At 47.7% G+C, this 144,179-nt stretch overlaps 1 protein-coding gene across 1 annotated transcript; it reads left to right on the top strand.

Moving 5' to 3' along the window:
• Positions 1 to 37,856: 37,856 nt before the first annotated feature.
• On the top strand, positions 37,857 to 105,236 carry LOC144099523 (uncharacterized). The gene is made up of 5 exons (XM_077632894.1): positions 37,857 to 38,057; positions 48,780 to 48,919; positions 80,856 to 80,923; positions 100,342 to 100,422; positions 105,083 to 105,236. Exons 1-5 carry the CDS (start codon positions 37,938 to 37,940, stop codon positions 105,217 to 105,219), a joined length of 546 nt encoding a protein of 181 aa, XP_077489020.1. The 5' UTR covers positions 37,857 to 37,937; the 3' UTR covers positions 105,220 to 105,236.
• The last annotated feature ends 38,943 nt before the right edge of the window (positions 105,237 to 144,179 follow it).

Below are 144,179 nucleotides of genomic sequence, written 5' to 3'. Positions count from 1 at the left end.
GGGCAGTGTCTAGAGCGTACCATCCAATTGTAACGTATTCAACGTAATAATGTTATACTACAGCTCAAGAAGCACAACTACCAGTTACATTCGAAACCTCTCAACATCAGTCTGTGTCATCACTTTCTAAGATCTGGTTGGAACAGCGTAATCATCTTCTGCCATGCCATGGTATAGCTTCGAGTAAACTGAAAATAAAAACTATTGAAAGCCTTGTATTGGAACATAAAGGGCCTATTCTTCACAGTGCACATTCATTTACATTGTTTATGAATTATTCTTCGGTAGGGTGTCTAGTGTAATGGTAATCTTCAAGAGAAGTGAGCTTGCTATTCCTGATGCCTGCAGTGCAACCAGTGTTAATGTGACTTTGAGTGCTGCTTGTGCAAGATTACTGTCATGTGCAAGCAGCAACATAGTGCTGTCTCAGGCAAGTTTTTTTTTATTACTCTGGTGAGCATCTGTGGCCACAACAGAGTGTTCCTTGCCTCGTTCTCTTAGGAAAAATTATTTAACTTTATGAAGTAGCAGCTGAGCACACGGGACAAGGCTCATGCTAATGGGAATGAAGTTTTAATATAGAACTGAAGTGTTGAAATTCTTCATCGCCTTAAAAAAGTTTGTTTTGGTGGTGTTATAACCCTAGACCGAAAGCCATGCAACTTTAGAGCGGCGATGCTGGCTGCCACTAAAACCTGGGGTTCTAATTTCAGTAGCGTGGTCATTGCTTTGAGTACGGCGTAGACGTGCAAGCCGAAAAATAACGGGCGATTTCGCGTGGGCTTCTTCATGCATTATCGTGCGCTAGCACCTGTTATTCCTGTTTCGCATGGTTTTATCTTGACTATTTATGCTCTTGCGTGGCCTGAACATGCTTACTTTGGTTGATATGTAGTATGATGTAAGTTTGCGTATTATTACATTTTTTTAGACTTGTACTGCGGAAGAATCGGCCATTCTTTACATTCACAGATACCTGGGAGTCCTGCTTCCGCTCCAGGCGCAGTGGTGCAGCGGTTATGCTACGCACCACTGCCCTGCGACGGCAGGTGCTGCCATCGGTGGGGCTTCTGAGACCTATTTTGTTCCTGAGGAGTCTCTCGGGACTAATCATAAAATTGAACTGCCACGGTGGGCAGTTTGCTCACAATCCGATGGGCAGCTTGCGATGACATCACAACGTCACGTGACCAAAGTGGCCCACGTGCTAGAAGCAGGCTTCGGACAGACAGACAGACAGACACTTTTCGGCGGAAGCAATAGAGCACTAAAATCGTAACCACAGCAATCGTTCACTCCAGACTCGTGGAGTTAGTGATTACTGTTATTGAGCCCAAATGCTGCAGTTTAGCGAGCCGTTTGATTTTCAAGTGGCCTCAATAATGTTTTATTTTAAGCGACCGCATAAGGACCTCGGTGCAGCGGAAAGCCGGCACTGCACTGGGGGAAGACACTAAAGAAATAAAGAAATTTGAAGCTGGGGGAACGGGATTCGAACTCGCGGCGGCACTAAAAAATCAGCTCCGCTGGCTGCTACATCAGACCACCACGCCGTTGCCACAACTTTTCTTTAAGTATGACATTTAAAAGTATGAAAGTATATTCTATTTACATTAAATAACTTATTTACAAAGCTTTTATAATACGCCACGAATCACATCGCATAATGAGAGCAGCAGAGCAGTAGACGCGAGTCATAGACAGAGCGTATTACCAAGAAGGATTGCCACTTCGGTTTTAAGTCGGTCGGTTCATACATTTCCCTAATCTGAACATTCAGTTGGGAGAAATCCTGACATCCTGCCTGTACTAAATGCCAAGCTCTCGATCATCATCTTCTTTCTCTTTCCCTTTCCCTTTCCCTTTTTCTTTCTCATTTTCTTTACCTTTTCCTTTTTCTTTTTCTTTTTCTTTCCTTTTCTCTTTCTCTTTCTCTTTCTCTTCCTCTTTTTCCTTTTCCTTTTCCTTTTTCTTTTTCATTCTCCTTTTCCTTTTCCTTTTCCTTTTCCTTTTTCTTTTCCTTTCTCTTTCTCTTTTTCTTTTTCTTTTCCTTTTTCTTTTTCTTCTTCTTTTTCTTCTTTTTCTTTTTCTTTCTCTTTTTCTTTCTCTTTTCCTTTTCTTCGTTTTCTTCTTCTTTTTCTTTCTCTTTTCCTTTTCTTCTTCGTTTTCTTCTTTTTCTTCTTCTTTTCTCTTCTTCTTTTTCCTTCTTCTTTTTCCTTCTTCTTTCTTCTTCTTTTTCTTCTTCTTTTTCTTCTTCTTTTTCTTCTTCTTTTCCTTTTCTTCTTTTTCTTTTCCTTTTCCTTTCTCTTCTTTTTCTTTTTCTTTTTCTTTCTCTTTCTCTTTCTCTCTTTCTCTTTTTCTCTTTCTTTTTCTTTCTCCTTTTCTTTCTCCTTTTCTTTTCCTTTTCCTTTTTCTTTTACTTTCTCTTTTTCTTTTCCTTTTACTTTTTCTTTTTCTTTTGCTTTTTCTTTTACTTTTCTTTTCCTTTTTCTTTTTCTTCTTCTTTTTCTCTTTCACTTTCGCTTTCTCTTTTTCTCTTTCTCTTTTCCTCTTTCTCTTCCTTTTTCTTTTTCTTTTTCTTTTCCTCTCCTTTTTCTTCTTCTTTTCCTTTTTCTTTTTCTTTCTTTCTTTCTCCTTTCCTTTCTCTTCTTCTTTTTCTTTTTCTTCTTCTTTTCCTTCTTCTTTTCCTTTCTCGTTTTCTTTCTCTTTTCCTTTCTCTTTCTCTTTTTCTTTCTCTTTTTCTTCTTCTTTTCCTTCTTTTTCTTTCTCTTTCTCTTTTCCTTTCTCTTTCTCTTTCTCTTTGTTTTTCTTTTTCTTTTCCTTTTTCTTTTCCTTTTTCTTCTTCTATCTCTTAAAACATGGCACATACCCACATGGGGGGATTGGCCAAGGTTTAGCGTCATAATAAAACCTTGGCCGTGCTTGCAATATCATCGTCTTCGTCACGTAGCCGCGTTCACGGGAGTTGTTGAACGTGCCAGTCTGTCACGCTTTAGTTTGAAAGCGTGGAATTCATCCATCTTCCATCCGTTCGCGTGGAAGCGTCATCAGAAGAGCATGTATCAAACCGCAGGAAGAACATGAAGACAGCGGGAGGATACGTGTCCGCTTTTAGTACTGTGTTTTCGCTTTTTCGCCTGTTTTCTGGCGTGTGGCGAGGGTCGGACAGAGCCCTCCGTGAGAACGAATGCCGACGACGCCCCTGCGGAGAAATTCCCGGCAAGGTGGGCTCATTCTCAAGCGAAAAAGCCCATCTGGAACCCTGGGGCGCAAGCTAGACTTAGCTCGGCGCTGCCGAGCGAGGCCGCGCTACGCGTCTGTATGGATTCTGCGACGACAGCTATGCGGGTGCCCGCTCTGTTGTCACCTGACGTAGCCTCCACGTCCACGCAGTCGTCAGCGCCTCCGGGCCTCCAGCCTGCTTCATCTTCCGATCCAACCACTTTGGCCTGTGACATGGACTGCTCCACCGCCTCCGTGCCCGTGACACTCCCTTAAGAAACTGTGCCCGTCGCGCCGGTTCAGTATTCCCACCAAGGGCCATCACCACCGTCTGAGCGCCTGCTGCCTCCACAGATGCCTCCCGTGAGTCAAGCCTCTATGCCAGCTGCTGCGAACTCGTTCCGCGTTACCATCAAGCCTACATTGCGCTTTGATATGACTGCCATCCCTGCCCGGAATGTTCAAGCCACAATTGACCACGCTCTTGGCTCTTCGAACTACTGCGGGTTTGTCATCCATCGCCCATCGAACACCATCACGGTAAACTTGCCATCCTTGATGGACGCTCAGAAAATGTGCGCAGTTACGCAGATCCCCCTGGATTACAGCAAGCATGTATCGGTGCAAATATATTTGCATCCGGTCCTGACACCCTCCGTTGCATGGTTTATCATGTCAACAGCACAAGCCCTCCCGTGGTGGTGCGCGCAAACATTCGCTATGGTCTATGGGGCGCCGTGGCTCATACCTGCTTATCCTGCAAGGCCCGTTGACACTCCCAAAGTACCTTACCTACTAGGGTGCGATCGTCAAACCACAGCCCTTCCGACCCCGTCGTATATTTTATTATCACTGCCACAAAGAAGGACATATGCAAAATACCTGCCCTAATCCTGCAGCTGTGGCCGACATGAATGAACCAACGAATGAACAAACAGTTCCTTGTGCCCTATGCAAATCGCCGGACCATGACATTCGCTCCTCTGCGTGTTCAAAGAAGCAAGCGAAGAAGTTTCACAAGTCGCCAGCAAAAGTGAATGTTCCGACAAGTAATCGCTTTGCAGCTCTCGCATGCGACGACAACAACTTCCGTGAACTTCCTTTATCTTATCCCGCTGCTCGCCATACGTCTCCTCACCAGCGTTCATATGCACAAGCGGCAGCTCAACTTCCCGGATCAAATGGTGCACCAAAACGACCAGTGCTTCCATCACATGCGTGTCACACAAATGAAGACACAGCTTTAGACAATGCCATAGCGGAGGCTAGCCGCCGACTAGAACTCACCCAGCGCCGGGAACAGCGTCGTTCTCACTCCTCTCGAAGAATCCTAATAACTCGGGAGCAATCATCAGAGGAATCACCTCGAGTAAGCATTGGGCCACAATCAGGTGCGACCACCTGTTAGCCGTGACTACCCCGACAGTGAATAAGATATTAGCACTCATGAAGCAGGTGACATACGTCATCGTAGAAGCTCTTCGGCCTCGTCATAGATAGCACATCATCTATGGTGTTGCAGCGGAACTGTCGAGGATTCGCTAATAAGCCTCTGAAGTGAACATCCACCTTTGCGACGGAAAGCTGAAGGCATGGGCGTTCCTACTCATCATCATCATCATCATCATCATCATCATCATCATTAACAGCCTTACTACACCCACTGCAGGGCAAAGGCCTCTCCCATGTCTCTCCAATTAACCCTATCCTTTGCCAGCTGCATCCACCCTTTGCCTGCAAACTTCTTAATCTATGAACTTCTTAATCTTAATATGAAGGAAAAACGCTAAGGCGGCCGTATGCTGTGCGATGTCAGTGCACGTTAAATATCCACAGGCGGCCGAAATTATTATTCTGGCGTTCCTACTGCAAGAGCATAATTCACTTCCACGTCTTTCAGGTTTCTGCGCATACCATTCACACTCTATCCCTGATCGCCGTTGCATCGCCTCCCCCCTCAGCCAAGATAAATCTGCAATTTGTATTCACAGTTCAGTTCCGCATACACCACTCGACGTTCACGGTGGTGCAAGACACGTCAGGAGGTTGTCGCCCTTCTCGTTAAACCTCCACGCACACCCCTTATTTTAGTTTCATTTTATGGTCGTCCTGGCTCCGCATCTCCCATTCTGGAATGGGTTCGTTTTCTACGTTCTACCAACTCGGGTATCCCTATCCCAGTTGGTGGTGACTTCAACGGTGCACACACTTCGTGGGGTTACCCATCGGATTCCTCAAGGGGCGCACACATCCAATGGAGCTTTTCAGATCATTACTTTCAACTTTTAAACCACCCAAATATTTCTACCCACCCATGAGGTGGCCCTTATTCACCTGATTTGACTTGGTGGTTAAAAACCGTTCCTACTGCAAGAGCATAATTCACTTCCACGTCTTTCAGGTTTCTGCGCATACCATTCACACTCTATCCCTGATCGCCGTTGCATCGCCTCCCCCCTCAGCCAAGATAAATCTGCAATTTGTATTCACAGTTCAGTTCCGCATACACCACTCGACGTTCACGGTGGTGCAAGACACGTCAGGAGGTTGTCGCCCTTCTCGTTAAACCTCCACGCACACCCCTTATTTTAGTTTCATTTTATGGTCGTCCTGGCTCCGCATCTCCCATTCTGGAATGGGTTCGTTTTCTACGTTCTACCAACTCGGGTATCCCTATCCCAGTTGGTGGTGACTTCAACGGTGCACACACTTCGTGGGGTTACCCATCGGATTCCTCAAGGGGCGCACACATCCAATGGAGCTTTTCAGATCATTACTTTCAACTTTTAAACCACCCAATTATTTCTACCCACCCATGAGGTGGCCCTTATTCACCTGATTTTACTTGGTGGTTAGGCCCCGGTAACCCTCGTTGGGCTGTTGATTCAGATAATTGGGGTAGTAATCACAGACCTATTTTTATCTCCCTCACGCCTACGCGTCTACGGAAAATACGCCGCAGCGTATGCATAACATCATGAGACTCTGTACGTGCTGACAATCATTTATCTACATTCAACCCGTCTTCAGCACTGTCTACTCACTCTGTTGTTCTCGCGACTCACACTACTACCACTACTGTAAATGAAGATGACGCAAACCCGGATATACACCTCCTGAATCTGCGGGCTTTTTTCATCGTCAGGCGGATCTTTACACTACTCGTCACCCCGATGACCCTTCGGCTCTTCCCACTCTTCAACGAGCTACCACACGTGCGCGGCGCTATGCAAAGCGGCTAAGCAGGCACGGAGCTCCCTTCTCATTTTGCAGATTACACAGAGAGCATTCGCCTCGCGCTTGATGTGGATGAGGACACATTTGCACAACAAGTGGCCGGTCAGTTTTTTCCCCACCATGACTCCACCGCTACGTCTCCGCCTGACTTATCGGTTACAGAGCCGTCCGATGGGATTACTTCTGACCTAACTATGGCAGATCTGGCGGCCTCCATTGAACGCCGAAAAACTTCCACTACTCCCGGGCACGACGGCATACCTAAACCCTTATTCCGTAATTTGGAATGGAGGGCTTTGCAAACCCTACTTGATAATTTTAACGAAGTGTGGCATTCTGGCGTCATGCCGGGAGGCTGGAAGCATTCATTCGACTGTGGTTCCAGTACCAAAGTCAGGTCAGCCTCCAGTATCCCTCCTGGCCCTTCGCCCCATTTCTCTTGCGCCTACCATCTAAAATCTTTATGAAAACATTCTCGCCGCACGTCTGTCGTGGTGGCTGGAATCCCATGATTGTTAACCAGATTCCTAAATTGTTTTCCGCCCACAAATTGGAACAAAAGACGGCCTTGCTCTTTTCGCTGCTGACGTGCTTGACCACTCTCCGCAGTGTCCCCTTGGACGAAGGGTGATCGCTACAGACATAAATGCATATGATAACATCCTTCACTCTGCCATTCTTGCCTCCCTTCAAACTCTTGGCCTCCGTCACCGGTTCCTCCTCTCCATTCACGCCTTTTTAGCAAATAGAAGCTTCAGTGTGCGTGTCCACGGAAAGCCCTTTGGTAACTTCCCTTCCAATAGAGGAGTGCCGCATGGCTCCGTTCTCGCCCCAACATTATTTAATGTGGCTTTTATTCCTCTTGTTCGAGCCCTAGACACCATCCCTTCTATCCGTGTGCTTGCGTATGCTGATGATATAACCCTGTGCTGCTGTCATCCATACGCGTCTATTCATCAGTCAGTGCTTCAGCATACGCTGCATGTATTGACATATCGCCTCCCACCTCTGGGTCTAACACTCTCTACTACTAAATCATGTTTCATTCGCATTAGAAATAAAGCCGGCTTACGGAAAGCTCCCCCTTTAAATTTTACGATACATAATTCTGCGATTGCTCAGGTAGAAACTGTTCGCATTGTTGGTCTCCTCCTCCATTCATCTGGGACTGGCCCCCCGTGGCTGACAGCCACCAGTAAATCGGCTCACGCTACTCTAGGTCTGATTCGTCGCTTAGCTATGCGCTCTGGTGGCGCACGTGCCCATACGGCCCGCCAGCTTGTGCGCTCTATCCTTCAGCCACGGATAGTATATCAGGCTTAATTTCAACGTCTCGCACGCAAAAAATGGGGCTCCCTTGAAGCTATCAACCCTGAGGCTATGAGCTCCATAACATATCTGCCTCGTTTAACACCCATACCTGCGCTACGGGAGTTCGCCCAGCTTAATACACTCAGTGAACTCATCGACCAACAGGTGGCAAATAGAGCTCGAAAACAGTCTCTCCAACTTCATCGTTTAAAGACATTTCCTCCGTGGTCATATTGCCAGATCACGGACAATCGCCCCACTGTTTCCCCCGTCGGTATCAGCCGCGTGCCTGCCTGAAGGGTGCACATTGTACACGGATGCATCACATACTGCAGAGTGGGGAGTTACTGCTGTGTATAGTCCATCTCATCCGCATCTCAACTCTCGCTCGACGTATACCGCGGATACGTGCACTCCCCTGGCATTGGAACTTCAAGCCATTTGTAATCTCATTGCTTCCCTTTCGCTCGTTCCAACATTCAATACAGTTTCTATTTACACTGACACCCGCGCCGCCCTTAAACAGCTTAAGGCTGTTCAACGCACATTCCAGATTTCGCAATCCACGTGCTCTGCGCAAAGTATCAATGTCCTGTGCGCATCCACTGGAATCGCGGCCATACTCAGTATCCACATCGCATTCAGGCGGATTCTATGACTCATCTTCACACATCAGACGACCAGCCACCTTCCCCTCTTCCCCCATATCCGTTCCTGTCCCATGTTTCCGATTCCGAAGTTCTGCGCCAGCGAACACGCGCTCTAATTCCTCCGTGTTCGCACCCTCTGCACCGTAGTCTTACGCGGCAGGAGGAGGTATCCGTACGCCGGATTCGGGCAGGGGCGGATCTGACACCATCTGGTTATCATCGGTGGCGTGCCAAAGATCTGCCAGCACCTGACAGGTGCCCTCACTGTAGCGCTGCACCGGACATATGTGATGTGCGGCACTTGTTGTGGACGTGCCCAGCGATGGCTGCTATTAGAAAACGACTCCTCAGGGAGGTGATCCTGCGGTGGAACCACGAAAGCGACTATGTGAAGTGGACTATGAACAATCGTTTCATCTGCAACCTCTGCGACTACCTCAGCGCAACTGGTCTTCACTCCTTCTTTTAACTTTCAATCTCCCGCATTTCTCCCCCTTTTTTCACCTTATTCCTCATGGCACACTTTTGGAATAAAAAAAATGTAGCAAACCGCACAAAATGGCGGAAAATGAGAAGCAATGAACTTGAAAAGACCCAGTGCACTCGCAATGTCATCGGGTAATAGTAATTAAGCGACCAACAACGTTTCCTCGTTCTGAGTCTATTGTATGCTTAACACTTATTCTGATTATCGTGGAAAACGCCACTGAATTGTTTTCTAACTACTCTTAGCGTACATTAGTTTTTGTACACATACACAACAACGCGCTGACTGATTTTTGCCGTTCATTTTAGCACAGTGGGCTGGCAGCAGCAAAGGAGGAAGCATGCAGAGCAATCTTTTTTGCTTTGCCATCCAGGTTAGCGATTCCAAATCTGCACATTGCTACAGGAGTTACGATCGCTTTCTAGTGCTGCTGCGTTGCCCACTGTGTTCAACTTTTCCTTTCTTGCGTTATCACATTATGAAAAGATATGTTGTCTTGGGGCGGTGTTGAAAGAACTCCTTGCCCGATCGAGAAACAAATGTTATCGGAATTGCTAGAACGCCAGAACAAGATTAATTCAGCAATGGAAGGCCTGCAGGCGTCTCAAAATATGACTGAGAATAAACTTTCCGGTTTAACTCAGCGAATTGATGGCACTGAGAAACAGTTGCCGGGCCTAAATGTCTTAGCCACGAAGGTAAAAGACATGGAATCGGCAATACCGGAACTTCAGGAGCAGCCAAGTACATTTAGAAACCAGGTGGACGATTTAAGAAACAGAGGCAGGAGAAATAACCTGATGATTTACGGAACAAAAGAACTTAGCGAGGAGACTAGCGAGGAATTGGGAAAGGAAGTAATTAATGGTGTTTTTTCTGGAATACGGTTTAACAGTGGGTGGTGTCGAAAAATGCCAAAGGTTGGGTAAAAAAGAAATAAATAAGGTGCGACCAGTCGTTTTGAAACTCCTTGACTTAAGGGAGAAACTTTCAATACTATGATCATGCTATCGACTCAAGAACACCAAAATCAACCAAAAAAGCTCAAAATCATTACCTGTGGACGTTTCTAAACGAGTTAGGAAAATACGGAAACAGCAGTGGAAAAGCTGGGAAGAAGGGAGGAAAGAGGACGCCAAGCTTTAAAGCTAGTCTATGATAACATAAGCTTTAATCGCGCACTGTGTGGTTGGGATGAAACAAGAGCTCCTCGCTTTAGGCTTAGAAAGAAATCAAACTGATTCCGGATTAACAGACTTTAGACCCTGAAAATACTAACTGTTGATTGCAGAAGTGCCATAAGCAAGAAAACTGAGTTGGAGGCCCTTCTACTTTTGTCCGACCTTGAAGTAGCGGTTTTGACAGAAACTTGGCTTAGCAATGCAATGTTTGACAATGAGTTCACTGGCTACTACCACTGGCTACAGTTCGTACCGAAAGGATCATGATGGTAGAGGTGGAGATGTCAGCATTCGGTTTAAATCATCCCTGTGAATTTTGCCAATCCCAGATGTACCAAATGTAGAGTACATTTTTTGGACAGCGTACTATGAAAACGTTAGATATATTATTGGAGAAATGTACAGGCCCCCAACTCTACCGTTGTCGTATTATACGAACTGAAACAATAGTTGTGCACGCATGTTAAACACAATAATTGTATTATACTTTGAGGATATTTTAATTTTCCTGATGTACACTGACAAAATTTTTCAGTTAAAAAGCATGACACCCAAGGTGAACCTATAATGGGCATTCCTACTGGCTTCGACTTTTTGCAGATTGTAGAAGAAAATACCTGATTTTAGGGCAATTCTCAATCAATGCTCGACCTCTTTTTTTGTTAGCGGATCAATTACTGCCAAGATAAATAGCCATATAGTACATAGAATATCGGACCACAAAGCTGTACTGCTCACTACTGCAGACGCCGCTTTAGATAAGGAACCTAAACAGTCAACCTATCGAAACTTTTCTCGACCTTTTCTCGAAATACATTATAAGTATCTCGGACTCTTGATCACTGTTGGCTTCACTTGGACTAAGCACATTGACTACAAAATGGGTAATGTTAAGCGCAAGTTGTTCTTTCTTAGCAGAGCTTTGAGACTTTCTACTCCTGACTTGAGGGGATGCTTGTAGCATGACAAAAAACACACACACGACAGAGATGAACGGGACAAGCGCTACTCTAAACTGGTTTATTGAAAGATCGATCGCACACATTTATACAATTTTCCTTTTCCTTAAAGAACACAATCCCCAGAACACTCATGCGAATTACACACAAATTTGTGTGAAATTTGCGTGTCATTTGCACGAGTGTTCTAGCGATTGTGTTCTTGAAGGAAAAAGGAAATTGTATAAATGTGTGCGATCAATTTCTGAATAAAACCAGTTGAGAGTAGCGCTTGTGCCGTTCATCTTCTGTCCCTTATCTGTTTTTGTAGCGCTACCAGCATCATCTCAAGTAAAATTAACCAACTCGCCCAGCAAAAAGATTTATTGAACTTCATTTCGTGCTCCTTCTGTCCGACTGCTCGCATACAAAAACATAATTCGGCCGATACTAGACTATGCATGCGTTATTTGGACACCTTCCCTAAAAGTTGCACTAATAAGATACAAATTGTGCCAAGAAAACCCGCTCACCTTATTTAAAATAGATTTGGACGTACGCAAGTTACAGAATTGTTAACCAAAGCGCACGTGCCTTCATTAACGCAAAGAAACCGTGTACTACGACTAAAATTCGTCTTTCAATTTATTAACGGCCACTATAAGATAGATGTCACGAGAATAATTTCTTTTTCATCTGGTTACGCCACTATGCAGACATAACCGCACAGTAACGCCATTTACCACGCGTAATGACCGTTTTAAGTATTCTTTCTACGAACAGTAGTTGAAGGTAATCTCTTAACCAACGACCACGTTTCGAAATCATCTGTGTCGACATTTCTTTCCAGTATTGTTCAAAAATCTGTTGTGTATGCTTATGTCCCAAAATTTTGAAGCTACGTTATTCTACTTTGTTCTTTTGTTCATTGCCTGTGTTATTACGTTGTGTTTACTTATCTGTATCTCCCTGTTAAAATCACCAGTGGGGATTAGAGTATAACCAAAATAAATATAGATAACAATGAAATGTTATAAGTGCAGCGCACTTGTATGCATGCAGTGCATGCCACAAGTAAAGCCGTAGTGATATTTTAGGGCTCAACTCGCAACTGTTTCGGTTTTCTCTCACGTATTAACTCAAATAGCTCACACAGACACGTACAGGCACGCACACAACAGTATAATCATCTAGCCTTTCGTTCAACAGAGCCTTGAGGGCTTGTCTTGTATGTTTATTGCTCAGTAATACCTCCAGAGGTTGCAGAATAGAAAATATAACTCGAATTTTGAAACGACTGTTGGTGAGGGTGAGGGAGGGCCGACGGTGAGAGGGTGAGAGTGAGGGAGGGCCAGCAAATTTTTTTAAGTGAGGATGAGGGCGAGAGAGGGACGGAGAACTTCTCAAAATGAGGGCGAGGATGAAGGAGGGCCATGGACTCAGAAGTGAGGATGACGGAGGAAGATTAAAAATGAGGGCATTTGCCCACTTCTGGTACCGCGAAATTGCTTATAATTGATTTTCTTCTTTATGCTGTGTCGGTTTCAACAACCGAACAAGAGCTGTGACAAGAAAGGTTTGTCTAGGGCACCCAAGGCATCAAAAAAGTGCTCTACGATCACTACAACCTATTCCAACACAATAACATCTCTGGAATACGGTCGTGAGTTAGGAATATACCGCCTAATGTGATCTCCTTTTCCCTACTCCCATTCTCCCGTGAACTTAACAAAGGTTATTCAATAATCGGGGGTACTGTTTTAATTCAATACAACGGCAGCCCACTTAAGAGCCAAAACGGTATTAAACTAACCAGTGATTTTACTGAATATTGCCGGTTTTTTTTAATTCCCTACACGACCTAAAGTCACCTTTGCTTTCGTAGCCACCGTTGGGTTGATGAAACCAAAACATTGTAATGGAAGAAATATTGTTAGTAATAATTTAGCGGCCATACGCAAAAAAGCACCGTGGTGATCAATGTATTCCAATATTTTGAGCAGAATTGCACACAAGGAAACATGCAGCTAAAGTTAGGTGACTGTGCTCTTTTATGTTCAGTCATTGCATGACAGTAGTACATTTAGATTCCAGAAAAAAAAATGCGCTCTCCAGATATCCACTCATGAAAAAAATAGGCTCCGATTCTAGGGATTTATGAACCCTGAGGCATGACGCAGACTGCACGGCCTAGCCTTTCATTCATCAAGATAAACAACGTGTATACACTTTTGATGTGAATAGTGCGCTCATTTTGCCGGAAAACTCAGCGCAGAGGGACGAAAGACACTAAAATGGGGACAAAAAAAGCGCTATCTCGTCCCTTTCGCACCTACGCCGTTTATCTGTGCGTATATATTGCGTTCGTTCGCAATGAAATGTAGTTGCGAGACAACGCTTGCTTTGTCCCCCTTCCTGTGTCTTTCCTCCCTCGGCGCTGAATTTTGCGACAAAATGAACTACATCCAATTCGCCAAACTCACCAATCATCTACAACCGATTAGTGCACTAACAAGTCGAGTACCACCGTCATTGTCGAGTGTCTTGGTCATAAAGAAATGGCCACGCTACAGAAAATAGAACCCCAGGTTTTAGTGGCAGCCCGTATAGCAGCTCTAAAGTGGCATGGCTTTCGGGCTGGGTTTATAACACCACCAAAACAAACTATTAGAAGGCGATGAAGAATTTCAACCCTTCAGTTCTAAAAAAAACTTCATTTCCATATTGGATGAGCCTTGTCCCGTGTGCTCAACTGCTACTTGACAAAGTTAAATAATTGTTTGCCTGAGACAACGAGGCTACGAACACTCTGTTACGGCCACAGATGCTCACCAGAGTAATAAAAAAAAACTTGCCTGAGACAGCACTATGTTGCTGCTTACACATGACAGTAACCTTGCGCAAGCAGCACTCAGTCACATTAGCACTGGTTGCACTGCAGGCATCAGGAATAACAAGCTCACTTCTCTTGAAGATTACCATTACACTAGACACCCTACCGAAGAATAATTCATAAACAATGTAAATGCAAGTGAAGGGCGAACAATAGGCTCTTCATGTTCCAATACAAGGCTTTCATTGTTTTATTTTCAGTTTGCTCGTAGCTATACCATGGCATGACAGAAGATGGCTACGCTGTTCCAACCAGATCTTAGAAAGCGATGACACAGACTGATGTTGAGAGGTTTCGAATGTAACTGGTAGGTGTGCTTCTTGAACTGTAGTATAACATTATTACGTTGAATACGTTACAACTGGATGGCATGCTCTAGACACTGCCCTTAATTAAATGCAGTGGGAATACATAATAAGCATTTTTCTATTTGCAATACCGAAACATCCAGTAAAAAAAATATTTCCTTTTTAACTACAGTCCATTCATACAACCAAATCAAAATAGTTTTACGGGCAGCACTTGCATAGGTGTGAGCTTTCTTTAAATGCATATGCTGAGTTCATTCCAGAGCCAAAATCGCCCTAGTTCCGCCCACATGTTTCCGGCACACCATATTGCAAACAATGGAAGAAGCAGGCCCAGCAGAGAATCAAACCGACACGTCGACATTGACATTTGTGACGAACAATGCAAATAAATTATTTTCATGACAAATCTACATAATTGCCTAGGTATGGAAACAATGATAGATACGTTGTAAACTCAATCGCTCAAAACATACCTAGCGGAGCCACAATAATACATGACTGAAACATGTAAGGGAATATTTCCTTCTAAACCTATGTAGTGCGGTGGTAACTAAAAAAAATGTAGCAGCTGATAAAGTGCTCAACTGTACAACAATGCACACAGTAGTAACAATTCGTACAGTTGCCACCTACCGTGAGCTGGCAGCCAGCAATATAATAGCAAAGGCTCAAATCAGACGCAAATAGTTTCCATGAGTTAATGGCCTTTTCTACACGGTGAGCAACCAACTCATGCTGGTTTAACCTTGCATAAGACTGCAGGGTTTCGGTGAAGTGTACTGGAGAAAGCACTATCAAGGCGCCTTTTTATAAGCCTAGCAAAAAGCGCCAATTTTGCTAAGCGTTTCGCCTCCATGCAAAATACAAAAGGCTCAATGAAGTGCATTCAGCCAGCTAGATTTGGCACCCCGCAAGCACTTCAGGTTGAAGGGCACATAGATAAAGAAAGCAAACTGTATGCATTAAGTGGTTCTAGGCAACCGCCAATCGAAACGTAGCCTCAATTCAACATTCGCTAATTCAGAAGGTGATGAAATGCCGCCCAAATATTAAATCACGGCCCAGGGAAAGTTATGCACAAAGAGCTATTCACACGTAGGTGTGATGAGCCTAAAGTAGAAGCGAAATCGTTGGAAATCCCACAGCTCAGCAATCGCCAAGCTTACCCCGAAAGCTGCGTGTAAAGATTGCCGCGCAACCGCAGAACAAATACACAAACTACTCAACGTTTCCTGCCTGTCCACTGCACCTGCGCACTGACGAGCACATCCATGAGTTTGTGCGCAACGCTGCATCGTCTAATGTCACAGGAATGGCTGGCGCCGTCATAAAAGGAACACTTGGTGCGCGCCCAAACTGGTGTCATTGAATGCTGGTATGCTGGCGCGGCTAAGTCTGAGTACACAACCGCCACCGCCTGAAAGCGGTGACATGTAACATGCCAGCGCTGCTCCCGTTCGAGTAAATACTGCGCCTTAATAAAGCAAGAGCGCCTTAAAAAAGCAAGAGACGCTCAGGCGCGTACTGGCGATCGCCTGTTGTTGCATCATACCATAGCGGGGCTATAAAAGTTAAGAATGAACAACATAAGCAATTCTAATATATTTTACAAACACGTTTACCGCTCAGGCACCCAACTCTATTCATTTCCCAGTACGGACTCACCCTGCAGCACGGTGGCGCCGAATTCTAATAGGAATTCTTGAAAGTCGTGAAAGCAGCACATGTTGAAGCAAGCGCGCTTCTCCGGAGGGAGGGCGCATGGTTGCCTTTCTGCGTCTAAACTTGCGCCATAACCAGCAGAACTCTTCGACCGTCGCTTCTAGCCAAAAGAGCTTGATAATAACGCTGGCAAAATTCTGCTTTTTTTAACATCCGATATTACACCAATAAAATAATCTTATGTATCGCCAACAGTAATGAATAATACCAAAGCGCAGTGTTTAGGTTCCGTGGTAAATGTAGCCCAGCGGTGCAGGTAGGCTCTACATCGGGCCATCTGCTTTTTGAGAGACGGCTGGCTTTCCGTCACGGCTGTTGGCTGGCCCGACGTTTCATGCCAGCCTTGAGCGAAGTAGCCTGGCATGTGCTCACGGCCAGATCAGTTGCCGAGCTTGTATTGCCGACCTAGTCGGCTGCCGACCAGGAGTCACTGAACAGCCGATGGTCGGCAGTCGGTCTGCGCCGCTTGGGTTACCATTATCAGTTCATTACCTGCATATATATAAGCAGTGCACAACAGCAAGTGGCAAAGATTCGCAGTTAACGTTAGACATTTGCTACATACCCGCCACCAGTGGCCTCTAGCTGGCTCATAGCTTGCTCGATATTGAATGACATTAAATATTCAATATTTAGTATTCATGAAAACACTAAACATAAGTCAGAAATAGTTTCCTCAAATTTTATGATTGGTATTCGAAATATGTTCTTAAAATTTCCAAAAATACGTCACTTAAACCATGTTTCGAGCACGTTTCTAACACGTGAAAAAATATGTATGCGGTTTTAGCATCTTGTATATGTATTAAAGGTGCACTTTCGCAAATATGAAATTTATTCGTCTGAATTATACGTCACATAAAGCATGTTTCGAGCACGTTTCTAAGAGGTGAAAAATTATGTATGCGGTTTTAGCATCTTGTCAATGTATTAAAAGTGCACTTTCGAATATATGAAATAATGCCTGTGAAGTAGACGTCATTTAAGCCTGTTTCGAGCACGTTGCAAACACGTGAAATAATATGCATGCAGCTTTAGCATCTTTTCAAAGTATTAAAAGTGTACCTTTGTAAGTATGAAATTAATTCGTCTGAAGTATACTTCAATTTTAACATACAGGCAGCCCTTTCAAAATTATTTGAAGCACACTTTAAGCTGCAGTAGAACAATCTAGTGCTCGAAATCGCGTTTAGGGAATGGCGTGTGCATGTTGGCATTGTACTGAAAGTGTAATTTCGCAAATACGACATTAATTCTTCCAAAGTATACTTCAGTTCTAACGAATGAGCTGTCCGCGTAAAGGTATTTTCAGCAAACTTCAAGCTGCCATTGAGCAGTTAGCGCTCAAAATGGGGTTTCGGGAAATGACATGTTTTCAATGCATTAAAATATACTTTCGTAAATACGAAATTACATCGTGCAAAGCATACTTCACATATTTGCAGCGCACTTCAAGCTGCCCTGGTACAACCTAGTGCTCGAAATCACGTTTCCGGGAAGAGTGAAAACTCTCCCTTCTCTGTCGTCAATTCGTTTATGGTAACTTCTGACAGGAAGGCAATCACCACTCATTTAAATTACGTGTCGACAGCGTGATATCCTTATACCGGCAGCGGCGCCATGCGCAACTCCAGTCCCGAAGATGTCAGCAGCAAAAAGGACCATAACTGGCAAGGCCGACAGGCTCTCATAGATGAACATGTACTTGTTGGTTGATAGTTCGACTCCCGACCAATATTTGACGGAGGTTACGACTAGTACTTAGGTTCTTGATAGACAGCAGATTTGAACGCGACCACTCCGAAGCTTGCGCGACAAATTGAGGGCCCACAGTCTTTACGCAAATAGCGCCTTACCGGGCAAGATAATGTGTCTGCTCTCTGGGGTATATATAAGACAAGCCAAATACCAAGCTTGTCGGCGCAGTTTCTGTTTTCTGACATCACTTTCCGTCGGCATTTCATGTGTGGTTACATGTTTGCCATTCATGTACCATAACGTGACCTTGCATTGGCTTTGGATTGTTTGTGTCCTGATGCTTATAAGCAGTACAGTCATTGCTTCTGCTGTTGACAATATTGACCAGTATGATCCGGTGTATCAGACTAGTACTCCTTCTTTAATCTGAGCCAAAGTGAATATATTTTTAATGTATTAATTGCCTGTTTTCAGTGTTATTTTAATGTATTTCATGAATATTTTTTGTACTTTTTAATGTATTAATTCTATATTTTAGTATATTCTTAATCTATTTATTGTATATTTTAGTATATTTTTAATGTTTAATAAATACACTAAGCGGACTGAAAATTCATTTTTGATGCATTCGCACGAGTGTTGAATATATTACTCGGAGCATACTTACAAAAGCATTCGTGTTTCAATATAAGCATAGGGACAAAGAATGCGAAATTATTATGAAACTAATACAATGTGATCGAAATGCATTTTTAACAAAGGCTATTTTTGCTAAGGGGCTGGCCATTGGACGCGGCTGTGAAGCGAATGCTTAATATTCCCCTTAAGCTCTCGAGCTACATGAGTCTAAAGGAGGGGGACCCAATGCAAAGCTGCATTAATATAGCTTGCTGTCGGCTACCGGGGCAATGTCGGCTGGTGGTTGGACAGAGGTCCACACACTCCCCAATACTTAAGAAACCATACAGTAATGGTTAAAAAGCTATTCAATATTAGTTTACCAGCGCGCTAGTTGCATGCCTTAGCGGTATACTCTGATGTGTTGAAAATACTATGCCGAAAAAAGCGTTCTTTTAACGCAAAAAGCCTATTTATGAAAATTGTGTAAATTCTTAGGTAAGACACCCTGCATACGTGGGAGCGTGCGCATTGAGGCGAACGTTTAACCTTTGAGAGGCGGTGGAGTTATCCATGCTCTCAGCAGTCGTGTGGTTGAACGAAAGTGTTTATCAAGAATGCATTTCCTTAACGAGCTCCGAAGGACCACTAGTTCACGTACGCGCTATGCTGCGGCCATTCGTGCAGTCCCAGCAAGGAGAACACGAAGTAGCATGAAGTGAGTCGGTGTCGCTAGCAGTTACAATTATTCTGTGCTCTTCAGCGCTTAAAGAACCACACGGACACGGCGCTGTACCGAACGATCCCGGAACTCCTGCGGTAGGAGCCGCCGCAGCTTGGCGACTCGACAAGCGTTCATCGCGTGGAGCCATTTGTCCGTGTTCAACAGATGCACGACGAGCGGCGAACAAGATCTGGTCGCTGCGCCGGGTTGAGTGAAGTCGAAAGCACCGAACTCTCCCAGTACTCGGGAATAACGAGAGCGTGATTGGGGAAATGTGCAACGTTCGACATTCCAGCTAATCGGCCGATTCGACAAGCCGACGTGCACTATCACTATTTTCTCGAAATTGTGATTTCCCAACTGGCGGTTACGTGGACACAGCCGTCTTGTTTGCGCAGCTTCTGCTATCCATCTTTGTAAGTGCGAAGTAGTGGGATTCCATCAAATTATTCACTTTCAAGGGTAGACGTGCGGGCTCGTTGGTGGTTCATACTTGGTTTAAACAGCGCAAAAGACGCGGATGCAGAAGACACACACGGCGCTGTGTTATTCACTCTCGTCTGGATAGCGGCATGCCAGCCGCTTTTACAGGACTTAAAATGATTTGTTGGGGCTGAAAGTCAGACGCAACTTCCGATTTGTTTTTCTGCTTCCGGCAGCAACTGACAAGCGGTCGGATTGAAATGTCACAAATATCACTTGGAAATATGAATGCCATACGTGTTTCCTGGATGGACGGATGGATGGACGGACGGACGGACGGACGGACGGACGGACGGACGGACGGATGGATGGATGGATGGATGGATGGATGGATGGATGGATGGATGGATGGATGGATGGATGGATGGATGGATGGATGGATGGATGGATGGATGGGTGGGTGGGTGGGTGGGTGGATGGATGGATGGATGGATGGATGGATGGATGGATGGATGGATGGATGGATGGATGGATGGATGGATGGATGGATGGATGGATGGATGGATGGATGGATGGATGGATGGATGGATGGATACGGCTGAACCCTTTAAATCGGGCGGTGGCTCAAGCCACCTAGCCATGTTGGAGAAGCAGTGCCACCTAGTTACTCCTGTATGCATTACCTTCAAGCCCGCTTCTGCGGCCAGCTGCAGCTGCGCTTTGCTGAGCACGAGCCGTCGCCATCTGTGCTGCGTAATCGAATTCTTTTGAGCGTTTCTTTACCAGGTGGTGGCTTTTTGAAGGAGAAAATTAATATGGCACAGCTCATACAGCTGTGCAGCTGTGTGCACTGCTGTCGCTGGCCCGTGGTGCCAGTGGGCACCCGAAATGTGCGTCGGACAAGCAGGTTGCGCGGAGTGTAAATAAACGACGCAGCCAGAAAGGAAGGTGTGCTCTGCGGAGTGGTGACCAATCAGAAATTAGCAAGCTATGTTGCCAAGGTCACACTTTGACAGCCTGAGTCCGGCGAACGCCGGATACACAATCACTTATCGACAACCGGTAGTGTCTGGTCCATGCCCTTATTCTTCACATTTCTCGATTTCTTGGAGTCTGCTAGCATCTCCCTTCTGCGTGACATTTTCAAAGGTCCGAGGAATTCAAGATGGCCGCCTCAGATTAAGCCGATATAGCAACCCAGTTTGTGATTGATTGGTGACGTCATTTGTATATCTAATTGGTGATTGATTGGTGAGGTCACTGATTTTGTGACATCATATTAAACTAGTCACGTGACTATGTTTAATCGTTTATAACTCAGTAATTAATGAGGTCAACATAAAACTAATTAGATATTTGGAATCAACAAGATGAGTACAAAATGTTAGACACCACAATTTACTAATGAAGGTAATATTTAGTTATGGTTAGGCTTATCATGGCAGCCGTGACGTCAGCACTCGGCGGCTCACAAGGCGGTAAGCCTTTTCTGATCCTGTCGCCTTCTTCGATTAAGACAAAAGATGACGCCTGCATGGTCTCTTGGGACGCACGCTCTTCGTACCGTTTAAGCGTATTAATGTGGAAAAGCTTCGTAGTGTGGCCCAAGTCGATCTAATAATCCACGTCGCTCTTTTTGCAGAAACAGCGAATGGACCTTCCCACTGCATCAGTAGTTTATTCTGGCTACTCAGCAAAAGAATGAGGGCTCGATCTCCAGCCCTTAAATGCCGCTTCTTGCTGTTCCTGTCATAATATCTCTCATGTGACTGTTGGGCACGGAACAAATTTTGACGTGCCGCTCTCAAAATTATCTCGAGACGCTCTCTTAAATCGAGAACGTAACCATATGTCGTCGTCTTGTCTTCTCGCAGCTCTTCCTTAGTCCAGAGCTCTCTGCGGACTACGAGCGGTCCTCGCACATGTCGCCCAAATATCAACTCAAACGGAGAAAACCCCAGACTCGCCTGAGGCACCTCTCTGTATGCGAACACAAGCGGAGCGATATAATGATGCCATGTTTTGGGCTGCTCCTGACTGAGCTTTCGCAGCATCTGCTCGAGTGTGCCGTTAAATTTTTCCACTATCCCATTGCACATTGGATGATAAGGAGTTGTGTTGAGATATTTCACTGCCAAGAGATCATTGAGCTCTTTCATCATTTCGGAAGGGAAACAGGAGCCCTGGTCACAAAGGATCTCTCTCGGGAACACTACTAGTGGAAACATCTCTACCAAACCTTCCACAGTTGCTGAATCTATCTTTGACAGAGCCACGGCGTCGGGATATCGTGTGGCAAAATCGACGAGACTGAGAATATATCTATTCCCTTTCACCGAAGTGGGCGACAGCGAGCCTGAAATATCGATAACGACCCGATCAAATGGAGCGTCGATAAGAGGCATGCGTCCCAATGGAGCATTCTCTAATTTGCCTTTCGGGCACGTCCTTTGGCACGAGTCGCACGACCTGACATGACTCTTAATCTCCTCCTAGATTTCGGGCCAGTACAATTCTTACAGAACTCGATCTGTAGTCTTCTTAATGCGCTGATGCCCCACCAGCGAGCTATCCTGGGCAAGATTTACCACCTGTGATCGGCAAGACTTGGGAAGTGCTACCTGCCGAACCTCTCTGCCAGAGGCGAGATGATATAGGCGGTACAGCAAACCCTTTTCAGCAGAATACGAGTGCAAAGTGTCGTGCTTGTCTACTTTCACCCAACACGCCTTCAATGACTCTTCGTCTAGTTGCGCTGCTTCTAACATATCCTTGGTGGACCTCATGGGTCCAGCGCTTAAAGCAGTACTTTCCCTCCTTCGTCCGGAAACTTCCTTTCCGGCCAACACAACTTTTGGGCTCTCGCCTTCGCCATTATAACTGTAAACCTCGTCATTGACTATGCCAGGACATTATTTAGCAACGCCCTCCGAGTTTTTCTAATTAGTACCTGGATTTGACGGCTCACGGGCCTCTGGTATATTCCCAATTATGATATCGTACAATGGTGTCCCTATGCACTTTACCAGGACCGTGCCAGTGCAATAAGGGGAAGCGATATGAACTTCTGCCTCGGCAACTTCCAGACTACTGCCATCAACAAGGAACACCGTAGATCTCAAACCGGTAAGAGCTGAGTCAGGAACTAGGGCTCTCCGCACCACCACTATATTGCTCTCCGTGTTCCGTAAAACACGTACGGGTCGGCCTCGAAACTCGCTTTTTAGGACAGGCATGTGTTGGGCGTCTGCAGGCATTTTCCGGACAAGTCCGACTACCACATTATACTCAGCTAGTTCAAGCCCATCTGCTGTAGTGGACGCAGTTTGAGACGGAAAACTCTCTGGTTGGACACAACAGGACGATTGCTTCTGGTTTTCGTGCTTCCTTGAGCAGGAACTTACTTCATGCCCTGTTTTTTGACAGTAAACGCAACAAAGCTGTTTTTGCTGAAAGCGACAGCCGGAAGCCTTAAGTCCCGGTCGGTTAAAAATGAGGCACCTTCCTGACTGTCTACTTGATGGTACATCCTTCTCTTTCGGAATGCCCACCACGGACGATTCTTTGAACGAAGACAAGCTTCTTTGCCGCTGGGCCTCTAGAAAGTTGTCTGCTGCCTCAGCCGTTTTGTTCAGCGTGTTGCACTCTGTATCACGAAGGAAAATCGCCCGACGACTATGACAGTTCCTCATGAACTGTTTGGCCACCATCAAATCTCATAAGTCGTTGTATGTCGTGGCCGTTCTCGACATCTCGACCCATCGATCGAAAAGAATGAGCAAACGAGCTGCGTATCGCATGCCTATTTCTTTATCAAGCGGCTTACTTTTACGAAACCTTTCGCGAAAACCTTCTGCTGTAAACCGAAAATGTTGGAGCAGGGCTAGTATTGCTTTATCATAATCTGTTGAATCTGCTGGGGACAGTCGGCCGAACACACGCAGAGCCTCCCCAGTCAAAGACATATTGAGTGCTGCAGCCCATTTTTCCTTGGGCCAGCTGTGCCCTTCTGCGATACGCTCAAAACGTTTGAGGTATGCGTCCAAATCATCCCTGCTATCGTCGAAAGGCGGGATCAATTTGTGTGGGCTAACCACTACTAAGGGCCCAAGCGCGGGTTCTCGATTACCCCCACCAGCTTCTGTTAGTCTTAAGTAGAGCTGCACTCTACGTTCTTCAGCTTCTGCTAGCGACTTTGCATGCTCGCGTTCGGCTTGTGCTTTGCGCTCCTCAGCCTCTGCCTGCGCCTTGGCATGCTCGCATTGAGCCTCGCGTTCGGCTGCACGTGCTGCGCACTCCTTCTCTTGCTCGGCAGCCACTCACGTGCGCACCTCGGTGTCTTTGAACTACAACTCTTTCACTAACTCAATTAACTCCTTTAGCGTGCTCATTGTTTCCTTATTCTTGAAAAAAATCTCAATATAAGTTAAACGGCTTCGCCCTGTCGCGGGACGCCAATTGTCGCGAATTGGTAGCGCGTCCTCGACTTTCCGAAGGGCGACGCTATCGCGTGCAGGTTGAACAAGAGAACAGAGAGATAAAAGAAAACAAAACGAACTCGTATTTATAATTTAAAGAAAAAGGACCAAGAAGATATGGAGAAGAAAACAAGAAAAACACAGACTCAACGTGCGCACGACACTAAAGAATAAAGAAAGTTCACCCGGTACTGAGCGTACGTCCCAGGAGAAACGTGATGTCTTGTAGACAGGACGGAACGTGGGTTGATGAACTGCGACGTGTCGCTTGCGTTGCTTTGTCGAAAGCGGCGAAAAGGATCCAGGTGGTATTAGGAGCGGAAAAAACTGCAAGAATATGCCGGTGGTCTTCAGTCAACAGCCCGAAGAACTAGGCAGCGGCAGGAAAACCGTAGCAATGTCTCGTTGACGGCGTCACGAAACGCCGCAGGCTTCAAGCAGGCTATCCAAGACTGCCTTTCGGCAGCACGGACCCTCAGTCCATCGGCTGCCAACTCCACGCTTGCAAGGAACGCAGTAGGCTTGCGCCGGTGATCCAAGGGAGGTCACGGCAGCACGGACCCAACGTCAGACGGCTTCCACCTCCACGCTTGAATGAACCGATCTTCACTGCTCTGTCTTCCTTTACACCTCGGTTTTCTGACACGTCAGCTCTCCGCTCCTCGTGGCCGCCATTCTTCGTGTCGCCGTTGCCTCGCGCACACCATTCCCACGCGCACACGCGCAACGCTGTTCTGGCACGCGCAGCGCTCAGCTGTCGACGCACAGCGTTCACAAATCCTCCGATAATCTTTTGTGCACCTCACACTAATATGTCTTTCACTAATGCGTATGGTAAAGTGACATCATGCCATGTTGGCAAATACAGCTCATCTGCGAGACCAACATTTTCTGCATGTGAGTATCGCTAGTTCATATTTCTATTTCAACATCCACTGCTCGGAACCACATCGCAATCTGTTTGTGCACGTAAGCATTTTTGCACAAATAGACGATTAACACTTTAAAATGTGACTATAGCGTTTTTAAGACACTTAATATATTGTAGAGGTCAGCGTTTTCATGTTAAAACAGCAAAACCTTTAGGGGCTTGAGGCAATGAGACAAACAGACATCCGCGCACCTCGGTCGCCCCCATCGTTCCACGGGGAAACGTTTGTGGATGTCGAAGACTGGTTGGTCAGCTCTGACGATGTGGCGGTTTTCAACGAGTGGGACGCCAAGTGCAAATTACGGAAGGTCTACTTTGCAATACAGGACTCGGCCAAGACGTGGTATGAGAACAATGGAGCTTCCTTTACTAACTGGGAGCTTTTTTTCCGATAGCTCTTAGCCACGTTCAACACCAGCGAAAGAAAAGAGAAGGCTGAAATCGGCTTGCAATCGAGGTCACAGCAGCCGAACAAGAGCGTCGCGATGTTCACTGAGGACATGACGCGACTTTTCAATCACGCTAACCCTGGTATGCCCGATATCAAGAAGGTACGCCACTTTATGCGCGGCGTAAGAGAGCAATTGTTTCATAGTGCAATACAGCGCGAATAAAGACGGGGACGAAGCGAGACAAGACACCACAGCGCTGACTTCAACTGAATTTTTATTGCGGAAAGGGGATATTTATACAGGAAATGGAAGGGAACGCATGATGCCACTACTGCTGGAATTGATCCTGCGTATCAATTCCAGCAGTAGTGGCATCATGCGTTCCCTTCCATTTCCTGTATAAATATCCCCTTTCCGCAATAAAAATTCAGTTGAATTCAGCGCTGGGGTGTCTTGTCTCGCTTCGTCCCCGTCTTTATTCGCGCTGTATCGCACTATGGAAAAATACCAACTAGCCCGATCTGCCACTCTTGCAAGCAATTGTTTGCCGGGCTGGTACGTGACCCGCCTAGAACGGTGACCGAACCGAACTCTAGGTTACCAATTTTGGCTGTGAACCTCAGTGTTTGCCTGGCAGAACAGTTATTGCGTATTTCGAGGAACTCAGCCAATTCGCGGGATAGCACGCTATGTCCAGAGCCCCGGCATCAGTGGAGGAACCGACCATACCCATAAAAACTGACGTGAATCCGAACCTCCCATCTAATCAGAAACGCTGCCTGGAAAGCGTTATCTAGTCTTTCTGCGACTGCTTTGCTTCGTTCTCCAAGGTTAGGCAGACACCACTCGCAAAGCACCGAAATATAGGTGACGCCAACCTGCGGCCGTTATGTCAGCCGCTTTACCGGATCTCTTCGAAGCAGCGTGATGCCATTCCCTGCCAAGTTCAAGAAATGATCCAGGACGACGTGATACAGTCGTCGACGAGCCCGTGGGCGTCGCCTGTTCTTCTAGTAGCAAAAAAAGATGGAACCCTACGATTCTACGTTGATTACATGCGTTTAAACAGTCATAAAAAGGATGTTTATCCTCTCCCGCGTATTGACGACTCCCTGGACAGACTGCGCCACGCCAAGTACTTCTCATCGCTATATTTACGAAGTGGCTATTGGCAAAACGGACGCGACCGGGAAAAGACCGCCTTTATTACACCTGACGGTCTGTACTGTAGCCAGGCCGGCAGTTGGGCGAACAACCCGTTTAATCCGGTTGACCAAGTCACATATATACAGAAGCAATCGTGACGTAACAGATCACGTGATTACGGGGGCTCGATGACGACTGCATATTCAGCCGTGCTACATCTCCCTTTTACTAGGACACAAATTAACTATGCCTTTCAGGTTGCGGGTATCGACAGGGCTTGTGGCGAGTCCGCGTGCTTCTGCGCAACTCTTGAGAGGGGTAATCTTCTGTGGGGCAGTCTTCAGGAGCCTTTGCTGTACTGTCTTCGCGATGGGTCGTTAAGACCCGCAGATGTTCTCTTGTGCGTCTGATTTCTCGACCATCTTCCGTTCTCAGGATCGCTGAACGGGGCGTGCTGGCTGGCCTCAAAAGAAGAACAGGCGACCAGGTTCGCTGGAGGGCGTCGTATGTAGTGATGGCTGCCCCGGAGACAGTGGTGGTAGGTGCCTCGTTCTGCGGTTATAGTAGACCTGGCGTTGACGGATCTCCTGGAGCCTGCTGTGAACGGCTTTGCTTGATACTGCCTCTGGTACTAGGTGGCCGGTGGGCACAGGCAGCAAGGCCCTGGTTTGCCGTCCCGTGAGTCTCTGCACAGGTGACTTTCGAAAATCATCTCTGGGGGTATTGCGCCATTCGAGCAATGCCATATTAAAGTCAACTCGGTTACGTGAACATTTCTTTAGAAGCTTTTTGGCCTCTTGTACTGCTCTTTCCGTCATACCATTAGAGCGGGGATGATACGGACCTGACGTAACATGGGCCACGCCTAGCTGCTGCAGGAAATCTTTGAAAAGCCGGCTGCTCAACAGTGGACCGTTATCACTGCAGAGCTTAAGCGGTAAGCCATGTGTGGAGAACAGCTCAGCGCACCATAACGTCAGAGCACTGCCAGTGCTCTGACGGAGTTCGCGGATCTCAAAAAAAGAAGGAATAAAAGTCCACAGTTACGGCAAATTCACGACCCTCCTGAAAGAACAGGTCCATGCCAACGAATTCCCAGAGCAGCTTTGGGATGTCGTGGCAGTAAAGAGGCATTATCGCGTTTCGCGGCTGGTATTTTTGGCAGACAGCGCAATTTTTCAAAACTGCGCTATCTCCTGTGACATCTTCGGCCAGTACATGACGTCTCTTGCCCGTGCCTTCATCTTTTCCGCTCCCCGGTGCGCAGCGTGAAGCAGCAGCATAATCAGACTTCTTTTATGCGCACAGAAAGACGACACAAAAAGACAAGGTAGACAAGACGGTGCGCAACTTTCAACTGTTTTATTCCAGAAAAAGTACATGACATTTATACCAAAAAAGAATGGATAGTTATCAGAGCCACGTGCCGGCCAGAACCTGGGAAAAGCACACCGAAGGCACCGGTGACTCACCTCATATGTAATTTATCTAAAAAAGCAAAATCTTTATCATATATTGTCACAGATGGCGCACTGACACATGAACTACCGCTTTTTTTTATATAGTAGGCTTCAGCCAATTCTCGCGCAAGCGTGTCAGTACTCCTGCACAAGATGCTGGTGCCTTGGAGCGTTGCATCACAGTTTTTTTTGCTTTCTGTTTTATGTCGTTATCTTTTCCACACTCACTGATGTGCGCCGGCAGGTGCGAACCGGTACCGTTCTTCAAAGACAAACTGTGTTTCCTTAGCCGCTCATTAACACATCGGCCCGACTACCCAATGTACACCTTCCCACACTTCAGCGGAATTCTGTACACTACCCTTTTTCACACTTCACAAACTTATTAACATGTTTGATTTTGCAATCTGAGTTGCGGCTACCACCTTGCGGAACTAGACGACACAGTGAAGAAAGTTTCCTTGGGGCCGAGAAAACCACGGGTACCTAAACTTGTTAGCCACGCGCTTGAGGTTATGAGCCACTTTATGCTGATATGGGATGACCACAGGTTTCACTTTCTTTTTTGCAACTGCAACCATTGTCTGGTTCCTACACCTTTCTTGTTTAATCTTCTTGAGAAGAGCTTCAGCAACTGAACTCACCACTATCTGGGTAAAGCCTGCCTGTTTTAGCTTCGCGACCTGATTGTGAAAGCTTTCCTGCGCCATGTGACAACAGGACTTTCTTAGAGATGACTCAAGTCCTGTTGTCACATGGCGCAGGAAAGCTTTCACGATCAGGTCGCGAAGCTAAAACAGGCAGACTTTCCCCAGATAGTGGTGAGTTCAGTTGCTGAAGCTCTTCTCAAGAAGATTAAACAAGGAAGGTGTAGGAACCAGACAATGGTTGCAGTTGCAAAAAAGAAAGTGAAACCTGTGGTCATCCCATATCAGCATAAAGTGGCTCATAACCTCAAGCGCGTGGCTAACAAGTTTAAGGTACCCGTGGTTTTCTCGGCCCCAAGGAAACTTTCTTCACTGTGTCGTCTAGTTCCGCAAGGTGGTAGCCGCAACTCAGATTGCAAAATCAAACATGTTAATAAGTTTGTGAAGTGTGAAAAAGGGGTAGTGCACAGAATTCCGCTGAAGTGTTGGAAGGTGTACATTGGGCAGTCGGGCCGATGTGTTAATGAGCGGCTAAGGGAACACAGTTTGTCTTTGAAGAACGGTACCGGTTCGCACCTGCCGGCGCACATCAGTGAGTGTGGAAAAGATAACGACATAAAACAGAAAGCAAAAAAACTGTGTGATGCAACGCTCCAAGGCACCAGCATCTTGTGCAGGAGTACTGACACGCTTGCGTGAGAATTGGCTGAAGCCTACCATATAAGAAAAAAGCGGTAGTTCATGTGTCAGTGCACCATCTCTGACAATAATGATAAAAATTTGCTTTTTAGATAAATTTACATATGAGGTGAGTCACCGGTGCCTTATGTGTGCTTTTCCCGGGTTCTGGCCGGCACCTGGCTCTGATAACTATCCATTCTTTTTTGGTATAAATGTCATGTACTTTTTCTGGAATAAAACAGTTGAAAGTTGCGCTCCGTCTTGTCTACCTTGTCTTTTTGTGTCGTCTTTCTGTGCGCATAAGAGAAGTCTGAGTATGAACCAACTAGCCCCACAACGTATAATACTGGATCAGCAGCATAATTTCACGCTTTTTTGAAGATGGTACGATTACCTTGTTGCTGCGAAAAATAAGACCGTCTTGCGTGTGCACCTCTTCTTTTCGGGATCAGTACGGACGCACATTTTCCGGTACACCGCCTTTTTCTGGCCAGGTTGTTTCGGCGTAACCTCGAAGCTTGACGATAGCAGGATCTTCATTGGTGGCCGCAAGAAGTCCCTTCAGGTGCTGTTGTGAAGCTGAAATGTATTCAAGCACATTTACTTGAAATTGCTCAGTTTCTTCTTGCATGAGTTACTTGCTAGGTAACCAAGATAAAGCATCAGCCAAAAACAGCTCTTTCCCTGCCTTGTAGATCAGCTTAATAGGGCATCGCTGCAAAGTCAAACGCATGCGCTGTAGGCGAATTCGACACTTATGTAGTGGCTTGCTGAATATCGGTACCAAGGGGCGGTGATCAGTTCCAACTTATTTTCCTGGCAGAAGATGTAATCGGGAAACTTGATGCAGCCATGCACAATTGCCAAGTTTCTTTCTCAATTTGTGCGTAGAGTTGCTGCGCCTGTGTTAGTGAGCGTGACGAGAAAGCGACGGGGCGGCCGTCTTGGATTAGCACTGCACCAACTCCCGTTTGGCTCGCGTCGACCGAAAGGGTGACCGGCTTAGTTGCATCGAAGAAGGAAAGGATTGGTGCGTTCACTAAGCTCTCGCGCAACATTTCATAACTTCGTTGCTGAGCCTCGGTCCAAACCCATGCAATGTCTTTGCGCAGCAAACTTCTCAGTGGGCCAGTCACGACGGACCTGTTAGAAATGAAACATTGCACATAACTCATCATGCCAAGAAAGACTTGGAGTTCCTTACTGTTCTTTGGCTCTTTCATTTCCAGTATGTCCTGCACTCGACCTGGGTCCAGGCGGAGGCCCTCTGTGCTAAGGATGTGCCCTAGGTAGCGGACTTCGGGCCGCAAAAAGGTGAATTTCTTGAGGTTAAGCTTAAGGTTGTTTTCGAGACAGCGTGCCAACAAAAGCGACAGGTGGTGGTCATGCTCCTCCTTCGTGCGGCCCGAAAGTAGTATGTCACGACTACGCACGGTAAGCGTTCCAGCAAGCGATGCATAGCTGCTTGGAAGATTTCTGGAGCTGACGCAATGCCGAAAGGCATTCGGAGAAACCGATAACGCCCATAAGGCGTGCTCATGGTAAATAGTTTAAAACTTGATTCAGAGAGTTTAATTTGCCAAAATCCTGACGCCGCGTCGCGCGTTGAGAAGTACTTAGCACCGGACAGTTGCGAGGCTGCGTCTTCTAGGCTTTGCATTGGGTAACGTTCGCGCAGCAGCACTTTATTAAGCGCTGTAGGGTCCAGGCAAATTCTAACCTTGTCCTTCTTAACAACTGTAACCATATGGCTAGACCACTCTGTAGGCTCTGTTACCTTTGATATGACGCCTTGTGCTTCCATACGCTTTGCTCAGCAGCTACCTTGTCCTGAAGAGCCACAAAAACTCGTCTTGCTGGAACAACGACGCCCACCGAGTCTGGCTTGAGCCTCATGTCGTACTCGAAGCCTTTTAGCTGCCCGAGTCCCTCGGAGACGTCTGCAAAAGGTTGCGCTGGCGGGTACAGTTCCTGCTGCATGTTTTGCATACGGCATATGAAACCGCGACTTTCAGCTGCTGCACCACTCAAAGTGGCAGGGACATCTTGGTCGACAATAAAAAACGTTTGTTCCTTGGTTCTGTCATTTGCTGAAAGCATCAATTGAACGTTCGCATGCGCGGCCGTTCTGTGTCTGAAAAATGCTTTGAGCTTGACAGTGCAGGCTTGTTGTGGCTTTTCTGGCTGCTTTTCAACGTCTCTTCTTGAAATGACACAGCAATTGGCGCCAGTATCTAGTTTGCACATAATGGTATGGCCCTCAATGTAGATCATTGCGCTCCAGTGATCGGTGGTTATCGCACCTGCAGTCAACGCTTGCAGAAAAATCCGTCGTCTTCAGCTCGTAACTCTCGCATTTGTTGGTTGACGCTGCGCGGAAACTTGGACGTCTTGCACACTCAAGCGAAATGGTTCAGCCTTCCGCACTTCCAGGATGTTTTCCTTTCGCTAGGCACGTGTCAGTGCGGTGCATTTGACCCCAACATTTGTAGCAAACGTATTTTCTTGTTGCTACCGCGTTTACTACGGTGCCTTCGCTGGCGCCCGTAGCCTCACTTATCTCACGAAAGTGCCCTTTGCCTTGTTCTTGCGCGCGGCAGATGTCGCCCGTCTTTTGGTACGTCAGGTTTTCCGCGATCAGTCTTTGCTGTGGGCTTTTATCCTGAGTGCCCAGATTGATTCGGCTACGCAACATGTGGTCTTAAGGTCCCCAAATTCACAGTTCTTCGCTAGCACACGCAGTTCTGTTAGCCACTCGTTGAACGTCTCACCTTTTTTTTTTGGTTCCTTAAATCCTTGGAATGTTAAGTTCGTTGCGGGATTGTAATGCTCCTCAAATTCCTTAACCAAACTTCAACGTGATTTCTCTCCTCCGCTTCCTCGAACTTGAAGGTGCTGTACGACTTCCGAGCCTTTTCGCCTATGGTAACAAGCAACGTGGCAGCTTGAACGTCCTTTGGCTGCTTGTTCAATTGCGTAGCTGTCCAAAATAGCAGAAGCTCACTTTTACAAGTTTCCCAGGCAGTCCAAGGGTCGTGCGATGCATCCATAGGCTTCGGGGGCAGTAGTAGTGCGGACGCCATCGCCATCGACATATCGGCAGGGCTCCGCTGCCACCATGTAGCCAGGCCGGCAGTTGGGTGAGCAAACCGTTTATTGCGGTTGGCCAAGTCACATATCTACAGAAGCAAACGTGACGTGGCAGATCCCGTGATTACGGGGGCTCGGTGACGGCTGCAGATTCAGCCCTGCTACATGTACGAATTCCGGGCTCTCTCTTTCGCCCTGTGCTCGGCTCCTGTAACCTTCCAGAGGATGATGGACACGGTTCTTGCCGATCTAAAATGACAGTCCTGTCTCGTGTACTTGGATTACGTTGTCATGTTTTCTGACACGTTCGAAGAGCACCTGAGACGCCTGCGCGCTGTGTTCGAAGCAATTCGGTCGGCCGGCCTTTCCCTGAAGCCCGAAAAGTCGTCACTTCGCTTTCGAAGTGTTGAAGTTTCTGGGCCACATCGTGAGTGCTAAAAGGGTTAGCCCAAACCCCGAAAAGACTGATGAAGTGGCTGCTTTTCCTGTGCCCACCGATAAGCTCAGTGTGCGCCGCTTTCTAGGTCTCTGCGCCTATTATCGGCGTTTTGTGCAGAACTTCTCCCTGATCGCTGAGCCCTCCAACCGTCTCATGAAAGATTCCGGACCGTTCTTCTGGGGCCTGGAGCAACAGCAAGTCTTTGAAGACCTCCGCACTCGTCTCCAAGGTACGCCCATCCTTGGACGCTTCGACGAGTCAGCCGACCCTGACCTGCACACAGACGCCAGCAACATCGGCCTCGGTGCGGTCCTTGTGCAGAGGCAGGATAATCTCGAACGCGTAATCGCATACGCGAGCCGCACCTCGTCACGATCTGAGGCGAACTATTCCACCACCGAAAAAGTATGCCTGGCCTTTGTGTGGGCAGTAACCAAATTTCGCCCGTACCCATATGGCCGCCCTTTCAGGGTCATTAGTGACCACCACTCGCAATGTTGGCTGGCAAACATCAAAGATCCCTCGGGACGGCTTGCACGCTGGAGCCTTCGACTTCAGGAATTTGATGTCACCATCGTATATAAGTCTGGTAGCAAGCATAGTGATGCCGACTGTTTGTCTCATGCTCCTATCGAGGACCCCCGAGCTGACCTCGACGACGAATCTGTTTTCTTGGCGCCATCTCCACGTCCATTCTCATTCAATACCAAAGAGACGACAGTGAACTACGGCCCCTCATTGAGTACCTAGAAGGAAGCGCTCAGTCTCCCGCGCGAATCTTTTCGCGCGGGCTGTCGTTGTTCTGTTTACGTGACGGTGTCCTGTATAAGAAAAACTACAGTCCAAGAGAAGCTGTATATCTGCTCGTCGTGCCTACTTCCCTTCGCGACGAAGTCCTGCAGGCGAGCCATGATTCATCTTCTGGTCACCTGGGTTTTTGTCGAATTTTGGCACGAATGCTGCAAAAATACTACTGGTACAGGGTTGCCGCGTTGTGAAGCGTTACGTAAGAACTTGCCGCGGATGCCAGCGTCGCAAGACGCAGCCGACTAAGCCAGCCGGCCTAGTCCTGCCTATTGATCCGCCTCAGGTACCCTTCCATCATGTCGGCATGGACTTACTCGGCCCATTTCCAGAGTCCTCGCTGAGTAACCGCTATATTGTGATCGCCACCGACTACCTCAGCCTGTACTGTGAGGCTAAACCTCTTCCCCTGGTACTGCTGACGAAATTCCGAACTTTTTCATTCAAAACATCGTGCTTCGTCAGGGTGCACCCACCATCGTTTTAACTGACAGGGGAACAGTGTTCACCTCGGCCCTTACGCAGGAGGTTATGCGCCTGAGCGGCACCAGTCACCGCAAAACAACCGCTTACCACCCTCAAACGAACGGCCTCACTGAACAGCTCAACAAGACGATCGCCGACATGTCGACGCGGACCACCGGCACTGGGACGCCATACTCCCTTACGTCAGCTTTGCCTATAATACTGCGGTCCAGGAAACGACACGCATCACTCCATTTCGATTAGTACAGGGTTGCGAAGCCACAACCATGCTGGATGCAGTGCTGCTTCCAGCTAGCGGTACCCCATCTGTTATGGGTGCTGCCCAATTTGTTCGTTACGCTGAGGTCGCTCGCCAACTCGCTCGACAGTGCATCCGGCACCAGCAGGTTTACGACGCTCGGCGCTATAACCTCCGCCACCGAAATCTGCGTTACCAGCATGACGATCAAGTCTTGGTGTGGAGCCCAATCCCCATGCGAGGACGCTCTGAGGACCTTCTACAAAGATACTTTGGCCCCTACGAGGTGCTCCGCCAGCTCAGTGAAGTTACCTACGAAGTTCTCCCCAGGGAACAGTTCGCTCTTCTGGACAGCCGACCTCCGAAGCTGTCCACGTCACTCGGATGAAGCCGTACCACGCCCGTTAGCCCCTCGCGCGTGTCTACACCACACGCCAGGCACGTACGACTACCCTTATGGTCCTGCCTCCCATTGCTACCACACCGAGTCGGTGTCCTTCAGAGAGGGGGAGCAAACCCACTCTACTAACTCATATAGTGGCGCCGTACTGCGGCTAAACTGCATTTCCTGGCAGTTGGCAAGCCTTGAGCCATCTCGAGGCTAGATGCTTTGTCTTATTCATCTCTCGTGCTGCCTGCTGCCTTGCGCGTCCCAACAACGGCTTGCGCGTATTAGTAACGCAAGTAAACCAGCCCTGCGTACGTCAACTTTTTCTCGGTGACAATATTATAAATATTAAAAGAATACATGGCTCGGCCTTCATGTCAAGCCTTAGTCTAACCAAATAATGTTTTTGATATAGAGCAACCTAACAGCCAAGCCTGCTTTTAGACGCACAGCTTTTAGAAGTGTTCTCACGAATCGCCGAGTTTACATATGTGTGTAACTGCACACTTAATTGCGACGAAATCATATATTATCAATATTTAAGATAAGTATTGGAAACACCCTAAATGCCCGGTTAATAGAGGGTTGAAGCTCAGTGGAAACTTAACATATAGTGAGCCTGCGGTATCGACAAGCACGAAAATTGTAGAAGCTGTTGCACGTGATAATGAATGTTCGAATGCAATTTAGTAGAGCGTACCGTAACAAACATGGACATAAAACGCCACGTGGTTGCAGCCATGAAAAAAAGATTGGTAGTGTGTCTCGCCATCCTTGGTAGACGAAAGGATGAAATGCATTGTAGCTATGTCGTGCTCATTCCAGAGCGGATCGTATATTATACTAGCCGTACCGAGTTTCGAAGAGCCCCTGCAATCAGCCACTTTTCGCAGCTTAACAGAAACCCCGGACTGGTTGGCCGCTTTCGTTGCGTAGCGACCCCTGTAACCTGCAATCGCCTCGTGGTAGAGCGTCTGCTAGCAGGAGGCCTGCAGTTCAAATGCCAGTTACGCCTGAATTCACCACCGCATTAAAAAGTGTTCTAGCATCTATGCAGCTGAATAACCAGGCAGAAGGTGTGGCCTGATACGAGCGACCTGAACCGAAAGCGGACTCTCTCTCCAGAACAGCATTTGGCAGCTCTCCTATATCAATAAACTAATAACGAACATTACTGACCTAATGTTAAGAAAGAAAAGATATCTTAGAATTGTTCATCTGTACAGTGTCTGTTGTGGATCATGCGGCGATATGTGCAGGGTTACTACATTATCTATGTATTTGGAAGGAGAAATAAGAATGAGTACGAAAAGTGATAAAGAAGAGAGATAGAAGTCAAGCGCGAGCACTTTTCCAAAGAAATTAGTGCTTTTCTGTTTCGTCCTTAATTCTTCTTGAGCGTAGCTATTAGTCGTCCAATCCTGGGTTGTGCGTTTTGCGTTGCGGCGGTGTAGCGATAAGAATTGGAGGAGAAGGCTAGGCAATGGAGGTATGAGCGAGCTGTGTTTAATAGAACAGTAGTGCGGAGAACAGTGGCTCCGAAGGGACCAATGGGAAAATGCTGAGGTGTGCCAAGCCCAGGTATACTGCGCATGCCACATGCAATCTTTCTTGTACCGGATAAGATGGCATCGGGCCTGACCCATGCAGCAACTGACTGCGATGATGCACATAAACCCTTCAATTTCGGCGCTACTACGGCGCCACCACCGTGAACTATACAAGAAGCGCGGCGACAAACGTAGACTCTGCTCTTTGATGTATGTCAGTTATTGGCCAGTGTTCACAGCTGTTGTAAACTGTACAAGGAGTAGCTTGGAAACAAATGGCGAATATTCATAGGTACGTCAGTTCGAACAAAAGGATTCTCGTATGCGCAAGCTACTCAAGGCGACTGGACACGGGACTGCTTGAATTCCATTGCCTTTGCAGCGCTGCTGTTCGAAGTATGTGGGCTGAGTGGCGACCGTCACTGAAGTCTCGACGAGGATATGGAGGGAAGAATAGAGGAGGGACGATTGAAGTCGACTGCGTGTGTTCCAAAGGGACAGATGATGCCCCACGACTGAAGTGGCGTTGCGGAATGGCGCTGTCGAGTGAAATTAAAAAATAAATGGGCACTCCTGCACTTCCTGCTGTATGCGGGCTGTGTGACATCTAATTTATCTGCGGGAGGCCGACACGAAAGCGCTTGGTGGTGTACGGCTGTCACAGGTGACTTCTCGCCTTATATCCAAGTTCAGCCTCGTGCTCCACAAGACGAAAATGGATCCACTCGTTTGTGTAACAAGGATCTCTTATGAACGTTGTACGGAAACAATTTTACAGTTCTTTTCTTCTTTAAATCTGCGGATGCCCCAAAAAGTAATTGCTTTTCCATCATAACTACTATCATGTGAAAGGATAGAAGAAAAACATTTAAGCTCAGCGCTTGCGAAGATATTCACTTCTGTTCGCTTCATATTTCCGCGAATATTTGCAGTGTTTGTCCGTTCTTCAAATCTGCCGCCACACCACTTTATCGCTTTGTTTGCGACGCAAGACGCGACTAGATTTATCTCGATTGATCAGAGCCGGGCAGAGCTGATTCTACGTTGTTCCGGAATCTTCTAGTAACTTTGTACGCTTTATTTCGAAAGTTCACTATCAGCTTTAAATTGAGCACGGCAGACAGCGGCGGGCATTCTGTTCGACGCCCGCCGAGCACACTTGTCACTTCGCCGCCACCGTGTGATTGAGTCCACTGTGGGCGCAAACCAGCCCAATAAACAGTTTTCTTTTAGAAGACCTTTTGTCCGTTTTCATCGCTCCTTCGACTGCCGTCACCACTACGTGACAATATTCACGTCCCTGATTTCTACGAGGAATGCAAAATATTCACGACAGGAAAATTGCAATACTCTGGGTAGTTCAATGGCCATATAGATGCTTTTATTAGGTTTCTTGCTGCAGCACATCTGGATCCCTGGTCATACATACACGCAGAGGCAGGAAGCACTTACAGAATCCTGCTTTCGTGCTGACATGTCTGACATATCCAGAGCGAAATGAATCCGACCATGTCTCATTTGCTGGGAGAATGCGGGAGCAATAACCAGAAAATTGTATCGACCATTCGTGTCCAACAAATCCTTCCGCAATTTCACTTAACTGTCTGTCATATCGCTGTACAAACGAGAGTGAATCAGCTTTCGGATTGGCAAATATTGCTCAAAGACACGTTTCAGCAGAAGCAGCTGCGCAAGCTAGAGTGCTCTCGCCACAAAGCCGCAAGTTGTGAAAACGCAACGCGAGAAACAGTGTTACCACGTGTGGGAGTCGACAATTGTTCTGTAAACTAGAATGTGGATCTTCGTACTTTGCGTTTTGGCATCTCTTTGTTGCACCACAGAAGTACTGGGAAAGTTGGGTGCCCCCGGCGGTCCACAAAAGCTTCATCACGATGTGGCGGATACTGTGAAGGTAACTGCCATCCCAGATAACTTCTGAGCTCTTGCTGCCGTCTAATCTTTCCGGGCGCAGCAGATCTCGTTGGTACTTACGTATTGTACTCCCCAATCTGCGCTGCTTGGAGCGTTAGCGTAATCAACCTTCCAAGGGCTTTACTGTTGTGTGTTCCGGATTGGGAAGATATAATATTTGACATGGACCAAAAGCACTAAAGTAGGCTACCTTACCGAAGAGTATGGGCTTAGTTTTACTAGAGTGAAACAGGAAAAGCATGAAACGTGCTAGTGATGCCATTTCTCAATATCATTGCTCACATTCGCATTAGCCGTCCTTTTGTTTGTGTCATGCGAATTAGAGGTCACAACTTGCAGCGACATGAAATACTTAAGACTTTCGCATGCATTATTTCAAACACATGAACTCCTTGCCCAATTGTTCATAAAAAAGGAAAAGATTGTTTCTAATAATCCCGATGAGGTTTTTTTTTCTTGAACGTCAGGAGCAAGCTGTTGTTGTGAGTAAAGAAACATTAATTTTAATGAATTTGTAAAGACGACTTGTTAAATTGTTTATTTGGCTTTTTTTAATGCTTGAGGAGAGAATCTGTAATTTGTGATTGTTAAGCAGTGATATTTTATGTCAATTTTGCTGTAACGTCTTGTGCCGTCTTATTGTGAAAATATGTGTATCTGTTTTTTACCATGCGTTGTCGATGGGAAACAATACTCTCACACCTCGAAAAATATACCACTACATCTACGAAAAGGAAGTCCATTGCTGTGTTCATATCTGGAAAGCAGAAGTCTTAATTATTCACAACTTGCCTAATGTGGACTCGGATTAGTGCTTGATAATACAGCTATGTGATATTTGACATTCATGGCTCGCATTATAATGTTCTTGTATTTCTGTAAACACAGTTTTGCGGGAAAAAAATACCCTGATCCTTCCTGTTCTTGGCTGTATTTCGTGCAAATACCTTATAAAAAACAATTAGTAAACTTGCTTTTTATGCCGTGATATGCATGATCGATATGAGAGCGAGCCCACAAGTTGTCGCCACCGGCATATTCTTGCGCTGTTTTCTTTCCTAAGAAGCTGTTATTTAGGCTGAGATCCGCAGATTTTGCGTTCTAGAGAAGTATTTTATTTGTCTTGTTAGTACCTATTCGGCCCTACAATCATTTTTGAGCTGAAAGTTTGGACACTTTGATAAATCGTTTAATTCCACCCGATAAGCATCTCAACACAAAAGTAGGTTGAAGGACAAGACAACCATTGGAAAGAGGACAAAAATTGCGCACTCATTATGCCTTAACTGATCAACAATAGTCGCTTGTTTTTTTCTCAAGAATCAGAAAGGAACATTCTTTTCTCACTGGTTAACAGTCCCGCCTTGCAAAATGTTGTTGCGCTAAGTATGATTTAGAGAGTGTGCGCAGTAGCGGGAGGATAGTTTTTATGCAGGACTAGAAACGAGGGTGGAAAGTCTTCAGGTACGCTACAGATACTTCCTGTTGCGGAGGTTGCCCACATAGTTTGTTTTTCAAGCACTAGACATTTTTCAGTAGTGTAAATGTACTTGTTATTCTCACTAATGCTCCAGCTCAGGATGCCTATGGTCTTGTATAGCGAAAGAAACCTTTATCAAAAGCGTAGCGTAGCTTATATTCTTAGACAGGACGGAAACTTATAGGACATGTTCTAAAATTGGCGCTAAAGTCAGAGAGCCCGACTCAAGGCTCGTGTCTCAATGGGAGAAGAGAGAGAGGGTTTATTGACAGGAAAGGCAGAGAGGTTGGCCTGAAAAATAAATATCTGACCTGCTACTCTACACTGGGAAAAGGGAAGAGGAGAAAAAGAAGGAGGCAGATGAAAAATATACATAAAAATAAAAAACAAGGCACACTTTCTAACATCACAAACACGAGGCAAGGTCCGTGTCGCTTAAAAAGCGTGAAAGCGCTCGCATTGGCTGTACAGTTTTCAAATAATCTAGCCAAGCGCCAGGATCAAATCCTCGGAGACGGGGCTTGTGTCCATAGACTTCAAAGCAGATGCGAGCATGAGTCTTTCTCGTTGATATGCTGGACAAGCCACTAAAACATGTTCTATAGTCTCTAGCACGCCACATGTGGTACAGTTCGGGGAGTCCGCTTGTCCTATTCAGTGTAAGTATTTGCGCGTGAAGGCGACGTTTAAACGTAATCTATGGATTATGCATGCAATATGACGTGGTATTCCGCGAGGAACAGAAAAGGTCATCGCCGGATCTAGCCGTTTAAGCCGGATGTGTCAAGTGTCTGGCAGGGCCAGTACCTAGCCGTCGCACTCCTCATCGATTTCGAAAGGAGACATGTGGTGTCCGGTCTAGAGAACGGCACAGCTGTAAGCAGGCCACTGCTGAAGGCGATCCTTGCTTCAGCTTCAGCGGTCTCATTTCTATCGAGTCCGCAGTGTCCAGGGGTCCACTGGAACACTATACGGTGGTCTTTTCCTGAGCAAATGACAGGAGGCTAATGATCTAAAGAGCCAGAGCTTGGCAGGCGGTGTGGCGTAGGAAGCATCCCAAAATTTTTAGCGCAGGTTTACATTCAGTGAAAATGCACCACTCCCTAGGCGGTTCTCCGCAGATATGGCGAATCGCTTCCCAAAGGCCCTCAAGCTCTGCAGCGGCTGAAGTAGACTTGTGTCCTAAAATGAATCTGCGAGTCGTCTGCTGAGCGGGGATAAGAAAAGCTGCTGTTGATGCCTTTGGTGAAGCAGATACATTCGTGTAGACGTGCAAACAGTTTTGGTATTCTCGCCATATGTAGGCAAGAGCAAGTTGCTTCAGCCCGCTAACCGGCATCACAGATTTCTTTAGTATGACAGGGGCATGCAGGCGTACTGAAGGCTGAGCCATCACCCATGGTGGCTGCAAGGGATGATGCGGCAGGGCATAGTCTGATGGCAATTCGGATCAACGGAAGCGCAGTGCACGTGCAAAACTGCTGTCCGGTCACTGATCAAAAATAATCGTCAGCAGGTGACAGTGGTGCCGTGTAAGCGCGTAAATAAACACGAAGTGGTTCGTGTGACATGTAGATCGATATTGGGCACGCACGAGATTCCTCAATCGTGCCTTTGTTCGAGGCACAACGTGGTAATTCGGAGCATATCTGGAGCGCCTGCGCTTGGACACTCTATAATGTCCGCAAGCAGGAAATGCTCATAGTAGAGAGTACAGGAAGGCTGCAACGAATGTAGCCTATACAGTATAGCAAGATCTTAGCAAGGAGCGCTCCTTTGGGCCCCATTTAATGCCTGCTACGAACTGAAGGACATGTAAAAAAAGAGTGAATCTGTTCTTTAGCATATTTATATGCCTCGAAAATGACAGATCGCGGTCAATGATGATGCCTAGAAATCTGTGGTGAGAGACGTATGGTATTGCAACCCCTTGAAGTTTTACCGGGTAGCGGCAGACAGACTTACGCGTGAATGCGACCACAGCACATTTTTTAGCTGCTAAGTGCAAACCTTGATGTCGTAGGTACCTTGAAGTAGATGACACGGCACGTTGTAATCTCGCGCGCATTTGCGCACGTGTCGAACCCAAAGCCCAGATGCAGATATAATCAGCATAGGCACTGATGTGAATGTGAGTGGGGAGCTCACTCACCAGTCCAATCAATGCTACGTTAAATAAGGTTGGGCTGAGAACTCTACGGCAAACCTGATGACGGGTAGTGTCTCCATCAGGCGTTGACATGTAAATGGACCGGCCACTGAGGTAGCTCACAATCCACGAGTACATCCGCCCGCCAACGCCTATGTCGTAAAGGGTATCAAGGATAGCATCATGCAGTACATTACCGTAGGCCCCTTTGATGTCCAAGAAGACTGCAGCGACGAGTCGGAGACTACGTTTTTCATGTTCCACTATCGATATGAGGTCGATTACGCTGTCAATCAAAGAACCTCCCCGCCGGAACCAGGTCATCATGTCAGGGTTCTACCCTAAAAACCATTCGAGCCGCGCCAGCACAATTCGCTCCATAACCTTGCCCACGCAGCTTGCTAGTGCAACTGGCTGGTTTGAGGTAAGCTCATAAGGAGGCTTTCCAGGCTTCAAAAGAGCAGCCAGGCGGCTGATTTTCAAGTGTTCTGGAACGATTCCGGAAGCCTATGTATTATTGTAGTAACTGAGCAGCATAGTTCAGCCTTCCATGCCAAGGTGAGAGAGAGACGAGTACGAAATCCCGTAAGGACCAGATGTATATGCACGCCTACACGACGAAAGAGCACCTTCTAGTTCAGGCATCGTGAATAGCAGGTCGTAGTGGTCGTCCAGTGAAGGTGGAACAAAAGCCTCCTAGCTCTTTGATGCTACCGGAGTTGTGCCCACAACCATTTTGCAGAATTCGTCTGCTACCTCTACATTATTACGGCGTTGGTAAATGGACAGGGCATGGAAAGGATACCGTGCGTTCTTGTGGCGCTGAACGCAAGCTCCTGGCTACATTCCAAATACGCGACAGCGGTTTGCGAGGGTCCAGTGATGAGCAGAACAGCTTCCAGCGTTGTCTCCCTAATCTCGCGAGGTGGCGCTTTATTTGTCATTGAGGTCGGCGATAAAAGCCGAGATCATACTTTGGATTTAGTTATGTATTTCCTTTCGGCGCGCCGTCGGACTGCGCATAGTCTTTCGAATTCCACGTCAATGGTAGATCTTGGCGTAGTCGCACATATATACCGCGTAGTCTCACCGAGAGACGACGCATTCAGCTCTTCTATTTTAGACGGTGTTGTGAGGTTCACAGGAAGTCTCCACGGACGTCCTAAAGGCAAGCCAGTCTGTATATTGCGCGCCAGACGAAGCAGCATGTGCGTACCACTTGACGCATACATACGTTGGAATGTGGTCACTCCCATGTGCTTCCACGTCACTGCATCAGCTGACGTAAGACTGAAGACTTGCTGAAACAAACGCCACATCCAAGAAGCTGCTGTACGACGTGCCACGCCGAAACGTAGGTGAACCATCGTTCATATTGACGAAATTCTGGGAATGCGTGAAGTCAAATAGGTTCTTGCTTCGGTGATTCATAACAAGAACGCCCCACTAAGGGCGATGAGCTTTAATATCGCCCACTAATATATGAGAAGCTGTGCAGCTCTAGATAGCAGAATATAGGTACAAAGTATCAATTACATTTCTAAGTGGAATGTAGACACCGATTATCGAAAAGACCCTTCCTTTTAGCGTGACTATGAAACAGATGTTATGTTTTGTGTTGTGTGACTGTAGGACTTGGCGGACGTGCGCAATGTCTTGCGGTATGCAAACTAACACTTTGCTTGTTTCGTCGTCATCGCGATACCACAGCAGCACGTACCCAGAAATGCGGAAAGGAGACGGCATGTTGGGCTCACATATTACAAGCACAGGGAAGTGGTAATTTTGGGTTGCCGGAAGTCACTCAGATGACCACGTAGGCCTCGGGCATTCCATTGCACCACTGCAATACGGCGCACGTACTTTGTCACAGAGGAGGTGGCTTTTGGTTGAGCCGTAATGAATTTCTGAAATGCCACCACCCGCCGTGGTGGCTCAGTGGTTAGGGCGCTCGACTACTGATCCGGAGTTTCCGGGTTCGAACCCCACCGCGGCGGCTGCGTTTTTATGGAGGAAAAACGCTAAGGCGCCCGTGTGCTGTGCGATGTCAGTGCACGTTAAAGATCCCCAGGTGGTCGAAATTATTCCGGAGCCCTCCACTACGGCAACTCTTCTTCCTTTCTTCTTTCACTCCCTCCTTTATCCCGTCCCTTACGGCGCAATTCAGGTGTCCAACGATATATGAGACAGATACTGCGCCATTTACTTTCACCAAAAACCAATTATTATTATTAATGCCACCAAGAGCGGCTCAAGTGCATCCAAAAACTGCACAATCTTTGCTGTTGGCGTTTTAATGCCTGAAAGCACCACGCGCACTGAACGCACAAGCCTTTTTAACAATATGGTCACATGTTGACCTTCGGGCTTACCAGCACTGTCAGCTGGAGTGGCAACCAGTCTTGGTCTTGCCGTGGCGATGTCTGTGTATGGCAGAGCAGGCAGGCCATTCAGCATCAGATGTAGCTGATAACACAAACGCATCAGACTGAACCACTGCGGTAACATGGGACACTGCCGCGGGCGTCATGTTATCGTTGTTAGGCTCATGCTGCTGTGCCGGCTGAGCTGATACTTCCTGCGACTTTGGTGCAGCTGGACTAGTATTGTGTGGATCCGGACGACGCCGCCGGGAACGATGTTTGCGACGACGAATACGCGCAACCGCTTCTTGTTGGGTCGAATTGTCCTTCCACATCATTTTCAAGGTGAGTCTTTCGTTTTTCATCTTAGCGCAGTCCTTAGCTTCATGGGCACCCGAGCAGTTGGCACACTTTATAGTCTCCGTCGTGCAGGTGCCATGCTGGTGCATCCCGCTGCATCGACGGCAGGATACCTTATTTTTTCAAACAGCTCTCACATGACCTATCTTGTTGCACTTGTGGCACTGAACAGGCCTTGGAACATACAGGCGGACAGGATGCCTCACATAGCCCACCATGACGTGGGATGGGAGAGCGTCAGTTTCAAAAACTAATTTGACACACTTGGGGGGACCAAATCATCAATGTCAACTATCCAGGCCGCAGATCTAATCAGAGTTCGGAGGTCCCTTTCATCTATATCCGGGTCAACGTCAATGATAACCCTAGTAGTAGTCCGCTTCCCGTGAGCAACGTAGGAGCGGAGCACCATGCCACCGAGGACACTAGTCTCAGCTGGTCCACTGATGCCTAAGATTTAACCTCTACTGTAAGGATTTTCTTCCATGCAATAACTCTGACTTCACAGACTTGTCCCGGAACCACCCGGTCGAAAAACTGGGTTAGCCGCTGTCTGTTTACGGCGTTCAGATTAGCCGCCAGCGTTGTAGGAGCGAAGGCCACTGAGAAAGCTCCTGGCTTGTCAACAGTCATCGAAGGCAACAAACCCGCTGTTGATGTCCGGCGCAACTTCATTCTCAGGCGGCGCTACTCAACGAGCGCGAAGCTGCTGCTGTTATATTCCTTCTCTGTCACCGTGAATTCATCAGACGAATCTGGAAGCTCCACATCAGCGACGTTCGCGGCACTTGAGTTGTCAGCTGGTAGAGCCGCAGTCTTTTCGACGGCGACGACGGGAGGACGCAGGGGATGTGCGCCCGCCATCACGAAGGATGACGAGGACACGGTTCGCGCACAAAAGCAAGAAACTGCAGTAAAGTGGAAGAGCTGCTAACAAGGGACGTTTGGTACCACTACTTCTTCTTCTTCCACAATGAGAGAAGTACGCAAATTGCGCCATGAAACGAAAGAGTACTGAAGAAGCATGTCACGCCCTGACGTGAACAGCGTGAGTACCTCGTGCACCACCTGCAAGAAGTATTTAGTGGAGGGACTGCGAAAGCGCTTGTTCAAGGAAGTTTAAAACGTGGAGGCGATAGCACAATTACAATGTGAGCAAAGACAAATACAGGACCAATTGTTGCATAATAGTGGCCGTATGAAAGAACGGCAGCATGAAAGAGAAGACGCTGAAGACTGTGTGGCTGTCAGAATTAGGGATTATAGTTGTTCAAGCAAGTAGAAAACTTCTCTTTTTGAAAAACTAATTTTTGCGCTCAGGAAACATTCGTTTTTCAATTAAAGGGCCTTTAACGCAAATATTGGCTCGCGTTTTACAGCACGCCTGCAGCAAATACTCAATCGAAAAGACTGCATTTGCACAAACTTATTTAATAGTGAATAAATACATCTTTTTAGTAAGCGTAAAGGTATAACTGGTACATAAAATTTATTTCGACAGAATGATTGAAAAAAACATATATAGTTATTCTGATTGAGGCCTAGAGACGGTGTAATAGAGATAAACTAAAATAACATGCAATGATCTTGCCTGAGTATATACTTAAATTTATTCCTTCTCATAATGAAAGATTCAAAATTGTTTTCTAATAAGACATATACTGGGTTTTTTTTAACAATCTCTGTGCGCTGAAACTAGAAATATTTTCCAACTGACCTAAAATTTTGGATGACTTGAGTACCTGCGGGACGCCTAGCATCCCTCATTAATACGCATGATAAGAACAATAATATCGCAGCTCTCACTGCTACTATTACAGTATTTACGTGCATATCGTAGCCTTTCAACCACACGCCGCGATGTCTAAATGGCTTTGCCGTTCGGTTTCTTACCTTAACTTTGAGGGATCGAATCCTGGCTGAGGCGGGCGTATTTCGATGGAGCCGAACTACAAACTTCCGCTGTGCTGTGTGATGTCAGTGCACGCTAAATAACCCCTGATGTTCAAATCCTATCCGGAGCAGCCCGCTACGGCGTCCTTGACAGCCACATTTGAAGTTGAAGTTGAAGTTGAAAGTTTATTAATACATTCAAACGATGTTACAAACGTATACAGCGAGAGGTCCTATGGTACAAGACCGCGGGCGAGACCTCCCATGACAGAAAGATTAAATAAGCAACAAAATAAGAAATACACGTCACATTAGTTAGCGACGCAGAAAATGAACACATAGTGAAATATGAGTTACCGAAATATTTAAATACAAACAATATAATGCAGGAGAATGTACAATCAAACACTCACAGATGCCGCGATACATAGGATCAATAACAAAAAAGCAGGAAAAAATCACATATTAAAAAGAAAAACTTCAATTTCACCTTGAACAAAGAAAGCGTAATAGTTTGTTTGATGTCTAAGTTCAAATGAGTCTAAAATGATATCGATGAAAAACTAAAAAGTACCTTCGGGACGCTCAGTTCTATGTAGCCTCATAAACGCCATGTAATTAAAGATCACTCCAACGAGATCAAAATAAACAGCGCCTGAATAAAGTTTTTCAGTCGTACTTTTCAGACACAGAAAACACTTTTTCCATGTCTGTCAAAGAGAAAAAATTCCGCTTAAGTTCACTAATGGTCCAAATAGCATTGCGCTACGAACTGTTAAGGAATACTGCTGTGGCTGAGTGGTTACGGCGCTCGGCTGCTGGCCCGAAAGACGCGGGTTCGATCCCGGCCGCGGCGGTCGTACTGTGTGATGTCAGTGCACGTTAAAGAACCCCAGGTGGTCGAAATTTCCGGAGACCTTCACTACGGCGTCTTTCATAGCCTGAGTCGCTTTGGGACGTTAGACCCCTCTAAACCGACCAACCTCTTTAGGAATACTGACGCCTGGGTATCCTTATCTCATCCGAACTGAACTGGACAACGGACGTTCAGCATGTAGTAAATAAAGCAATGAACGAGCTGTTTTTTGTCAAACGTGCCTTCAATAACTCGACTCCTGGACTAAAGCTTCTGGCATACGTATCGCTTATACGTCCGATATTAGAATATGGTATCACTGCATGGTTCCCTTACACAGGTAGCAGCGCAGCCGCACTGGAAAGTGTGCAGCGAAAAGCCACGCGATTTATCTATAACCGGTACTGACGCAGAGGTTCACCTACTGAACTTTTCCATCGCGACGAGCTTCAGCTTCCATTTATACGATGTATACTGCACCGCTTGGAATTCATACGCTTATTCCTACATATTCATTTAAGATTAGCAGCGGAGACTTCATCAATATAAGCCACTCTAGAATCAAGCACCGCAAGTACCTTCGAACTTTTGAGGCCTTTTTATGTTGCAATAACACGTTTTACCTTTACTTTTCTTTTCCGCGAGCAGCGCGCAAATGGAATGCACTTGACGTTTCAGTTGTAACGCAGCCGACAGTCCTGAAATTTGGTTTGGTTTGGTTTATGGGTGCTTAACGTTCCAAAGCGACTCAGTCCTGAAATTTGTCGCGCTTGCCGAGCAGCTGAGTGTATTGCCCCAAAACTCACAAAGTTTTCTTAAAATGTTGGTGATATATACTTCGTATTGTATAACCGGTGTCCTCAATTTTGTTTCTTCTTGTCTTCGCTTCAAGTAGACACCCCATTTTCATTGTACAACTGCTTACCATTCTATAACTGTTTTATCTGAAAGCTGTGTTTCTGTTTTTTTTAAGTGCACCCACCCGTGTAAAAACTTGGTTTTCGTTTAAAGTATATCGAAATAGAAAAAAGACTAAAGCACAAGGGAGAACTAGCAAAAATGTGAACTACTCATGTCGCAATGCATTCTAATTACTCGGCACAGTACTCCAAAGCAAAGGTGGTCATGGTAGATTACTTGAAAGGAACATTGTTAAGATTATAAAGTTTTTAGTTTTCACAAATAACCTTGATTTCAAGGAAATATTACGTGTGACTGAAAACTGACCATTTCCAGTGGGCGCGACTGCAGCGTGCACAATCCGGAAGTTTGGCTTCCAAAGATGCTTCAGTTATTGTTATCTTCTGAAAAAACAATGTTTTGAATTTTACGTTTGATGGCATTTCCAATCTGATGCGTGTTCAACACTGATATTGTATACAAAATACTCAGTAGCTTGTTTTCAGTATCGTATTCACATTCAAGGGATTTAAGTGTGACGCTGCTTTTGGTTAGATGACACTTTATCACTGGAATAAATGCGTGTGTATTGACTGGATCATCAGGCCTAATGCTGCTATACACTTGAGATGGCTCCGGAATTCACAATTCGGGTATCATCTTGAGTTGATCATGATGGCTGTGTCGTCTTTCTTTCGCAGGCATTTTCAAGCTTTGAGTACACAGTGGCGATCTCAAATTCGGACAACGACACGTCTCTTGAATGCCTCTACGCTACCCGCACAGATGTCGACCTTGACGCAAAAACAGCCACATACGCCTGGTTTTTTCCACGGAATGGGTATGCATCAACATCGGTTTTAGATTTTGCCTCTCTCCTTAAAATTAGCTAGTTTATGGAAGACTATCAGCTCATGATGATGGGCCATAAAGGGTTAGCTTTATTACTTATACTCAAAGAAGGCTAACGCGTATTCCTTTTGCTTATTAAAGAGGTCATCTTTGGTACTTACATGGCCCTTGATAGGAGCAGAAAATAACGTTAAATTTACGCATGAAAATGGGTTCAACGAAGCTATTTGATAGAGCACCACTACCACACTATGGGAAGATATTCTGGGGAATCAGGCGGTATTAAATTATTCCTTCCTTCCGAAGCAGATGCGTTACAAACACAATGAACAATGACAACGCTTTCGGCTGTGTTAGTTGGCCAACATTGCGCATTTAATAGCGCTGGATGTTTTCGTCTCTATCCCCTTTTGCATCGTTGTCGTCGGTGTGCCACGCAGAGGCACTCTCAACTCTCGATCACGTGACCCCGCCCCGCGTACAGCCTGTGCCTCGCAATACTTTCCGCATAATAGGTCAGGGCACACGATCGTGCAGTAGTCACCGCCGTAGCGATAATAAAACTACGTGCAGCGAATTGTCAAACTGGTTGCTTTGGGAGCAGGGATATGCATTCAGCGAAAGGCAAACGTCTGCGTCGTGTCCTGCGCGTTGCACTGACATGGGATGACAGAAACCGGCAATATGCGCTTGGTAGAATAGACAAAGGGTGGGACCAGGTGGAAGCCCGCAAAAGCGCCCTGAAACGCGTGCTGAATCCCGTGCCTGCGAAGCCTCGATAAAGCGTGCAGCAGAAAACGTCACGAGGCCCTTACTCGAGCAGCATGTGGCCATGCTAAAACCACCGGTTCACTGCATCACTGCACGAAAAAGCTGAGCCCCGATCACTGGGCGTATGCAGCGTGTTATTGATTTGAGTCATGCGAAATCGTGGCCCTTATAACTAGTACTATGGCGCGGAGCAACGAGGAAAATACAGGCGGAGAGTAATTGGTTTTGTGACACGGACAAGTGAAAGTGACTGATGCATATCACATAGTTGGAGACAAGCTTGGCGTTTCGTTGTGCTATTTCGAAATATACACGCGGACCGCTACTACAGAACTAGAGAAAAGGCAATAGCGACGCGCGATGCTAGCCAAAAGTATTGCCGCAGTTTTAAGAGGTTTTTATATACTTCTTCAGTCATGTTCGCAGCGCGAAAGTCGCGTGGGCATGCATTTTGTATCATCATCCAGTTATCACAACACAATTGCTATTATCTAAAGCTTTCATTTTGTGAGGGTAACAGATGGTCCATCTCCCACATTTTCGCATCTGCAGTTGTATTAGAAATGATTACAGTATTTTCAGTTTCAATCTCTCTCCTATGTTTTTCGATAAGTGACGCTATCTTCGCGCTGGAAAAAAATGCGACTCTAGGTGTTCTGAGCAGATAACGCTCTTGCCTTCATTGTGATGTTTTTAAGCCTTCTGTTTGCGCACCAACCGAATTGTACGTATTTTATTTTCCAGACGACATCAGCATATAATATACAATTTCTTGTCTGCACTATAAAAAAATTGCCAGTGGTTTAGCTCTGGTTAACTGTAGTTTAATTGCAAATTGCTTCATTTCCTCGGCACGTCGTCTACGCAGCGTCTCATTCCGACGCTCTCGAGAACTCAAACCGGTCTCTTCTGCAGTTGAAAAGTCACTCCGAGACGTGGCACGTCTTCTTTTAGCCTCATCTTCGTTACGACGCTTCTCGACGCTTTTCTGCTGCTTTATAAGTAATTTTCTTTAAGCGATAGATTAATCTAAGTATTATTATCCCATTGATCGGCACAACACATTAAAAAAAATTAAAAACATCCCCCTAAGCACCTTGATGTCGGTGACTGTTGGCTCCCTTCATAAGTGGGTCAAAACGAGCCCCTCATTTCCTTCACCTTGTCTACTAATAGCTTAACGAGGGTATCGGTTCTGGCAGTCTTGATGCCATAGGAAACATTAGAGGGCTCTCGCACAGCTTCCGCCCTCGAAGTTAGATGACGTTCCACGTCACACTCGCGGTAATACAGGATTTGCTACGTCCGCCGCGATGGACGAGTGTGGCACTGGTGAACACTCTCAAGGTTCGCTTACGCCCAATAAACATAAATACCCACAAGAGCAGCAGATTGGACGGCCGTCGCCGTAGCTCAGTTGGTAGAGCACTGGACGCGATATTCGGAGGTCGTGGGTTCGGATCCCACCGGCGGCATGGTTGTTTTTTCTGCTGCTTCATAAGTAATTGTCTTTAACCAACTGATTAATTTAAGTATTATTCTAACACTAATCAACACTACAAATATAAAAAATAAGCACATTCCCCTATGCACGTTGGTTTCGGTGGCTGTTGGCTTCCTTTATATGCTTGTCAAACGAGCCCCTCATTTTCCTTTACCTTGTCTCCTAATTAATATATACAAGCACCCCGTGAGGCGGCACCTCCTCTCCCTCTACCCCAGCGGAGAACATCTGGTGGAGCGAGCGGCGACGGCATGGACGGATGGATGGATGGATGGATCCGGCTGAACCCTTTAAATCGTGCGTTGGCTCAAGCCACCTAGCCATGACTTATGAAATTTTACTCTTGTCTTCATTTTACCCACCAATTTAGATAACCTTCACTTGGTTACTTCTACCCGCTTAAAATCTACTTTTTCTTCACTGTTCTTAAACCTCAATGCCTTGGATAAATCAGCCCCGCTGCTTTCCACTGTAGGGTGAAGCCCTTTACAGAAAAGTATCAAGTGTTTAGCCGTTTCCTCCTCCTCTCCGCACGCAACGCACAACGTGTCTATCTCAAGGTACCTGACTCTATACGTCTTAGTCCGCAAAACTCCCATCCTGGCCTCAAACAACAAAGAGCTTCCGCTACAATTATCATAGTTATTTTCCTTGACAATTTCCTGCTTAAAAATCCTGTATGTTCCCAGTGCTGATTTGGTCAGCATCCCTGCTTTCCACAAAGCTCTCTCGGTTTCTTAACCTTTTTCTTAACTGATAACTGCTGATTTGCCCCCCTACTGCTGTCCAGATATTTGCTTGTCAATTTTCTAGTCCGCTTTCTCCATTTCGTAACAACATTCCTTATATACAGGTATCTGAAAACTTCCCTAGCCTACTGCTTTTCCCCCATTTTTCTCAATCGCTCCTCAAATGCTATCTTACTGCTAGCTTCTCTGCTCTCGAACGACGCCCATCCCATATCACCCTGTACCCCCTGATTTGGTGTATTGCCATGTGCTCCCAAAGCTAGCCTTCCTATGCGCCGAGGGCAGCGCCATCTGTTGGTGCGCGGCTGCGGCGTTGCTAATCAACGGCGGCACAAAGTCAGGCCACGTTTATACGGCTGAACTGCGCGACGAGCGGAAATGGCTCGCTGGCTGGAGTAGTAAAGCTTTCGCTTTAAAAACAAAAACATCATGACAAAAGTAATATATCCGAACGTCTGCCTTGTGTCTAAACTGGAGGCTTAAAATATAATAAATGCAGGATTGTCCATCGGTCACCATCTGTTATATAGGCATATGCAAGCCATGGTTGGCAAAACATTGCAATTGGCCTTGCTATCCTCTGGTCGGCGACGTACTATTGCCGTCAAAAGTTTGCGAGACGCGAGCGTGCGGGGAAAATTTTTCTTCGCAGCCACGTAATCCACTCGCCTGAAATGTGTCAGTGTATGAGGGGACGCACATGCTCTATTTGCTGGCAGCATTGCCACGCCACTGGGTAGCGAGGCAGAGGAGCATCGTACTTTTTTCCTAGAACATGCATCCTGCGATAGTAAATGATTCTGAAGGTGAAACTGTGACCACTACAGAAAGATTCCTGATTTTTTTGACAATTTTGTACAAGGCTTCCGTGCGGATTCCGAAACGTCAAGACCTTTCCTTTAGTTGTTGTTTCGCTTACACCTTCAGAGATAGACTGAAATGGGGAATCCTGGAAGTAATTTTGATATCAATAGCATGTATATATGTGAGTACTTCATTTGTTGTGCTAAAAAGGCGGAGACTTAGATGACAGCGCTTCAACAGCGAGGAGAAGGGTTCGGTTTTTCGGCATACATGCACGCGTTACATTCTTTCTTAAATTGTGATTAGTTCTGTGTACGAAATTATTTCCATAATATGCGATAATTACATATTCGCACTACTGCCATCAACTGTTTTTTTTTCTTCCTGTTGCGTTGTGGCCAGCCGCACATATATTTCAAGATGTTTATAACTGCCGTCAGGACAGTGGCAGGCGAAAACTTTACAGAATATTCTGCAAAAGTTGTACATGGACACTCTGTAATGAAAACCTTTATTGATTTCAACTTTATATTTTTGATGTTGCTACAGTAAAAGTGCAAAGTTTTTTTTTCAAGCTTGTACCCTTTCCGGCTCCTGCTTACAAACTTATTGCCTGAAAGGAACATTTCTTTAATAAAATGGACGCAACCATTCCATCATAAAAATTGAGAAATGCTTGTCAAAGAGACCAGACTTCTATTAATTTATGGTTGTTACGCAATATGGCGTAGAAAGGAGATAGGGTCATAGCGGCACGGAAATTTGTCCCATGCGAATTATTTTCTTTCGATAAAAATCCTAATAAATAGCGCTCATGCTGTCGCTCTTAACTGTGACTGTTTTGTTCAAGTCTGCGAATAATGTGGCCGTTTCCAGAAACGCGACGTCACGCTGCGGCGGCGTCGTGAACTAGTCTAAGCAGAATCGGCAGCGCGTGGATATATTTGCTTGCTCCTCTTCGTGCGCATGGTCAGACCATTCCGACATTGTTGTCATGGTTTTCTTGTAGAAAAATATACGCTAATTTCTCGACAAAGACGCCACACACGCCGGCTGAACTGCTATCCAGTCTACAGAGATATCAACCGAGAGATTCATACTGCGGCCTGCTGGTGCTGCGCAGCAAGCAGTTTCGGACTGTGTTCCCGGAGATTCATGGCAAAAATAAGTTCTGCAGCGCTGCTGCGTGTCTTTTTGTACATCAATGAGATGGAAAACCCAGGAGGCATCACTCCATTGTTAAACCAGTGGTAGCAGTCAGAAGAGAAAACAGCTTATGGTGCAGAATCTGTAGATTGGCAGCCCACTCAGAGCGCTGATGGCGGTGTGTTCGCGGCATTTACAAGGAGACCACTTCTTTGTGCCATGTAAGGACAACGTGCTATGACATCTTTTACTTTCAGTTGAGCGACCATGGTGATGTTCGTAGTGGGCTGTTGTAACTCAGGCCTCGATGCAACCGTAATGCTCTCAAATTTGGACCCCGTTGTACCCCAAACTGAAATTCAACAAGAGGGTAAATACGGGCAGGGTGGGACATTTTGAAGAAGTAGATAAAACAGCGCAACGGAAGACGAGGCAAAAGCACAAAAGCCAGCGCTGCTGTCTGTCCTCTCGTCTCGTCTTCCGTAGCGCTGTTTTATCTAGTTCTGAGATTAAAGCACCGGCTTTATATATTTTATATATATTTTTATATATATATATATTTTATTCTCTGCATTCTTTTTGTTTTCGAATAAGTGTCGGCTCTTTATAATAATTCACTTTCACGGTATGCAATATAAAATCTCTAGAGACGAGTGCATCTCAGTAACTATGATTGGCACGAAAAAAAAATCTGTGAGGTAGGGGGAGTTCACCAGCCGGTAAGGGGTAGGTTCTCGCGCTGGATCTGATCAGTAAATTGCATTTCATTCGTTTCACGCCTGGAAATAGACCGATTTCACTGGCAGATGCGCTACGCCACCAGCGCCACGATGCACTCTGGGTGTTGCGGTAATCCAGCGGCCACGTCGGCGCAGTACTTGGCGTACGCTGGAGAAGCAGTCCGATTTGCGTCGCTACACGATGTGCCTCTGCATGAATGCGTTTCTTAAAGGACAAATGGGTTCACCTGATGTGTTCCGACAGATGCGCAAGGTAGAGGGTAGCGGATGTTTTGTATTCTCGAAATAAAGAAAAGGTCCTCATTATAGAGCACAGAAGATGGTCATTACAGGCAGCTGAAGAAGCCCTGTTCCACATATTTAGCCATCTTGTTCATGTTAAATAGTGTAAATTGCTAAATAGTGAATTTTTAAGGTCTGAAGCTGTGAAAAGCCTTTTAAATGCCGTTCTGCTTTGAGGGAGCCTTTTAAACTGCAACAAAAGGTGTCGGACTCAGATTTACTTTGTGTTTTATCAAGCCGTCCTTACAATGATTTGGTCGTATACGTAAGGTTGTGAGTGAAAAACAATGGGAAGATTTATTGTTATATTCAGGAGTCCACAATGCGTGCGTGCTTGACAGAGGTGTGCAAATGCCCTCGTTTTTACTTTTCCTCCCTCACCCTCACCTTTGAATCCATGGCCCTCCCTCACCCTTGTCCTCATTTTGAAAACTTATCCGGCGCTCCCTCACCGGCCCCGCCGCGGTGGCTCAGTGGTTAGGGCGCTCGACTACTGATCCGGAGTTCCCGGGTTCGAACCCGACCGCGGCGGCTGCGTTTTTATGGAGGAAAAACGCTAAGGCGCCCGTGTGCTGTGCGATGTCAGTGCACGTTAAAGATCCCCAGGTGGTCGAAATTATTCCGGAGCCCTCCACTACGGACCTAATCGTTCCTATCTTCTTTCACTCCCTCCTTTATCCCTTCCCTTACGGCACGGTTCAGGTGTCCAACGATATATGAGACAGATACTGCGCCATTTCCATTCCACCAAAAACCAATTATTATTATTACTCCCTCACCGTCACCTTTACTTCAAACAATTTGCTGACCCTCCATCGCCTAAACCCTCACATTGTCGGCCCTCCGTCTACCTCAACTTCATTAACCGTTGTTCTAGAACTCGAGTTATTTTTGTAGTCGGCAACTTCTGTCAATATTCCTGAGTAATAAACACATGAGAAAAACCCTCAAGGCACTATTTGACGAGAGGCTAGATTCTTATACTGCTGGGTGTGTGCGTGTAAATGTGTGCGTTTAATGAGCTAATACTTCAGACAAAACCGAGCGAGTTACGAGCAGAGCCCTAAAATACCACTCTACCTTTGCCTCTAGCACGACTCTGCATGCATACATGCGCCATGCAAATATAACTCATTGTTACCAACATGCACTGTTAGAATTAGTCAGAGCGTTGTATTTGTGTTCCATTTTAACTGATATAATCCAAGAACATTTAGAAACCAATGCCGTAGGTTTTACTACGCTAATTGCAATAGGTTCTATGGACTGAATAGACTCAGAACAAAAAAATCTGTAGGTCGTCTAATTCCCATTGTCCGATGGCATCGCGATATCACTAGGTGTTCAGACTTTCACTGCTTCCAATCTCCCGCTATTTCGTCTTGATGCTCGTCTGCGTAACGCTATCTTCGACTACGTGAAGGGGTTCCTCTCAGATCACACAGCCACCATACCAATTGCAGAGATGTGGTCACCCACGGCACTCAGGTCCAACAAAGGCATTCCGCACGCTTTGTAGTCTATCTAATGCTGTTAAACATAGGAATGCTCAACGTAGTCAAAAAGCTCTTAACCTGCGAGGATATCAGCTTCACCTTTTACAGGGACGACATCACTATTTGGGCTACACAGGGATCCTTGGCGCAGAAGGAAGAACCTCTGCAAGCAGCTATAGGTACGGTCGAAGAATTTGCCGAAGAGAGTGGTCTTCAATGCTCCCCGGAGAAACCCGAACTTATCAGGTTACGCAGGAGAAATTGAACTCCACCTCAGAAACCAAAAATTCAGGAGAAAGAGAAGATCGGAGTTTTGGGGCTGTTGTTACAAAAACAATCTCAGAGCAGATTATACAATCAAAACTCTCAAGGCCGCGGTCAATTAAATATCAAGAATGATTAGATGGGTAACCTGGAATCGTTAAGGCGTGAAGAAGGAAGTCACCCTCAACGTAGTCACTCTCCACCTTGACGTACTCGTGTGCTGGACTACCTTCGAGCTCCCCTAACAAGAGGTTAGAATCGTTGATAGAAGGGCCATAAATACCATCATAAGGGGAGCCTATAAAACTGCCTGAAACATCCCATCAATGACTTCAACAGAACGTCTTTGGTCACTCTGAGTACACAACACCTTCAAGGAGCTCAGCAGAGGTTCTGGAGGGTCAAAAAACACTCCTAACTACAACTGAAAGGGGGTTGGGATATCCTGGCGAGACTGGGCCTATGGCAAGCACTACGAACCAAAAACATAAGTTCAGAATTTCACACCTGCAAGAGAGAAGGTTTACGTAAACCTATACCGAACCACTTGAAACCACGAGCGGCAGAAGGGTAGAAGGAGAGCCTGAGTCAAAGCGCTGGAAGCGGTATACTTTACAATGGGGTCATTGCCGAGCCAGGCAGGTTCGCGATTGCTACAGTCGACAGCCAGAGGAGGCCAATCATCAGGGCTTCAATCTATGCCAGGGATCCCGCAGAACCAGAATCACTGGCCATAGCCATGAAAATCAAGACTCGATCAAGACCAACAGAGGAAGTCAGCACACGTAAGGACGGACTCCCGAAAAGCGTGCAGGGACTGCCTTGCTGGAAAACCTCACGGAAGGGCAAGCACAATATTAAGTACACTCTCACGCTCACACAGAATAACATGAACACCTGGTCAGGTAGGCCTAGCTCGAAACGAGGTACCGAATGATCAAGCCCGAGCTCTCACAAACAAGGCGGATCCCCATCCCTACCCCACTCCCCTCCTAGGACCATATGGTGACAGGCTAGAACGCCTTAGGCTAGAAAGAAGACATTTCTCACCGCCACACAAACAACGGTCCTGCTAGGATGCCGATGACTGCATGAGATTACAAACAGGTACCCTAGTCTGCATATTTTGCACAAAATCTGACCCACACAATACCCAAGCTACTGTCCTTGGTGCGAAGCAAGACCCGTGTTCTACCATACATCTTGGGAATGCCAGGACACACCGAACAAAATGTTAATAGTGTCCTACCTGACACACGAGCAGTGGGAGGAGGCCCTTACCAGCGACAACCTGGACGAGCAAGCCTAGATCATCTAGTAGTCCGCAAGTCAGCTGCCGCCAGCGGAGTCCTGGACTAGGGGACCCGCCCACCTGGCTGCTGTGAATTAATATATTATAAGTAAAAGTTTTTCTCTCTCTTTCTCTGGGTGAGGCTTCCACATGCACGGATGAAAGATGACGAAGAACACGTTTTCAAACTACACTGTGAGAGACTGGCACTTTATAACTGTTGAAAGCGGGCACGTGACAAAGACGACGTTATTACAAGCACAGCTCGAGAGTTGGGAAGTTCTTACAGGCATGATGCTAAGACTTTCCCCAACTCATTGTTCATCTGAGGGAAGTGTATCGAGGCGAGTAAGTTCGAGGCGAAGACAATGACGTCATATAAATATACCAGACAAATTTGCCACTTCAGGCTTGCCAGTATTGTATCCATTACTCGCTGAAACGTCGCTGGTGCGGAAAAGAAGCCAAATGGCATCACCTTTAACTCAAACAGCCCATCCGGAGTGAAGAATGCCGTCTTCTCGCAATCTTTTTCATCGACGTCAATTTGCTAGTAGCCCCTCTTGAGGTTCCTCGATGAGAAATACTTACTTGGCGTTGCAGGGTCGATCCAGTGTGTCATCTATGCGGGGTTCAGGCGACGGTAATCAACGCAGAATCGAAGTGCGCCGTCTCTCTTTCTCATTAGAACAACTGGTGCCGCCCATGGGCTGTTTGATGGCTGGATTACGTCGTCGCGAAGCATTTCTTCTACTTGATCCCGGATGGCTTGTCGTTTTCGTTGCGACACACGGTAGGGGCTTTGACGGAGAGGTCAGGCGTGCTGGTCGGTTACAATGCGATGCTTGGCAATCGGCGCTTGTGGGACCTTCGGCGATGACGAAAAATACTCGTTGTTGCTTCGAAGCAGATTGCGGATCTGGTTTTGTCTGTTCCGGGGCAGGGCTGGATTGACGTCGAAAGTGGGCGAGTTCTCTTGGTCAGGCGAATCTTCTGCTGAGGGGTCGGAGGGGGCGAAGGAGTTTCGTTCGTCGGATATTTCGTCAACGAAAGCAATAGTCGTTCCTCTGTTAAAGTACCGGTATTCGTCGCTGAAGTTATTCAGCGGTACTTCGGCCTGGCCATTGCAGAAATGTGCGATGCCTCTTGCGATGCTGATTCCTCGGTCTGGAAGCAACTGCATGTTGCCCTCGATGATTGCTTCAACGTTAATAGCTTTCGTGGCGCCTACGCTCCCGATAACGTTTGAATGGGGTGGGAGGCTCAATTCTTCCTCCAGGACACTAAGGCAACGTGAATTTCCAGAGTTTTCATCGAAAAAATGGCCTCGTTTGTCGAAAGCGTAATCAGCTTGGATCGCGGGTCGATAATCGCCTGATGCTCATTAAGGAAATCTATGCTCAATATCACTTCGCGGGAGCATTGCGGTAGCACAACGAAGGTCGCAGGTTAGGTATGTCCTTCGATAGCCACTCGCGCTGTGCATCGCCCTGATGGCGTAATGTGGTGCCCCCTGCGGAACGAATTAATGGGCCTTCCCAAGTGGTCATTACTTTCCTCAGCTGTGCAACGAATGTTCCATTCATCACCGAGTATTCGGCTCCTGTGTCGACAGGACCGGTAACTTTGCGGCCGTCGATAGTCTCTAAGTCGGATGTCCTGGCTTTTGCATTGCAATTCGGGCTGGGCGTCGGGTCATGGCTTCGTCACGTATGCGAATCGCAGGTGGGGCGCATTGTCGAAGCTTTTCTGTGTGGCGGCGTCGTTGTGAACGCAGAACGCGTCGTGGTTGGGGTTGTCGTTTTGTGTGGCGTCGGTGCAGCGAGTGTAGATTCTTCATGCGGCGTAGCGGGTGCATCGTCTTCATGAGCCGTGGTCGGTGGAGGATCTTCGGCGTTTCTCTGGTGAGCAACCTCACCTCCAGGGGATGCTGTCTTTAGTTTCCCCTACGGTGGCTGGGAGACCTTCCTCGAGCCGTGGCTGCGTAGCTGCGGCGTGGCGACGCAAAGCGCGAGGTTCACGGCAATGGTGAGCGCTAAAGGCGGTTCGGCGCGTGCTTCTCTCGACGCAGGTACTCGTCGATTTCTTACGGACGTTGGCCGAAGCGTGGCCGTGGGGCACCAGCGGCAGATCATCGAAGACCGATACGGCGGTACGGGCAGTGACGAAGAATATGGCCGGCCTCACCGCAATGGAAGCACATGGGCCGGTTGTCGGAATTCCTCCAGGCGTCGCATTTCCGGGGGCTTGAGTGTCGCTCATAGGCTGAGCGGGCGGTGGCAAGGAGGCGGCATTCGAGAACAAGTTGTCCATGTCTGAGAGGTCGTAGGGGTTGTCGTTGGGGCTGAGGAGTGAGTACTGCAGCGGCGTTGGTCATGGCCTGGGGTTCTCTGGCCATCGGGGTGCCAAGCGCCTGTCGCACTTCTTCCCGCACCACGTCCATGAGAGTCGCTGCTTGCGGCTGTGGGGAGGATGGCAGTAATCGGCGTAGCTCCTCGCGGACGATTTCGCGGACCACTTCCCACAAGTTTTCGCTGTTAGTGGTCATCGTTTCCAGACACATTGCACAGACAGAGGAAGGGCGGTTATACTGCCGCGCCCGGACGTCGAGGGTCTTTTCGATCGTGCAGGCTTCTTGCATGAATTCGTCGACTGTTTTTGGCGGCTGGCGGACGAGCCTGGCAAAGATTTGTTATTTTACGCCGCTCAGTAAAAACTGAACTTTCCTTTCCTCGGTCATCTCTGGGATGGCGCGGCCAAAGAGGCGCTTCATATCTTCAACGTAACCGCGGACGGGCTCGTTCGGAAGCTGGATTCTGGACTAGGGGAGTCACTCGGCTCTTTACTTCCTCACAATACTGCTGAATACCTTAAAAAGTGCTTTCTTGAATAGCTCGCATGTCGTTAGGGACGACTCGTGATTTTCGTACCACGTACGTGCTAAGCCCTCCAGTGAAAAAAACGTGTCTAATTTTGCCGCATCATCCCACTTACTGAATGACACCTCGTGCTCAAATTGGTCCAATCATTCTTCGGGATCTTCGCCTAGGGATCCATTGAAAGTTGGAGGCGCCCGTGGCTGCTGCAGTATGGTCGTGGTCGACATCTTTGGCGAGGTGTGCTCGTAGCGGCGTCCTTTAGCTATCTGGTGCGGTCCAGAAGAGTCCTGAACTCAGGCTGCTCCCTCTGGAGTCCTCGGCTGGCTCGGTTAACTGCTGGCTCGTCCGCCGGTGGTAAACGCAGGGGCCAGGCGTCCCGACTTGAAGGGGGCGTCTGGAACATGGAAGGCTACCCAGCACCTCCCGCAGATGTCAGGAAGTGGTGACTGCACTCTGGAGAGAAGAAAGGCTGCGAAAATTGCGTCTAAACAAAACCCTTTATTTGGGTTGACTTGCGCCCACAATGGACTGAATCACACGCCAGCGGCGCAGCAACAACCGCGCTCGGCGGTCGTCGAACGGAATGCCCGCCACTGTCCGCTGTGCTCAATTCAAAGCTGATAGTAAACTTTCGAGATAAAGCGTTAAAAGTTACTAGAACATTCCGAGACAACGTACAGTCAGCTCTGCCTGCCTGCGATCAATCGAGATAACTCTAGTCGCGTCTTGCGCCGCAAACAAAGCGATAAAGTGGCGTGGCGGCAGATCTTAAGAAGGAACAAACACTGCAAAGATTCGCGGCTATATCTTCTGGCCAAGGCGAAATAATAAAGACTAGATATGGAAAGTATTTGGAACTTCGTGCAAAGGCTTCTGGTGTGTGTATTTGGCTCAACACCTGCGAATAATCAAACGGCTTTCTTTTGTAGAGTGGGAATTTGATTTTAATTTGTAAATATAGTGTTACCCCAAACAAGAAATAGACATGAATAACGAAATAAACAAATGAAGTTTAACAGCAGAAGGTAAGAAATATTGGAATTTAGCTAGTATACCCTGGGTCCTTGAAATTCGAGAAATGACGTTATTTACACGGACATCACAGAACATATGTTTATGACAATATACTACAACAGTTTTAATTGTATCGACAACTTTTATTGCTGTGTGACCAATAGATAAATTGCTTTTTGTGTCAATGTAGACTGCCTGGTAGGGGGGAGGAATTACTGCTTTTGTTTTTTTGCCATTTAGTGGCTATGAATTTAACGTGCTCCATAAATTTAAATCGCTGAGAGTTCTGTTTACGTGAATTTCTAGGCAATTATAACTATGAATACGAAACAACAAGGTGGCATCATCAGCAAAAATGTCACGCGTGAATGCGGGAGATCACTGATCACAAGAGACAGCGGCGGGCTTCGACGAACTTGTTGTTGTTGTTCCCCTCACAAAATGGCACGTCTTGACCACAGCCCCAGATCGCTTCTTCTTCTTGAGGCGGCCCGTGCTTCAGGTCAGCGCTAAGCGAACATGCGGAATGCACCATGTCACTGGTCTGCCTGAAAGTAAGAGCATCGTTCCAATGCGTCGCCTGTGTGTTTAAAAAAAGTTCACTAGGGCAAGCATGATGTGCGCGTGAAAGGGCAGCTCTACCGCTACCGCTCGTGGTAAGGATTAAGACGGACAACGTGTGCCACCTCAGGGTGCAGGTATCGCCGAGACTTCTGAAAACCGTCAGGAACGACCTCATAGTTGAGATCTCCAATTGGCCTGATCGCTTTCTAGGGTCCAAAATACCGGCAGAGGAGCTTCTCGCTAAGTTCGCGTCGGCGAATGGGAAACCAGACCCATACACGGTCCCATGATGTGTACCTAGCTTCACGGCGTCGGAGGTTATAGTGTTGGGCATCTCGGCATTGTTGGTCGAGAATCCGCACTCTGGCCAGCTGACAAGCCTCTTCAGCGAGGTGCAGGAAAGTGTGAAGATCCGCATTCGGGTCGATTTCGTTCACATGCGGTAACATGGCGTCCGGCATCGTGGTCACGTCGCGGCCGTAAACGAGACGGAAAGGTGGCACGTTTGTCATTTTCTGTACGGCTGTATTGTAGGCGAAGGCGACGTATGGGAGCACTTAATCCCAAGTTGTGTGCTGAACGTCGACATACATTGAATGTCACCTAGGGTTTTGTTTAATCGTTCCTTCAAACCGTTCGTCTGAGGGTAGTAGTATGTCGTATTTCGGTGGTCTGTATGACTGTGGCGTAAATTCTGCTGCAGGAGGTCAGCCATGAATGCGGTACCCCGATCGGTGATAGGACCTCCAGTGCTCCGTGACGCAAAACAATTTGGTGGATGAAAAATTTTGCCACGTAAAAGGCTGTGGCGTTTGGCAGTGCTGGTGTTTCCGCGTATCGTGTCAGGTAGGCAGTTGCAACGATGATCCACTTGTTTCCCGAATGAGAAAGAGGGAATGGGCCAGGCATGTTCATCCCGATCTGCTGGAAAGGCCGCGATGGTGGTGCTATAGGCTTCAAGAAGCCAGCTGATTTTGTTGAGGGCACTTTGCGAAGCTGACAGCCTCGGCACGTTCTGACGTAGCGTGCAATGTCCGACTGAAGGCGGGGCCAGTAATACTCTTTGATCCTTGCAAGCGTGCCGGCTACACCCAAATGTCCAGAAGTCGGTTCATCGTGTGAAGCTTGAAGTATTTCGCCACGTAGACTCGTCGGTATGAATATAAGGTATTGCTGATTGTTTTCTGCGAAATTTTTCTTCACGAGGACACCATGGCGAACGCAGAGTGCCGCTACTGAGCGCTCGAAAGTCTTCGGGATAGTCGGGCGGGTACCGTTAAAAAACTCCATGAGGTGCCGAATTTCCGGGTCGGCGTCTTGTTTTTCAGGGAGGCTCGTGGCACTGATTGCATTTAAGGTGATGTCGTCGTCGTAGTTACCATCCTCCGTTGGGGCTTCTACCGGGGCGCGCGACAGGCAATCGGCGTCCGAGTGCTTCCAGCCATACTTGTGCGCCACTGTCATGTCATATTCTTGAAGGCACAGACTCCATCTGACAAGGCGGGCTGACGGATCTTTGAGGGTCGCGAGCCAACACAAGGCATGATGGTTCGCAACTACAGTAATACCCCTGTCACACCACATTCTTCGAAGGCCTTTCCAGCAAAGGCACCTTTTTTCACCAAAGTAGCGAAAGCTTAAAGGAGCAGCGACGCTGCTACACGGTGCAGCCCAAACGTCAAACAGTCGTCGAGACTTGGCACTCGCTGCTGTGCTCTAGCCGGCTGAAGTGAGTGCTTTAAAACTTAAGTGGGGAATTCTATTCATTCGTTGAGCTTACACAATTTTTTTCATTCGAATTGCTTGCTTGAAAGAACTGCAACAGCTGCTCTCATCAGCAGCAGCAGATTTTGTGTATTGCCTTGGCCGCCAGGGGCACTCGGTGCTGCTGTAACTCTTTACTTTCTTAAAATCTGGACATGAAATATAAACACCGTACAAAAAGCAAAGCTAGACAACACTTATCTATTTTTAAAAGATGTTTTCAAACATTGTTGGCTGTATCTACTTTTTTTCATTGCTTTTACTTTTTGACGTTGGATGGCACTGCCGTCTCAGGTTCTCGAAGGCCGCGCCTTTGGGCTCCAAAGGTCTCGGACGGGCGTCTTTGCCTCTAAGGCCCTTAGCGGCAAAGGCGTAACATTTTGGCCGTGTAGTTGCACTCCTTCAGCCTCTGGATATAAGGACCCAACTCTCAAGTGCATTTGCGGTTCCCTGTGTGACAGGGATATAAAACGTTTTTCATAAAGGTAGTTCGAAATTTCGACGTCGCCCACACTATCGCTAGACACTTTCTCAGTTTCTGAGTAGTTAGCTTCAGCGTGAGACAAAGAGCGGCTGGCATAAGCGATGACTCGTTCTCGATTGCTGTGGATTTGAACCAGAACGGTACCCAGGCCAACGTTGCTTGCGTCAGTATGAAGCTCCTTATCTGCGTTTTCGTCGAAGTGAGCCAGGGCTGGAGGTGCTTGCAGGTGGCGTTGAAGAGCTTTAAATACTTGTGCTTGAGGGGTGTCCCACGTGAAAGGCGTGTCTGTCCTCGTCAAACGCATTAGGGCCTCGGCGATTCGAGCGAAACCTTTCACAAAGCGACGGTAGTAGGCACATAATCCTAGAAAGCGGCGGACTGCCTTTTTGTCGTGCGGTGGGGGAAATTGGTGATAGCTTTGGTTTTGTCTGGGTTCGGCCGAACTCCCTTGTAACTGACGACGTGACCCAAGAACTTTAGGTCAGTGTAAGCAAAGTGGCATTTCTCATTTTTAACTTTAGCCCAGAAGACTTTATGGCTTAGAATACAACTTCGAGGCGCCGAAGGTGTTCCTCGAACGTTGGGGCGAAAACAAGAACGTCATCAAGGTAGACGAGGCATGTCTGCCACTTCAGGTCTGCCAGAACTCTGTCCACCAGTGGTTGGAACGTTGCGGGTGCATAGCACAAACCAAATGGCATTGCCTTAAACTCATAGAGCTCGTCCGCAGTAATAAATGTGGTTTTTTCTGGGTCCCGTTCATCTACCTCAATTTGCCAATATCCTGATTTGAGGTCCATGGATGAGAAATATTTTTCCTAGCAGAGGCGGTCCAGAGCATCGTCGATTCGAACAAGGGGATAAACATCATTTTTAGTTACTTCGTTTAGGTGACGGTAGTCAACACAAACCCGCAGTGTACCATTTTCTTCTTCACGAGGACAACAGGTGCCGCCCAAGGACTACGGGAGTGCTGAATGACGGTGTCTCGAAGCATCTCCTTAATTTGACGGCTGATAGTGGCACGTTCAGTGAAAGACACACGGTAAGGTGACTGTCCAAGAGGGTGCACGGCGTCATGCGTAATTATCCGATGCTTGGCCAAGTGTGTTCTTCCGACGCTGGAAGAACTCGAGAAGGTATCGCCGTAGCGCTGGAGGAGATTTTATACTTGGCCTCGCTGCTGCGGCTAAAGCGCGGGGTTAGTGTGGTACTGGAAGTCGGGAACATCGGTGTGAACTTCTGTTGACGACACCATGGCAAGGCTGGGTGCTTGTCGATTGTCGACAATACTATGAATGTGGGCCTCAGTGGTCCCAAGGCTAAGATGTTGGTGCTCAACTCCAAAATTCGTAAGCAGTACTTCGGTTTCTCCATTTTTGAGACAAGCGACCCCTCTGGCGACAGCAAGACAGCGGTCGAAAATGCTTTCGACACCTTCAACCTTCTGTAGCGTCTTCGCGCCGACGGATACCACAAAACTCGAACACGGTGGAATGGTGACGTCATCAAGGTTGTAAAGAGCCGCGAGACGTTCGGAAGCAATGTGGATTGCGTTCTTGGTGGAGAACGTCACTTACTTTGATTTAATGTCAATGACCGCGCCATTTTCTGTCAAAAAATTCATTCCGAGGATTACGTCCCGGGAACACTGGTCGAGTACGACGAAGGTGGCCAGGTACGTGTCCTCTTCGATGGTCACTCGTGACGTGCACTTGCCAGCTGGGGCTATCAAATGGCCCCCAGCAGTACGAAGCTGTGGGCCCGTCCAATGTGTGGTCATCTTTTTCAGAGTCGCGGCAAAAAGTCCACTGAATACCGAGTAGTCGGCGCCGGTGTCCACAAGTGCGGTGATATCGGTGCCGTCGATTGAAATGTTCAGATCAGCAGTTGTAGCCGTAGGTGTACGAGAACGTCGAGGAGTCCACTCACGGATGCGGTGCGGCGCCAGGAGGTTTTCTTGCAGCGAAGAAATGGTGAAGCGAGGCGTGTTACCAGGCTGGTGATCGTCGGTGCGTCGTAGAAGCGGTCGGTCATGTCTGTGCAGTGGTGGAGTATCTTGAATGTGTCGCCGGTGAGCAACCTTCCCCCAAAAGTTGCCGCTTCTAGTTTTCCCGACGGGGACTAGGAGACTTCCGCGCGAAATGTCGGCAGAAGAACGTCGCGGAGACGAGAAACGACGTGGAGACGGTGACCGAGCATAGTAGTGGGGTGCTTCGGGTGCCCCGGCAAAATAATCGCTTATTTCTCGAGGCCATTCACCACGCTGTGGTCGATGCGCATCGGTACTACATCCCTGCAGACCCATACGTCGATAATGACAGTTGCGGTAGACGCGACCGGGCGCGCCGCAGTGATAGCACAGAAGGCGCTGATCGGCCGTACGCCAGACGTCGCTCTTCCGAGGGGGTACCTCAGAAGGGTGAGGAAGGAGTGGTGGGCCGTGAATGTGGACAGGTGTATCGGGGCGACTTGGAGGCGGCGGTGGAATGCGAACGGCTGCGGCGTGTGTCATCATCTGGGGTGTTGTGTTGGGTTGAAGAGGGTCTGGCGGCGTGAGCGCTTGTTGGACCTGTTCACGAATAATGTCCGTAATGGAAGAAACCTGCGGCGGCTGCGGGGCTGGAAAGAGCTTTTGAAGCTCTTCGCGCACGACGGTCCGGATTGTCTCCCGAAGGACGTCTTGGCTGGTAGCCATCAGCGACGGCGAACGCTCGTACTGTCTGGATCGCATGTCGTGCATTCTCTCCATCGTAGAAGCTTCGGAAACAAATTCGGCGACTGTTCTGGGCGGGCATCGAACTAACCTAGCGAAGATCTGCTCTTTTATTCCCCTCATAAGAAAACGCAGCTTCTTCTCTTCGGACACGTTGGGATCAGCCCGGCGGAAGAGCTTCGCCATGTCCTCAGAGTAAACGAGGATGCTCTCATTTGGTAGTTGGACGCGTGTCTGGAGGAGCAGCTCGGAACGTTCTTTCCGGAGGATGGTGGTAAAAGCCTGCAAAAATTGAGTCTTGAAGGAACCCCACGTTGTTATTGTGGCCTCTCGGTTCTCAAACCAAGTATGAGCTGCACCCTCCAGCGAAAAAATCACGTGCTGCATCTTCGAGTCGTCAGCCCACCTGTTGTATTGGGCTACAAGCTCGAACTTCTCAATAGCCTTGCCGAGATGCTTTTTGCCATGTAGAACGTAATTTTTTTCAAGGACGCCTATCTTTTTAATGTTTGTGTTGTGGTAGCCCATAGTAGGTTGCAGCCGCTTATGTCAGTGAAAAATAATCCATAATATACTTGGAGCTTAGCTTTTAAAACCAGTATTATTCGACAAAGAGTTACCGCGCTAGCAATGACCGAAAACTTTTGGAGCTGTGACGAACATGAGCGTTCCAGCTCATATCGCTGCAAAATTTTGCATGTAGAATTTTACAATTTTCGACAAGTTCTAAAGGTTGGCCCAAATAGCGTAGTGTATGGTTTATTCTCAATTTATTTCTGGCCGGAAATAATATAGTTTTGCTTGTGTTGGAATTTTATTTAAGTAGTTAAGTTTGCGCCCACGCACTCTGCTTAGCAAGTATGCCGTTAAATTTCAAGACTAGAGAGATTCGTTGATTGCCGCTTAATAGGGAGGTCTTGTCTTAAGCGTAAATGAAAAAAATTTAACTGTTTTGTGAATTTCTACCATGTCGTTAATGTACATATTAAAAAGGACGAAAACCCAATATACTTCCCTGTGGCAGGCCACAGAAAATGGGCGGCAGGGACGATTGTGGACAATCTAGGGATGCACACTGTGCTCTGTCGTGCGCGGCTGGCTTTGGCTCACCCCGAGCCACAAGTAAAGACTTACGGAACGCCGGCGGTGTGGGGAGAAGGCTATGTGCGTTGTGTATTCATTTTCTTTTTTTTTTTTTGACTCCACACAAAAGTAATGAGTCAAGCGGACAGCGGCGGAGGGGAGTTCGAGGTGCGCAGTGGACCCAGCTTGGCCGGGCCCCACTGTTAACAGCCCCCCTCCTAAAACCACCGATGGAGGCGCGCGACGCGTTTTCGTCCCTACCGCAGCGCTGCTTCCCTGGGCCATGTCCCGGGCGGCGGTCGTTCAGCGTGTGGCCAGGAGGCGAGTTTGGAGACGCGTTCCCACGCTCACTGTGACCGCTTGTCAGCTCCATAGCCAGATCACGGCCAGGCGCTTACTGTGCATGCGGGGATTCTAGAGGAATTTGGGAGCGGCGGCGCCTTAGTTGGTCCATCGGAAACGGCTTTCGACAGCCTGTGATGTCCTCGCATGCTGTTCGAGTGGGTAAACTTACTGCCCCGTGGGAAACGAGGTTGTAGTGGGACCACGGGGGAGGATAGATTGATCCGAGAGGGGAATTAGTGTTAGCATTTGCCATGACGACCTGTCCCCTCTCCCCAATCTTTGATTTTGCATGTTTTACTCTCCTCTGTCTCTTTTTCAATGTGTTTTCCTTTGCCCTGTGTCTTATTTGATGTTTTTCATTCCCCTCTCCTTGGTTGGATGAGTGCTTGTGTTTCGACCTAATTGGTTGTTGTCCACACTGAGGGCGGGGACTTAGGGATTAAAGGAAGACGTTTCGGTGGGACCGCGGTTGATTTCCTCTGGTCACTCTGCGGATCAATCGTAATGTATACCTAGTTTGTTCTCCTTGTTGTGCCTTCCAATCTGTCTTAACTATTGTATATGTAATTGATCAGTTTTCGTTCCTGTAGTTCCTCGAGTAAGGTGACTGAGCAAGTTTAGAACCTCAAGACGTCGGCATCCAAAACGTTCTTGTACCTTTCGCCTTATTGGCTCGCCACGATGGTTTAGGCAATCAATTTTATGGTTTAGACACAATCAAGGGCCTTGCTAAAGTCAGTGAAAACCCTGAGTGTAAATTGATTGGTGACAATGTTTTGAATAATTTCTTCATTTATTACCAATTACGGTCATTCTGCTTTTTATGAGAAACTTTAGTGCGATAAAACAAGAAATATGTACAACACAAGTTGGACCAAAAGCTTAAGAGGGTAATGTCCGGTCCGATGCAAAAATTACTGACAGTTTCAGCCGCAGCAGGTGGATCGAGGCCTGAAGAAATAAAAAATATACACGCAGCAGTACTATTGTACAAGTGCACGCTTTCAAAATGCAAACAATATGAATGAAAAAAATATTCCATACGCACATATCACTGTCTAATTAAAGATTTCAAAAAAAAATAAAACCTCACATGAGAACACGGTACCAAAGCCGAAATCAGAAAGCGACAGATTCAGGTAGAAATTTGTGACACATGTCATGCAATTTGCAGGTCAATTTAAAATTTCTTATTATTTTACATTGGTCGGCAATTCGTTCGATATTTTGGCGGCTCCATTGAACTTCATCAGGCGTTTGCAATATACACTGCTGCATTTGGGAAGGTTAACTATACAGGGAAATTTATGCCTTGTACTGCGAGAAGGTAGGACGAAGAGGATTAATGGAAGTGGAGAAATTGTATTCATAATGTTGTTTATTAGAAGAGAAATTTATAGTTGCGCAAGGGTAGGAACTATGCACATGATTAGCAACAAAAAAATGTTAGTTCTGGAATGATCGAAATTAGAGGTTATCGCGGTGAATGCCATTTTCTGAAGTTGGAGTAAAGACGATAATTAGGTTTCGCATGTTTGGCCCCAAGATTTACTATAGTAACTGACATGTGAATGGAAAAACTAGAATTAGAGAAAGCGTAGTTCATTATTTTCCAAGTAATATCTCCCCTTAATGAGCATGTGGCAGCCGAAAGCAAATTTTTTGCATACGTTGCTAACATTTTATTTCCAGTGTAAGTGGCAATCAACAATAATCCCTATATATTTAAATGAAGAAATTGGCTGTATAATGAGCTTATATGAGTGAATGTAATTTAATTGTTGACTGTCTTGTGCCTAGAGTGAAAAAGGACGTACTTAGCGAACTACCCGTACATAATCCATTTATCAGAACCTGGATTTTCGAACTAAATTTTCTTATGCAGAAAAAAATAAGCTTTTTATGTCGTTTTGAAAAGACGGGTAGCGTAGCACTGAAGTTGACGGATAGTTTGTCATCAGATCTTCGCCTCCGCTTTTATGAATTACTGTGACCCCAGCTAATTTCATAGGAGCTATAAACCTATATGCTGTTGCAAAGGCCAAGTTTAATTACGAATGAGGACGTGTGTAATATATTCAGGGACATATTCCATAGGATTTATTTGAAATTTATCAAAGTCCATGGTTCTACTATGTGCAAGGTTCACAAATGAACCGAACACTTCAGATTGATTCATCGGTTTGAAGAAGACACTGCCTAGAGAAACGTTGCTAATATTGCCACGCTGCTGACTTTCTGCCGGCGCCACCTGGAGGTCGAACTGTGTTCCCGAGCGCGTGGCCGAACGTCTTCTTTGTCCAGAACGAGCGCGGCGGTGTTGGCAAACCTCGCCCGAGTGAACAGCTTTGTTCTCTGTATTTTCGCCGGTGACATTTTTGGTGGAGCCGTGCTGGGTATCATCCCATGTACGCTGACCGGGACGACAGCCCTGACGCTTCTCCCCGACGAGCAGACGCCACACCTGTCCACAAAGCGAGCCGTCGCCTGCGAGGCCTGCAACCCGAATTTGAGCCACTCACGATACCTGCTCGGGCCATGACTTCCGCCACTGGCAGCCAGACAGGTCAGTCCTTCGGCAGTGCCCCGCCGTTCGTCTTTCTTGCACCTCGGTCGCCACCATCCTTCCACGGCGACCGGTTCGAGGATGTAGAAGATTGGTTGGCCGGTTTTGACCGTGTGGCCGCGTTCAACCAATGGGACGACGAGCGAAAGCTGCTGAACGTGTACTTCGCACTGCAAGACTCGGCGAAAACGTGGTTCGAGAACCACGAGGCGTCCTTCTCTAACTGGGCAGCTTTTCGCCGCGAGGTGCTCGCCACGTTCAGTTCGAGCGAGCGAAAGGAGAATGCCGAACTTGCCCTTCGCTCCAGGTCACAGCAGTCCAACGAGAGCGTGGCCATGTTTATTGAGGACATGACCCGCCTCTTCAATCGGGCCGGCCCAGCCATGCCCGAAGCTACAAAGGTGAGGCACCTTATGCGTGGGGTAAAGGAGCAGCTGTTCGCTGGCCTCATGCGCAACCCTCCGAGAGCTGTCGCCGCCTTTGCCAAGGAAGCGACGACCATAGAACGTTCCTTGCAGGAACGGAGTGCCCAATACGGCCGTCAGGCAAATGTAGCGGCCGCTCTGTACTGCACGTCCTTGCCAGGCCCCGGGGATGAGGCGCTGCAAGCGCTTGTGCGGAGCATTGTCCGCGAAGAACTGCGACACCTCCACTTGAGTGCTCAGTCAGAAAGCGTACCTTCGACAGGCGATGTTCTCCGTGACGAAATCCAGCGAGCGGTGCAGCCACCCCCAGCACCCCTTTCGGAGCCGCACGTAATGTCCTACAGCGATGCCCTGCGCCGACCTGCCTCGGCGCCGCAAGCGTTTCGCCCCGTTGCCGAACAACCACCACCCCATCGTTACGTGCGTCCCATCGAGCAGCAGCAGGACCCGTGCCCTCCATTCCGCAAAGCGTACGTGTGGCGAACGTCCAACGATCGTCCGCTCTGCTACCACTGCGGGGAGCCCGGCCATGTTCTGCGGAATTGCCCGTACCGGCGGATGGGTCTGAGAGGATTCCCACCGGACGCGCCTCGACCGCGCTATGGTGAAAGACCGCGGGACATAGAGGAGTACCTGAACTCTCAAGTGCCGCCCCCGACCTCACAGCGGCGACTGTCGCGATCGCCATCCCCGAGGCGCTTTGCTACGCCCAGTCGGCCCTCAACCTCCGGTCAGTTCGGAGGCACGTCCTCTCGGCGGGAAAACTGAAGACGGCGTCCTCCGGGGGTAGGGCCGCCGCCGCTGCACGAAGTCAACAGCCTCCACCCGACGATTGGACGCGACGGCCCGAGCGTCAACGACCCGATCCGACGACCTCACCGATGTGCTGCGAACGATTAGTTTCCGCTGAAATTTTAGTAACCGTCGACAGTTATGAACTGACCGCACTCGTCGATACCGGCGCTGATTTTTCTGTGATGAGCAGGGAGCTAGCCATGACACTCCGTAAGGTTCTGACGCCTTGGTTTGGACCCGTGATCCGCACTGCCGGTGGCCATGTCGTGACACCAATCGGCGTCTGCACTTGCCGCATCCAAATCCGTGGTCTTACTTTCACCGGCTCCTTTGCCGTGTTAACTGACTGTTCAAAGGACCTCATACTGGGCATGGATTTCCTTCACGAGTATGGTGCGATCATAAACCTTCAGGAACTCATGGTATCTTTTTCCGCCCAGCGAGCCGTTAACACAACCACCGAGCCCTGTAAAGTAATGTTGCGCATATGTGACGACCACATAACAATCCCTCCGCGAGCCAGCAAGGTCGTCACAGTCGAGTGTACTGACAGCACCGGCGCTCTTGGCATTGCTGAAGCGAACATGTCCCTGCTACTCGCTCGGCAAGTTTGTGTCGCCCGAGGCCTAGTAGACCTTGCCAATGGTCGTACCGAAATCTTAGTCACGAACTTTACTCGTGAGCCGCAACATTTGACGAAGTCAGAAGTCGTCGCTTATTTTGACGAGCTTGGAGAGTGTACGAGGCAGTGCTCTTTATCCACCACGTCAGACCTCGCCGACGCGACGGCTACTGCCATTCCGACTGACGTGAACCCGCACCTCTCGGCCAGTCAGAAAAACTGCGTGCAAAGCCTAATCTATTCCTTCCGCGACTGTTTTGCGGAAACTTCCAAGGTCCGACAGACGCCGCTTACCAAGCATCGAATTGTCGTTGCTGACGACCAAAGACCAATTTGCCAGCGCCCTTATCGCGTGTCTTCCAAAGAACGCGATGCCATCCGCCGCCAAGTTACACAGATGCTCCAGGACGACGTCATCCAACCTTCCACGAGCCCCTGGGCATCGCCTGTTGTTCTCGTCACGAAGAAAGATGGCACCCTCCGGTTCTGCGTCTATTACAGGCGCCTGAATACCGTCACGAAAAAAGATGTGTACCCTCTGCCCCGCATTGATGATTCCCTAGACCGCCTGCGCCATGCCACCTTCTTTTCATCCCTTGACCTCCGCAGTGGGTATTGGCAAATAGAGGTCGACTAACGCGACCGAGAGAAGACCGCCTTTATTACGCCTGACGGTTTATACGAGTTTAAGGTACTCCCTTTTGGCTTGTGCTCGGCCCCTGCCACGTTCCAACGAATGATGGACACCGTGCTGTCCGCTCTGAAGTGGCAGACATGCCTCGTATATCTTGACGATGTCGTGATCTTCTCTGACACGTTTGATGAGCACCTGAAACGCTTGCGTGCTGTTTTCGAGGCCATACGTTCCGCTGGTCTCTCTCTCAAGCCAGAGAAATGTCACTTTGCATTTCAAGAGCTGAAGTTTCTTGGTCACATTGTCAGCGCACGAGGTGTTAGTCCAGATCCCGAAAAGACGGCCGCCGTAGCTGCCTTCCCTAAGCCAACAGACAAACGGAGCCTGCGTTGTTTCTTGGGCCTCTGCGCGTACTATCGCCGGTTTGTTCCCAATTTCTCCCGGCTAGCAGAGCCTTTGACCCGCCTGACGAAGGATTCTGAACCCTTCATCTGGGGCCAAGACCAGGACAGCGCCTTCACAGAACTCAAGTCCCGTCTGCAGTGTACGCCTGTGCTTGGCCACTTCGACGAAGAGGCCGACACTGAACTGCACACTGATGCTAGTAACGTTGGCCTCGGCGCGGTCCTTGTTCAGCGGCAGGATGGTCTAGAACGCGTGATTGCTTACGCCAGTCGCACTTTGTCCCGTTCAGAAGTCAATTATTCCACAACGGAAAAGGAATGTCTAGCTGTGCTGTGGGCCGTTACGAAATTTCGTCCGTACTTGTATGGCCGCCCGTTTCGGGTCGTGAGCGACCACCATTCACTCTGTTGGTTGGCGAACCTGAAGGATCCCTCGGGGCGGCTTGCTCGATGGAGTCTTCGGTTACAAGAATTTGATGTCACCATCGTGCACAAGTCTGGCCAGAAACACAGCGATGCTGACTGTCTATCCTGCGCCCCAATCCTGTGCCCCACTGACGAGTCCGGCGACGATTCCGCTTTTCTTGGTGCTCTCACCACGTCCACCCTTGCCCAACAACAAAGGGCCGATTCTGACCTGCTGCCCCTCATAGAATACCTTGAAGGAATCGCCCCATCTCCACCTCGGCTCTTCAAGCGCGGACTGTCATCGTTTTGCTTGCGCGATGGGGTACTCTACAAAAAGAACTACGGCCCAACGGACACTGTCTATCTGCTTGCAGTGCCAGCTGCGCTTCGTGACGAAGTTCTGCGCGCGTGCCACGACGACCTTTCTTCGGGCCATCTCGGGTTTTCCCGCACGTTGGCGCGCATACGCACCAAGTACTACTGGCCCAAGCTTGCTGCGGTTGTCCGCCGTTACGTCCGAACCTGCCGAGAATGTCAGCGCCGGAAGACGCCGCCGACTAAACCAGCCGGGCTCCTGCAGCCTATCGATCCCCCGCGCCTCCCATTTCAACAGGTCGGCATGGACTTACTCGGTCCGTTTCCGGCGTCTTCCATGGGTAACCGGTACATTGCTGTTGCCACTGACTATCTCAGCCGCTACTGTGAGACCAAGGCTCTTCCCCGTGGTACCGCCGCCGAAGTCGCAAGTTTTTTCATTCATAACATTGTGCTTCGTCACGGAGCTCCAACGGTCGTATTAACTGACAGGGGAACCCCGTTTACGTCGGCACTTACGAACGAGGTACTTCGACTCAGTGGCACCAGCCATCGAAAGACAACAGCTTACCATCCGCAAACCAACGGACTGACTGAGCGGCTTAACAAGACAATTGCCGATATGCTTTCTATGTATGTCGACGATGACCACGCGAACTGGGACCGGATACTTCCTTACATAACGTTCGCGTACAACACTGCGCTTCACGAAACGACGCGCTTCACTCCTTTCCATTTGGTGCACGGTCGCGAAGCCTTGACCATGCTGGACGCCATGCTTCTTCCGGATCCTACTCCCTCTTCTGTCGTGGATGCCGACCAATTTGTCCGTGACGCCGAAGTTGCTCGCCAAGTTGCTCGACAGCGAATCCGGTGCCAACAACAACGCGACGCCGAGCGTTACAACCTCCGCCGCAGGGAGGTGATTTACACACCCGGTGACCAAGTCTGGGTGTGGTGCCCAATCCGTTTGCGAGGGCGCTCCGAGAAGCTTCTTCGCCGTTACTTTGGTCCGTACCAGGTGTTACGCCGCCTCAGCGCGGTGACCTACGAGGTGCTCCCTCAAGGAACTGTCCGGTCCTCTCGACACCCGACGTCCGAGGTCGTCCACGTGGCGCGAATGAAGCCGTTTTATTCCCGTTAGCCCCGCACCCAACCCCGCCATTACCTTTCGCCTTATTTTTTTTTCTTCCCCTCGCGTGCGGCATCGAGTCGATGCCTCTTAGATGGGAGGGGCAATGCCACGCTGCTGACTTTCTGCCGGCGCCACCTGGAGGTCGAACTGTGTTCCCGAGCGCGTGGCCGAACGTCTTCTTTGTCCAGAATGAGCGCGGCGGTGTTGGCAAACCTCGCCCGAGTGAACAGCTTTGTTCTCTGTATTTTCGCCGGTGACAATATTAACTGTTTTTTTTTGGTGTACGTGCGTCCTATTAGGGCTCGGCGTTGCTATAATTACAAAGTGAGGATTAAAGTGGTCGATGTGCACCTTTCCATGTAAATTATGGTTGGCGTGTAATATCGACTTTTCCGGTTGATCAGTGGTCTCACAGCCTAAATGGTAAGTCAGTATTTTCTAGAAAGGGGTAGTGTGCATTTTAGCAACATTTGAGACAAGTGCTGATAGTAGGCCATTTTCGCTTGCGAAAATGTTTAATTTAACCCACTCCTAGTAGCGTTAAAATTTTTCAGGGCCATTTATGACCTCGCGGGAAAGTCTGCGGTATAGACGTCTTTTGTTTCCGAGGATGCAGATATGCTCGTGTGTAATCCAAATTTTTCTACTTTTTATCTAGCGCATGCCCCTTTTTAGAGGGAAATGGTTGGCCTAAATACGTGCGAATGTTTCAAGAAATTTACAATATATTTTGTCAATATAAGACTCGCCAAGAACACTACGCCAGTCATGAGTGCTTGTCGCTTGTTTGAAGACCTCTAGTGTCATACAAGCCACAGGTTGGAAACAATAGGCCTCATTACGGAATGCATTTTGCTAACTTTACTGAACTATGAAGTAAAGATAGGACAATGATCGCAAACCTCAGAAGTGATGGTGCCGGCGTCAAAAATATTGGTTTTTGATTGTTAATGACAAGTTCAAGGGCAAATCAGCAAATTTTAGCCAATCTTTTCGGAGTTATAATGATGTTGAAAAAAAATCATGACGGCGGCATAGTTACAAGGTTGTATATTTTATTATTGTCTTCATGAATATTGGTGTTGAAGCCGGCAGCACAAATGAGGCGGGAGTTTTTCAGTAAAGCATATTCCAGAAAAACGTCCAAAAACATCAGGAACTCTTTACTATTTCTATTTGCGGAGCGATACAAAATATGTACCAGTTCGTTGCTGCACCCTCAAGTCACCATCTTAAAATCATCTATGAGCAAAGCAGACGGGCATGCAGGTGGATAATCATCATGAAAAACACACTAAATATACGGGACACTGAAGAGAATGAAGGCACCAGAACCGCTGACTTGCAACTGAAGGTGGTTTATTTAAAAGACGAAGGATTAACTGCAGGCAATATCAGGAAACAGCGCACATCACGGCCGCGTGGAAACAAGGTGAAACGCAAAAAAAGTTGGTAAGTACAAAAAGCTACCAGTACAGAGCAGAGGGCAGTTAGACATCTAAATAGCGCAATTCTCTGTCAGACACGAGCACTGAAGGCAGACTACCACACCGGTTAGCGTTTTTTCACAATGAGTACGGCCTCTTCCTCCAATACCCTGTTCCTTCATCAGGACAAGGTGCATCGTGAGGTGTTGGAAGGCTTTTTCATTAGGAAAAGCGCCAACCGCTGTCAGTCAGCTTTCAGGGGCCCTGCCTGACAAAGAATTACGCTACTTCGATGACTGGCTGCACTCTGCTCTCTACTAGTAACTTTACTTCTGTGCTTTTTCTTTTCGTATGTTTCACCTTGCGTCCATGCGGTCATAATGTGCGCGATTTCCGGTGGTTGCCTGCTTTTATTCCTTCGCGTTTTCTTTAAGCCTTCAGTTGCAAGTCTGCGCTTGGGAAGCCTTCGTTTGTGTGTCCCGTCTAGTTGGCGCGTTTTCCATCATGACTCATCCACGATGAGGGCAAATTTTGGCATCACAGTGCATTGAGCAAGTTCTTCATCATAAATAGCTACAACAGTCGTTTTATTTTCTCCATCAAATAATGAATGTAACCATAAAGGGGGAGTCGATTAGAGTTGCTATGATACAATGCTTCTGATATTATAAAAAAGCGAAATTGAAGTTGACTCTAGAAACATACTATCTGGTCATGTTTGTTTGTTGCTGATGAGCGTTAAAATGTAGAGAACAGACGCAGTTGAGGGGTTTCAAAGCTTAGTGTGGTCAGAAAAACCAAAATCACGTTACTTCATAGTGATCACTAAAATGCGGTAGCAAATTACTACAATAATGTGGAAACATCGCCGTTGTGCAGAATCTTGGTGACAGGCGCACCATCATTCTTCCTCGCAAAAGTTTGTCAACTGTACACCAAAACTAATTTTCTAGGCATGCTCGCGCTTCCTTTGCATTGCCACTCCTACAGGGCGTTCCAGTGAGGGACATGGATTTTTTTTCGGATATACAAGATTTTCCGCTATGCTCGATCTCAAGATAAGTACAGTACACTCAACAAAATGATATTGGCATGAGCGACGAAAAAATATCAATGAACGCCACGTACATTTTTTAGTGAAGGAGCAGGAAAGCGCTCAGCGTCGCGTAACTATGCCATCGACGCTGCCAAGTGAAGCGGAGCGAGCGTGCATGCCTCCTCTTGTTGCTGTGTGCAGTAAGAAAGCATAACCATAAACCGTATAAATGTTGAATAATTTGTCATTTTTTCTTGCAGATTGGTCTTTCGCCGGTCCATTTTAGCAACTTGCCGTTTATTCCTGAGCCTCAGCACTTGCTTATTCAATATCTTAAAAAATAAAAAAAATCTGGCGTTGGTTACTCTATTCAGACCTGCAGTGAGCAAATGGCGAAAGCGAATCCCACGTGAGGCGCCCTAACAGCAAGGATACAAGCCTAAATAAAAAAAAAGAAGTCAGTGTTACAAGTTGTTGCTTAAAGAACAACTTAATGGCCTTCTACCCTTAACTGAGACCCTTGAAAACCTCCACAATTTGCCCCTCGTTTTCTCAGTTTCGACTGAACACACGTATTTGTCACAATTAAGAAAAATGGCACAGATCGGTCGTACTGCTCAGCGTTCAAGCTGGCACGGCACCAAGCACTTTGTAAATATATTTGTGTGTTTATTTGAGAAAGGAAACAACTGCACCGTCATTTTAGGATAGAAGCATGACGACGAAGTGAAGACAGAAAACAATCTGTGACATGGCTAGTGCTTGCCTAGCAGGATGCCACGAAAGTAATGGTGCCAAATTAAATGGCCAGAAATGCAAGTATTATTTGAGGCCTCTCAAACGCATGCATCACTGCGCATAGAAGTTATCTGCTGGCAGCATTAGCAAAAGTGACAGTAAAGCACGTTTTCATTGCCACCTGCAACAATTAAACACCAAGGTCTAAGTGACAAGCGAAGCGTCGCCGCCGCGGTCACACCTCATCATGCAGCAACTACATACCCTCTAAGCGCTGCTCGAGCTCCGATTACCCTGCACCCCTCCAAGCTGTAGTGGCACCTCGATTTCCTTTACGTGAACACAATAAATGAAATTGCGGAACGCTGACCAAGATACCGCTTGACTGCTTCCGGTGAAGACGCGCATGCGCACTGGGCTTTGAAAAACCGGTTATTGAATTACGGGCAAGTGAATGCAGGGGCAAGAGCCCCAGTCTACTATGCGCTCCTTTGCGCAGCCGAGTGCGGGCCCTAACTCGATGTAACCGTATACCGTACAGACTTGAGCAGGCGTGTATCGGAGTGCTCGAGCGGTCTCCTCACAGCAAACGGAGCGAAATACCACAGCAAGAACTGGGATTCACGGCAAATGCTTGTGCCAAATTGAAGCAGCATAGAAATAACCGCAAGAAACGACCACATTGCCTTTAAGACAGTGACTCGCGTGCTATGACTCGTTCCGCAGCACACCACCGCAGCGCTCTATAAGCAAGTCTGCTCACGAATGTATATAGAAGGGCGTTGCTTTCTACGAGGAAACGATGACAAGACATAAATGCTACTGTGGGTTTCTTGCTGGATTAAAATCCAAGGACACGACGGTCGAAAGCGAAACCGTCGCGAACCGTTTTAGATTTCAGCCTTATGTAAATAATGCGCCAAGCCTTGCGCGCCTGCCAACAAAGAAGGAGTAAACCCCAGACGTTCTTCCACTTTTCTGGCATTCCCGCCGTAAAAGAACTCATCGCTGGTCGTCTTAACGCCGCTAAAAACGTTCTGGAGGCGGGCAGCGGTGACAGTTCATGGATCCGCTCGCACAACGGACGTTTGTAGACAGAGGTCGACGATCTCCAGTTTTCCGTCCGTTCACTGGCTTACGTCTACTGAAACTAGGCGCTTACCTTCAATGAAAAAACATGACTCAATTATGCAATCAAGGAATCAAGGAAACTTGATCCCTAGCTGAGCCCAGGTAGATCATATTTCAATTCTTTTTACGATTCCCGTCGTGGTGTTACTGCGGAGCCGTATGTGGTTCACGAAAATCGTCAATAACGCTGACATAGAATCTGGCAGAATAAAGAATAGCCCTTTTCTACCTTTGTAATGCTATAAAGGAGGCAGATATTGTTAGCAGCAAACGAAAGCAAATATCTGATTTTCTTGTGGTGCAAATCGTGGTGAACTTGAATAACATATTCGGTGAATATTATCCATGGCGAAGAAATGTCGCAATTCGAAAGCTTTTTATTTAAATGCGCAGGACACCAGTGCATTTCCATGATAGGTCTGGAGACCAACCTGGAACGATGATATTTACTGTAGAAGATGGTGAGTGCACGTTTTAAAAAGAATCCTGTTTGATGCATCTTAAGCCAAAGTATATGATCTCAATTTCTTCACGGGCGGTCATTTTCACAGTGCTCCTATGTGGAGATGAGATATCCGTGGTTGAGAAGGTATGTCTCAAGTCGAAGTAGTCTTCTAGTAAGGTAGCTTGTTAAGTTTATCGCCGTTTTTCGTGGATGTAACGGAGACGAGAAACAGAAGCCTACATTTAACTATAGCAGTTTCAGGTAACCGTGAATTGGAGAAATTGAAGCGAATATTTAAATAGAAAAACACGAAAGATAATTGCAGTCTCCCTTGTCGCATCTATATTTGTCTGGATACCGCCATATATTTTGCGCAAGAGTCGCTGTCTGCTGAATGGAAGGCTTTTGGAGGCTCCGAAAAGCCTTTCCGAGGCTGTCATATTTATTTAACTGTAGACGTTTTATGAAAACATGAAACCTGCATCCAAAAGAAAATGCGATTAACAATCATCATCATCAGCCTGACTACCCCGACTACAGGGCAAAGGCCTCTTCCATGTCTCTCCAGTTAACCCTGTCCTTTGCCAGCTGCGCCCACCTGCAAACTTGCTAATCTCATCCACCCACCTAACCTTCTGCCGCCCCCTGCTACGCTTGTCTTCTCTTGGAATCCACTCCGTTACCCTTAACAGTACTCAAGAACATTATAGCTCTCAGGGAAAAAAAAAGCGCGCAGATGCCTTAAGCTCAAAATAAACAAGAACGAAACAGTCGTCGACAGAAGACTAGATAAAACTATGCTACCTGCCTTTTCTGTTTGGTCAGTCTTTGCTTTTCACCTATGGGTATGGATAATCTGTTTGTCTCGAGGAACATAAAAAAATTTCTCTGTGTTTGTCTTTTTTCTTGTACGGAAGCATATGATTCGGCGTGACGATCTATTATTAAACCTCGATATTAAGCAGTTTAGTTTCCTTATCGCAATGTTTACATAACCACTGCTTCAGTTAATCGTGTTTCTGGTGACACTGTACAGAAGGCGCTTGAAAACATTGACGAACCACGCACTGGAGCTCGGATAAGTTGTGTAAGAAAAACAGGTGAGAAAAAATAAACAAGCCTCCGCTTGCAGGGACTTGTAAACGGCAAAGCTCGACACTGCGTTGATTACAATCCAGCTTTCAATCATTGTCCCGAAAACGGTTATGCTGTCTTCGTATGCACGAGTCAATTCACCGCTACGAGTGCCCTCTAACTTAAACCTGTCACGCCAGGTACAGAGTTCAAAGAATGAACGAGTGCTGTTCTCACTTAAAGCAAGTGGGTTCCTTGACTGCTCTTTAAAAATGGTTGCTCATTGATTTGTAATTATTCTCTCCCTTCCAACAAAAAACGAGCCCGCCGAGAGGGAGTGCGTAGGTGATGCCAAAAAGATGAAGCCATATACTTCATTCGGTTAGGCAGTATGATTTGTATTACGTTTTTAAGAAGGGCACCTTGAATACTCAGAGGCCAAATTCGCACTAGCTGAAGTCGCCAACGCGCGAGTCACCATACTGTGCAGAAATAAATCGTTACGATCATCAAAGGGGGAAAAAAAAATTTGTCAACCATATACCTCTAGAAAGTCGGGACAGGTGTTAAGAAGACAACACAGATGCGGTGTGATCACACTGCGATCACGCTCACTGTGAGAGCACACTTGTATTCTGCTAGTGGACATACTGAATCCCGAGCTAACGAAACCCTTCTGAAAAGGGACGCGCAGCATCAACTACTGGAGGCATGTAGATTGCACTTATAATCTCTTCAAGGTCGTCCAATATGGCTGTAGGGAGCCCAGGCTGACGCTTTGTTGCCCGACGACACCACCGCGCTCGTCCTCTAGCGACGGAAATCTGCGGCGTTGGGCGGGCACGACGCCAGTGCTCTGCTCTGCATCGAGCCTTCTCTGTCCACTGAGTGATCGCGCCCGCTGAGCCCGTATTTTGTGGGTGCGGCGCGAGCGAGCAGATGCCCAACGTCTGCAGCGTGCGGGCATGTTCGCAGGTGGGCAATTTAGCATTCAGCAAAGTGGCGCCGCGGCTCCCTCAAGACGCGGAAGCATTTTTCTTGTGTTATGCGCTTGCGTCACATGGCGCAATCGTTCCGAGACGTGTGCGTTGTCAAAAACTAGGTAATGTTTACTACGTTTCAATCAGTGCAAAATCAGTGATCAATGAGTTAGAGGGAGCAGTGCGGTGGGTCTTAAAATTAACATGCAGAAAACCAAAGTGATGTTGTGCAACAGTCTAGCAAGGGAACAGAAGTTCACAATTGGCAGCGAGGCGCTGGAAGTGGTAAAAGAATATTCTTGCTTAGGGCAGGTAGTGACAGCTGATACGGACCATGAGAAGGAAATACTAGATGAATAAGATTGGGTGGAGTGCGTATGGAAGCTTATCTCGGATAATGAATGGCAGTTTACCAATATCCCTAAAGAGAAAGCTTTACAAGAGATGTATCTTGCCGGTACTCACCTACGGGGCAGAAACGTGGAGGATAACGAAAAGGGTTCAGCTTAAGGACAACGCAGCAAGCCTTTGAAAGAAAAATGATAGTTGTAACATTAAGAGACCGGAAGTGGGCAGGGTGTGTGAGGGAACAAACGCGTGTTAATGACATCCTAGTCGAAATCAAAGGGAAGGAATGGGCTTGGGCAGGGCACGTAAAGCGAAGGCAAGATAACTTTGGGTCCTTGAGGGTAACGGAGTGAATTACCAAAGCGAGATAAACAGCACAGCCTTATCGACGACACTGGTGCTGACATTGTCCTACTAACAGAAACGTGGCTACACGAAGGCGTGAAAGATACTGAAATCCTCCCTTCAAACGGGAACTACGTTCTTTATCGTCGTGATCGGCGCGGACGGAGGGGCGGAGGAGTGCTTATCGCCATCCGAAACACCCTATCATCATCACTCATCTGTCAAGACACCAAACTAGAACTAACCTGGGTATGCGTGCACAACTTCGGATTGAAAGAAATATTGGGCATTTGCTACAGGCCACCAGACAGCGATTCATCCTTCTGTGACTCCCTTCATGACGCAGTAACGACGATTAAAAACACATATTTGAATTCGAACATCTTTCTGTTCGGTGATTTTAACTATCCACATATAAACTGGGCTTCCCTCTCTGTATCTAGTCATTCACCTTCCAAAGAATCGAAACAATTTCTTGACTTAACACTAGACTTCAACCTGCATCAAACCATCACACACCCCACAAGAGGTACTCACACTCTTGACCTGTTACTGACATCTTGCCCAGACAACATTCACAGTGTAACTCTGCTTCCGGGCCTCAGCGATCACATGTTTCTGCACATTTGCACGTCATTACATTCCAACAGGCGATCACCTACGAAAAAATTAATCACTGACTATAAGCGAGGTAATTTCGATTCCATAAATAAGGAACTTTCATTCTTTTTCACCGACTTCCTAGGTTCTTATCTAACCAACACAGTTCACGAAAACTGGGAAAGTTACAAGTCAACAATGTTGCGACTAAAAAATAAGTACATCCCAACCATTGTCGTCAAATCGGATTCCAACAATATTTGGTTTAACAAAAACTTGAAGCACCTTCTTAGTAGGAAAAAACGGCTTTATCGTTCCGCTAAACTAAGCCAAAAACAAGAAGCCTGGGAAAGATACCACGCCTGCGCGAGTAAATATTTAAATGAATTGAGTGCTGCGAAAGATAAATTTTTCTCTGTTGACTTGCTATCCATTCTCAAAACAAATCCCACCAAATTCTGGCGTATCCTCTCCCCTAAACATAAATCTAATCGGTTCGATCTTGTAGGACCTGATGGCGAACCAGCTGATACTAATCAATGCGCAAAACTTTTAAATGACTACTTCTCATCTGTGTTTTCGCCTGTCAGCAATTCTACACCCAACGTTTTGCAAACCAATAGTCAAAAAGAAATGCCGGAAATTCAAATTAGCCCCGAAGGAATCTCCAAATTAATCAGTTCACTCAAGCTGTCATCATCTGCAGGATGTGACCAAATAAACAGTAAACTACTTAAAAACACTCTATCATTATCAAGCCAGATACTACACCTAATATTTACCCAATCTTTAGACACCGGAAACATTCCTGACGATTGGAAGATAGCCCAAATTGTTCCCATTTTCAAAACAGGTGATCGCGCATGCCCAGCTAACTATCGTCCAATATCCCTTACTAGCATATCTTCTAAACTTCTAGAGCACATTATATCATCAAGCTTAATGTCTCACCTTGATTCAATAAATTTCTTTTATCCTCATCAACATGGCTTCAGGAAATCATTTTCGTGCGAAACCCAGCTGGCAGAGTTCACCCAAGACATCCTTAAGGCCATAGACGATAACCTCCAAATAGATGCAATCTTCTTAGACTTCTCGAAGGCATTTGATCGCGTACCTCACAACCATCTGCTTGCGAAACTTTCTTTCCTGGGAATTCCTGCTAATCTGATATGCTGGCTCGAACATTTTCTAAAAGGACGCTCGCAGTTCACATCCGCCAATAACATCCAGTCACCCTTAACAGATGTAACATCTGGTGTCCCTCAAGGGGCCGGGTTATCACCATTACTCTTCTTAATATACATCAACGACCTGCCCTCTAATATTCAATGCAAATTGCGACTCTTTGCGGACGATTGTGTCATCTATAATGCAATAAGTAACCCAACCGATAACCTCACTTTGCAACTGGACTTTGACGTTATTGCATCATGGTGTGAAAAGTGGCAGATGCCTTTAAATCTTACTAAGTGCAAATCGTTGTCCTTCACTCACAAACACACCTTGACGAATCACACTTACAGCATTTCATCAGTCCCTATAACCGTTGCAAAATCTTACAAATATCTAGGTGTACATCTCACATCAACACTTTCTTGGGTCACCCACATTAGAACCATTTGCTCCGACACTTCACGCACACTTGGCTACCTGAGAAGGAATCTGAAATCTGCATCCCCTAACATAAAACAACTCGCGTATGAAACATTTGTGCGGCCAAAATTAGAGTATGCATCATCCATCTGTCACCCATGGCAATCGTATCTCACCATCGAATTGGAATCAATTCAAAATCGTGCAGCTCGGTTCATCACTTCATGTTACTCAAGAGAAGCCAGTGTCACCGCCCTCAAGCAGTCCCTCCGTCTCTCAACACTGGAATCACGCCGCGTCGTTTCCCGCCTATGCTTACTTCATACATTTTATCATAACACAAGATCACGGCACGCTCTATTAACCGCCCCACTACGAACGTCCTCCCGGCTTAGTCACGGTAACCCGATAGCACGCATCAGTGGCCACACGTCAGCTTACAACAACTCATTTTTCCCCAACGCAATAGCACTATGGAATTCACTGCCTAACGACATCGCTGCATGCACTGATCACAAAACATTCCGCGAGAAAATAAAAATTCACCTCACATAAATCTTGATCACTTCTGCGCTCTTTTGTAGCGAGTATTGCTTGACATATCTTTGTTAAATGATGTATCACTTGCTGGAAAACCCTGATATGACTACAACCCCTTTTATGTTTGTTTGTATGTTGGTTCTTTTTATTGTTATGCATGTTCCCATCATCGCCGTTGGAAACCAATATGCCCCCCCTTATGTAATGCCTTCGGGCCTTTACGGGATCAATAAATGAAATGAAATGAAATTCCAAGAGAAGGTAAGCGTAGCAGGGGGCGGCAGAAGATTAGGTGGGCGGATAAGATTAGGAAGTTTGCAGGTATAGTGTGGGTGCAGCTGAGAGAGGACAGGATTCATTGGTGAGACATAGGAGAGGCATTTCCACTACAGTGGGTGTAGTCAGGCTGATGATGATAATGATGATGATGAAAGCACGGGTCTGTGCTACGTATAAGACGACCAAGAGCAGGCAGTGCCACGGGTCAGAAAAAAATAAAGTTGACAAAAAACGACGCTCTGCACTCCTCAGCGTTTAAAACGAGCATGTTCGGCTGCGCTGATAGTCTATTCGGAGCAAATATTTCAACGATCGTAGCGATCCCCCAAACATCATACTCCTCTTCCAGAGCCTAAATAGTCTCGTCCACACAAAAAGTTGACATGGCACAAAATAGTTTTTCTCAACAGACAAAAAACGGATACTGTAGGGTGCGATTTCGATTTCATTTTTAAGTTTTCTCTGTAATATGTTCCAGAAAGAACATAGCGTCAGTGCACTCAAGAAAACTTTGGTCTGTGGCGCATTGCACAGGCGGAAATTCACCGCCCATGGCACAAATATTTCCTCAGCATGAAGTCATGCCTTGAGAGGCAGCATCCGTGTGTTCAGTGTAAATAAGAAGTTATTGCAGCAGATTAATTGGGCTGTGCGCTTCGGTGTGAGGAATATATGCTGCCTTGTAAGAGCCGCCTAGCTGGCTTCCCTATCTGGATGCATGTGTGTGTCTTCAAGACGTATGATGTTTGAGAAGGTGGGGAAGTGCGGGGGTATGGTAAGCTCGTATTACGCAGCCTGCTGTTTTGTGGCATAAGCATACTAAGCACCAAAAGCAACAGAAGAGTGTTGCCAGCGCACAAGGCATAGCAAGCAGACCGAGCTGAATAAGTACAACATGGAGGCAGGAAAAAAATCGAAGGGCATTTGTGCCGTGGTTTTGTTCCGCTTACCTCGCCTTCTATTTCGGTTTTGATAGCGCGTGCGTCGAGGACAGTCAAGACACAAAGTTTCAAAGGGTACTTAAGACTTATGACATGCTGTAGTTGAAAAAATTAGGGTTTCATCGTGAGACGCGCCTCCGAGCGCTGATTCCACAAAATTCAAATCCACAATGTCCGAGTGAAACACTCGAACACTCAGTTTGAATACCTGTCGCAAGCTTGCCTAGTGGTATCAAAAGTGGAGAGCGCACTAGACGAATAGCTTCTGCCAATAACAGTTTCGTGTTTTTAGAAACAGAGTGGTCGGTATGATATGTAAAGGCCAGAAAGAAATTTAATACCTTACATTTACAGCAGGCGCAAGGAAAAACGAGAAAGAATTATGTGCAAAGTTGTTAATACTGTAATAGGGGAAACATACCTCGACATTTTACATTTCCTGATTTTGTTGATGCTTACACAGCTGAAAAATTTAATAGGTACTTCCTGAACATCGGAATGCAATTATGTAGTCCGGACGCCTTACGTGTGACTGTTACTGATACTGACACAGCAGAAAATAGTTTTGTGCTTGATACCACCAATGATTTAGACGTTACCACAATAGTCTCCAGTCAGGCGAACAGTAAAGCTCCTGATTGTGACGGCATAACAGTAAAGATTCTAAAAGAAGATATTGAAGTTCTGGCATCAATATTGGCGCGTTATTCAATTAAGCTATGGAACAGGGTGAATAACCCGATATCTTATAAAATAGCAAAAGTCATCCCGGCTATAAAATAGGTAATGTGAACGATCCTGGCAGCTGCCGACCATATATGGTGTAAACTTGGAAGCGCAAAAAACCGGACGACGGACAGAGTAAGGGAACACAAAAAACAGGTTCACGAGCGCCTTACTCTGTCCGTCGTCCTGTTTTTTGCGCTTCCAAGTTTACAACATGCATCACCAACTAGCCCGGCAGCTTGCTCTCCTGGACCATATATGGGTTTTGGGTATTCAATATACTGTTTTTGTAAAAGTAATATCTTTACGGCTAAAAATATCTTAATGAATACAATGTAATTACACCTTCACAACATGGATTTAGGACCCAGATGTCAACGTCCACCACGGTAATGGAACTTACGCAAAGGATCTACTCGTCTTTATATAACGGTAACATTTCACTGGTTTTGTTTTTAGACCTCAAGAAGGCATCTGATACAGTCGCGGGTTTAGTTTTGTTGCACAAATTAGAGCAGTATGGCTGGAAAAACGTTAGACGTATTTGCTAGTTACTTGAAGAAGCGTCAATAATATCTTTGCGCTTAAAAGTTTTCATCTTCACACCACAAAATCTTGACAGTTTTCCCTCAAGTATCGGTGTTAGGGCTCATCTTGTTCTCTCTTTACGTTAATGATCTGCCACAAAGTGCCAGTGCATCTAAACCCTTTCTGAATGCGGATGATACTGCCCTCATTTTTTCTGGTAAAACAGATCAGAATATCGACTTCTGGATCGGAATGGATATTCTGGAGAATAGCGACACCTGTATCGGGAGAGTTAATATATGAAACCCATGCATTCACTAGACGCGCCTTTATTTATTGCTGACCTTAATCCATCGTGGCAGTGGTAGCGTATCCGCCTCAAACGCCAAAGGCCCTGGTTCAATTCACAGCCTCGACAGAGGGTCTTCTTTATTCAATCAGTGTGCGGGGGATTCTGTAGCTCCCATAGATGCCGCCACCGAATACGTTTGTTAGCGGTTAAGCACGCAAGGGCGGATAAGGGAGGCTCCGCGGCGAGCCACACGGTGTGACGTCATGCCAGATGCGCCCCGAGCGCGCGGCGTTCGCCGAGCGGCGGCGGTTGCTAGGCAACGGCTCAAAGTCTGTCTGTGCCTCCTCGGAGCCCCGCCATAGCGAAATCGCAAGTTCGTGGCCAGTAAAGCTTTCGCTATAAAAACCGGTCAGCTTGGCAGAGGAAAGTAGCTTGACCCTAAATAACGCAAAAACCAAATACATGGTGTTTCGTTCTGCCGGTAGAAGAATTCATAGGCAGCTTTTGAAAATTAATGTCGATAACTGCCCATTCGACGAAGTTCACTCGATGAAATATCTTGGAATTCTGTCGTAATATAAGCTTAACTGGAAAATACGTATCAACAAGTTGTGCTCAGAATTAGCAGGAGCCCTCAACGAACTTGTTAATAAATAACGCCATTTTCTTCTGGGAACCTTTAAGGGAGTGTGACATTCCTTGTGTGCTACGAGGTACATTGTTCGACGGCGCGGCGTAGACGGAAACCCAGGTATTTCTTTGTGTGTGCTACGAGGATCCACGTTCGACGGCGCGGCGTAGACGAAGGGACCCGCCGCCGTGACAGCGGCATCATCAATTACCCAGCCATGCTCTTTGAGTGACGACCAGAACAACCGGACCCGCCGCCGCCGCCGCGGGGAAACAGGCTTTATCCTCCCCAATTTCCGGGCACATTCCAGGACAAGGGAGCTGTCAGCGGGCCAGAGCGCGCCGTACCACAGCCGACGCTATGCGCTACCGCGAAGACAACATTCTTTCCCTCCTTCCCCTTTCGACGTGGGCTATCGCCGGGAAGGCACCCACAGCTTCCCGCCGTGCCTCGTGAACAAAAGCGCATTCCCAGAAGGGCCGTGACGGACACCTGTCATGGCGGACAGGCAGTACTCGCCAAGAATGTGGAAAGACAGGCGCTAGTGAATTAGCTCCGAAGAGAGAGCCTGTGTATACTCTCACTTGAGAGAGAGTGGTGGCGTTTTTGTTGTTTATTTAGTTTGTATTGTTAACAGACTCTGGGTTCGAGGCTAAGCCCAACCCAAGGGGTGGTCCCCATCTCGCATGTTATTTTGGATTGGAGAATTGATGCTTTGTGCGGGCCACTGAAAATGACCGCCCTTAGTCCTTTGTTAATCAAGTGCTTAAAAGCGCATGTAAACGGATGCAGTCCAGTCTGAGCTGGGGCTCCATGCTTAGCATGTAATGTGATGCTACTTAGGCACTAACCTGCCCGGTCGATGAGTAAAGTAGTGCAAAGTTTGTTCTTTTGTAAATTCAGTTCTGCTTTTTCCAGTTTAACTCTCTGTATATGTATGTTGTAAAATTATGCTCTGCTGTCATCATCTACAAGCTCGCCTCCTGTTCATCTTCCAAGCCGAACGACACTAGAGGAAGGGTTTGTGAACCATCCTCGAAGAAACGGACGACTATTGAAATTCTACTGCATACACGCTGAGGACGACATCGTTCGCCAAGAGGGCCTTCAGTGCCGAAGCCCGACGGCGTGCAGCTTCTGCCAGCAACCGCTCGAGCCCAACTCCGGAGCCACTCCATCGCCCCCATGAAGTCGTCGGCACGTAAGCTCGGACGCCCCAGCCTCTGATGTATAATCTTAATCATGTGTAATTATTGAATATACCTGTTTGTTTAAACTGAGCCATACGGTGTCTCTTTGCCTCTCCGTCCCGTGTGGACCTGCGCATTATGGGGGTCATCACACTGGTGTCAGAAGTGGGGTCTCAAAAGCAAATGTCCTCTGAATGCTGTGACATTCATGACTTCAAAATTGTAATCAAAAGGGAATCACGGGACTGATTGTGGGACTTTTACCCCCATTTGAGAGGCTTGAGGCACTGGAGGGCTTGAAAAAAAAAATGACTGTATCTGAGGGAGCTCCCACTCCACAGCCGTCGCTCGGAGCAAGCATGCTGGCATTAGGAAGCGTCATTCCGACGTTTACGGGAGATAAGACAGGGGTTCCAATCTGCGATTTCTTTTCCATGCTAGAAGAGATTGGGAAAATGGGGGGATGGTCCGATGCTCAAATGCTGGGAATGGCGAGGTGTAAGATGGCAGGAGCTGCTCATGATTTTGCCTGGCGAGACGAAAAAGTAAAATCCACAAAATCATTTGCGGAATTTAAGAAGCTCGCGTTTGAGCATTTCGACACTGAACCACGTCACGTGCGGGTACAGAGGTTCCGTGACGCCGGACAGATGGTAGGGGAGGACGTGCGAACATTTGCGTCGCGGCTTCAGCGCCTAGCACGCGATACGTTAAGCAGGGAGGAGGAAGGAGACCAGTTAAGGAAGAAATACGCGGAGGATATACTTAAAGAGGAAATGACCGCTTTGTTCGTGGCTGGTCTGCAAGACCCCGTGCGCCGGTTCGTGCTCTCGCGCAAGCCGAGCAATTTCGACCAAGCCGTGGAGGCCGCATTGGATGAGGAACGAAATGAGGCGTTAACGACAGCCGCAGCGAGAGTACGCGTCATAGAGAGAGCGGTGCTCAACCCTGAGGTTGCTCTCTTGACAGAGCGGTTAGATCGCTTGGAACAGCTGCTAACTCAGCAGGTAGAACGCCAGGTTGAAGCGCGCGCTCAACAGCGCCCATTCGCTGGAAACCGGAGACCGCCACAAAGCTACAGGCGCGGTATGCGAGATTTTGAAGAAATCGTATGCTTCGCTTGCCAGGGTCGCGGACACATCGCCAGGTTCTGCCAAAACGTGCGCCGTGGGGAGCCACAAAGAGAAGCAGGCGAGACACGCCCTAAGCAAGCCGACAGCGGGGCTCAAGATACCGAGACAAAAAACTAGTTAGTCCTCCCCAGCCTGAGGAGCGTGGGGAGGGAGCAGTAGATGATGAGGTGGTGGTAGTTTGTGTGGCCGACGAGGCATGCCCTGTTGTGCGTTGCAAGTTAAATGGTTGTTGCATGGAATTGTTGATAGATACGGGGTCAAAGGTGACATTGCTTAAGGAGAGCAGTTTTAACACGCTTCGAAGGAAGGGGGACAGCGAGGTGTTGGAAGCGTCTGGTGGTATGGCAACCAAATTTGTAGGCATAACGGGGGATCCTCTTGGCATAAGTGGACTCTACCGGTTACACTTCTCTCTCGGCGGAATTGCATTGGAGCACCCCTGCTACGTATGCCCGGACACGGTGTCTCTGCCAAACGGAGTGTCAGGTATATTAGGGCAGGATTTTTTGAGAAAAGGGAAGGTAGTAGTCTCATTCTCTGAGGAAGAGGTTAATGCGGGCGGCTCAAAAGTTCCGTTTTTGAACAGGAGAGGGGCTGAGATTCGCATTACCGATATTGACACCCGTCAAACAGTGGGATCATTGGAGAAGGTATATTCGCGGGTTGCCGTCCGGCTGGTCGAGGAGGCGGTCGTCCTTCCTTGGTCGGAGCACATTTTGTACGCGTTTGTGCCTTCAGATGTAGAGAGCGGCGCCGTGGGAGTGCTTGAGCCGGTCGACTCTCTCAGCAATGGCCTGAAGGCAGCCGCGTGCCTCGTGACAGTTAATGACGCCCACAGAGTGCCCCTACGGGTGGTTAACTGTAGCCAGCAGCCACTGAGCCTTCCCAAGAACAAAACATTGGCTTTCTTCACCTCTGCGATAGAGCAACGTGAGCCCACCGATACGGTACTCGCAACTGTAGAGCATGCTAGTCCTTCGGCTGCTCCAAAGGTGTCGTTCGATCTTTCTCACGTAAAATCCAGGGAGAGGGAGGCTCTGGCTGGTTTGCTGAACGACTACTCGGAGGTATTCGCCGCGTCCAACCTGGATTTGGGCTGCTGTGGCGTTATAAAGCACAGGATAGAAACCGGCACTTCATCGCCCGTTTACCAGCGTGCGTACAGGATTCCTTACTCCCAACGTGAGGAGATGGAGCGGCAGGTGCAGGACCTGATTGATCGCGGCATTGTCGAACACTCAAAGTCACCCTGGGGAGCACCAGCACTATTGGTGGAAAAGCCAGATGGCTCGTATCGATTGGTAGTGGACTACCGCAAACTAAATGCCGTAACTCGCATCGATCCGTACCCCATCCCCAATATACAGGAGACGCTTTCTCAGCTGGGCTCTGCCAGGTACTTCACGGTAGTGGACATGGCGGCGGGATTCTGGCAGATAGCAATGGATCCGGCAGATGCCGAGAAAACGGCATTCAACACGCCCTCAGGGCACTATGAATGGAAAAGAATGCCGATGGGTCTGGCCAACAGCCCTGCTGTCTGGCAGAGAACCGCTGATGTTATCCTGGCAGGTCTTCTGGGGAGGCTGTGCTTCGTGTATATGGATGACATTATCATATACAGTGACAGTTTTGAGAACCATTTGCGCGATATTGAGCAGGTTTTGGTGCGACTAAGAGGAGCGGGTCTCAAGCTGAAGCCCTCTAAGTGCCAATTCCTCAAAAACGAGGTGAAGTACCTCGGGCACGTTGTTTCAGCTGACGGCGTGCGACCGGACCCTGAGAAACTAAGGTGTGTCTCGGATTTTCCATCCCAGACTAGCGTCCGCCAGGTCCGGCAGTTTCTCGGCCTGATCGGTTACTACCGAAGGCACATAGAGGAGTTCGCCAAGCTCGCTAAGCCGCTCACCGCCTTAACAGCCAAAAATGTCGCCTTTCGCTGGGACGAAAACGCGGAGAATGCTTTTGGGGCCCTGAAAAGGAAGCTAATGAGTGCACCGCTGTTGCGCCACCCGGATTTTAATTTGCCCTTCGTTATGGCCACAGATGCGTCAAAGTTCGCAGTTGGTGCCGTGCTATCTCAGGTTATCGAGGGCAAAGAACATCCCGTTGCTTTTGCTAGCCGACAGCTGAGCCCCACAGAGCAAAAGTACGGAGCTACGGAAAGGGAGTGCCTCGCCGTTGTCTGGGCAGTAAAGCACTTCAGATGCTACCTTTACGGCCGCAAATTCAAGCTAGTCACAGACTGCCATCCTCTGAAATGGGTGATGAGTGTCAGGGACCCTAGCTCGCGACTCGCTAGATGGAATCTACACCTGCAGGAATACTGCTTTGAAGTTAAGCACAAGTCAGGAAAGACACATCTGAATGCTGATGCACTCAGCCGCACAGCTGCCGTGGCAGCTATAGATGAGTTTGTCCCCGTAGTCGACCCCGCCGAATTACGCACAGAGCAGTGCAAAGATCCTGACCTGAAGCGAATAATCGAAAGCTTAGAGGGCGCACCGTCTCACCCCGAACAGCTAGGTTATTTCATTGACAAAGACGGCACCCTGTGTCGGCGCACGAGGCCAACCAGGAAAGGGAGACCAGAGAAAACCGCTTGGGAGAGAGTCGTCATACCTCGGTCGTGGACAGAAAGGGTTCTTCGCGAGTTTCACGATGCGCCATGCGCCGGTCATTTTGGCGTAGCAAAGACACGCAGGCGTGTGGAGCGTTTGTACTTTTGGAGTGGCATGCGACAGGATGTGAGAGACTACTGTGCGAAGTGTCATTCCTGTCTCGAAAGAAAAACACCCAAGGGACGAAGATCAGCTCCAATTCAGCCGTTCCCTGAGGTTTCGGCTCCCTTCGAGCGGACAGGTATGGACATAATGGGCCCATTGCCCACGACCACTTCCGGAAACAAGTACATTTTAGTATTTGTCGATCACCTTTCAAAATACGCGGAAGCGGCAGCACTCCCAGATCAGAAGGCAGACACGGTTGCAAGAGCATTTGTCGAACAGATCGTGCTCCGACATGGACCCCCGAGGCAACTCTTGACAGATCGGGGAACGAACTTCGTGTCGCAGCTAATGAGGAGAGTTTGCGAGCTGCTTAAGATCGCTAAGAAGCAGACAACACCGTACCATCCGGCTTGCAACGGCGCGGTGGAGCGACTGAACCAAACCGTGGCCGGGTTCCTGTCGCATTTTGTTTCGCGCGACCAGCGGGACTGGGACTTGTGGCTCCCGTATGCAATGTTTGCCTACAATTCCGCAGCACACGAGAGCACGGGCGAATCGCCATTCTCTCTTCTCTACGGCCGAGACCCGGACCAGCCTAGTGAAGTGCCAGAGGGCCCCCGTCGTGTCCCATACGCTTCACTGGACGACTATAAGGTTGAGCTAGAATCGCGCTTGCAAGTGGCGAGGGACATCGCAAAGGAGTCCTTAAAGAAAGCGGCGAAGCGCAGGAAGGAGGTGCACGATCGCAGTGCTAGAGACGCGCCGTTTAATGTGGGGGACAGCGTGTACATTGAAAACTGCCAAAGGCAGATTGGGCTAGCTCGTAAGTTCCAGTCGAAGTGGAGAGGACCGTGCGAGGTTGTCGAGAAGCTTTCTCCGGTAAACTTCAGAGTCCGAGACGTGAACCGGCGCTTGATAAGGATACACGCAAATCGCCTCAAGTCGGCACCGGTTCAGTATTCACGAAATGAGGAAAGGGAAAGCGCGGATTTTGATGGGGACAGAAGTGAAGCGGAGCGCGCAGATAGTTCGCAAGAAACGCCCTCTCCTGCATTTGTTCGGCAGGCGCCAGAGGTGACGGCCAGAATGCCACCGGATTTACTTCATGCATTGCTAGAAGAAGAAGCGCGCGAGGTTGCCGCGCAGATAACGCCAGGAGAGGCTCCTGCCACGAGCCCTCGCGAGTCCCAAAGCAGACAAAGGGGCACAGACTTACTAGTATGACTCATGAAGGCCGATATCCGCTGCGAAATCGGAAAGCTAAGTCGGACTAATGGCGTAAACAGAGCGGAGTTGTGAACTGGTTAGAATTGTGTAATGCCGCAGCTCATAACATTGCTATATGCGTATGTGTTAAGTTATCGGAGTTAATAGTTAAACCTTTCTGTCATTAAGTAACACCTTCACAGGAGAGCATGCGGAGCGCATGCAGAACCTGCCCTACTTCCTTTCGTTATCTATATTTTTGTCTGTGCCGTGATCGTGCTAGAAGTGGGAGCTCCTTTGTAACTGTGGTAAATTTATTTCGTCCAGTTTGGACTAGAAAGGAGAGGCTTGGGTGCTGAGTTTCATGTTTATCTGTAAAAGAAGATCAGTGCTGCCCCTGGAGACGCCAGTATTGACAGCGGAGGCATATGGTGTTGTGCAGTGGTGTTGAGTGCAGCGAAAAGTGTTTTGTCGGACGCACTGTGCGAGGCGATTCAGAAAGACAAGGGGAGCTGCGTGGACTCAAATGTTCGGAGAACATTCTTCTGGAGGGTGAGCGAGTGTGACATTCCTTGTGTGCTACGAGGTACATTGTTCGACGGCGCGGCGTAGACGGAAACCCAGGTATTTCTTTGTGTGTGCTACGGGGATCCACGTTCGACGGCGCGGCGTAGACGAAGGGACCCGCCGCCGTGACAGCGGCATCATCAATTACCCAGCCATGCTCTTTGAGTGACGACCAGAACAACCGGACCCGCCGCCGCCGCCGCGGGGAAACAGGCTTTATCCTCCCCAATTTCCGGGCACATTCCAGGACAAGGGAGCTGTCAGCGGGCCAGAGCGCGCCGTACCACAGCCGACGCTATGCGCTACCGCGAAGACAACATTCTTTCCCTCCTTCCCCTTTCGACGTGGGCTATCGCCGGGAAGGCACCCACAGCTTCCCGCCGTGCCTCGTGAACAAAAGCGCATTCCCAGAAGGGCCGTGACGGACACCTGTCATGGCGGACAGGCAGTACTCGCCAAGAATGTGGAAAGACAGGCGCTAGTGAATTAGCTCCGAAGAGAGAGCCTGTGTATACTCTCACTTGAGAGAGAGTGGTGGCGTTTTTGTTGTTTATTTAGTTTGTATTGTTAACAGACTCTGGGTTCGAGGCTAAGCCCAACCCAAGGGGTGGTCCCCATCTCGCATGTTATTTTGGATTGGAGAATTGATGCTTTGGGCGGGCCACTGAAAATGACCGCCCTTAGTCCTTTGTTAATCAAGTACATAAAAGCGCATGTAAACGGATGCAGTCCAGTCTGAGCTGGGGCTCCATGCTTAGCATGTAATGTGATGCTACTTAGGCACTAACCTGCCCGGTCGATGAGTAAAGTAGTGCAAAGTTTGTTCTTTTGTAAATTCAGTTCTGCTTTTTCCAGTTTAACTCTCTGTATATGTATGTTGTAAAATTATGCTCTGCTGTCATCATCTACAAGCTCGCCTCCTGTTCATCTTCCAAGCCGAACGACACTAGAGGAAGGGTTTGTGAACCATCCTCGAAGAAACGGACGACTATTGAAATTCTACTGCATACACGCTGAGGACGACATCGTTCGCCAAGAGGGCCTTCAGTGCCGAAGCCCGACGGCGTGCAGCTTCTGCCAGCAACCGCTCGAGCCCAACTCCGGAGCCACTCCATCGCCCCCATGAAGTCGTCGGCACGTAAGCTCGGACGCCCCAGCCTCTGATGTATAATCTTAATCATGTGTAATTATTGAATATACCTGTTTGTTTAAACTGAGCCATACGGTGTCTCTTTGCCTCTCCGTCCCGTGTGGACCTGCGCATTATGGGGGTCATCACAGGAGTAACCTTCGCTAAACTTGTCAGAAGGCTTACCACCGCACCTGTCTTGGCACATTTTAATGGCACCGCCTTATTTTAATTTCGTAGTGTTGACAATGGTAATGACATTGATGCAGTCCTTTCCCAGCGTCAGTGAGGGACCGACCATGTGATCGCCTATGCCACCCGCTTCCTGTCCCAGTCTGAGACAAATAATGCTATTATACCGGGTGTTTCAACGTACAGTTAAAAAATACAAAAATAGGCTTTTTTAGGCAAAATATGGCTTTTGCGGTATAGTATTACCAGTGTTGGCGGACACCAGAAAATTGGGGAATCGTCTTAAGTAATAAGTTGGAAAACAAGTGTTTCAGATAGTTAGGCATCTAGTTGCTATTAGATATTTGTAGCTGGCAGTTAGTAATAGCCATATCAGTTTTCAGAATTTCGAAAACGCGATCAGCCTTAGCGGTGTGGCTCGACAAAATTTGGCTTTTTCTTTTAGCTACATGCACTGTAGTGGTTGCTTTGACTGAATGCTTTCGAAAGCGCATGTATTTTTACACAGTGTGGTCAAATTTTGTCGAGCCATAGCGGCGAGCGTAATCGTGATTTCGAAATTCTGAAAACTGATATGGCTATTACGAATTTCCAGATACAAATCTAATCTAATTGCAACTCAGCTCCTAACTTTACTAGTTAAAAAGTTAAGTATTAAAAATCAGTTAGCCAGCTTCCTATTTAAGACAATTCACAGGTGTTTCTGGTGCCCGCCAACACTTGTAATACTGTGCCGGAAAAGGTATATTTTTGCCACAGAAAGCCTATTTTTGAAAATTTTTGAAAGTGTTCACTGAAGCACCCGGTAGAGCGAAAGTGCTTGACCCTAGTGTGGGCTATTACGATATACCTTTTACCTACACCTATACCATTACCTATACGGCAGGCCGTTCACGGTAGTCGAAGACCATCATGCACTCTGTTGGTTCTCTTTTTTAAGGGATCCTACGGGACGCCTGGGTTGTTGAGTGGTAAGCCTCCATGAATACTACTGCGCTGTGGTCTAGAAGTCTGGACGGCTACACAGGGATGCTGACTTCCTCTCTCGTTACCCTTTTAAACGGGCAGATATCCTTATATTCTATAGGGAGATATTCCAGTGTCAAGATCGCGGGATAGCCGCGGTGTTTACTAGTTAACATAGACTATGTGCCTCAGTTTAAAATAGACAGGAAATCTTAACGTTTTTTGGGTAAGTTATACACTACATCATTCTGTTGTGACGCATAAATTCTCTCCGTGGAGGCCTTATAACGTTACCAGGTCCATTAATAATTAAAAATCGAAAACACGTCTTCCTATCACTTTTATAATAATGTTCGTTCGGCTTGCGAAATTTGAAGCAGTAGCTTTATAAGTTAGAGATTGAAGTGTTGCTATCAAATGTACCGCCTAATTAGCATCCAGTTTCACAAAAGCCAACATGGGACACGACAAGAACATAGAGTGAGTCTGTAACGCTGATTTATAAATAATACAGCTCACCTTGAGCAGTAATGAGCGGTGGCGTTGAAGAAAATAATTTTTTTCTAAAAAACGCCGTTCCTTTGCTGGTTCCGCGACGTCTTCTGGCGCTGCCAAGGTCGCGGGGCGAGTCATCCCAGCTTCCTCTCTGGCCCAAAAGAGAAACACGCTGCGCGGCTACTGGCGTAACAGTGCTTGGCTTTGCCGACGTCTCCCGTTGCCGCAAGCGGAATGAGCTGAGGACGGCACTAAGGAAGAAGCAAACTGTCGTATTCTACTTGCCGATCCGGAGCAAGTTTTGACGCTCAGCGAAACCGAAAAGTGTGTCCGAATGGAAAATTTGCATTCATATCCTGAGCTGTGAGTGGACCACGATGGATAGTTTGCTTCTTCGCGATTGCAGAACGCTGCTTTGATATCAGATTGTAATAAGCCATAAGAGCAACTGGAGACCTAAATCGGGGTTAAATGTTAAACGTTGCAAACCATACTACTGGGTATAATGTGTACTTAATGAGCACGGTAACAAGTTGGACTAAGTAGTCTAACCCTGAGCGTAGTTAGCGTGGTCGCCGGATTATCGGATGTGCTTAAATTCGTGTTTTCATTGCGGCTTCATTCTTCCGAAAAATAGCTGTTTCTTGAGATGGACTTCCTGAATCATGTTGTTCCTCCCAGCTTCCTTTCAATGTCTCGGCGTGCCGTGGTGCCGCTACATAGCTGCCAGATTAGGAGATTAAGGGTAGTTTGCTGATGCAGCGTGACTTGGTCTGACAAAGCACAGTGCTAAATAGATAGATTTACGGGAGGCGTTTGTTCTGCCAACCAGGTAGCCTGACTAATCATTAGGATAGGGCAGTCCTAGATCAACTCGATGAAAGCTGGTCTGAACGGGATCTGGAAGAACGAAAGAACCCAATGCACCCGTACTTCTTTTTTTTCAGATCCGGCCGAGCACGAAGGTGTGATCTACTATACAGACTACGTCAACTGCGTTATTGCCGATATGGAGTACCATGGACATCGTAAGAGCTAATTATATTCCGCAGTTATATCGTTCCTTTGTTAACTCTGTGTGAAATAACGAGCTATCGTGTTACCTTGGCGAAAAAAGGTTCGCGAGCTCGATTTGTGCTGGGTGGGAACACGATGAAGCGCGAAGTACAAATGAGCTGGTGTACTGGTCTTGTGTTGCGTGCTACAAACGCTATTTTCAAACTAGCAACGTGAAATAGGAGCTGCGACCCGAGTCACGAAAATAAAGTTTTTTGCCTCTGCTTATCTACGCACCCCAGATTAAGCTGTACCCTTCCGATGCAGTTTCCACATTGGCCCAAACTGGCTTTGCAGCGAGATAGCAATGTTTTGGGGCTACCGCGTATCAACGCCAAATTATTCACAGAAGAAGCCTATTTTTAACACAAGCAGTTATCCTGTTTCCAGTCTCTAAGCCCGCACGTGGTGGATCAGTAGCTAAAGTTCACTGAATTGAATTTCAGCGACGACGTCCAAGTTCTCGATAAAGGCGAGGTATGGTGGTCGAGCTTAACTCTGAGCACTGTGCATTCCAAAACTGTGCGGGCTGCTTAAACAACCACTTAGAAGACTATAAAAAAAAACTGGCAGGTTGGTTTCCTGTGTACTATGCCTGATTATGTGGCAGCTTGTGGAGTGAAGAAAATATCGGTTACTACGTATGATTTTTCTTCTTATCTGCCAAAACGCGCATCACCTCACTGGGCCCCATGAATGACAGTGCACTGGCAAACCTGAGCGTTTAGGGCTTCAGAGATGCCATGTTTTAAATCGCTGCATGTCGACAAGCCAGTGTGGCGCGTGGCGGTGACGTAATGCATGACGCTACGTCCTGCTGGCCAATCAGTGTGGCGCAGTAATACGCCTTCGCAGAACCGGATTCATGGTCTTAACAGCGGTCGCTAAAAATATGGTGCTTGAAACACTAAGAAAATCTTTTCGGGATCATACTTTAAGCAGCGGAGCCGATCAGTTAAAAATATTTTACAAATGGCGTAGTTATTTACTTGTAATATTTTTGTAATAGTTTGTAGCTAGGAGGAAGAGAATGCCGTAGCAGTTTTCGAAGCGGCGGATATACTGTTCTCTAATATCCTGTCCCCCCCCCCCCCCCCCCCGCCCCCACAAACCCGGAACTGAGCGCGTAAGGAGCCAAGGAACTTTAGAGGAACGCAACTTCCGCTGGTGACGGGTTGCAGAGACGAGGGCAAATTCGAGCTGCTTGCTCACTTGTGCCAAGGCGTGGTCTTTCTTTTGTTTCCCCACTCCTAAAACCGCTCTGCCCTAGTCGGCGACAACTATCCTTCCCCTTGCACCAAGCGGAGAAGAAAATTAAAGCACGTGCCATGGCACAATAGAGCAGGCAGTTCTACTTTAATACCGTAGTAACTGCAATACTTCTTTAGCGGCGTTCGGGTCTGCACTTATTTTCTTGAACGCGTTATGACCAGACTTGCGGTTTTGTCCGGAACAATGTACCGCATTTTCTCCCGTATATAGATTTTTGTTTGTTACGAAAGCTGGTATGGCGACCTTCTGTCGGTGTCTTCGAACTTAGCTTGGCTCTAAACTTGAATATTCGCAAAATAAAAAAGTGATTTTTCGGTAATTATGCAGAGTGTTAGTGTTATTTTTATGCAGTCTAGGTGCGTAGTGGCTGAGATCTTGTTCACGGTAATATTTTATTTTTATTAAACCTCTATTATATTAAGACTATTTCTTTGAAATGTTCACTGCAACCCCTGTTATAACGGCTGTGTACCTTCAGGATGGATGTGTACCTTTGGCGTTGCCACCGCCGGTGCGCGCCGCTGCTTGCCTGCACCTAGAATAGAGAGGGCGAGGGCAACGTACCTCTCAGCCTCGGGCGTCCCTTGATATGAGCGCCGGAGAAAACCTAGTGCAACGTTTCTTCTTCCTGCTGCGTGTTTGTCTTGCTGCCGGCGCGCTACGGCTCTTTATGCGAGTAAATGCGGTGGCCAGGGAAAAGCTGCCCGGTGTTCTTGAAACGCACTGTGGCACTGAAAGTTACCTATTCGCTAAGGTTCTTCGTTATTATATTTTTGTCCTTTTAGAGGCCCAAATCTTTACATTATCCTGGTAGATAGTTTGCGTATCGTGTTGTGTTTATCCATAATGTTTCATTATTTCAATGTGCTACTGTTTGTAGCAAAGGCACAATTGTTAAAAAGTGTTGTTGACTTGTCTAGCGCACCCAAGTGTGGTACCAAGCTGGCTTGTGGTATGCCGGCTAATTACTCACCATTCTTTGAAAACACAACCAGCAGTAGCAATTTCGAAAGAAAGAGCTTCCTTCGGGAACAGCCCGTAACCACCATAACCCAATGAGTCAAGTATGTCGTAGGCCACACTTCCCCTCTAAGAAACGGCCGCACAAACGATGCTCTGCGCTGCGACTTTAAAAAATAAATAAATTCACAGTAGGATTGTAGAAACGTTTGGAAATTAAAGGACGTTTGACCTGGCGTCTAGCCGTCAGATTTGTAGCCACTCCCTGCCCACTTCGGAAACTGCCCACTGTCTCGCCTCTTTTGATGACGTGTGGAATACTCATTCCCGTTTCTGCCCTATTCCATGAGCCCATGATTCAGGCGCAAGTTGGTTACGTGCTCACTGGATGCCACAGTAACGTGAGTTATTGCCCTTAATGTGGAATCGCGTAAAGGAGACCGTTGCCACGAGATGATCACCTTGTATATCACGTGATCACCACGACCCGGAGAGTATGGAAGCATCCTTTCCTTCTTTATTCCTTATCTTTACGAAGCAAGTGTACAAAGTAGACGACCTGCTGTGAATGAGGGCAGAATAAAAAAATGAAAATAATTAAACATCGAAGGGTTTTCTGTGCTGTAGTGCGTTGCATGAGCGTTCATGGCTGCTCAAAAATCGCCCCAGTGCCGGGCAGCTTCAGCTTGGCCCCCGCATTTTCTTGCAGAAGGCGCCGTAGCGCGGCGGCCGTTGGCAAGCACGCAGCAGGCAGAGCGAACGCCGCGCTAGGTTTCCACGGGCGCTGTTATAAAAAGGACGCCCGAGAGCGAAGGGCGTTTCCCTCGCCCTCTTTATTTGCGCCGCCGGTGCTGGCAGCTCCGCGATAGCGGCTTATGGCCCATTCACAGCGGCCTGAGGGCTTTGACCAAGACTATCCCGGCTTGGCATCCGCATCTCTCAGAGGTCTGAACCCAGCTGTAACTTTCGTGGCAGAGCTAAGAAGATAGGGTTTTTACCCCACTAAACTTACCATACATCTCCAACCCTCTGCTTCGAAGCTACTTTGACGCTGCAAGTCTATGCTCATCTGGGCTGCAGGCGCATGTTTTGTATTAATTTTGATCAATGGTTCGCCTCAATTCAAAGTGGACAAAAATGACTGTTTGCATATATCGCTACCTACTTCAGAGCAATGTGCAACAAGCAGCACAAAAATTTAGCTGTACTTTAAGAAGCGTGATTTCCGAGTTATGCGCGACTTTAAGCGAAAGCAAATCCTATTGTGCAGTCCGGTAAAGGGTACTTATTAATCGATGAAAAATTAGGGCATCACGAGTCGAAGCAAGCCTAGACTATGAAGCATGCCGTAGGGAAGGGCTCCGCATGACTATCAAGCACCAGAATTTTATAATCTGCAAAGAAATTTCAGTACAAGGGTAGTTGACATTTCGGCTTCATCGGAAATGCATTTCTCTTCCACTGGAATACCGCCACCGGTGCCGATATTCGATCCCACAACCTTGGCCTCGGCTGCCACTAAGACACCGCGGCCGGTTAATGGCTGCGTACCTATACTTAAAACTTATTGAATGTAAGGGCAAAAATATCCTTGGAGCGAAGCGTAGATGTCAAAGCTTTGCGTGCACCCCGCACTGGCCTGTGCGTTAACCTTGTTACGGCTACACCTAAACCCCTAACGGAAACGGAGAGATTTGCCTTTTATTCAAAAAGAAATCATCTGTTATATTATGTCTGGATACTTTGTTTTCAGTTCCTGCACAAGCCGTCAGTAGTTGAAAGAAAGGGAGATTAAAAAATAAATTCTACGTGCTTATGAGAAAGCGGAATGGTTTGAAAACTTAGGTTTAACGTAACAGAGCTTTTTTTTTTTTACTTCGTGATCGCCGTAAATGACCATGCAACTTCTTAAACCATCTGGGATTCTTGGCCGGGCAGTGATATTGTACAGCAGACTGGCGTCAATTTCATTTTGCCATGTTATTCGCGGGCCAATTGAATCATGTTTGTTTTTCTTTATCTGGATTCGGCTATAATTTTTTTTTACTTGCGCAGTATTAGATCCTATAATATTTTTTTCTAGTGAATACCGCTACATTTTCCTGAAGCAGCTTTCAATAGTGCTGGGAGCTCAGCGTATTTTTCACCCCTTCAAGTAGGGAAGTCGTCTTAGCCTACTGTCACTTTTTACCCGTGGTACAGCAGTGGAACGGGGAGTCCACCTCTTTGGACTCATCTACTATCTGTCACTTATTGCACTCTAACACGCAATCAACATCGATCACATTGCTGTTGAGTTCATGCCATTTATCATTCAGTCTGACGCGAAGTCGAATAAACTGTTCATGGCTTTACTCAATCTCAACGGTGATTTTTTGTTTTGACATTGCAAACATCTAGAATGCACCTTATGGGCGCAAAGAGCAGTGAAGGACAACGTGCCCCAGGAGTGCATCGACCAGTTCGTGGACACCTGCGGAGTCACCGTTCCGCAGCACAGCAGGGACCTGTGTGTGGATGGAGAAGGAGACTATTAGCACTGCAGCCGTTATAACTCAACGCAGACGTTTCTCGCTACAGTGGATGGTCTTGTGCGCTTTTCACAGGAATGAATATAACTCACTTTGAAAATTTGGTTTTCAAATTTTTTTGGAAAACTTTATTCCCAAAATAATGAACGGAAACCAAGGACGCCAGTGTCTCTGAAGTTTTTGTCATAACCAATAGCTTAATCATCTACAAAGGCGCACACACAATGTTCTACCTAAAATTTATCGATGTTTATAAAAAAAAAGGCTTGCTTTGGAACTGAAGTTAATGGTGTAAGCAGCCATGTGCCCCCTTCAGAAAGTTAAAGAAAGATCTGGGTGAAATGCCGAAATGAACGTATGAATGTCAATTGGTTTTGCAACCAATTTTCTCAGACAAAGCCAGTTTCGCAGCTACGCTCGGGAGGCGGCGGAATCGATGGCTGCGGGAACAAATGGTGCCATAGTGGACCTTTTCTACATTTGTCTTCCGGGACGGAAGTTTAATTCGCTGCATCGAGGACAGGATACTCGGATTTTCAAACTGGTTTTTGCTTGGAAGATGTTCGCAGTTATTGTGAAAACTTCTTTGTTGTAAAATCTCTGCGCTCGGTGACTTCAAAGGAGTGTTACACTAACCGTCCTGCCACGCTCCCGGCTGCACAAGTGGCAACAGACACGATGCCACCGATCACAATTTTTAGTTTGAAAGCAATATGTGGCGTATCGTCGACGAAACCCGGCGTCGGAGTTGACCAGCCGCTGTGGTCTTGAAACCCCAGATTAAGTCGCAGCGGTATAAAATCGAGAAAAATAACATTTCTTCTACAGCTGCCGTAACTGAACCGAGCACTTTAAGATTGCAAGGCAAGCCAGCTACACATAGGCCACAAAACCACGTTGTTTCTTGGCTAACAAAGGTCAACTTATAATATGCTTTTCCTTAGGACCACAACCAAAAATTCTGGGCAAAAACGCTTTTGAGCAAGAAATCTCTTAGGGACAAAATTTTTTCATATATTGTAAGATTTCACTATAGCAATCAATATATCCGCAGCTCAGCCGACGGCAGTCTTGCAGTTTTTTCTCTATTACCGTTTTTGCTATGAAAAGCGTTCCACATTTCTGTGACAGTCCCAACTGTTCAATGCGATCGATGACAACACTTTAAAAGAGAGATTTTGCTACATACCAGAGGAATGTATTATTACCTTCAATATTGTCTTAAGATTGTCTTACATTCGTGGAGAACTCTAGTTTGGGCTAGTTGGTTCATGATTCACAAGGAAACGGCGCGAAAAACGGGGACAAAGAAGAAACAAACAATGGCGCTGGTCCTGTCGTGTTTGTTTCTCTTTTGCCCCGTTTTTCGCGCCCTTTTCTTTCTGAATTGTCTTACAATTTTCTATTTTTCAAAACTTTCTTCTGAGAACGTTGGAGATTTGTGTGGTAATGAGTAGTGTGTCTGTGGAAACGAATGAAATAAGAAATTTAAAGTAAATAATAAAATGCAAATAAAATTAAAAACAAAAATGCTTTCGCACTCAAAGCACGGAAGTAGTCTTAATGCCTTCCGTAATTTTCTGCACATTGCCTCATGATAACAGCCAGTATAAAAAGTAAGAGCAGATACTGTGTTTCAAGAGCAGTTGCCTCGCACCTCTGAGGAATGTGATGACAATATTATCAAGGACTACAAGCACGTTGCAAACGGTCAAGGGGTCTGAATTCTTTCCTCGAGGGAGCTGCGCGCTGCACTCTTGTGTGGCTGGACTCTTCCCCTGTCATCCGGAGTGAATCTCAAAACCAAAACGTATGCGACGCAGGCGAAAGTGGGACAAAAAGCGTGCTTTATGCAGTCGGACAAGTCCAGCGATTCCTGCACTGAAAGTAAATACATCGTTGTAAAGCGAGCCATTCGTATGCATTCATTTCGAATGAGTTGGTGCCTCTTTTCTGCTCGGCTGAGACTGGTGTGGAGTCCGCAATTCTGCAATGACTCTTAGAGACCTGGCGACTGCGACGCTATCCGCTACGAATTTGCGACATGAAGCCATATTCGATGAAATAACATGGACGGTATATAGAGTTTTCGAGCCCAGAAAGGTAGCTGCAGGCTGTGCAAGAATTTCGAAGTCTGTTGTCATAAAGAGGGTTGCTGAGTCGTGAATTGATGCAACATGCTGCACAAGCATCTTTTCAAAACTGCAGCCTCTGTCACCGCTCTAGAGAGAATCCCGGTGGAAGCAAAGGACTAATATTTTTAATAAAGTCGGAAACTGAGCATCACGAGACAACAGACAGAAAGAGCACGGTCCTATCAGGGAACGCAGGACTTTCACAAGTTAGACACCACGGAATGAAAGGGCACTGGTTGATCTCCTACCCTTGCAGCACCTGGCGTTCATTTCATCAGCATGTGTCATGACAGTGCTCAGCTCAGTGCCTGCGCACTGAAACAGTTCTCTCGTGACATACTATTGATGTAAAATGCTATAACCGCCGAGAAGAACAAAGTGAAAAGCTAACGTGCATGGACGCCATTAGACGCACACAACGGGTAAGAAGGCTAAGCACGCCTCGCCTAGTATTATTCCGTTCGCACCCTCAGTGTGCGAACTTTTGTGGCCTAGATACAGTGTAGTTTTTACACCACGTACCAACACCAGTTAGGCTACATTCTTGTTTCGTTCACTCCAGAAAAAGAAATTCATCCCGCAGGTGTGGATGCGTCGCCGCCTGTCTTCCTGGAAGCATAGCAGAGGACGCTCAACCCATGTAGAAAAACGCGACTGCAGCGCCAATAGCTACAATGGTGTCTACGGTAACCGCGCCGGCAGCGGTATCTATGGCCAAAGTGTGCCATGAAACGAGGTATTTTTCTTATACTCAAGGTGGGGTCAGACACTCATTCTAGCCTCAATTGTGGTTTGTAATGTTTGCGTCGCAGCTAGTTGGCAAACCCTACATGATGCAAACGCTCATGAAATGCACGGACCAGTGAAGACGACAGACAAGAGCGCTACTTCTGGTTATCTTTCTGATAATATTTAATTGGAAGTATTGTTCACCGACTTCATTCGTCCCCGTGTTTTCTGCGTGTTTGTGTCAAACATCAGTTGGGGCTGCAGCGCTTTTGGAACATAGTATCGAAGTATTCCAAAGAAGGAAGAAGGAATATCGCAGTATCGCAACGTGGAAGCACGAAGGAAATCATAAAGTGACAGGAAAGTAACAAAAGCATTGAATAGGGACTCGGCGTCTACAGCGAACGTAATGATGACAACAAAATGAGATACACACCTAGAAATTTTGTGAAAGCAATTAAGAAATCACTGATGACCATATATAAATACCATTAGGAAGAGTGAACATACTAGACAACTAAGTGGACTAACTGTATTACCTTGCAAGGATTTACACACGATAACTACGCAGTGAAAAATGAATATTTAAATTCACGTATCTTCAGCACATAGTCATTAAAATTCCTAAAGAGTTGACGTCTTGAAATGCACAAAGTTCATATGTATTGACAGTGACATGGATCCATTTTTAGGCAGTCATTTAATAGAGAGACAAGTTGTGGGCATGTTCTTAACGGGGGAGTTTAATGCTGAAGAGCAGCTCCATAGAAACGGTCAGTTGGAGAAACCAAATGTTTGCACATTTTAAAAAGAAATCTCCATGCTTTATATAACGCCCTTCCTAACATTCGTGCAAAATGTTTCTTATAAGGAACAAGGCTCTCTCTTTATGATCTAGAATTTGATTTATTAGTGAAGTGTCATCATCATTATTAGCCTGACTGCGTTAATTGCAGAAAAAATGCCCTTTCCATATCTCTTCGACGATCCCTGCACACGAAAATGTCATCTACCTTGCACTCTCCCCTTTTCACCTCTTACTTCGTCCCTCTTCCCACGTGTAGGGTAGCATACTGCGCGCCACATAGTTAACCTCCTTCCCTATTCATGATTCTCTCTCTCTTATCTCTGCACTGTGCCAACGGCCGCTATCTTACCGTTTGAATTTCTTAAGCTTATCCGCCCACCAAGCCTTCTGCCACCTTCTGCTAGAGTTGCCTTCTTCTGAAATCCAGTCCGTCTCCCCCAAAAAGCATCAGTTACCTTACCTTCACATTATTACATTACCTACTTAAGCCCATAGATTCTTGATTCCATCACTACAGCGCAACGAACGGGTCGTAGAACGACACAGGCAGATAAACAACAGTGCTGACTCACTGAATTCTTTATTATCTGCCAGCCAAAATAAGTACCCGACTGGCAGCCAGAAATGGAAAGCAATGCACACAAGTCACAAATATAAAAAAAAACTCGATATAAAGCACACGCGTGTCACCATTCGCAGTCGAGGTACCGTTTTTTTTTTTGTTTCTGACAGCGATATGGAGGGTGCGCTTATACGTCCTTCCGAGAGCCTTGCTATCATGTGTTTCTATAATTTCTCTTGTCAGCGAGTCGCAGGTCCTACCTAACAGAACACACTGGTTGTACAATGGCTTGCAGGCATCGATGTCATCTTTGTCATCATCATCATCACTTTTGCAGTTCCTGCAGTGTTTGGCTACGTGACCTACCATGGGGTACGTGAGACATTATAATCATGCTCCTTTAATCTTTCGTTGATACATCGGCCGGTTTGGCCGATGTATCGTTTCCCACATGATAGCGGCAAAGAGTAGATGACTCCTTCCTGGCAGGGGACAAATTGTTTTGCATGCCTTTTCAAGCAGCCGCGTGGTTCACTGTTAGCCGAATTAACTTTCTTCACCAGGCTGGACAATCGAATATGTTCCGAAGACACATCAACCTCCACATGCTTTCCAATTCCCTTCAGGTTATGCGAGCCCTGATGCAGATATAGCACAACGGCATTTTTTTTTCTTTTTCTCCTTTTTAATTTTGCTATTGACATCAGACGTCAACATTTTCTGCAGTTTTTCTGTGACTGAAAAGGAACAGCGACTCGCTGACAAAAGAAATTGTAGAGGCACACATGTTAGCAAGGTTCCCGGAAGAATTCATAAGCGCACCCTCCGTATCGCTGCCAGAAAAAGAGAAACCATACCTCGACTGCGAATGCTGACGCGCGTGTGTTTTATTTCGTTTTTATTTGTATTTGTGACTTGTGCGCATTTCTTTCTATTTCAGGACGCCAGTCGGGTACTTATTACGGCTTGCAACTAATAAAGATATCAGTTGTGAGGCAGCGCTGCGTTGTGTCCCTGCCTAGGTCCTACTTCCCGTTGGTTGCGCTGTAGTCATGGAATATCGAAACCAACTCGCTCAACGACTTACATTTTCGAACTTGTTGATTCCTTGGTGGCAAACAGCGCAACGACGCGGACAGAGTGGAAGAAAATACAGGACAAGCGCTGACTCACAACTGAAATTTATTTAAGGAAAGCAGTACATTTTATAGACAAAGTGGCCAACTTATCAGCTAGTACCTAGACAAAACCCAAGTTTCTACGTGGCATCGAGGTATGCAACCTCACTGTCATATAATGAAATAGATGGCTTACTGACACATAACCTTGTTTTTTTCTTCATGTGATATGCTTCCATAATCTCACGTGTTAATCGGGACGGGTGTTTGTAGAGGATATCACAGTAAGGCAATGAAGGAAAACAAAATTGGCAGTCTCGAACATGGTCAACTAGATGATTAGATTTGTTAGCTTCGAGATTATTTGCATGCTCTTTCAAACGTGTATTGATGCAACGCCCCGTCTGCCCAATATATATTTGTCCGCATGACATTGGGATTTTGTACACAACCTCTTCTGCGCATGGCACTTACACTGTTTCGTGCTTAACCCCACAAGTTGTTTCAGATTCTTTTCGTTGTTCAGCCTTTCTTTCCAATACAGCACAAACCCTTTTAAGTTTCTTGGGTGCTGAAAAAACCACCCCTACGCCATACCTTTTTGCCACATTTTTAAGATTATGTGACATACGGTGTACGTATGGGAGAATGGCAAACTTTTTCCTTTCCTTCTCTTTTCCCGGACTAGGGACCAAAGATGGATTCCTAAGCTTTTTGGCCATTCTCCCATACGTACACCGTATGTCACATAATCTTAAAAATGTGGCAATAAGGTATAGCGTAGGGGTGGTTTTTTCAGCACCCAAGAAACTTAAAAGGGTTTGTGCTGTATTGGAAAGAAAGGCTGAGCAACGAAAAGAATCTGAAACAACTTGTGGGGTTAAGCACGAAACAATGTATGTGCCATGCGCAGAAGATGTGTACAAAATCCCAATGTCATGCGGACAAATATATATTGGGCAGACGGGGCGTTGCATCAATACACGTTTGAAAGAGCACGCAAATAATCTGGAAGCTAACAAATCTAATCATCTAGTTGACCATGTTCGAGACTGCCAATTTTGTTTTCCTTCATTGCCTTACTGTGATATCCTCTACAAACACCCGTCCCGATTAACACGTGAGATTATGGAAGCATATCACATGAAGAAAAAAACAAGGTTATGTGTCAGTAAGCCATCTATTTCATTATATGACAGTGAGGTTGCATACCTCGATGCCACGTAGAAACTTGGGTTTTGTCTAGGTACTAGCTGATAAGTTGGCCACTTTGTCTATAAAATGTACTGCTTTCCTTAAATAAATTTCAGTTGTGAGTCAGCGCTTGTCCTGTATTTTCTTCCACTCTGTCCGCGTCGTTGCGCTGTTTGCCACCAATATGTACCACCAACTCGCCCGTTTGGCTATTGTGTTGTTGATTCCGCCTAGGGTTTTATTGACCTTAATTTGTTCCCTCACCCACTCTGCTTTCTTCCTGTCTCTTAACGCTACACTTATCATTTTCATTTCCATAGTGTCACATATTGATGACGCCAGTAGAAGCAGTGAGGTAAACAGCCGAAAGTTCGTCTAAAATAAAACTGCTTATTCGGCTGAACTGCCCCAGAATGGACTGAATGGCTCGGCGGCGGCAAAAGCCAAAAGCGTGCTCGGCGGTCGTAGAACACAATCCACGGTGCCGCTCTCGGCCGTGCCCAATTTAAAGCTGATAGCGAACTTTCTAGATAAAGCATGCAAAGTTACTAGAGCTTTCTGGAACAAGGTATAATTGGCTCCGCCTGGATGCGATGAATCGAGATAAAGCTGGTCGCGTCTTGCACACACAAAGTGATAAAGAGGCGTGGAGGCAGCTTCTAAGAATGAACAAACACTACAAATATTCTTGGCATTACTCCCCTTTCAACGAAGCATGGAACCGATGTGTTAAGACACAAAAGGCGACTTGAAATAAATAAAACAGATCGTGAAAAAATAAATACCTGAGGGTGGAAACTCAGTTTCCTTTAGAGCGCATATTAGGGCTTTAGGCGGACGACATGGACAACGTCTGGTCGTACGCGACGTCGCTGGGATGCAGTCATCGCGTCAGCCACGGCTTCATAATCCAAGATTGATGCTTGTTGGGCTAGTTGGTTACACATGACTTCAGTGGCAGCGCAGGTAGAAAGAAGTGACGGGATAGGGCACAAGAATAAACAGCGCTCTTTACTCTTGCGTGCTATTACTCTGCGCTGCCATTGAAGTTCATAATCCAGTTCACCTAGCCGACGAAGAACTTTGTACGGGCAAAAACAGCGGCACAAAAGCATTTCACTCAATCCACGGGGTGAATCGGCGTCGAAACCCAGACTTTTTCTCCTGGCATGCATTCCACGTAGCGTCTTCGTAGGTTGTAGCCCCTTCGTAGGTTGTAGTCTTCGTAGGCTGTAGTCGCTTTGGGACGTTAAACCCCCATAAACCAAACCAAACCATTGCGGACATGTGCAATGCCTCTTGCGAAGCCGATTCCTCGCTCTAGAAGCAACGCCGTGTTTTCCTCGATGACAGCTTCCATAATCTTAGCATCCGTGGCCCCTGTAGTAAACATGACGCTTGATCGGGGTGGGACGCTCACTTGTTCCTCCAGGACACTCAAGGCAACATGCTGCTCTATGGTGGTCATTGAAGGAATGGCTTCTTCCGTGGAAAGCGTGATGTTCTTGGAGCCCTGGTCGATGATCGTCTGATGGTCATTAAGGAAATCAACGCCGAGTATCAGGTCGCACAACATTGATGCAGAACTACGAGAGTCGCAGGATAGTTATGTCCCTTGACGGTCCCTTGCGAGGTGCATCGCCCCGATGACGTAATGAGGTGGCCTCCGGCGATGGGAATTTGTGGCACGTTTCAAGCTGCTATGACTTTCCTTAATGGCGCTGCGAATGATCCATTCATCACCGAACAATCGGCGCCCGTGTCGACTAGAGCGGTAACTTTCCAGCCGTCGAGGGACACATCTATGTGGGATGTCCTGGCTTTTGCATTGCGCTTCGTCCTCGGCGTCGAGTCATGGCTTCATCGCCTATTCAAATCGTGGGTAGGGCATGCCATCGAAGCTTTTCTGGGTGGCGGCGTCGCTACGAAGGCGGTTCACGTCGTGATCGAGGTTGTCATTGTGTGCTTCGTCGGTGTAGCGGTTGCAGCGTCTTCATGCTGCGTGGTCAGTGCAGAATCTTCGTCCTTCCGCTCGTGAGCAGCCTCACCTCTAAAGGTTGCTTCTTTAGTTTCCTCTGCGGGGGCTGGGGGACCTTCCGCGAACAGCCGCTGAGTAGCTGCGACCCGGCGACGCAGACCGTGCGATGGACGGGGAACGCGACAGACTGCTTGGCGACACGTACTCTCCTCTGAGCATGCAGTTGTCAATCTCCAGTGTTCGCTGGCCAGGGAGCAGTCGTGGGGCATCGATGGTGAAACCGCGCAGGCTGCTGACTTTCTTATGAGCAGTGACGAAGGATGTGTCCAGCATAGCCACAATGGAACCCCAGTGAGCGGTTGTCAGGAGCCTTCCACTCGTCGCATTTCCTATAGCCGTTGCGTCGCTCGTAAATTCGGCGTGCGGAAGCTACGGGGCGTCGTTCTTGTAGACTGTTCCTGTCGAAGAGGGCTTGGACTGTATCGCCGGGGTGCTGGATTTTGTAGTGCGGCGGCGTATGTCATGGCTTGGAGTTCTGCGGTCGTCTGAGTCGGAGTGCGAAGTGCCTGGTGCACTTCTTAGCGTACCACGTCCATGAGAGTCGCTACTTGCGGCTGCGAAGAAGATGGCAGCAGTCGCCGTAGCTCTTCGCAGGCGATCTCACGGATGATGCCCTGTAGGCTGTAATTGGTGGCCACTAAGGTATCCGCATGGCTCATAGAGAAGCCCGCTGGTGTCCTGTCGTGCTGCTGAGTCCTGATGTCGAGGGACTTCTTTAGTGTAGCCGCTTCACTTGTGAACTCGGCAACGGTCTTGGGCGGGTTTCGGACAAATCCGGCGAAGAGTTCTTCTCTGGCACCCCGCATTAAGAAGCGCACCTTCTTGTCCTCTGTCCTGTAAGGGTCATCGCGTTGGAACAGACGGCACACCTCTTCGGCGTACACTAGGGGAGTCTCATTTGGCAGTTTGATGCAGGTCTCGAGCAGTAATTCGGCTTTTCCTTTCGGACAATGCTTGTAAATGTTTTCACGAGTTGTTGCCTAAATTCGTTCCACGCACGCAAGGAAGCCTCGCAATTATCGTGCCAGGTTTTAGCTGGGCGATTCAGGAAGAAAAAACATACCGTATTGTTCCTTGGTCATCCAATCGGTCGAATGTCGACACACGCTTACACCACTCTAACTATTCCTCTGTGTCTTTATCGGTTAGACCAATGAATATAGGTGCACCACGTGAAATATTAAAGAACAAGCGGTGATGATGCGGTGTTGTCCTCCATCTTCTGTAGCAGTGAAGATTCAAGGTACTCACCACCTCCACCAGATGATACGTATACGGCAGTCGAAGCAGTGAGGTATGCAGCTGAAAGTTCTTCTGAAGGAAAAGTGTTTATTGGGCTGACCTGCGCCTATAATGGACTTAATGACACGCGGCGGCGAAAGCAACAAACGTTCTCGGCAGTCTTCGAACAGAATCCCGCCGCTCTCGGCTGTGCTCAATTTTAGGCTAATAGCAAACTTTCGAGATAAAGAACATTCTTCAACAAGTTAGAATCGGCTCTTCCTGGATGCGATCAATCGAAGTAGACATGGTCACGTCTTGCCTGCTCAAATAAAGCGATAAAGCGGCGTGGCGGCAACATTAAAAAACTAACAAACAAACCTTACAAAAATACGCAATAGCAGGCTGCGTTCTCTTCATATTAAGTTGAACCCTTTTCGCTAGCCTCCAAGTTTCTGCCAATAGGGAATACCGATGACACAGCTGTTAAGCAAAGAGCAGCGATGGCATAGAGGTTGAGCATCCGCGTGGAGTGAAGGAAAACCATGGTTCTAATCCCGGTGTACCGCAATTCCCACCGAAAAGCAAACGAAATTGCACGTTCATGTTATTGCATAACCAAGCCAACGATGCGGCCTGATCTCGGTCCCCAGAGATAACGCAATCCCTCACCAGAACAGGTTTTGTCTAGCCTGGTGTAGTTATCATCATTAGCCTGACTACACCCCCTGCAGGTCAAAGGCCTCTGCCATATCTTTCCTCTTTACCCTTCCCTGTGCTAGCTGCTGGCCCCCTACAGTAAAATACAGTAAACAGTGACGCTAGCATTTTTGTTTGTGGTGAAGGATGTCTGAATTTCTACTTTACGAATGAAGTGGAGAGAAGTCTTTGTCGGTAGGAAGACGTGTTTACCAGTGACAGGCTTGGTAAAATTATCTCACTGAAGAGCCTGAAATCACTTATTCCCTTTAATAATATGCGTTGTACTCGTAAGGAAAGTGCTTTTCTTCCTGTCTAGTGACGTAACGACAAATTTTGAATGGGTCGCAATTCTCCATGCCTGACACCTGTCTTGAGTGTTTTTAAACCTGTTCTGTTAAGAAAAGTTGATCTGTGTGGTTTTCTGCTACTTCTTGTATTACAGAACCGCCAGCAAACATCCGAGCGGTTTGATTCAGGGCAGTGTTCTGTATTTTTGAAACAGTGGAGAGAGATTGGTGGCAGAACTGTGCCTCGCTGTTACCCGGATAATTTGTCAGCTGTATATGAAAATTGAAGAGGGGTTCCTATATTAAATAAATTGAAGCGGGTCTGCAAGATTCACGTTCAAGCATTTAATGTCGTTGCAGTGCCCAAGATAACTGTCAATTCTTACAAGCAGCTTGAGCGGAGCACGGCGTAAAAGCTTTGAAATATGAAATAAAGCCTTCCCCAAGTATCAATTGTGAGGGCTATGCCATGCACTATTTCTATTATCTGTGTTGTTATTAATGAGCCTTTCCTAAACGCACGCTGACATTTGATGAAGATATCGTTACTGTGGGGAAAAGATACCAGCTGCTTGGGAATACTATGTTCTGGTGTCTTCTATGTAGTGCTGCTGACTCAAACTAGGAGATAGTTTTAGTGGTTGGCACTAGCTGCTGTTTTAAACATTTTGGTTAATTAGCCTATCTGTAAGCATCGTGGCACATTAAGGACTTCCTAATTAATCAGGTGTAAATATTTCTCTACCGACTTTGCATGCCTTTTGCGAAAAGCGTAAGGCAAAGTGTTGGGTCCGCTTGATTTATTTTCAGCAACACCATGAAATAAAACAAAAATTTACCGGGTAGCCGTGAGGTAAAAGCTTCCAATTTATGACAGTTGAAATGATCACTGTGTGACATTCGTGGAATAGTGGTGATGTCATAAGTGAAGTGTGATCGGCATATACGCTATATCCGAACGATCCTCCTTCAAACACTGCTTATTTTACTTGTATGCATATTGTCTTTGATGTTTGAATTTCGATGGAGGTGAAAGGTGCGTTTGACTGGAAATGAAAGGCAAAAAAGGCTCTTGTAGTGTGCTATGTCAGAAAACAGCAAACAGCCCCAAGAGGTGTATAATAATTCAAGCAAGTTTCATAGCCTTTGCTGCTCATTTCTGCATTCAGACCTCATGCCTGCCAGAATCCGCACAAATAACAAAAAGTTGCAGACTATATAATTTCTCCCAAGCTAATTATTGTGGACTCTCATCTACTGCAAATATTGTCCACAAAATTAGAATGTTGAGTAAAAACATATGCCTATATGAAATGTCATATGAAAAAAATTTGATGTGCTGTACCGCCACGTGATCTCTACTGAAAAGTTACATCTGTCAATACATGCTTCTGCCTTTCCTTCACTCAATATTGACTCTGGTTCAGATCATATTTTATTGCGCTTTGTATATGGGCATGGTTAGGTGTTTGTATATTATCAGTGCTACAAACAGCATAGTTACATTGTTCGTGCTACAAATCAAACATGCGAAATATTCATGGCTCTTTGCTGGTTTTGTTTTTTCATTTTTTCCTATGTTTGTCTTAATATTCATGTTCACAGTAACTTAAAAGCGGTAAAAAAATATACACGACACAAAGGGAACTATTCGTGCTGTGCTGTAAACTACGCGTAAACTGTGCTTGCCATATTGACTCTTATCAGTGTTTCCACTGTGTTGACTGTGATTTACTGTCCTCCTTATCAAGCATATAGGAGGATTACTTCCCAAGCATTCCGAAATTAAATTTTTGGAGTGCATTCACTGGCTATCCGGGCTGCACCCGATTACATAGTACAGCGCTCTGGTTTGCAGCGCTGAAGCCGTGTGCTGCAGATGAAATGAATTTTAATAATAGCGCAAATAGTGTGCTGCTTATCTTGGGCGTATATTGTCAGCAGTTCTCGTCAATGGAAGCGTTATACGTTAACCAAAGCACCTGGTTTAAACTTTCGCTCAGTGTGCTGGCAGACACTAATCGCTTCATTCTATAGACGCCTGTGCACGTCTTTACCGTAGCACTTAAACGGTGCATAAATGTACGTTGCAGTAAATTCGTCGCGATAAAAATAACAGCGCTCTAGTTGAGGCTGAACAAACGATCTCTTTTATGCGGTGAACAGTATGGAAGATATATTTTAACATGCGGGTGTTAATGTTTATGCGTTTAGCATCGGGCCATGCATGGAGTAGTGAAACGCGCTGGTTCAATAAACGTTTTTCCCGTCACAATGTGTTGCTATGAAATCCTCTCGCGATCGACAGCTGCCCAAAACAGAGTGATTGAAGTGGTCATGTGTCGTACGCAATGTGTGGACAAAGGAATACTCTCAACAATGTGCCATTGGTGGCGAGCAGTCCAGACAGGCTAGGAGCGGGTGAATTCATGGTGACGGAGAGTGCGCTGCAGTATTCCTCTCGATTTCTCTTTGCGGCGGGTAAGGCAAAAACTCCGGCACTGTTTTTTACTTGCCGTCATAGACGAGGGAATTCAGTTAACAGGCCATTCTAAATGTTAAGTGTACTCAGCCAGTAAAACATGACCGATGCCTGGGCTTCGGAAAAAAAAAGGACTGTGGGCGCAAAGTGCACCTAAGAAGTTTTACAGAAGAGAAAGAGGGCTGTGTCTGCATGTGGGCATTTAATTTTTCTGTCAAGAAAAAAATTCGACCTCTAGGACTGCAAGAGCTATTTCAGAGCCCATCGGCATTCATCTCCGTGGAAAAAATGGTATGCCGTTGATTAACCAGGAGAGCATGAAAATGTCTCCAAACGGTTCGTATCATCTGCACTCTAAAATATTTCACCTGCTGTACAGCTGCTATTTCACACGACCAAAAATAAAAAAGATTCTGACAGCATGTAGGGATTGTTTAACTCTGTGCTGTAGGAGTGTGAACATGCGGTCGCTGAACAAATTCTTTTGTGGCACATGCGCTGTGCAGTAGTGAGAAGCAGGGCAGAAAAATATTTCTGGCCGTTTCCATTTCGCTCTATGAATTACGGGCGCATACGCTTTATTTTACATTTTAAAGAATATAAAAGCTTAGCTTCATTGAATGCAGTCCGTTTGCAAGCTTGGCTACTTTTTTCTTTTGTTTAATGCTGGAACGCTTTTCTGTTGTTTCGGTCGGTTTATACTGTTAAGATCGGCGCCAGCGGGTCTCATCATTAGCAACGAAGAGAGCAACTCTTACCTGCTGGAAACCAACGTTAAGCTTCTTCGGGCTGATCCCCCCCGAGCCACGCGATGATGATCGCTCCCACGTTCCCGACCCGAGTACCCCGAAGAGCGTCGCCCGGGGGAGTCCGGGCAGAGCAAAAAGGCCGCCGCAGTAAACGAGCGACAGCTAATCCCCAATGGTCGTGACTAAGTTGGGGGAACTAATGCGTCCTCGGTCCCGGTAGAGGACGATCAGCGTGGGAATACGGCAGCTTGCTACCGGTCGTCGTCCGATACCTTCGCCGGCCCGGATAACGGCACAACCACTTTGACTTCAAGTAGGCCAACCTGGGGCTTGGTCTTGCACGTCGGATTCTGCGAATGAAGAGACAGGTGTCAGCACCGCGTGGTAACTTTCGGCTGGCCGGAAAACATCTCCCTCCACAGTCGGCGTGGGCTCAACGGCATCCTCCTCTCTCCCCGGCGCGACATGATGCGCGTTTATGCGCGAGAGTGCAAGTTTGAGGCCACTCCCACCCTGGCAAGGGCGTCCTCAACCTGGGGAATCTAGGGACGGAGAACTGTATAAAACTCGTCAGCGAGTGCAGTGATGATCCTCCTTTGGGGTCCTCCTCTTGAATCCGCCATTCTCATCCTACCTTAAGATCCTCTCTTCGGAGAGAAGCTCACTTTTGATCTCTGACTCTGTAAAAACGTAAACATGTAATTAAAACCCACCCGTAACCTTCCTCCCATCATCCAACTCCTTTAACTAGTCGGCTGTCCTGTCCTGCTGGTGGCGGTGGTTGGAGCGTGCGTCGTCCTGACCCTGGTTCTGTCAGAGTGCGACCCCGTGCCCCACCATTCAACAACTGGTCAAAACTTCCAAGGCACCAGGACTTGCTCCTTAGCAGCATAATCTAGCTTCTGCAAACCTATGAAGCTGTCAAAGTTCTTGAAAATGAGAATGGCTTCTCGGCAATGCCCCACTACGTGGCTCAAAAGCACACTCATTGACCTGGGTACCTTTGACACACACTTTCCGCAGTCACCCCACTTTCCTAAATCTAGAATTGTTCGTGCTCATAAACTGAACTCTTTTATTCTAGGGAAGCATTCGCAAGTGCCAACGCTTGAACCTTATTGTATTCCCTTTTTTGTGTGCTTGCATCCAGTAAGCAGAGTTATTCCTCCCGCAGCGTATCGTTCTATTGCTCTTCTCTCCTTTTCTGAGGAAACGAAACCCTTTTTGCATAGTGGTTTAAGTATTACAATTTTCTAGCGTGTGTTCCTAATAACATGGCCATGAAGTACGCTGTTGTGTAGAAAGACAAGGCGGAAGCTTGGGCACTCAAATTGTCATTATCGCTACAGCTGAACTTGGCTACAGGAAACGTCACCACGAATAACCATTTTACTTAAGTACACAGTGTTACTTGTGTCTGTTCTGCATTCCTTCCTGTTTGTTTTAGCTTAACTATAGCCTTCCTTATCCCTAAAAACTGCTGACGTGAGGCATTTTGTTTAACAAGAAAAATTAATTTTCAGTTCAGCTTTAAATTTTTTGTTTTGTGACTTATTGTCGGCGTTTATAGCTGCACACTTTCTAAAATGATTACTTTGTAGCGATGCCTCAAATTATGCGGTGTCTCATTCTTTGTAGAGCCATCCTTCACAGAACTAGCACCCTGGGGGATTGGAAATTTTTGGAAGACAAATAACGAATACTACACCACATTAAGGATCATTTAACAATTGCAGTTATATCTAAAGATATGCACTGTGAATTACACATGGGAAGGCGCAAGACTGGAGTAGAGCGCTTGCCGTAGAAACTCTAGAATGGCATTTATGCCACATACGTAACTGTTGTGGCATATCCGGATGCTGGCCTATTCGTGATATCTGCGTTCGGCCAAGTATCCAAGCAACTAGTTACAGCCTCCATTAGGGCAGAAACGTCTGCCACAAGTGAAGAGAGAGCTGTGGCCATTCCTACTAAGCACCATCACAGACTCGACCCACGCTATCACAAACTCACGGCAAGCCTGCCGCGATTTTACTGCCGCTAGACCCCGAAAAGAGCATGGGAACTCATTCCTCCCACCCCTTTGCAAGATCACTGCCAATTACTTGCACATGGTAACCTGGGTAATGCCAGGTTAGAGAGCAACAAGAATCCTTGCAACCTATCTCGAACACAAACTAACTGAGAAGGTCTTTCCCAATCTCACCTCATACCCCTTCGTCCACATATAGCAAACGGGTAGAAACACATGGTCTTAACCGCAGGAGGTATCCTCGACGGCGCAGAAAATATACCGTTGTCTCGGAAGCGGGAAGGGCGTCATGGGCAAGGACGCACAGATCAACGGCGCGGGAATTAGCGGAATATGTGTCCGATGCGGCTGCAACTGTCTGCAACAGACCGCAACAAACCGGCGCCTCTCTCTTTTCTAAAACAGCGCGAACAACGACGGACAAGAACAAGAAGGACACGGGACGAGCGCTGCTTCTTGTTCTTGTCAGTCGTTGTTCGCGCTGTTTCACAAAAGATGCGTATATACCAACTCGCCCCACTGAACGTTCCGCTTAGCCTCTCTCTTGTAGCAGTAGACAGGAGGCCACGTCGACTGAGAAGACCCTGCAGGTGCGCGTCGAGGTGTTCCAGATGGCATGGTCTCCGGCAGGTCACCGGTTAGGTACTTGCCAGGTTGACGTCGGCGTTCAAAAAAGAGAGTCCGATCTCCAGCGCCGTAACTGTTCCGCGGCTTTTCATAGACGCGTCGATGACAGGGGATGGGATGCTTCATATGTGGCTGAAGCAGGGATCACGGGTGGCACGCGTGATGGTGACACCTTGTAGCTGAGAGGTCAACTCTTCACGCACGATCCGCCAACCCAATGAGGTGATATCAACAAAGTCAGGATAGTCGATTCTGGCTACACTTTTGACATTTTATAGATTATGATATTTCGGCGAAATCCGCCGCGACTTTAGAGCTCCAAATGCACGGCAACCCTGCATTACGTCCGCAGCAAAGGCTAGGTTTCCTTGGGTGATGAGAAGGCTGTAGACGTCTTCGGCAATCGTTTTTAAAAGGTGGCCCACCTTGTCCTGATCAGACATGTTCCTGTTGACAAGCTGGCAGAGTCGTAGCAGTTAATGTTGTGCACGTCTATCCTGAGGGTCTGCTCGGCTCTTTTTCTTGGCCGCTGTATCGCCGAAGTACTTGGTAATTAGTCCACGAACCGGGGCCCTGCAGTCAGGTTGTCCTCATCGTTCTCAAAACACAGAAGGGCGGTCCAAAAGAGAAAGAAGACATTACTCCGGGGAGAAGTCGGGTACCAGAATCTATACTTGCTGACTCATTGTTAATGCATCTGCCAGTATTCAAAGTCATCTGCAGATTCACCGGTGAACGTACGGGGTTCAAGCTGATGTGGCCAAGAACTGTGTTGAATTGAAGATTGGGTCTGAACATCCTGGGTGGGAATCACGATGACTTCCGGCGGGAGAGGTGGGAAGCAGCTAAGCGCCCATTGCGAAGAAGAGCCAGGGGATCCAGCGCGGCACAGCACCTCCACTAAAATTGTTGCGGTTGGCAGGGTTTATTTACAGCTGAAGCTTCGGTGGACTAGCGAAATTGCGCCGGCAGCCAAGCGAACGTTGCTGTCGTTGTTCTGACGCTCACACAATGGCACATGCCCACACATGAGGACTGGCCAAGATTGGGGATAACAGAGTTTTTCGGATAAATCTTTTAACGGACGAAAATAAAATGAACGCTGGGGAAGCAAGCGAACGTCCTTCGCGCGTCTACATATTCGTCCACCTTCCAAGCTGTGCCCGCGTGTCTCTTCTAACGCGGGGGCGGCGTGACAATAATATCAAGGAACCCGAGGAGAGACTCTTTAACGTAACACTGAAAAATTCGCTTCATGAAACACCTATTAAGTCTCTGAGATGCATAAACCCTTCAAAGAAACTACATAAAGCTGAACATAAAAAAAATTGCCCGAGATCCCACAGAAAATTCTAGTTCTTTCTCTTTTTCGTTTTCAATAAATATGATGATAGAATTCAATATTTTCATAACTTTTTCCCTCGGCCTTCAGCATATGACCTTGTGATTAGTGACGATCAAGTCCAGAACCTTCTTTACGCTTTAACACACACAAATCCCCTAGTGCCGACAGCACTCCAAATTAGTTCACAGACAGATATACCTAGGGGGCTGCTAAAAATATCACTATTATCTTTCTATCATCATTTAGCCAGAGCACGTTTCCTGTTGGCTGGAAACAAGCTCAAATTATTCCTGCTCACAAAAATGAGTTAATATCAGGCGTAACTAAATACAGGCCCGTTTTCCTTACGGGGACTTACACCAAACTGCTAGAGCATTTAGTGACTGAACATATATCGAATTATTTCCGAATTTACAAATTTTTATCGATCGCCACCGCAGCATAGTTTTCTTAATGATTTCCACAATAAGGCATATTGTTCACACCATTCATGATCTCTCACAGGCAATAGATAGCGGAAGACAGATTGACCGCAATTTTTTGGACTTTGCCAAACCGTTTAATTACAGTATCTCATCCGAAACTTGCTAAAAATCAATAAAACATTTAAAAATGCAAATGTTACTTATTCTTTTATCCTACCTACACTAAAGCGAGCAGTATGTCGAAATAAATAAAAGGAAGTCAAGCTGCAAGCCAGTTTTATCAGGAATACACCATGGCATTGTATTGGGGCTTGTTTATTTTCTCATTTTCATTAATGATTTGCAAAAAGCTATCTCCGTCCCACTTAAATTATTTACAGGCGATTGCGTTATATCTAATAGAATTGATTGTTTAAGTGGTTTGTTAGAACTTGACACAAATTTTCAAAACTTTCTAAAATTTTATGCCTGCCAAATGACACTGAACCTTGTAAAACTGGTTTGTGCTACTATAACAATAAAAAACACGTCCATGAAGGGTAAATACGCCATCGGCGCATATGAATTGAAGACAGTAAAAAAAAACACAACTACTTGGGGTTAATATTCACTGGAAACTTGAGGTGGAGCACGCACATCAGTGGAATGGGCCCAATAAGCTTTTGTGGGGTATGAGGCGAAGGTTGTGTAGTGCAACCCTTGAAGTGAAAAGCCTGGCATATAAAAAATAAGATCACTTATCGAGTGTGCTCAGATAGTATCACACCCATACACCACATCTAATTGTCATAAAACGTACAGGATTCAACAAGCAGGTTCAAGATTCATATTTCATAAATATCAGCGCATGCAGTTTCCTACCGAACTGGGCAGGTGTGTCAACAATTCTGCTTTAGAAGCACGGACTAAGTTAGGCCGATTACAACTTTTATTCCTAACTATATTACTGTTACAATTCATTTATCTGGCTTCTAACATAACTTCACCAGATCAACGTAGGACAAAGCGGCAGTTTGTCCGAACTGCCAGCAGTGGCATGTCAAGATACACTTAAAAACAACTTTTTGTTAGAATAATTAATAAATGGAATGCATTACCCGATGCAGTCATTGTCTCTTCCTCCATGAGTGTCTTTGGCGCCATTTAGACACTTTTCCTTTTTTTGTAACCAGTGTCTTGGATTATTTTTGTTGATGAAGCACGTGAAACTAGTTTATGTTATGTTTCTTGAACGCATGTCAGTTTTATGTTAGATGCTGCCATTGCATTCTTTGTAATTTTTCTTCTTTAAGTAGAAAATTTTTGTAGCATTTGTCATGTATTCTGCTTCTCTACTCCTGTAATGAGCCTTTCTTCAGCTGGTAGTATGAACAAACAAACCATCAAGCCATCGCGAACATATCCCCGAGTGCTTACATAATGTGTCGAGTTTTTTTTTTTTCTTGAGCTCTTCTAGCACGAGTTTATGTTCGTGCTAGCCCATCATTCACATTCAATCCACTCCTCAATAATGGTTTGGATGTTTCGCGCGGAGTAATGATTCGAGTCCACGCATTTAATACCTTCGACACTTTAGACAGCGGGAGGCGCAGTTCTCAACATATTTATCGCTGCTATGCCACGAACGGAACAAGAGGGTCACGCACCGTAGGTGCGTGGTACCCATGCTGTGTATAGGCCTTCCAACTTTCTGATCTACAAGGTTTAAGGGATAACCGAGATTTAATTTGCGAAGAAGATCTTGAATGTGTGAGAATCCATGAGACAGTGGCATACTGTTGTACTTAATGGCAGAGTAACGCTCGCTTCGGTTACAATGTCAGACTTGCTTTCGTGACACAAATGATTGTTATAAGTTCCGATTCTGCGCTTTCTGTGTCCTTCTGAGCGTGCCGACTAAACCAGGATGAAATTCCATCGTGAGTAGTTTGCATTTTTTTATAGCTGCATCACAGCTCCAGTAACGTTTGCGATATTGTCTGCTTTCACCGTCTGTGGCAGCAAACCTTCCAAGTGGCATACCTCACCCGGTATGTGGAAGATTTCGCAGCCGTACACGAGCAGTCTCAATCGAAAATGTTGAAAGTGCGCCGGGACCACTTTCAGTGGTTTTGATGACAGTCATGCTAAAAGGATCCCGTGCTAAATTTCAGACTGAAACTGCAGGCTGAGGAGGTAAGGACCGAACTGCTCCTGTCCCCATGGGAATTAGACTGTGTATTTTCAATATATTTCGAACTGTTATGGCTCATCAGCCATTCGTCCACCACGCGATAATGGTGTAAAACTTAAGGCAATACACAAAACGTCATTGTTAAAAGCAAGTTCAGCACCAAAATCTTTGGTTCTTAAGAGATGCCGGAAGGAAGATCGGCATTTTAAGCACGCAATTATTGTTGAGTCTAGCAGGAATTTCCGGGTAACACTTTAGTAAATTGAAGCATGCGAAGAACGAGTAAGTGGCAACCTAGTTAAATGTGCCAGGTACAATGAGTAATATGTCGTACAATATTACCTCTCGGCTTTCGGAAAATCAAAGCACAAAACGGACTTTAGCACGTAGCATATTCTGGCCTTAAAACTAATCAAAACTGGTTACATTAAAACTGCTCCCCAACAACCACTCTTTCCGCTACTGTAATGAGAGTTGTTGACGAATCAATAGCAGTCAAGCGGTACGACGAGTTCGTAGGATCGGATGTGATAAAGACCTTTAGATGAGTAATTGCGAAAATATTTATGACTCAACACCACATTCCTGAATTCGCATCACCTTTCTTTTTGTCTATTGCCGCGAATCTTTGCGGTGTTTCTTCACTCTTCAAAGCTGCCGGCACGCCGCTTTATCGCTTTGTTTGAGAGGAAAGACGCGACCATATTTATCTTGATTGATCGCATCCAGGCAGAGCTGATTCTACGTTCCTGATTGTTCTAGTAACTTTGCACGCTTTATCTCGAAAGTTCGCTATCAGCTTTAAATTGAGCACGGCCGACAGAGGCGGATATTCTGTTTGACGACCGCTGAGCACGCTTGTCGCTACGCAGCCGCCGAGTGATTCACTCCATTTTGGGCATAAGTCAGCCCAAGTAAAGAGTTTTGTTTAGGCGCCATTTTCCCTGACGTTCTGCTCTACGGATTGCAGTCACCGCTTCGTGAGATCTGGTGGAGGTGCAGGGTAGCCTTCCATGTTCCGGGTAGCCTTTAAGTCGTGACACCACCCGCCTTTCTGCCTTGTGTTGTGTCTGTTATCGCGCCTTTAACCAAAGCTTTTCATGCATCGCCGAACCCCTGACCTAACTGACGAAGGTAGACGTGCCATTTAAATGGGAAGCGCCGCAAGCAGAAGCCTTCAAAGAACTTCAGTGTTGTTTACAGTCCTCGCCGATCCTCGCACATTTTGATGAAAACGCCGATACTGAAGTTCATACCGACGCAAGAAGCCTGGCCCTAGCCACCGTCCTCGTTCAAAACAGGACGGGCTGGAGAAAGTCATGGCATACGCTAGCCGTTCTCTTTCCAAGGACGGGGCTAACTATTCGACAACTGAGAAGGAGTGCCTTGCCATCGTTTGGGCTACGTAGAAATTCCGCCCCTACCTGTACGGACGACCGTTCAAAGTGGTCAGCGATCCCCACGCGTTGTGCTGGCTTCCAAATTTTAAGGACCCCTCTGGCCGCCTCGTTCGTTGGAGTCTGCGCCTCCATGAGTTTGGCGTCACCGTCGTTTACAACTCAGGACGCAAACACTCTGGCGTCGATTGCCTCTCACGAGCCCCTGTTGATGCGCCACCGCCGGACGGCTATGAGGACGCCTTCCGGGGACCCATCAGCTCCAGCTCTTTAGCCCCCTATACTTATTCCCCCTCAAACCCTAGGCGGTCAAAAAACAGTCAAAAATAAAGGTGGGTGAAATAGGCCAACACCAGCAGAACTTTAGGCAGGCTTAAACCAATTGCGAAATAAACGAAAAGGTCCCTCAACAAAGGCCCAAAGCGCAAATAGTTTTATATTAAAAGCCAACAGAAAAATAACAAGGCCGGCATGTGGCGCAGACGGTGTCCTAAAAGCGGCGGATTTCAGCGACCACAGAGCAACCACCGTGCGCGCGAGCTGGTTTATTGACGCAGAAAAGAGCCGGTATGAAAATGAAACTAGAAAAAGTGCCTAAAAGAATAAGAAAAGAACACAAAAAAGGTAATAAAGTTAAAGAAGAGGAGACCGGAACTAAACAGGAAAAAGCACAATCACGCCATGAAGAAACGAACCCACCCTGCGCGCAAGTTGGTTTTATTCGTGAAAAACGGAGCCATATTTATTGAAAAAGAAGTCTGATAAAGTGCCGAAATGAAGAAAAATGCAAGAGGCAAACAGGAAGGCACAGCAGGGAAAGCAGGCACAGACAGCCGGAGCCACATGGGGAAAAAGGTATAACCTGAGAGAAATAACAATACAGCAAAGGAAGTACCAACCCCACACGAAACCAAACCCAATACAAAGGATTATGCAAAAGAATTTTAAACCCCGAAAAGGAATTACCATGAGTAAAACAAAAGAAGCAGAAGAACATAAAAAACTACATCACAACAAAATGATAAAACAAATGTTCCCCAAGAATTTAGGAGAAAAAAAAGAAAACACTGATACACACACAAAACAAGACAAAATCGCACTCTTCTTACACACATAAGGAAAAGAAAGCCAGAGGATGCGCTAGCTCGGTTAGGGAGCGGGCGCAACGCGCCCACCTCGATCGGCCAGAAAGTCCCCCGGTCCGAAGTCACACTCCCGCAGCAAAGAAAAACAGACATCCAAAAATACAGAAATAAACAAATGCCGGAACAGATCTCAAAAAAAGGCTACTGCGCGCCTCGCCTGTAGTTCGGCAGTGACGCGGCCACCACCGAAACCACACGCGCCAGAAGCGCGCGACAAGGCGCACTGTTTAACCAAGATCGCCACAAAAGGGCATTGTCCTGGCCACCGCCACCTCGTGGCAAACGGACGACAATCTCCCGCGTCAGACAGCAAGACGACAAATAGTCCCTCACGTCGCCCACGGGGCCCCGCACGGACACAACGCGGACGACGCCACATCGAACCTAAAGAAAAAAACGGAAACCGGCCGCGGCACGTCAGAAGAGTGGTCAGTGCACGGGGTGGCGGAAAAACCTCCGGAATGTCCCGCACATCCGGGACCCAATCAGCGATCCCCGTGCCGTCAGCATTCCCCTTACACCATTCGGCACATCGGGAACACACCACCGCCCTGAACGCGGAGCGCACCGACGCCCTGGTACGCCTCACGCGCCGAAACCGCGGGGAGCGCAACGCGCGGGATGCAACAACGTTCGCAAACTCGTTTCCGAGTACGCCCCGGTGACCGGGGACGTAATACAGGCGAATAGCACGCCGCGCTGCCACCTCGCGCAACGCCTCCTTCAAAGAAGCGATCCTCACAACAGCAGTCGACAGGGAGGCGAGAGCGGATAGCAGAGATAATGAATCTGTGTAGAAACACACAGGCCCCGCTTCCGACAACCTCGACGCCCAATATGACCGCCTCCGCAAAAGCCACCACCTCAGACGTCGTGACAGCTTCCACGCGGAACCGACCGGCCTCCCTCAAAAGGCCGGTAGGACCAAATACAACGAATGCTGCCCCAGCCGCGAAGGAGAGGAATGAGCAGTCAGTACAGACATGTAACACGGGTGACGACGCCCATGCAACCACATCGTTCACATCCAACCGAACATGCCCAAACTGCACAATCGCAGTCGGGTGCACCAGCGACTCGGCGTACGGAGACGCCACATCGGAGGCGCTAAACGCCCGCGCACCGAAGGTGACGTCTCTGGCCCGATAAAACAGATCGAACTCTGCGCAGACTCGGTACAGTTCCATGGCCATGGGCGGCGCATGCAGGAGAACCTGCAGCGCCCTCGTACTCGTGGTGCAGTACGCCCCCACCAACGCCAAAAGTGGCGACCTCTGCACCGAGAGCACGCGCGCCTGAAGCCCCGAATGAGACCTAGCCGACCACCACACTGGTCCCCGTAAGCAAGAATCGGAAGGACGACCTCGCCATAAATTTGCCGCAAGCGAACCGGTGCCAACGCCCGCCAAGGAGAAGGAACTCAGACAGCCACGCAAAGCTACGCGGCCCACTCCTTCAGACGGTCGCCATGGGAGAGGAAGGACAGGGTGCGGCCGAAGACAACACCCAACATCCTAACGGAGGACTTGAAAAACAAGCCCCTACCGTCAAGTCGGATGCTAGGATGGCTCCGGCGCATCCCCCCCTCCCCCCTCTCCCCCCCCCCCCCCCCGAGGAGGGGAAAACAGCACACAGACCGTCTTCTCCCTACAGATGGTTGCCCTGGCTTCCGTCGCCCACAACGCCACGCTGCCGACCGCATCCTCCGCACGCGTCTGCATATCCTTGCTGCCATCTGCAGGCACAAGAATGACAACATCCGCATACGCCTGGACCGAGACGCCCTCCGGCATCGGCAACGCAAGCAAGCCACTCACCACAATGTTCCAAACAGCAGTGACAACGGGGAACCCTGCGGACTGCCCAAGGTGGTACGCGCTACCGCGTCTCCCGCTCTAGAGAGGTACACCACCTCCCGGTCCTCCAAAAAGGAGCTGGGAAGAACACAGATTCCGCGGGCATCCCCATCGGCCGAGCCTGGAAAGCACCAGAGGATGCCTCACGCTGTCAAACGCCCCCTGAAATTCAATAGAAATCATTACAGAGTAGCGACCGGCCTCCAGAATTTCTCGCAATTTTTAAACGAGGGCAGAAAGCGCCTGAACAGCCATACACCCCCGAGTAAAACCGAATTCGGCAGTGTGATGAAAACCCCTGGCCGCAATGAAATGATATATGCAGCCATACAGGTGGCGCTCCAAAACCTTCCCGAGCGTAGAGTTGATAACAATGGGCCAGTAAGAAGTGGTCAGTACCGGACTCCTACCAGGCTTCGGCAGAAAGACCATGCGACCAAACGCCTGCTTAAACGGGCGGCCAAAAACATTCGAGCGCAGCGCCTCCCTCGCCAGCTCTCTCGCAGCCGCATCCCGCGCGCCCGCCACGCGCTCCCGAAAAGCCCTAAGCGACTAATAGTACCACACGCCAAACTGCCTCCTCAGCAGATAATCCCGGCAGCGCTGATATCGTCGGCGCATCGCCCGCACTAGGGCATGCTCAAGGGCAAGATATTCTGTCCACCAGGACGTGCCACCCACAGCTGCACGCCCCGATGTACGCCCTCAGCGCACCGACGAGTGCCTGAGGCCGCTCCTTTTCAAAGCATTCCTGGAAGCGCCGAAGCACCGTCTCCAGTGCCTGCGCCTACCGAATGCAAGCACCGGCCAGACGGTCCACGAACCCTGATCACCTCAGCGCAGCCAGGACACGCGTGGTGCTCCGGTACGTCAACCGCCTGTCCCTCGGCGCCGTTCCCGCACCAAAGTGCACTTCGACGTGCCGGAGTTCAGACAAGCTGACCGTCTCCGCCACCCTCCATAGCAACCCCATCAGCTCCAACGATGTGGTCGCAAGGGTGACGTCGATCCAGCTGTCAACATATGCGGTGGAATAAGTCGGGGGAGACGCAGGGTCGTTGAGCACGAGTAGCCCCGATCCCACGGCAAATCGGAGGAGCTCACCTCCCCGAGCATCACAGGGATCAGGGACCCACGTTAGGTGCTTGGTGTTAAAATCCCCAGCGAGCACCACGGGCACAGCACCGGCAAGTGAAAGACATGCTCGGAGATCGTCAAAAACCGGCGCCATCGACTGGTGCGGCGCAGCATATGCCGAGACGACAACGAAACTTCCGTCCCTCCCCGTACAGGCGATCGCGACCACGCGGGGAGTGACCAGGACCGAAAACACATCCCAAACCATCCTTCAAACCAGAATGGCTGCTCTTGGCCCATTTCCTGCTGCAATACAGGGCCACTCCGGAGGCAACCCTGGAATTGCGTTTCCCCGAACATACAGTTCCGGAATAACCGCCAGATCAATGTCCCCCACTCCCAAACGGTATACGAGCACCCTTGTCGCCCTTTTAGAATGATCCAGATTGTCCTGGATAAGTGAAAAGGAAAAAGAATTAGCCATCTGGAATAAAGGAAAAGAACCTGAAAACAAATACTCCTGCCAGACAAAAAGGGGGGAAAGGGAAGAAAATCCACTAAAATAAAAAGCATACAAAAAGCAGCAAAACAAAAATAAGCAGCGTGACAAGACAAATATAAAAAGCAGAAGGCACCACAAAGAAAAGCAGCCAAAATGTTGTTGCCAAAAGGAGAAAAGAAAGATTATTTATAAAATCATTGACAACGTAAACGAAAGAACCACAAAAAGAAAAATTAACAAAAATAAAAAACGAAAAAGAAAAAAGCAAATTTCAAAATTAAAATGCGCAAAAAGCAAAGGAAATAGGAGAATACAGAAAAGAAAAAGTTAAAAGAACACAGAAGTATAAAAGAAAACCTAAATCTAGACTGCAAGAGGAGAGGGCGGCGAAGAGCAAGCGACAAAAGACGGGGATTAACACTCTTGTCTGGGCGAGTTCGTTCATTTCTAACAATTAAAGTATTCTTTTCGGGCAAAACCCATATACCTGATCGCTCCCAAAGGACCATTGTTTCTGAAAGAGGGACCTGGCAGGCTACAGTCAGCAAGTATCTACAGCAACAACACAAGCGCCTGACCCTCGATGATCTTTTTCTAGTCAAAAGTTCCACAGAGGCCATCACTGCTTTTCAAGACTTTCACTCTGCCATCTCAGCGTTTTCCATAGACGTCAAGGATCTATATTACTCCGTTCCACATGAAAACCTTCTACAAACAGTTCGGGAGAAGATTTCCAGCACAAATGAGATAAGTTTTCAAAACTACACTGGAATCAGTATGGAAAACTTCATCACCTTGCTGGAATTCTACCTGCAATCGACAGCCATATCCTTCGAAGATAAATTTTATGTGCAGAAAGATGGAATTTGCATAGGCTCTGCAGTCGCACCGGTGCTCTGTGACATATACCTATCTGCCGTGGACAAACGTATTCAGAAAAAACCTGACAGGGATAGCCGTACTCAAAATTATGAGGTATGTGGACGATTACCTGGTCATACTGAACGCTCCGTCAGGAGGTAGTATTGAAGGTTTGGTGCCAGAGATTGTTAAGCTGTTCACCACTGAGTCTAGAGGCTTGAAGTTCACCTGGGAATTCCCTCAAGGCAACTGTATCCAGTTTTAGATCTGCAGATCAACTTTGGTCAACCTGATTGCAATCTGTGTTACAAGTACAACCCCGTACGAGAAAAAGTGTGCTTCCTTATGAAAGCGCCCATTCTAAATTGATAAAACGTGGGATTGTAGGACCACTTCTTCAAGCAGCGCTCAAAAAAAGCTGCCCGCACTTTATGGAAGACAGTTTTGGAAACCAAATTGCCCGTCTTGAGAAAGCAGGGTACCCCACTGACGTCATCAGCAGTGTCACCGTCAGTCTTCTACAGAAGGTAAAAGAAGGCAACAAGAAGACTTCGAGCCCCCCAATCCCAAGACAGAGCATGAAGGGCATACTATATATCCATAGAATTTCCCACAACTTGAAAAAGAGAGGCCATAGATGTGACTTAAAGGTTCTTTTCTCCGCCCCCAGTAAGCTTTTTAGTATTTGTACTGTCCTGTCTAAGAAGTGAGAGTCATGTGAAAAGAAGCACGATTATCATTACGTCCAATGCGCCACCAACGTCGTGTATCGAATTCCGTTAACCTGTGGTTGCGTATATATCGGACAAACGGGAAAGTGCGTCAACGAGAGACTGCGGGAGCACGAGAGGACAATAAAAAACAATGAAAGACGCCGCCTACCAGAGCATACTCTGGATCATGGATGCAAGCCCATCTTTACCAATACCACGATTCTGGCCCACGCTAAGACCAAACTTCGGAGAGAAATAATGGAGGCTTTTCATATTGCTAACACCGGTGACGAATGCGTTAGTACTGCTTCAGTTGTTCTGCTCGACAAAGAGATACCATTCTTAGATGGACATGTGTAAATTCGATGTCCTCTCGGTTGCTTTACGTCGGTGAAACTCGGTGCTGTTATCTCTGTGGCTTAATGTGTTTAGCGTTCACTCGCTTTATTGACACTGCTTTTGCAACGAGGATAGTTACCCGTTGACAGGTATCACTTTTATGTTTGACTGCTTTTGTTATGGCTTTTTTGACACTGCTTTGTTAAGATATGTCATATTCCCCGCGTTCATTGTTCACCTCATGATTCTTCAGTTTCTCTTTTTTGGTTTTATGTATTCCTTGTTATGTTTGGAGTATCATATCAGTTGGAGAGAATGATATCTGGTTGTACCCTTGGCGGCGGCTTGCTGGTATGAACTGCGCACGTGATTTATCTTTCTTTTGGTTTTGCAATCTTTCTGTTGGCCAACACTGGTATTTATTCAAGTTGCCTGCTCTTAATAAACTAGTTGGAAGTTGCGCTCTGTTCTTGTCGTATGTGTTACTTTTTTGTGTCCTGTGTTCTTTGCGCAAGTGCATTCTTTGTTAAAAAGACGGGCAGTAAAAACGTCCAAAAAGCTGCCGCTACCAAGGCACAAATCCACAGCCAAGGACCTCCCAACACCCTCATTGCCTGGAAGAGAGGAACAACCACTGCCTCGACGAAAAAACACACTGACCACCAACTCCTCAGACATGGGCCGCCTAATCTTGAAAACTAATGGTGACTTCCGATCGCAGAGTTGGAGCACTTCTGGAGCAACGTTTCCTGCTCTTTTCGGAGCAACTGTATCCCAAACGCCGATCTGAGGCACGGATCGCGTCTTCCAATCGTAGACAGGGAGCTGTTGCCGAGCCGAGATTGCTCCGTGGAGCAGTCGGGACTGCTCCGCCGAAATCGGCGGATCCGACCGGAAATTTGCGTGACGTTCTTTTTCAGCGGCGATAGCGGCGCCCTACATGCTCTGGCCTGCATGCTCTGGCCAGAGCAAGTGTACTCCAATCGCAATTTCAGGTCGCGCGCTCTGCGCTGGATTCAGGCGCTCTGTCACTGAGCGTGTAGACCACTCCGGGCCTGCAATTGGAATTCACCATAAGACCACCAACAACAGCAAATCTTGAAAAATTGATAGAATCGAGTAAACCGAACACAGCAATGCGACCGCCAGCGGCAAGGAAAGAAAAGCCCCAAAGCCTTCCCGTCCCCATTTCTCAAACTTAAATCTATAACAAAATTAGTCTCCAATAAAAGAGCACCCCAAGCAAGAGAAATTAAAAATAAAGGGCCGTAAGAAACCCCAACGGTCAACATCATTGCTCTCCAAATCAAAACAGAAAATGTGTAGCCACGCTCGCAGAGCGCAGCAAAAACAGCAAACATCACGGCGCTGCACGCGGTCCATATATCAGTGAAACAAACAAAAATACCAAACAAACATGCAACGCACTAATAGAAGCAATCCGCGGCACGTGGCCAGCCATGAAAAAAAAAAGAAACGCCAATGAAAAAATTTTACTATCGCTAAACGCGCTGCCGAGAGGTTTAGCACAGCCAGGACAAACCGGTATGGACAGCATAGAAAGAAAATAGTATAAACCAAATCACTAATGTACAAGCAGAAACTCCGAATTACTAACTTTTGTAACTTTAGAGGGAATCGCAGCAAAAAAATAAAGAAAGAAGAGCGCAAGGCCCCAAAAAATCAGACACCAATGCCGGCAGGCAAGAAAGAAAAAGGAAATGAAAATTGTACTCTCATGTAAAAACACAACCTAAAATTGAAAAACTACCAAAAAACAAAAAACTACCTGCGCCTCTCGCACAAAAGGAAACAAAAAGACACACCGGTCTACATTCTGGGCAACGCCCAAAGAGAGCGCCTCCTCCACCCACCAAGCCAAAAAGAAAAAATGCTGCGATCCCCTTATCAGCGATTAATAAAATAAAAATAGTATCCATAGTCGGTCCTTGATGTAAGCCGCACCGCATGAGCCTGAAAAACCGGACACGTCCGAGCACCCACACAGTGAGACTCGGAAGGCCTCCAAGCCCTCCTACACTCAGCGCAGCAAACCTCCGCGTCCCCAGCCCTTCTTACCACGCAAGATTCCGCCAAGTGCGCACCCCCGCACTTCGTGCAGACCGCGCTTGCAGGATCAGACCGCGCGCGGCACTCCCTGCACGTGTGGCCATAGGTCGCGCAGAAGGTGCACATCGGGACATGCAGGTCCTCCTCAAACCGCGCCCTTGTCTACCCCACAGTTACGTGACGCCTAGACATCAGGCGCAACAGCGCAACAGCTAACACATGTGTACGGTTGCCCGATCTTTCTTGGAAAGAGAACCTAACAACAGCAGACCCCGCGTCGAGGTCCAGCCCCTGATTGCGCACGTTAAGTACTCAGACCAGGTCCTCAGAAGAACCATCGGGGTCGACCCCGATGAGCTTTACATGGGGCCGCCTCTTCTCGGCAATCCTGTCATAGCCGCACTTGCAGGCACGCTTCGTCTGAGTGCCTCAGTCAGATTATCTAAAAACTGCCGGTCCTCCGCCGACATGGTCATGTCAAACCTCGTGTGGCGAAGGACAACTGGCCCAATACGTGCGGCCCCCGGATCAGTGTTCGATTTCAGTGCCGCCGCAACGCCACGAGCGGGCGTCCGAGAGGGTGCCGCGGGAGTCAAAACGCAACGTGCGCGTGGTCACGCCTCACCGGCATCACGCCCGCAGGTCCCGGAACCGGCGCCAACGATTCGCCTGCCGTCCTCTCTTCAGAAGACGCCCCAGACCTGAGAACCTCCGCGAACGTCCTACACGAAGGCTCCACACGACCGGACCGCAGACGGGCCTCGGCGAAGGCAAGGCGCTCGCGAAGCACCTCCGCCTCCCGCCGCGCGGCCTCGGCCTCCTGCCTGGCCGCAACATGCTCCGACTGAGAGGCGGCCCACATCTCACGGAGCACCTCCGCGCGACTCCGGGCGTCGAAGACCAGAGCCCGGAAATCAGCGGCCTGCCGCACGATACCCGACACTTGCGTTGCGAGCGTCGTGCGCAAGGACCAGGTCATATTGTTATCCTTATCGTTGAGCTCTGCAACGATTTGCTCCTGTACCGTCATGGCGGCATCCATAGACGGAACAGGCTCAAAACCCAGGCCCAACATCAGTGCGGACCGGACCGGTGCAGCCGCCACCCCCAACGGCGACACCGCGCCCATTGATTCCAGGAACGGAGCCAATTCGTCCGGCCGCTCCTGGCCAGAAACCGTCTCCGTGTCAGAGGGCCCCGGCACCCCCGAGGTCGCACCCGGGACGACGCCGTCCGTCGATGGTAGGGACGGCTCCGACAGCTCCGAAACGCCCTGCGCCAAAACTCGTCACTCCGGCAGACAAGCCAGGACACCATCGTCCTCCGACGAAGAGGCGCCCGTCCCGTCAACCCAAGGGCTCGCCGCAGTCCGAGGCACAGCTAGAGGCTGCACGGTCGGAACCAAATCTGGAACACCAACTTGAAGGTCGTCCCCGGCCTCCAAAAACGGCGAGGTGGCTGGATTGGACGGAACCACCGAGGCACTTGGGTTCGAGGTCGCGCCCGGTGAAAGGCGATGAAGAGCCACCACAGGTAAGGCGGCCTCCGTGGGCGACGTAGGAGGAGAAGCGCTCGAGGCGCTCATGGCAGCGGCGGCTACCGAAAAAATTCCGCACCACCAGTGCGACAGGGCGGAGCCGGCCTCAGGCCTCGCTATGGCGAATCCTCTGCGCGAGGCTCAAAATCCGCGCCCGAAGAGAAGAGCGCAGTTCAAGCCGCCAGGGAGAAATCGCAGGCAAATACAGGGAATGAAGCCGCAGGAAAGGGCCCGACCGCGAATACGGCGAGGACGACCACGAACCGAGCCCATGGACCGGTCACGACGACGGCAGGCAGGCCCAGGACCGCAGCCCGCAACCGGAACAGGCGCCTCGAGAGACCCCGAAGGAGCCCGAGACCGCAGGGCAGGTCAGCCGGGCAGGAGAAAGACCTTCCTTGGACCCTTCAGCTCCAGCTCTTTAGCCCAGAAGCAACGCTCGGACCCCGACCTAAAACGCCTCATCGAGTACTTGAAAGGCAAGGTTTCTTCACCCCTCACCTCATTCAAGCCAGGACTGTCTTCCTTCTGTGTGCAAAATGGTGTCCTCATGAAGAAGACTTTCGCAGCGAAAACAGCCTACCTCCTTGTTGTACCTGCTTCTCTCCGCAGAGAATTTCTATTTCTACGGGCTTCACACGACGAGCCGACAGTTGGACATAAAGGGTTTTCTCGCACTCTCCGCCGCATTCAAGACAAGTATTTCTAGCCCCGACGGTCTGCGGATATTGCACATTACGTGAACACCTGCCGACATTGCCAGCGACGAAAGGCCCCTCTGTGATGGGAAAGAGGACTGCAGGTTCACATTATCTCAGCGTAAAAGGTCGAAGAAATAAACCCCGGCGGCATGTGGGAAAAAAGGAAACTCTATTGTGAGAAACTAAGAGAAAAGGAGGCAAAAACACATAAACAGGAAAGCTGACAAAGAGAACACTCGCGACAGACAAAGGAAAGGTAGAAGGACAAAGAGGAAGCGTTCACTCAAGGTTCGGCGGAACGTTCATCGTCCTGAGTGTGCTCTGCGAAGGTGGTGCGTCGGGCGAGGAGGTGTGGCGGGGCGTTGGCACAATCAAGCCCTCAAGTCGACGCTCTGGTGGACGACAGGGTCAGGTAGTCCGGGCACGCCGTGGTGGAGAGAAAGGCAGCCCCCAGGTCTGGTAATCCGGGGATGCCGTGGTGGATAGAAAGGCGGCCCCCAGGTCTGGTAGTCCGGGAAGCAGCGGAGAAGACCAAGCGGCCCGTTTTCTGAAGCTGCCGCACAGGAAGGGAACCGCGGTGCCTAGTGGGCCTGGCCCTCGACGACGGCTGTCCAGGTCTGGTAGCCCGGACGTCTGCGGCTAAGGCCCAAGTCTGGAAATTCGGGGAGCCAGCAGATCTTCCCCACGTCCGTCGCCGACCGCATTCCAACCGTTCTCCCTTCCACGCGCTCTTCGCCACGTCTCCTTTTTTTCTTCTTCCCCTTGAGCGTCTTCGCCCGCCGCAGTGTTTCGCTAGCTTCTGACAAAAGCCCCCTTTTCAGAGTTTTTTCCATAGGAAAAAATTACAACGTGGGGCAGCGGCACACAAGACAGAAGTTGAAGACGCGACGAGAAGACACTGGTCACTGTTGAGCACGCATCACATCACATCACCCCACACACGCACGATGAACGGCCCCAACGGTTCTGACAACCTCAGTTCGGACTAGAAAACACTGAACACATGGCAGTCAACCAAACATAAGGGGACACAATAGAACACAACAGGGGAAGCCCCGGAACACACTCACGAAACATCAATACATTGCACCATTATGTACCAGAGTTACAGGATGAGAACACTTCTGTCATTCATGCCCGGCTCAAATAGTCAGCACCAACATTCGCGGACCCTTTGATATGTTCAATATGAAAAGTGTACTCTTGTGGTACAAGGCTCCAACTCAACACCCGGCTGTTTAAGTGCTTGGCCTGAGCCAAGTATGCCAAGGGCTGATGGTCCGTTTGAATAGTGAACATGCGTCCATAAAGGGAGATGTGAAACTTGTCTACCGCCCAAACTGGCGCAAGACAATCTCGCTCTATAGCTGAGTAGCGCGTTTCTCGGGGAAGGAGCTGTCGACTCGCATAAGCTACGGGATGAAGGGTGCCGTCGTACTCCTGCAGAAGGACCGCCCCGAGACCGGTACCAAAAGCGTCCGTGCGGAGAATGAAATCCTTTGCGAGGTCAGGCGCCATAACAATTGGTTTGGATGTCAGGGCTTGTTTAAGCCTGTCAAAGGCCTGTTCTCGTTCTGGCGTCCACCGTACACGGTTGCCTTCTGCCTTCCGCGTTAACTCGACTAAAGGCTGAGCGAGATCAGCATAGTGGGGAATGAGACTGCGGTAGTAGCCAGCCAAACCGAGGAAAGACCGAACTTGCTTTTTTGTTTCGGGTCTCGCGGCAAGTTGCAGTTTTGCCACGATAGCATCTACCGGCTCGATAGCTCCATCACCCAACGTACGCCCCAGGAAAATAACGCGGGTCGCACCAATGTCGCATTTCTGAGGCTTGACTGTAGACCAGCCGCTGGAATGCGCCGAAACAACTCGGTCATGGTGCGCAAGTGTTGCTCCCAAGTAGCGGTTGCGACTAGCACGTCATCTATATAATGAACTACATCTGGAAGGCCTACTAGGAGTGATCTCATAAGGCGAGTGAAGATATCAGATGCGGTCTTGATCCCAAAAGGCATATACCGGAATTGGTAGTGTCCTGACTGAGTCGAAAAGGCAGTAATAAGTCGAGATGTTTCGCCGATAGGAACCTGCCAGTAACCCTTTGTGAGGTCCAGCTTCGAGAAGTAGTTCTTAGTGCTAACCTCCGCGAACATAATGTCCGTCCTCGGGATGGGTTCGGCGTCGGCGACGAGCACACTGTTGATACGCCGGAAGTCGACACAAGTGCGGTATGTGTTATCCGGCTTCTTCAGAAGGACCAAAGGTGAATTGTTTGGTGAGTGGGAGCGTTCAATGACCCCCAGCGCCAACATGTCACTAACTTCCTTTTCCACCACATCCCTCATGGCAAACGGTAGCGGGTACTGAGAAGTATTGATACGTTCCTTTGTCGTCAGGTCCAAGCGGCATTGAAGAAGGTTGGTCCGCCCTGGAACCTCCGAGAATATGTCACCGTATGAAGCCAGCAGCGAGTCCAGCTGGGCCGCCTGGGAACTGTCTAACGCATTAGGCCTTTTTATGGCTTCAATGATGACACCCGGCTTCACAGCGAAGGTAGGTATAGGTTGCTCCGACTCAACCTCTTCCACGACGACGAATGACGACGCTTGGAGAGCCGTCACTGGCTGATGCTCTTCATACTTTTTTAACATATTGATATGAAAAAGTATTTTCGCGTGGCCGACCTCAAGCCAGTAATCAAAGTCGTTCTTCCTGCCGGTCACAATAAAGGGGCCTTTCCAATGCATTAGCAATTTATTTTGCGACGTAGGCAAAAGAACCAGCGCGCGATCTCCAACGCGAAGGTGCCGGCGGGTAGTGCGCCTGTCATAATATAGTTTTTGCGACTTCTGTGCCTTCGCCAAGTTGTCATGCGCAAGTCGCAGCGTCTCTTCTAGCCTCGCTCTCAAGTCCAGCACGTAGCCATATGTGGTTCTCGCTGACTCGCTTAGCTGACCCGCGGTCCAGAGCTCCTTGAGAATCGTCTGAGGTCCTCGAACTTGTCGGCCGTAAATTAATTCAAACGAGGAAAAGCCCAGGCTAGCCTGCGGTGCCTCCCGGTACGCAAAGAGCAGAGGCTCGAGGTAACGGTCCCAAGCTTTGGGCTTTTCTTGAGACAACTTGCGGAGCATGCTCTTTAACGTCCCGTTGAATCGCTCCACCAAGCCATTACACATAGGGTGGTATGGTGTGGAAGACAGATGCCTGATTGCAAGCATTCCATTAACTTCCCTCATTAACAAAGACGAAAACCTCGATGCTCGATCACAGAGGACCTCCCTTGGAAAATCAATCCGTGAGAATATTTCCAGAAGATCCACTGCCACCGTGGCCGAGTCGATCGCAGGTAGAGGTATGCGTCGGGATATCGTGTTGCAAAGTCCACCAACGTAAGTATATAGCGGTTTCCCTTGGATGAAGTGGGGTGCAACGGTCCAATTAGGTCTACAGTCACTCGCTCAAATGGTGTATCAATGAGCGGTAGACGACCCAGGGGGGCTCTCCCTACCTTCCCTTTGGGTAGTGTCCGCTGGCATGCGCCGCAAGATCTTACGAACCTCTTGATATCCGCCTGCACTCCTGGCCAATAAAACTCACCGAGCACCCTTTCAGTGGTCTTGCGGATGTCCTGATGGCCGGAGAGAGCACATTCATTCGCAAGTGCTAGGACTTGATTACGCAAATTTTGTGGTACCACAGCCTGCTGTATTGTGTTTTCCTGGACAACACTGGAACGAACGGAATAAAATTCCGCCCTCGAAATGAAACGTATAGGCAGTGGTGTTCCTGCTTGGATGAGTCTTGCCAATTTTGCTCCTACACACATCCAGTGTGGTGTCCTCCTCTTGTTTCTTTCGGAAGGTGGGACTGGACACCTTCCACGCATTGAGGGGTTCATCCCTGTGCGCCGGAGCAACCTTCGCCGTTCCCAGCATGCCAGAGTCTTCAGTCTCTCCCGTCCCCTCAGGGACAGTCAGATGTCTTGGCGGCCCCGTCCCGTTGATGGAAAATGGCTCCTTAGCGCCTGGCACGTTCCCAATGATGACGTCGTACAGTGGGGTCTCCAAGCACCGAGCGATGGATTTGCCCGTGAAATATGGCGACGAGATGAGGACCTCCGCCTCTGGGACCTTCAAACTACTGTCATCCGCCAGGAGTGGAGTAGCTCTATCTCCCGTAAGAGCTGCTTCGGGAACCAGGTCCCTCCGCACCACGATACTGTTAGCGCCGGTATCACGCAAAACAGAAACCGGCTGCCCAAACATCTCGCCTGCCTGCACAGGCATGCTGACACTGAATCCAGCTGGCCGGTAACCCACATCCACACTGGCGACATCAGGCCAAACTTCAACCAAGGGCCTGGAAAGATGCATACAACAGGCTGACACCTCGCGGCCTCCTGGGTTCTTGCGCCGGCAAGACTGTGCATCGTGCCCTTGCTTGCGGCAGATCATGCAGTATGGTTGTTTCGGCCGCGTCTTGCAGTCCGAAGCTTTGTGTCCCGCCTTATCGCACAGAAAGCATCGCACCTGTGTCTTGGATCCTGGAGTGCTGTCCCTCGACGTCCGGCTGTTGGGTTCCACCTTCTCCTTGAAAATGAGCAAATTAGTTTGCCGCTGAGCCTCCATAAAATTATCCGCAGCTACTGTGATCTCGTCGACTGCCTTACAGTCCCGTCCACGAATGAATATCGCAAGCCTCGCGTGGCAGTTGTTCAGAAATTCTTCGGTGACAATCATGTCGCGAACCTCCTCGAATGTTTTGCCACGACCACTCATTTGCACCCAATGATCAAAAAACCTAAACAGTCTCGTAGTGTACTGCCTACCGGTCTCGCCGTCGTGGGCTTACTGTGGCGAAATTTTTCGCGGTACCCCTCCGCGGTGAAACGGAACCGTTGCAGGAGCGCTAGCTTAGCTTTGGTGTAATATAGAGAGTCTTCTGGCGATAACCCTCCGAACACCCGAAGAGCTTCTCCCCCCTAGCATAGGCTTAACGCCGTGGCCCACTTGTCTCTTGGCCAACCTTGACCAGTGGCCACGTGCTCAAATCGCTTGAGGTACGCGTCAAGATCATCGCACCCTTCATTGAAAACGAGAATGAGCCCATGAGGGTTGATGGCCCCAAACGATACAGCCCTGGGAACCCTTGGTTCAGCATCTGCAAGTCGCTCACCGCCCTTCATAAGCCTCACTCGTAACTAAGAATCTGAGCCTCTATTGCAATACGCTCCTTTGTGGCTTCATGCTCAGCCGCTCTTTCTTCGCGCACCTTACGTAGCTCATCCTCCACCCACGCGCGTAACTCGGCGTCATGCAAGCCCATGAGCTCGCCTAAAGCAACCAACTCTGACGCACTCATGCTGAAGAAAAAATTTCGCTGATCGCAGGGAAAAAAAACATAAAACCCGCCGGGTCCTGTCGTGGACGCCAAATTTGTGATGGGAAAGAGGACTGCAGGTTCACATTATCTCAGCGTAAAAGGTCGAAGAAATAAACCCCGGCGGCATGCGGGAAAAAAGGAAACTCTATTGTGAGAAACTAAGAGAAAATGAGGTAAAAACACATAAACAGGAAAGCTGAGAAAGAGAACACTCGCGACAGACAAAGGAAAGGTAGAAGGACAAAGAGGAAGAGTTCACTCAACGTTCGGCGGAACGTTCATCTTCCTGAGTGTGCTCTGTGAAGGTGGTGCGTCAGGCGAGGAGGTGTGGCGGGGCGTTGGCGCAATCAAGCCCTCAGGTCGACGCTCTGGTGGACGACAGGGTCAGGTAGTCCGGGCACGCCGTGGAGAAGAGAAAGGCAGCCCCCAGGTCTGGTAATCCGGGGATGCCGTGGTGGATAGAAAGGCGGCCCCCAGGTCTGATAATCCGGGGATGCCGTGGTGGATAGAGTTCGTGGTGTACTTCTATCTTTGTCCGTGTCTCTAGCGCAGTTACCATGTGCGTTGAATCTAGTGGATAGAAAGGCGGCCCCCAGGTCTGGTAATCCGGGAAGCAGCGGAGACCAAGCGGCCCGTGTTCTGAAGCTGCCGCACAGGAAGGGAACCGCGGTGCCTAGTGGGCCTGGCCCTCGACGACGGCTGTCCAGGTCTGGTAGCCCGGACGTCTGCGGCTAAGGCCCAAGTATGGAAATTCGG

Source organism: Amblyomma americanum, chromosome 7 (genome assembly GCF_052857255.1).
Source record: "Amblyomma americanum isolate KBUSLIRL-KWMA chromosome 7, ASM5285725v1, whole genome shotgun sequence".
Lineage (NCBI taxonomy): Eukaryota > Metazoa > Arthropoda > Arachnida > Ixodida > Ixodidae > Amblyomma > Amblyomma americanum.
This window is presented reverse-complemented; position numbering and strand designations above follow the sequence as displayed.

What these genes read in the sequence shown, in the direction of transcription:
- LOC144099523 (XM_077632894.1), top strand. Translation starts at nt 37,938, where the DNA reads ATGTGGATCTTCGTACTTTGCGTTTTGGCATCTCTTTGTTGCACCACA. An exon ending in ATGTGGCGGATACTGTGAAG is followed by an intron (nt 38,058 to 48,779) that starts GTAACTGCCATC and finishes TTTCTTTCGCAG; the next exon opens with GCATTTTCAAGCTTTGAGTA. An exon ending in GATATTTACTGTAGAAGATG is followed by an intron (nt 80,924 to 100,341) that starts GTGAGTGCACGT and finishes CTTTTTTTTCAG; the next exon opens with ATCCGGCCGAGCACGAAGGT.